The following is a 144,179-nucleotide window of genomic DNA, read 5'->3' as shown; positions in this document are numbered from 1 at the left end:
CTTCTCAGTCAAAGAGCCAACAGGTGGGACAGGGTGTTCCACAGAGAACTCCCTGATTTTTGCTTATACAAAAGACAGGGTTCCTAGCTGAGTTGGGACTGATGATCAATGTGTCACATCTGGCACATGAGGCTGCACAAGACTTTCAGGAGTATCACTCTTGCCCATCCTGCTTGAGGGGTGAGCTCTGCTGGCTGTCCTGACTGATGGGTCAGCTTTGGTGCACTAACCCCACACTTTACCTTCCCTGCAGGGTAACCAAGCTGGGAACCATCTCATCATTTAATCTCAGACCATTGAGAGATGCAGGGGAATACATCCAGATAAATGCTCCTCAGTGAACTCAGATGATGGCCTGATGCTGACCCTGGTGTTTCTGGAACTGCTGCTGGGGAGCAGAGGGAGTTTACCCTTGTCTGCTACGGTACAAACTCTTCCCTGAGCTGTCAGTTGCAACGCCCTGGAAATCAGGGGCCAGCATGAAAAGCTGTATTTCCCTCTTGGACAATCCAATGAAAGATCCACATCCAGTCTCCAGTGAAATCACCTTAATTTTTTTTCTTTAGTCTCCTTTAGCTTTACCTGATGTAGGACTGGGCAAAAGGTGTGCTCAAGTGCTGGGAAGTGAGAGCTGCAGTGCTCTCACTGAAGTAGCATTGCTTGGCAGGCTGAGTGCAAGCCACCTTCAAGCTGTGCCAACTGGCTATTTTGAGTCTGAGAAAGAGGCAATACCTCTAGGGTGTCACAGACATCTTTTCATGAAAATCCTTTCTTAGGATTTAGAAGCTGAGAGGCTCCAGGAACAAAATGTAAACAATGGTTATCTGCTGCTGTGGAATGCAACAGGTGGATCCGTGATTGGTCTCATGTGGATGTTTGGATTTAGTGACCAGTCACGGCAGAGTTGGCTCTCTCTGTCTGAGCCAGCAGCCTTTGTTATCATTCTTTCCTTTCTATTCTTAGCTTTGCTAGCCTTCTGAGATGAACATTTTCTTCTATTCTTTTTAGTATAGTTATAATGTAATATATATATATATATATATATATCATAAAATAATAAATCAAGCCTTCTGAAATATGGAGTCAGATCTACATCTCTTCCCTCATCCTGAAAACCCCTGTGAACACTGTCACACTAGGGTGCTAAAATTTCATGAATTTTCTTTATTTTGATTGCAATACATGATAGAGAAACCAATACCCTTTGCTCCAGCAAGATTTGAGCAAGCTTTGAAAAGTAGTGGGGTTCTGACTGATGTCCCTCCACAGTGAAATGTCCTTTCTTCTTCCTAATCTCAAAGTATTGCAAATGCTTTTGGCCCCTGATCAGGACCAGGAAGAGTTTTCTATCCCAGAGCAGTGAGGAACACTGTCTGACTGTGGCTGAATGAGAAATGGCAGTGCTGTGGGAAGCAGGTTGGCATCTCTGTGCCAGGGATGGGTGGCAATCCCAAATGGCTGCTCCAGTGCAATGTGTGGCCTCATCCCCTGTGAGTCAGACCTGCCTCACACCCCAATTTCCCTTGAGCAACTCTTAAATGGCAGATCACGTCACTGAGCCTCATGCAGTTACAAAACTCATCCTGATCATGTCACTGAGGCTCAGGCAGTTACAAAACTCATCCTAGCCAGGAATGGGCCTGCTAGGGGTCTGTCCCTGAGCCCTCCTGCAGCAGCCTGGGGACTTGGGTGAGTGCTGGTCTCACATCAGTGACTGTCCAGACTTACTGGAATTGCCTGAACCGAGGGTCATGTGAGGGCTGGTGAAACTGGATGGATGCATTGTAGTGTGAGAACAAAAATAAATGGCATTGCACCCATCAGCTCTGGTCCATGAATAATAGAGATTCCTTGTTTACAGGATGTGGGACAATTGTTTAATTATCTCAGTGTTGGCTGGTATTTTTCTTTCTTTTTGTCACATTTTAAGGCAGCATGTTTAAAAACAAGGTCACAGGAGATGGAGTGATTCCATGGAGCCCTCATGCCCACTCCTGGAGTATGGATCTCCACCAACAGTGATGTCCAAGAGCCATTCCCAGGGAACATCACCTTTCCCACCTCTGTGCCCAAAGGCGCTGTGGGATTTTTGTTCACCTGTTCAAAGGGCCTGTGAAGGAGACAGAGAGAGCTAAGGGAGAGCTAACAAATGATCCCTCCTGCTCCTTCTTGCCCTCCCAGCAGCCTGGGGGTCGTGTGGCTTTAATTAATCAGTCGTCTCACGTGGTGATGCTGACACAAATGGCACCTGCTGTCACCCTCTGCCACGTAAATGCTGGTGATAAATGGCACGGGCTGTGCTGGCCAGTGATTCCAGTTGGCCGAGCAGAGATGGATGCTTGTGTCCCTCTCTGTGACAAGGAGTTAATCATGATGAAAAGTGAGCATGTAGGGCAAGCAGCTCCAGAGCCTGGTCTTCCAAGGAGGATGCTGTGGTCCAGTTCACAGAGAGACTTTACCAGTGGCTTAGAAAGGCACAAAAGGTACCAAGTTCTCCCTTACGTGCCAGCAGATGGATTTGGCGCAGGTCAGTCACATTTTAGAGGATGTTTTAGGTAACTGCATATGGGAGGCTGGTAGCTGCTCCTCATCCTCAGCCACTCCTGGATGCTGTGAGTTCCTTTTCCAGCAGAAATGTCCTGGCTGGTGCCGCCAGCAGCGCAGCCCTGCTCCAGCCTGTGGGAGGCAGAGACACTGCTCCTGCCAGGCAGGACTTCAAGGCTTCTCAGAAGAAATGGTCATTAGGTACATCTTCAGGTCCTGCTCACCCAAAGGGTTTTCTTGATCCATTTAATGCATCCAGAGGGACAAGTCTGGGCTCTCCAAGTTCCCTGAACCTGCCATTACTCCTCTCCCTGTCAGTACTGTCTCACTGTGCAATCCCAAAGCTCCCTCCACCATGTGTGTACCTTGTAGGACAGGAGATTTTATGAACAGGAGTGTGACTCACCACAGAGCCTGTGAGGTGATGCAGCAAGGTGAGTGTCTCCAAGCCTGGAGTATCAGAAAAAGGGTCAATGCCACCAGATGGTCACATACTCCTCCCTCTGTTTAGCCAAGGAGATGTGCTGGTCTGTGTCAAGCATCCTTATGGCTCTCAGGCCAACGCTTCTCCCAGCACCTGATCTCACTGCCCTAAGTGACAGTGACCAGTAGCAGTAAAAAGGAGCCAGGCCAGAGGGCTCATATGTGTGTGCCGGATTTTCCCTTTGCAGAATTGTTTTACAGGTATCAGACACTCAGGGGATGTGCTAGCTGGTGGTGGAAATGATATGGGGGCAGGAGGAAGGGTGCAGTGGGCAGAGAAGAACCAACTGAAATTCAAAGGCAAACGCAGGGTCCTGCACGTGGGAAGGAACAACCCCAGGCACCAGGACAGGTTAGGGGGCTGACCTGCTGGAGAGCAGCTCTGTGGAGAAGGACCTGGGGTCCTGGTGGACAACAAGCTGTCCCTGAGCCAGCAGCATCCCTGCATCCAAGATCAGCGGTTTCCTGGGGCACATTAAGGACACTGCCAGCAGGTTGGGGAGGTGATCCTGCCCCTCTACTCAGCCCTAGTGAGGTGTGTCTGGGGTGCTGTGTCCAGTTCTGAGCTCCTCAGCACGAGAGACACATGGAACTCCTGGAATGGGTTCAGTTGAGAACAACAAAGATGATTAAAGGACAGGAGCATCTCTCTTGTGAGGAATGGGCCTGTTCAGCCTTGAGAAGAGATGACTGAAAGGGGACCTCAGCAATGTCTGTCAAGGATGAGCTCTGGGGAGTTGTTTGGTCTGTGGTGTAAGAATGGGGATTCAAAGTCTAGAGCAAAAAACCTTTATCTCTGTGCTCAGACTGGCTGCACACAGTCTGCAAAATCTCCAGGCTCTCTTTCAGACCTGGCCCACCAGATCAAAAAAGCATAAAATACTTCCATTGAGGGAATCTTTGGAGCCTTCTCCAGCAGCCAAGGAGAGCACTTTTAATGTCTGCAGTGTCCTGGTGGCTTTGTTATGTGACTGAAAAGTCAATATTTGTATTGTTATTGACTTCTCCAGAATGAATTCAGCAACCCCTATTAAAGATCTCATTCTTGAAGTAACTTCATAGTTATTGAGAGCAATCTTCATAAATGATGTTATGCTTCTGTGTAATCTCACCCAAGAGATTTTTCTGTATCATCTATAATTTTTTAATGGGGGAATTGGTGCAGAGTTCCTTGATTTTTTCAGTCTGTGCTGAGCAGTGTGATTTAAGATTGAAAATACATGTTTTTGTCTTTTGGTAGTGCAATTTGATTGGGAAGAAATGTCAAGTCTGTTCTGCTCTGACAGCTCATTGTACAGGTCTGTGTGCCAGCGCCCTGTGTGGGGACATTACCCAGGCTGGGGTCACCAGGGTGACCTTTACTCATCACTCTGCCACCAAGCTGGATGGGCAGGGAACTGGAGATGCTGTCTGCATGCCAAATGAGATCAGTGTTCCCAGTCCTCCCTCCTCTGCTTTGGGACCCACTGATCACTGTCAGTGAATATCTGTTGGGTGTCCCCTGAAATAAAGCTTTCCTCTGCTGCTCTCTGTCCAGATTTCATCAAGGGCTGAAAGCTTCTTTTGACTTCAGTGATATTTGGATAGTTTTCTTTGAAAATGAGAAAATAAAATGCATTAACTCTGCTCCAAATCCCCAGAATAATTAGAATAATATCAGTAAAAATGGTGGGGTTAACTCAAAGATGAGCCGTGCTGCTGATTTGTGATGCAGCTGCTGTGAAAAAGTGGAGGATGACCCACACATTCTCAGGCACCATTGCTAGTCCACATCCATGGACCAGCTTGGTTTTCCCACCACCTTCTCAGACTGCAGTGCCTGGCTGCTGTCTAAGGTGGGACACAAGATCATGCCTCAGACTAAATGTTCCACATCTCCCTATCCATGTGAAACAGGGAAAGCTCTTTCTATCCTCATAGCTCCAGGCTAAACGTTGTTGAACCTCAGTGCTGGGTGTGTGCTGCCCAGAATTTTATTGTTAACTTTCTTTGTGCCAATGAGAGCTGAAAAAGCTTTGCGATATGTGGTTGATGCTGATCTCCATAAGTGCAGAGATGTCCCTACCACCTCACAGGTGACTCCAGAACAAGCTGACTGACAGGATTAGAATTGGATGGAGCCTGCAGCAACCCCTTCCAGGCAGTGGTCAATTTTCCCCTGGAAAGTGAAAAAGGAAAGTGGAATGATTTGGTAGGGCTTGCTCATGTCTCAGTGATCACACCTGTGTTCACCCTAGGGTTCAGCAGTCTGTGGAGCTGCAGTAACAGCATTGCTTGTGCTTTCAGCACAGACCTTGATATGTCTTGATTGTGGAAAATGAACTTCTCCTTCAACCACTGTGATATTCCTGAGGGCAAAACTAATGTGATTTTGTTGGACCAGATTTTTGGGTAATCAACATTCATCGTTATCTACTTCAGGGAAATGTTAGAGGCACAAATGTTAGAGGCATTTGATCTCTTAATAGCTGAGCTTGCTTCATATTTTAGAGAGATCTCAGAACATTTAGGATTAAAGTTGCACATGTGTGTAACTAGAATTTCCCACAAAGCACATTCTAGACTTTTCCCTTTGGACCACTTCTAAAGTGTGAGCCTACTGTAAAGAACATTGCAAATCAATATTTATGCCTGCAGAAAGATAATTTAGTACTCTGCCACATTAAATATTTTGTTCAAGCACTGTCACTAAAACCTGCTTAATAAACTGAAGAAAAATTCTCCCCAGGAGAAGGACGAAGTTTGGAGAATTGAAATAACTGGAGCAAATTCTTTCCTTGGTCAGTATGGCCACGTGTCACAGTGAGAGGGGAGGCACTGCCAGGACTCCCTTTCACACAGTTCTTCTTGGCCACTCAGGTGTCACTGCTTTACGCTATTTTTGTTCCTTCCAAGAATGTGATGAATGATTTGGAGATCAGAAGAAATGAAGAACAGAAGAAATCAAGAACTGGCACAGTGCTTCGTTTTCACCTCCTGAGCTACGTATGACATGGGAGTGAAGCATGACTACAGAAACATTTCTGGCCTAAATTGAGAACATTTACAGAATCCTGGATTTCAGTTAATTGTGCAAATCCTTGTGGCTATGTCAGATTCCAAGCAATGAACTATCTTTGTTTCTATTAAAGGAGTCTCAGGATTTTTATTCCTCCATTTTAGATTCCCTATTTGAGACACTTAGGTTTTGTTCTCCTGGAAGTATTTAAGGTCTGGTTGGACAGGGCTTTGAGCAGCCTAATCTAGTGGAAGATGTTCTTGACCTTGGCATGAAGGTAGGACTAAATGATCTTTGAATGTCACTTCCAACCCAATCATTCTATGATTGCATGATTTTCAGTGAGTCCAAACATCCACAGGTTCTGTCACTTTTAAGCCATGAATTTTTATCCACATACACCTTTACAACACCTTTTCCCCAGCTTCAAACTTTGGTAGAGCTGTGTTTTGGCACTGTTTACACAAAACCTGCTATAAATATGCAGCTTCTCCCTTGGTTTTTCCCCAGGATTTTTACTTTATTATGTTTCCCAGATGTATGCATTTTAAAATCCCTTGTCACATTGCTATCAGACCCAGGGGGAAGCACAGACCACTCTTTTAAATCACACAGCAGCAACAAACCAAGCAATACTCAGTGGTGCATGGATGTGCCAATTAAGAGTGCATCCTACTTTCTCAGTCTGCTTGCTTTTCTCATTCAGGGGGGTCTAATTGTTTGCTTGTAATTATTTAGAGAGTCTAATGAGGCTGAAAAGAGGTCAGATCACCTGTCTTAGAAGTCTGGAAGAGATGTGATTTTTTGTCTATAAAATTTAATGCTTCAAACACCTTAAGGTGAAACAAAAAAATCTCCCCAGAGTCATGACTCTGCAGACTGAATATAAAAACAATTGTCTCCTAGTCCACATAACATTTGGGACTCTGGAAGGGAACTGCCTGCTAGAATTAAGGACTTGTTGCATTCAGTCTGTCACTTGTAAACCCCAGTCCTGCCATTTCTGAATAGATACTAATATGCTGATATTTTTGTTCATCATGCCCTGAGTGTAGTCTTCACTGCTGAAAAAAAAAGCCCACAGGGATAATGACAGCTTTTTACTTGGGCCACAGGTGGTTTCCTTGGTGTTTGTGCAAAGTTTCAATTGATTTTCCTAGAAGTTCCATGACCCTTTGGTGTGTTTATCAGTCACAGTAAACTGTAAATGCAAGACTGAGGTTACAAAGGTTGTGGCTTTCTATGGTATGTCCTGGGAAGAGTTCCTATCCCAGGGAGTTAAGTGGACATGGATAAACCTTAGCCCTGCTTTCAATCAGGCTCTCTTTCACCTTAGCAAAGCTGTTATGGCCTGAGCTGGAGCATAATCATAGCTGAGTTTGTCCCTCTAAAGATTACTTTTTACTATTGCCTCTTATAATTATATTATTAGTAATTATTTATAGGTTTGTTATTACAAACCAATTAAATCTCAATGAAACCTATTCAGATCCCTCTGCAGATCCTTCTCACCCTCCAGCAGATCAACACTCCCACCTAACTTGTTTTCATCTGCAAACTGACTGAGAGTGCCCTTGACCCCCTCATCCAGATCATTGATAAAAATATTAAATAGAATTAACCCCAAAACTGAGCCCTGGGGAGCACCAGGGTGACTGACCACCACCTGGATTTAACCCCACTCACCGCCCCTCTCTGGGCCTGACCATCCAGCCAGGTTTTACCCAGTGAACAGAGCACCTGCCCAAGCCATGGCAAGCCAGTTTCTCCAGGAGAACTCTGTGGGAAATGGTGTCAAAAGATGTTCTAAAGTCCAGGTGGACACATCCAGCCTTTCTCTGATCCTCCAAGTTGGTGTCCTTGTCACAGAAGGAGAACACATTGATCAAGCTGGAGCTGCCTTTGATAAACCCTTCTGGCTGGGCCTGATCCCCTGATTATCCTGCATGTGCTGTTTATGGCACTCAAGGCCATCAGCTCCACAGCCCTCCTGGGCTCTGGGCTCAGGCTGACAGGACTGCAGCTCCCCAGATCTTCCTTCCAGCCATTCTTATAGATGGGTGTTTGCATTTGCTGACCTCCCCACTAAGCCAGGACTGCTGATAAATGATGGAGAGTGGCTTGGTCAGCTCTCCCACAGCTCCCCCAGCACTCTTGCGTGGATCCCATCCAGCCCCATGGCCCTGTGTGTCCAAGTGCTGGAGCAGCTCACTGACCATTTCCCTTGGATTGTGGGGGCTTCATTCTCCTGCTGTCCCTGTCTTCCAGAGCAAGGGGCTGAGAACAGCTGGCCTCCCAAAGACTCAGGGAAAGATGGTGTTAAGAACCTCAGCCTTATCCTTTGTCACTATGTTTCCTCCCTCATCCAATAAAGGATGGAGGTTTGCCTTCAACCCTCTTTTGTTATTGTATTTACATAAACATTTTTTATTGTCTTGTACAACAGTAGCCAGATTAAATTCTAATTGCGCTTTGGTTCTTCTAATTTTCTCCTTGCATAACTTCATGACATCCTGGTAGTTCTCCTGAGCTGCCTGCCCCTTATTGCAAATGCCATAAACTCTCCTTTTTCCCTAAGCCCCTGACAAAACTCTTTGTTCAGTCAGGCCAGTCTCCCCCACTGGCTCATCTTTTGGCACAGGGAGATAGCCTACTTCTGCTCCTTTAAAATTTCCTTCTTGAACAATGTCCAGCCTTCCTGGATTCCTTTGCTATTCCAGAAGTTCCTCCCAAGCAGCTCAGTCAGCCAATAAAATGTAGGTTACTGACTGTCTTTGCTCCATAAAGCTCCTACCCATGAGAAAGCATGAGAAGACAATATTAACAACTCTAGTGGTTCAGAGAGAGATTTTTAGCTCAAGTTTAGACATTGGCAGATGTATAACATGAAGCACATGTATAATCTTCAGGGTTAATCACCATTGCCAGGTTCAAGAGGTGCCAGTTGTTTTTTTTCCCCCAAAGATTCCTGAGAAATTTCATGCTGACTTCCCATAAAACCAATAATCTCCAGCTACAGAGTATTTAAAGTTTTCTATGGGAAGATGAATTTCTTAAGATACTTTTGAATTTTGGCCCAAAGTGGCTTTCCTAATTTCACCTTGTGTATTTCTGTTGGGGCTGACACAGGAATCCAAATTCCTGCAGTTTCATTCTATTACCTTACAACTTCTCACCCTCCCCTTACTTTACACTGATACAAAATAGAGGCTCTTGTACCCATTCAGTATCCTTCTTGGGGCTCTGTGGAATCATGTTACACAATGTTTGTAGGGTTCCTGGAAGATTTCTAGTTGAAAAAGCCTGGTATTGGAGCTGACACCTTTCCTTCTTTTCTTCCTCTTTTTAAATTTTTTGTTTCAAGAGTTATAAATCTGCTTGCTGGTGTCCCATCCTCCTGTGGCTTGGTCGTTGGTCTGCTCCACATCAATGTGTTCATTATATAATATGCTGATGTGGAAATTGCAGGAAATTATTGCTTCCTATTACACAACTGTTGCTGCATATCTGATGTGTTTTCTGATGCTCAGGGGAACAGAAAGCATGGTGCCTCTAATTGCTGTTACACTTTTGCAGATCCTTGACTGTGCACCATCATTAGCCTTGAGCAGTTTCTCAATATGATTTTATTGGAATGTCATAGGTTTTTCTTCCAATATATTTATGTTTGCATGTTTCTTTGCTGTTTGTGTAAACTCACAGGTGGTATTTGTGGTTTTGCACAGTTATGTATGGTGGAAGCTGTGGAGATCTAGATCCCTGCGGCACCCAGGGATCTCAGGCAATGGGGTCAGACAGCTTAAATCAAGAACACACAGGGCTCAAACATGCAGCAGAGATGTGGCAATTAAACCCACTGAAATGTAGGGGTGTGACGGTGTTCACAGGGGTCTGAGGATGAGGGAAGAGATGAGGATCTGATTCCATGTTTCAGAAGGTTTGATTTATTATTTTATGATATATATTATATTAAAACTATACTAAAAGAATAGAAGAAAGGATTCCATCAGAAGGCTAGCTAAGAATAGAAAAAGAAAGAATGATAACAAAGGCTTGTGTGTCAGACAGAGTCTGAGCCAGCTGACTGTGACTGGCCATTAATTAGAAACAACCACATGAGACCAATCACAGATCCACCTGTTGCATTCCACGGCAGCAGGCAACTATTATTTACATTTTGTTCCTGAGGCCTCTCAGGTTCTCAGGAGGAAAAATCCTAAGGAAAGGATTTTTCAGAAAATATCATGGCTACATAGGAGCTGGGCTGATGTAGCTCTTTGCAACCCCCAGAGCACATGCTCTTGTCCTGACAATGAGATCAAGTCTTTTATCTCAAACTTTGATAAAGAGCATTAAAGTTGCATTATATTTCCACATATCTGGAGATAAGCAATCCTCTGGACAGTCTCCAATATTCAGCTGATCAGTGATAACTAATGAAACCACTGTTTCTCAACTGTGTGCACCAAGCTCTTGATGATATTAGTACCTGATAGAGCTACTGGCTTCTGTGAAATGGCAAACCTCAAGGTTGTCACAGTGGTAGCTCATGTTCTCTCTTTTAATATTCTGTAGAATTCATAAAGTTAAAGGGTTTTAAGGTTTTAATGAAATAGTTAAAAAAAGAGTAGGTTTCAGACAGAAGTTTTGTTAGCATTGCAAATATAGCAAAAAGTTTAAGTAGTAGAGCATACCTGACAAATAATAATAGACTTCTGTAGAATTGGCTTATAGATTGCAACAAGGTTATTTAATGTATATCTTTAAAAGGTTAGTATGAATAGAGCTCTGTTTTTTGTCTTTGATAAACAAGTCTTTGTTTTAACTACCATTACATGTGTTTTATATGATTGGATAGAATTCTTGTTAATAGGTGTTGCTTTATATGTAATTATCTGAAATCTAAGCTGAGATGCTATACTGTAATGCCACACCTCTTTAGCATTCTCTGTAGATCAGTGAGCTGTTAACATCTCATCTATTCTACAGCAGCATCAGACTACAACTGTGCTGAATATTTCAGCAAATATTCACACACAAAGTTGTGTGAATGGATTTGAGTCAGTTTGGGAGTCACCAACCAACAGTGTAAGTTATGAACCCAACCAGAGTGTATCCTATAAACTCTTGTGTCACAATGTGCTCATAGCACATTATCCAGCAAACACTGCATCAATCAAATGTGTCATGCAACAGGGGCACATAATTTTGGGAAGATGGTCACACCAGAATCAGAGTTTTCAGAATGAAATAATATCCTACATCTGGAACAATATACCATGTAAATTTCCAGTAAGAAGCAAGAAAAATAATTTTGTAGATTAGGAACTTTGAAATGCTCCTGGTATGTATTGAATATTAATGAATATGCCTAGTTAAAACGTGGGACCCTTTTAAACAGGTATTTTTGAAAAAAAAAAAAACATGGATAGAGGACAAAGTCTGTCTGCTTCAAGTGGCATTAGGTAAGACACAGACACTCAGTTCTGTTATAGGTTTGTATCCTATTGCCTTACCCAGCCCCTACTGCTCATTGAAAAGATTCTGCCCCTATTGCCCATGTGTTTTGCAGTTTGTCTGTTCAGCAAATTCAATGTATTTCCTCTGAGACCATGCACAGGCTGAGCTTGGTGGTGCTTGCTGGGTGTGAGTGTTGTTACTCAGGGAGGCAGAGAAGGGAGCACAGGACCCAGGATGGGCCAGGAGATCAAGTTTTAATAACTCATCTATCACACTGCTCTCAGATTTCCTGGATAATCCTAGGAAATCACCTGAGCCTTTCTGACTGCTGTTGGAAACACTAATGCTGGTATCAATGACACAAATGAAGCTTTTCTTTAGTATCCAACACATGTGGAAATAAGAGATGCTACTATTTCTGTTTCTTCCAGTGAGACAAAAATTTAACTGAAACATATTGCAGAATTTGTGACATCTTTAAATTAAGAATCCACTGCCAATTCTGCTGAGAATATGTTTGGCACAGTAAGATCATAAGTTAATGGGATAAATCCAGGTTGGAAAAGACCAGAGAAAATTTTTTGTCCAACCTCCTACTCAAAGAAGGATCAGCTGTGAGACTGGAGCTTCATCCCATGGAGCTTTCAAATCCTTCAAGGATGGAGAGATCAAAACTTCTCTGTTCTGATGCTTGGCTGTCCTCATGGTGATCTCTTATTGCCTTTTGAAAAGTATATATCAAGGGTGTGATTCTGCTTGTTTTTTTCCAGACCAGCTAGTCCAGATACTGCACCAGTCATCTGTAAACAGTAGACAGATCCCTCAGACTTAGGTAAGAGGTGGAAGTGTTTGGAATAAGCAGGAATAATTGGTGAGCACCTAAAGAGCCCACAGTCAATAGGGAATCAGGGATCTTAGGGTCAGGAAATGAGAAGGTGCCTGAGATGATGCTTAAGTGGCTTTTGCTAGAACTAAGTGGCACCTTTTCTTAATTTTTTTTTCATTTTTAATGTTCATAATAAAAAAAATCAGATTTTTAAAAATGTTCTGTAATGTAATTTAATTTCCATTTTCTACAAACACTTGAGGAGAATAAGAGGGCGTTGTAGTCAGGGAGGGTTAACATGTGGTGAATGTGCTAGGTCAAGTGATTCCTGTGTCAGCAGTCATTTGCTAGCAGCTGTGACCAAGGAGCTGGGATCGTGAGCGCCTTGATTCTGATTTCTGCAATGTCCTCAGGCATGTTTTTTAATTTCTTTTTAGTTTCTCATGCAGAAAATTATGCTACTTGTTTTGTCCCCATATTTGTCATGTTTATCTAGAAAGATAGTGTGAGGAATTTAACACAAAAAACTTTGTTCTTGGAGATCCCTGTCCTACTAATGTACAAATAATAAACAGAAAAAAAAGCCACGCTAATGCTTAGCTCACGCTGAAAGAATTATTTTAAAACAAAAATGTTTTTTGTTGTTGAATTTTTTTCTCCTTTGTCACATGAACTCTGTGTGCTTCAGAGGATTCCTCTACTCCTATCTAATTATCTTTTCCCAACTATATCAGAAGGTCCATTGTATAGCAAAGCTTCCAGTCATTCACTCTCTCACAAATCTTTCTTCTGCAGGTGCCTTAGTGAAGTGAGGAGAACCTCACAGCTGATCTGTTTGGATTTTGCTCCTCTGGATCTTTGGTTTCTTTCAGCTGCTTTTTCTGGGGTTTTCCTGGCATACTCTGATTACATTTTATGTCAGCTGAAAAGCAGATTACGTTTTCTGACTTCTCAAAATGCTGCCAAAATCTCTGTATAGAAAGGTGGGAAAATGCCTGCCAAGGCTGACCACAGGTCCCCAGGATTCAGAGTTCAATCTTTTGTGATATAATTTGTGAGTTGCTTTGCAGGGGATGAAAAGAGAAGGACTCCCTACTTCTTTTATTTCTTCCTGGAATATCACAACATCATTTCTCAGACTGGTTCCCAAGATTTCAGTGAAAGTAAAAACAGCAATCCAACCACAAAACCTTTAATCAGGTTTGTCTGTATAATGAATATTGAAGTAGGTGATTTCCCCAAATCCTCTGTGAGTGTAAGGAAGATCATTCTCTTAGGAGACTATAATTAGGCAATCTTAACAGAGTATTGAATGTTCTTTTTGGCTTAGTTCCATCACTTTTCCCAGAGTCTCTCAATTTCCATCAGTTGTATTTCTTGACCAAGTCATCAGTTTTGCAAAATAGGATCAGAGAGTGGTACATGTACCCTGTCTGTTAAACCCCTGAGGGACAGAGATGGTGCTGCAAATTATTCAGGTGGGATTACCTACAGAAATATTGCCTTGACATATAATATTTTATGTCTGCTGTTTCTTAACTTGCATTGTATCATTTGTTCTTTCAGTGATAATTACCCAGATAAGGATTGGTTGTTTACTGTCCTGAAATAAAAATGCTTCTGATGGTAAGTAATAGGACTCCATGTAGAATTATTAAATCTGATAGCTACAATACTCAAGACTTCATTTGGAACTACTGTAAATTTATACCCATATAAACCTCATGAAGAGGATGGCATAGTTTATGGGTTAGCACCTGATACTTCATTGAATATTGAGTAATACCTTTTTCCAGAGGATGCACATTCCCTTCAGTCAGCTGTTAACAAGCTGAAGTGTCACATGAAGTCATGTCTTAACAGCTGCTTGTCATTGTGAATAAGGACCTTAGCATCTTGATCTTGTTTTTCCTCTGTTTATAAAATTTAGTTGTAAAGGGAGATGTTCTGTTTTGGGTTAACACAAGGAGTTTGACTCTTGTCATTCTAAGTATAGTCTACTGCCTGATGGAGGGAGGGAAGTAGAACCTCAGAAATCTTGTTTCTTATGTGTTTGTCTATTGGCCAGCATGAGAGGTACCATTTCTATGGATTCTTGGTATCTAAAATAAATTCCTGCACATCAGCCTTGCTGTCAATAACAAGCCTTGTCCCATCAGTTACCAGTATCCAGAAATCCTGTAGGGATGCAGCCTCTCTGAGGTTGCTATTCCTTTGCCACATTCAGTTGATGAGGATTCACATCTTCAAGCTATTGGTGAAGGATTGTCTGACAGAAGCCATCAGTATCAGGATACCATCAGTATCCTAAGCCTGATTTTTTTAAGGAACCAAGTTAGAAAGAAACATAAACTTTGGGATAAGATTTTCCTGATCAAGTGTCTTAGACCATTTCTGCTGTAATGTCTAGTGTATGGGTGACATAATGTCTTCTACAGGTGTTCCTGATTTAAACCTCAATGATTATTAGTTGATTAAGAAGAAATCCAAGGCTTTCTGGAATGTTCTACCAACAGAATACCTGGAAGCACATAGTGGGTTAGTGACACAGAACTTCAGACTGGTAAAAAATCTTTAGTTAGGACTGTGGGTCTCATACTCTAACTTGTGTGTTCCCTTCTGCTGGAGCCCCCAGCAGGGCTGGCACAAACACAGGAGCTGTGTTCTGCTGGGTGCTGTTCTGGGCACACACACTGAGACCACATTTGGCATCTCCTTCCCCCTCAATGCACACTGTGAGCAAAGCTCAGTGGATCTCTCATGGGAGGTGCTTCTGCAGAGCCCACTGGAGTTTTTTGGGCTGGATATTGATGAATCTTTTCTGTGTCAACTGAACAAGTGCTGAAATAAAGGAAAATAGGCTCATAAGAGTAATTTCCAGGATATTATAATGCTCATAGGTTTACCAACTAACCAGATAATGCCTTTTCTTTGCTTTTATGCTTGACCTTTGGATAACAGAATTTTAGATTCACAGAACACCAACAGTTCTCTAACAACAGAAATGTAGTCATTGGCAGGACTGAGATTTTGGTCACTACCCAAATGGGACATCTTTTTCCTTACCTGAAGTTACCAATTTGTTGAGACTGGAATGACTCAAACACATAAAGTTTTTCTGCAATAAAATAAGGAATTAAAGCAATTGAGAGGCTCCTGTGGAATCTTTTTGACTTTATGTTCTTGTTCTTATAGTGCCTGTCCTTTTAGTTTTAACTGTATTTTTTATATTCTATAAAGTGAGAAACCTAAGTCTTGAACACCATGTTATTTTAACTGTAGGAGGATCACAGCATAGGCAGGTCTGGAATCAAAAGGAAAAACTAACTAGAAATACTCATAAATATATTAAACATGCATTGGGAAGTAGATGAGGCTTGTTTCACCAATATATTCTATTTATAGAGAGCTGTTCATGTGTGTATATGTCAGTACAGACACATTTCTACAGATGCACCCAAACTTTGACAGAAAAGCACTGATTGCTGGGCTGTGCTGGTGTTTTCCACAGGTGGGCTACAGGCTGAGGAGTCAGAAGTGGGACAGTGTTGAATAATGTTATTTATCCCTTGCTGCAGGAATGCAGCTTTCCAGAGGCCAGGAGGACCAGCTCAGCTCCATACTCTGTCTCAGGTGAAGGAGAATCTTGCTGATTACCTCAAGGCTGCCTGATCTTCCTGATTTCTCTACCAGCCTCCACTGAGGTTCTAAAGGTGCTTTGATTCTGTGTAAGACTGTCTCAAGGATTGAACAGGTGTTGAATACGTGGTGTTTCAAATAACCCACCTCTGTCACCATCAGGTATGAAAAACCCTTTAGCTTTGAGCCAGGTCATTCATTGAGGTTATTCTGTGTCTCTGTCTGAACTTAGAGTGTTTCATGACCAAATTCCTGCTCACAGTCATTTGTTCAGGACCTCACACAGAGACCTCACTTAAACTCTGCAGTTGCCACATTGATCTGGAACAACAGTTTCAGATGTCTGGATATTGAATTTTGTTCAGTTTGTTTTCAGTATTCCATCAGTTGGAATTTCATTGCATCCTTTTAGCACTTTTCTTCTTACAATTGCACTGTTTGAGTTTGCAATTTGTTCAGTTTTGCCACTCTGTTGGAGACTGGCTGGGCTTTTTCTCTTTCAAAAAAGGGAACTTATGTTTAAATGGAACTTCAAATAAATTAGATAAAATAAACAACACTATACAGCTCAACAAAACTAATTCTTATTTTGATAAATCTAGACTTCCCTCAGCTTTGACATGAGGAATCTCACAATTTTGTGAAAAACATGTAATTTTTCCTTATGTATGATCCATCATTTCATATTCATAGTTGCTAACTGTTAATTGATATGAGCAGATGTGTCCATTGTGCTCTGGAGCATTTCCCCATCTTTCTCACAATATTGCTGAAATATTTTTCAATAGCTAGGACAATGTTTTTTTTTTTCAATCATGGAAGAAATACATGAAAATATACTATCAATTTTTTTTAGAGGGTTGCCAGCCTGAGTGGGAACAGACCAAGGCAGCCTCAGTCAGATATTTAGAATACATGTATATTTATGACATTATGAATAGAGGTGTAATTTTGGTTTGAATTGTGCTGTGGATTTTTTGTTTATTTGTGTGCTTTGTGATGTACAGGTTTTTTTAAAGACTATTATGAATAAGCTCAAAAATTCAAATTTTATTTTAGTAGTTTAAACAAAGAACATGTTGAGGGCAGGATTTGTATGAGAAGTGTTTTGTATCTTGAGGGCAGGATTTGTATGAGAAGTGTTTTGTATCATGTCAAAATGCTTGCCTTCCTTTAATCCCATTTAAAAATCTGAAGAACCAAGTGTCTTCAGCCAACCCATCATAATGGGTTTTGGGAAAATGATGAGCAAATGTTGGTGAGGCACATGTAGGTATTCACACCTGTTGAAGAAACAGGCAGTGGGGCTGCACTGCTATTGGGAGGGTTACAGGAACAAGTTATGGGGGCAGAAAGACTTCTGCACTGAGAAATGGCTGGCCACTGAGATTGGCAAAGGAGTATTTGGAGAGCACAGGCTGATACAGACTTATGAAACAAGGTACAGCAGATTTAGATCAAGTGGAATCTGTCTCCTTGATTTGAACTCATTCATGAATTTGAAGTTAGATATCTAGGCAAGTGGTGGAAATTGTTGCTTTGAGAGCTGTGTAGTGAGGGTGAAAGAAGATGAGAAGCTGGAAGGTGAGAAGGAAACTGCTGAAACCTTGTTGACTCCTGCCTTGTCTGCGGTATTAAGCTCACCTATCATGAAACCATCACTGTCACCTGTTTGTGCCACTAGCCAGGAGTATTTTGGCACTTTAATTCATGCCCACAGGTGTTCTGGGGCAGCAGAGAGACGTGGGATCCCATGGGGTCATCCCTGCCTCTCTCCTGGGTGGTTGGGTTTCCTCCACTCTGCCAATATTCCCAGGTGTGAAATGTGCCCTCAGTCAGAACTGGAGGGGTCAAAGAGGGAGCAAAGCTTTGATTTAGAACTTTTGAGGAGACCAGTTTAGGCAGCAAATGTCTGAGCAGGTTTTGGTAGGTCAGAAGTGATTTCCAAAGGAGGGAAAGGTGACAGTGAGCTTCTCAGGGTAGGCTGGGAGAGCAACCTTCTCCAGGACTGGATTCCATCCTGCTTGTTTCCACTCTGCTAGGCAGCTCACAAGCCTCAGCCCTGTCTGTCTGTGCAGTCCTTGGATGCTTTGACTCGCCTGTCTGCCAACACACTTTCCCTTCTCCCTGCTCTCTCCTGCCTTTTCTTTATTCCTTATACCCTGTGGCTTTGCAGCTCATTAGACAAAAAATATCAGCTCAACTTGACACTGTGGGAACAGCAATTTACAATTTTTTTTCAGTTGATTTCTCTGCTGCTTCTCCTGGATTCCCAATGAAGTGCAGGGTTACAGACACTTTGACCATCGGAATGGTTGGTAATGACCTCGGACTGAGGAGTACCCAAAACAAACTCCCTGAATGATGAGGCTTAGGCAATAAGCAGAGCAAGGGTCACCCAGACACAGGCATATTTCCCCCCTGTTGCCTCAGGGTTAAGAGTGGGTAATTGGTATTTCCAGTTTGGCTTCTTTCTCATTTTGTGTCATCCCATCATGGCATGCCAGGATGCATTACATTAAATGGCATCAAATAGTGGGAGAGTGTGACACTATACATTATATGACATGTCATCTCACACCCTGTCATAACACAGTGTACTCAAAGATCAGTGGGGACCAAAAATTCATTTGTCTGATTCCATTTTATCAGTCAACCCAAAGGGAGGCAAGCATATTAATTATTTGCATTGTGCTTTGCATTCAGTGCTGGTGGGAAGAGGATGAGGAATGATGGCAGAAGGACAATTTCTATGCAGAAGGACAATTTCTGTGTTTCAGAACAATTTTACATCTACTCTCTGTGCATATAATGGTGGTCAGGGGGTGTGATAGTGAAATATCAATCTCTAAAACTTGATGCATGATGAAAAACAACACAAAAATAATGAGAAGAAATGTTGGTTCCTCAGCATGAGCAGGCACTGGAATAGGAATTAAGTATCTGCTCTGCAAGAAAGAATGATTGCACAAGCCCAAATTGAAAGGATGTCTAAAAAAACTTTTGTTCACAGCAGATCTTAATATGTAGATTTTTGTATGCTTCAGAAAACTTGCTTCAATGTTTATAAAGTATCTGATAAATGAATCTTCAATGGATTTAGCTGGGTGCTTTATGACATTTGTTCTGTTTTTAATGTCCAAACTCTGTACAGAGGCCAACAATGTTGATGTCAGCTATACCCATATGAACCTAACACGTTAGCTGATACACTCTGAAAAGTTGTCTCATGGCAGGAGACTGAATATGTAGAAAAGGTGAAATCATATGATTTGGACACCTGAAAAGAAAAGGGCTCAATTTCTAACTGATTTGCTAAACTATAAACTAGTCTGGGCTCTTTCTGATTTCTTGATGTGCTTTTTTGTGAGTAATTGTATTCTGTGACCACAAATTTGGAGCCCCAAACTGAGATTTGTATGAATAAATGAGCAGAGGTTGTTTGAGCTCATCAAACAGGTGAATGTCAGAGCAGCTTAGAAAATGTTTCTTTATAAGTTGCAGATGTCACATGAACTCACAGACATTGTGCATGACCAAAAGAGGCAGCCATGCATCTCAGTGCGTGAATTTAAATACAGGGATATGTGCTGCAAACACTGTGAGCAATGCTTACCTCTAGGATTGCTTTTAAAGAGGGAGATGCTGGATTGTGGAGCACATCTCAGGAATTTGTGTCCTAACCTTGCTGCAGGAGGTGTTGCTGGTAACTTGCATGTGTGAGCAAACCACTGGTGGTGTCTCAAATCTCTGGCTGTGGAGAGAAGCAGCTCCAGTGCATGGTTCAGATACCCCCCACATCATTCTTGCTCTGTAATGCTTTAGCATTGGTTTTAAGACACCCTTTGAGGTGGCTTATGCAGTATGGTGTAAGTAGTGAGCAATGTTAGCACTGGAGGAACACAAAGCTGTGTCCAGTGCCAGGGTATTTGCCCCTGGCCCACATTTCCCCCTGCTTTGCAGACCAGTTGTAGTTTGACTTGTGGATGAAGGCTCACATCAGTTCTTCCATGTGAACTGGGTAGTGCTTCGCTATTTAGCACAGATCTGCTGAGAAGAGTACACATTAAACATCTGCACTGGCAGCTCTGTTTCTTGTGGTAGGAAACTGCATTCCCCTCCTTTGGCTGCAGATATCCTTGGCAATGCCCCAGGTTTGTGGAGTGGGATGGCGGAGAGACCATAGTTTGCCTCTGGGGAGCAGGATGGGAAGGCATTGCTGGTTCCAAAGATGTGTCTGCAGCAGGGAAATGGTTTTCACTCACACACATCCTTCAGGGAAATATCCCTGAAGTCTTTCAGCTTTATGACTTGGATCCATGCAGGCTGCACAATGGAGAGATGTGTGAAATCAGAATGTCAGTGAACAGTATATGCTCATCCTGTACAACCAGTGCTAAAGTACATGGAAATGAAAAAATCTTTTCTGGTAGATGACAGCTTCAGATGAGTCATTTATTTTGGAGATGAATGCTGGAGCCATGATAGACATATGCAAAACTCCCAAAGACCAGGTCTGGTCAGAACCTTGAGAGAAAAGACATTTTGGGTGGAACTTATCATTGCTTGTAATTAGACCATGCTTTCATCCCCAAACCAGACCAAAACCAGTGCCCCAAAACACACTGAGGATGACTTCATCCTGTTCCTGAGTTGATAAAGCAAGTAATGAATAATGGCAGATTATGCGAGGGCTGTTCTCAGCTGTTTCAAAGAGACCCTTCCTCTTGGTGCAACTTGCTTTGGCCCAGACATGGTGTATTATGAAAGGGAAGGAAGGAAATTAGTAGGTTTTATCAACCATGGTACAGAATGGTCAGAATGGTCAAAAGGGAAATTATTTATATTTTCCCAAAGAAGATTCTCTGTGAACAAATGCAGAACGTGGGTGTGAATTCTAGGAAAGGGGCGTATTTTATACAGATTTTGACTTTTGACTCTCTTGTGGCTCAGACCACAGTACAACAGAGCTGAAATCTTTGATATAAACTCCTATAGTCATTGTAAAGGAGAGAGTGGGAACGAGTGTGGCACAGAAAGTTCATGATATATAGACTTAGAAAAGGTCAGAGGAGAGGAGGGAGTGAATGTGAGCAGAAGGAGGAGAATAAAGAAGAAAGTACACTTGGAGCTTTAAGATGTGAGTTTGAGTGACACTCCTGATGACTGCCTGTGCTATTTCAGCTTTTGGTGGGAGAGTGTATCTCTGCAAAAGCAAGCAAAGGGCTGGGGCTGTGATCGGGATGTGTTCTGTAGAATTTGTACAAATGACGGGCCTCGGTACTGCAAAGAAAAAACTGCAGAGGACATCAGGAAAGCAGAGATTTAGGACACCTCACTGCAGCCATTCAAGTGAGGTGTCCCATTTAGGAGCCTGGCAGCTTTAGACCCCTTCAATAACCATTGAAGGTAGGGAAGGATACATGGCTCACAGAAAATATGGATCTTTCTCCATGGCCTTAGCTTGTGCTAAGTGGGTTCAAAGCCAAGTCAATAAAGAGGATTCCAGTAGGCTCGCTGTCACCTCCGTTGAAAAGTGCCTTCTGAAGTGAGAAATATGGATGGAGTTCAGCCCATCTATCATGTCCATCTCACATTTGGTGTATATGTCATCAATAGAGCAAGACAGGCATCAACCTGGGACACCTCTGCTGGGAGAATGAGTTATGCTAAGATGAATCCTTCTTCTTTGACTGGATGGAGTCCAGACAAACAACTCAGACTAGATAAACAGCTGAAGAAGGACAGCAGAAAGGGTACACTAGAAGTTTTGACTTGGTGATCTGCTCAGGACTAGTCCCTGTCATGGGCAAAATGCATGGTTTCCTAAAGAACTGCTCAACAGATGACATCTCACTTTGCTGACCTCTGACTGCTGTGGTGAGTGTGAGTGAGAAAACACACTGTACTTATGGTCAAGAACTCAAGAACTGGCCAGGCTCAAAGATGAATCTTTGTCCCACATGGCATTTGAAAAATTGGGGGTTTGATTTTCAAAGAGGCTTTCTCACAAGCAACAGGGCTGGTTCCAGGAACAGTGCTGTGGTGGTGGGGTGTGGAGAAGACAATGTGGTTCCCTATGCTGGCCTCATTGTTGTTTTGCTTATGCAACATTCCTCTCTGCCCACAGTGCTTGGGTGACCAGAACTCGTGAACTGTTTTTCCTCTTGGCCACATTTTATTGCTGTTATCCCTCAAGATTGTCAATATCTAATTGAATGTGGGTTTTGTTGTATGCTCAATGAATTCCATGTGTTCATCTCTTAGAAGCAGTTTGACAACAATTAAGACAAGAAAAATTGCAAAAATAGCGACAACTCCTTTTCAGGGAAAAATAATTGAAATTATAGAAGCCCCAGTCGCGGTTGAATTTCTCAGTCCATGACATGGCTTGAGTAGAAGGTGCTAGAAATTCTGTCAGGGTTTGTTCCAGAAACATACAAAAATGTCCAGAAAATCTGTATTTATCATTTAATGCCCTGTTGATTCACTAAAATGCAGATGCAGGTTTAACCTTTGTCTATTACCAAATCAAAATGATCAAAAGTGTGTAAGTGAAAGAAGTTTATTTATATCCTGTGAACAAATATATAACAACAAAACCCAAAACACATAGGATACCCTGATCAAAAATTGGAAATTAAATAATGCACAAAACCGTGTAACTGCTTGAGCAGAATGAAAAAAAGATCAGACAATTATACCAGCCACCTTTCACAAAATACTACTTTCCATGACCTAGGATGTTATATTGCACTGATTCTGATCTTGTGTGATCACTGACCAAATGGCAACACAAAAAAATTAACACCCACTCACACACACACTGGGAATAAACAAACAAAGGAACAAACCAGGCAGGGGAAGCAATAACCTGAGGGGTGGCTGGGGACAGAATATATTTTGCTCTGAAGAAGAATCAGTTTCTTGTGTAAGGGATGAGAAGCTATCAAATTTACCGTTTCCCTCAATTTCTTAATTAATCACGACCATACACAAGCATTTCATGCCTTTCTTCTCTCCCTGTTCTTTCCCTCTAATGGACATTTTTCCTAACGGCGTCTGGCTCATTAAGCACTCAACAGCCTATTGCAGGATGTTAACCCACTGCTATCTGACCATGGACTTTGTGTAGATTTCCAGTTTATCATATTTTTCTCTGCTCGGTGCCTGTGATCCGTGCAGTAGTTCTGGTGAGAGCCCATTCATTTACATTGTGTTGAAGGGTTGACTATAAAATTCTTCTTTCTTTCCCCCCTCCTCTTCTTGCAACTTAATGCCTCCTCTTGCTCTTTGATTCTGGCTGCATTCTTCTGGGATTAAGGGTTTTCTGTTTCCTAGAAGGAATAAAATATGACTATCTGAGCCAGAGGAGTAGGAAATCTCTCCGTAAAGTCCTTAATGGGGGTTTTTATGGGATATATTTTCACCTCATTTAGTTTTTATTTCAGTATGGCCCTTTCATCAGTCTGAGCATCTGAAGGAAATGACAACTTTATGGGATGGCAAGTAAGAATCATTGGATTAAAAGGAGATATGAAAACAGAACTCAAAGAATAGAAAGGTTTAGAAAGAATAAAGGCCTAAAAGGTGATTCACTGAAGTCAAACTAAAGGGGTTTTTTTTGGATGGAGAGATTCCTGAGATGTTCTACATGATGACCAAGAGCAGTATGGGATGGTTCACAAAAGTGGACAGATTATCTTTCTTCACAGATTTTAAAACCAGTAAAGAGGCTTTGATCTGCCATGCTGCTTTCTTCTCAGCAAGGGCCCTGATCATCCCCATATCAAGGTGAATACTTCCTTCAGCCAGGTCATGGCATTATGGAAGAAAAACTGGCCTTTCAGATGTCATGAGATTTGCAAATCTACTGCTTTCCTGGGTATTCAGGAAATTTATTATTTCAGTGATTATCTGAACTCATCATTAGCATATATAAAAATGTACATTTTATCTCACCTGTGTGATTTCAAACTCTAGCTGGTCAGACATTTCATGCCTTTTGTCTCCTAAACTGAGCAACTTTTTATTGTCAGAAATATTTTCCAGTCCCAAATACAGACTGTGATTCCATTGCTTCTCTTTTATTTTCTAAGAGAAGCTAAAGAGGCTGAGCTTCTTACATCTTTTGTTTTAAGGCAGAATTTCCAGACATAGAATCATTGCCATAGCCTTTTTCTGATCACTTTCCAGTAATTCAGCTTCCTCCTTCGACTCTGCATGTTATTTGAATAATGGACTCACCAGCACTGTGTGCTGAGGTAATAACAACATTCCATTTGGCTCAACATGCTCTTTGTATATCCAAGCACTGTATCTTCTGTTTTACAGGATAGTATACAGGAATCTGAGTACCTGCTCCTGAATATGCTTTTAGAGTGGCTCTTTTAGATGTAGAAATAATGTGGTTTACTGCAGGGCAATGTTGGGGATAATGGTGTCAGCTAAGCTTTGAGGGCTATTGGCCCGTTCCCATTATTGTTGAGTGTTCTCTAAGCGTTTGTGTCCTCTGAAAATTTCACCATCCTGGCTAAAGATGTTGAACAACTTTTGACAAAAGGAGATCTCTGTAGGATGCACAAAAAATGCCCCCCTTTGATTATGATTTCCTATTAACAATTGTTTTTAGGAGTGTAACTCTGGAAGAGACCTCCTGGGTCATTGAGTCTAATCCTCAGCTATTTCAAGTAACCACATCATACAGTTACTATTAGAAATCTAGTTCAATTTTAATCCATTTAATATGTGCTGTGTTGGTTTTAATATAGTGCTGCTTTTGTGCTGAATGCCATGTGATAGTAAATCATTAAGTCATTATTTTATTTCTAGTAATGACAAAACCCAGCTGAAGTGATTTTTATACATTGCAACTTCAGTCTAGAAACAATGAAAACCTCCCCAAAAAAAAGAGCCTGCGGTTTTTCTTCTTTGCCCATTTCAAATGAAATGTTTATAAAAATTAAAAGAACAACTAAGATGACACCAATTATGTGCTGAGACACACTGCTGAAAAAATAACACATGGGAGGTTTTTAGTAGGATAGTTCAAAGTTCCAAAGGATATTGATTCATAAGAACAGGAAGATAAAACGTAGATAGCAGAGTTAATTGCCTTCCCCAGTACTTCCTTCCCTTCTTCTCCCAAAGGTTGCTCCTTTCCTTTTCCTGGAAGCTGAGTTCCATGTGAAGTAACTTTTGGACTATGGCCATTTGATATGCTCTGTTAAAATCCCCCAGCCTGGAGATGGTTGGAGGTGGTTTGGGAAGCAGGACGTGCACAGTGTGACTGTAACCCCTGCAGCGCCACTTCTCCAGGAAGCAGAACAGGTCACTGAGGGAGGGCCCTGTTTCACCTGCTGGCTGCCACAAGCAAGCAGCCCCAGGCCCAGGCTGCTGCTGGGCTCAGGGTGCTGGGGAGGGCCAGGCAGTGTGTGGCTCAGTGTGCTGCAGAAGTGACGAGCTGGGGGATGAAGGCCACTGTCACCTATGGCTGAGTTCAGCCAGGGCTGGTGACATGTAGTGATGTGCTTCCTTCTCTGTGCTCCATGGCCAGCAGTGATCAAAGAAGATGCCTGTGTATGTTTTGGGAGGAATGAAGGCAGCACTCAAGCCAGATGCCTGTGTGCTCTGAGGATTTTGCTGTATAACTTCCTTTCCATTTGGTAACTGGGAACTAGATGGAGCTTGGTAGTTTATGGAAATATACTTTAATTTTTAGTAAAAGTGGATTCAGGTAACATGTATATCCTTCTGACACAGTTTCATCCCAACCAGCAACTCAGCATCACAGAGCCACTCACTCACACTCCCCGGATGGGATGGGTGAGAAAATCAGAGGAGAAAAAGGGAGAAAACTCACAGGTTGAAATAAAGACACTTTGAAGGCAAAACAAAAGCTGTGCATGCCAGCAAAGCAAAACAAGGAATTGATTCACCACTTTCCCTGGGCAGGCAGGTGTTCAGCACCTCAAGGGAAGCAGGGCTTCATCAGTTGCAATGGGAACTAAGGAAGACAAACAGAATCACTCCAAATGTTCCTGCCTTCTCCTCCCCCAGGTTTATATGCTCTATAGGATGCTACATGGTGTGGAGTGTTCCTTGGGTCAGCTGGGGTCAACTGTCCTGACTGAGACCCCTCCCAGCGGCTTGTGCACCCCTGGCATCCTTGCTGGTGGGGTGGGGTGAGAAAAAAGACCTTTAAAAGTGTCTGTATAAACACTGCTCAGCAGTAACAAAACATGCCTGTGCTATCAACACTGTGTCCAGAACACCTCCAAAGCACAGCTCCATTCCATTCACTGTGAAAAAAATACCCCATCCCAGTCAAAGCAAGAATATTTTCTTAAATGTTGGAGACTGAGCATTTCTGAGCTCATCTTTAAGAGTTGGGGATGTGAGAAGAGTTGGAAAAATACTGGGTCTCAGACAATATATTCACCCTCATTTATTTGATGAATTATACTTTTTTAAAGCAGCCCACAGTATGTAAGGCTTCCCTGCCCCACTGTCATAATCACACATGCTTACAAGAGATGTTTCCATGCCAGTGACTTGTGTCCAAACAAAGAACAGAGTTTTGGAAGCTTCAAAAGGGAGTTATTTAATTCTGCTCAATAATCTTAGAAATATCAATCTTACTACTTCTATATATGTATTTCATCAGGGACCTGTTCGGGTTGGGCATCAGAGTGGAAAACACGTGGGTGTAACTGAGGGAAGCCATTCCCTGCACAGCTGAGTGCGCTGGTGTGATGGTGTGGGACTGAGGCCAACAGAGCAAAACTGTCATCTCAGAACTATTCCCCTTCCATTTAATGGGACTTCCATTTGCTGCTCCTGGTGGACAGCTTTTACAGAGACTACCTATGCAGAATTTAGGACCCAAAGATCTTTGTGATCTGCAAAGATCATGTAGTTAAAAAAAAAAGTCACCTGGTTCCTAAATCTATATATTTACTAACTGCATTTTATTTGAATTCTGCTGGGTGGAAGGACTCTTTCATTTTGTCAGTGTTCCAAAATGTGAATGTTCCAGAGAATTTAATTTTATTTTAGATTATTCTCCTTGTTCTATCCAAGGGGGTATGCAGTCTTTCCTATTGACAGGTTAGGAAGCTTTCCAGGTCTGGATTTTTAAAGCACTCTGATGTGGCCAAATGCCTAATTTCTAGGCATCACAATATCCAAACTGAAGGCAGCCATGGTATTTTATTGTCCATAGCCTTAGCTCCCATCTCAGCAGTGGGGTAGCCCATTCTCCCTTCTAAGGATGGTGTGAGGATAAATACATTAAAAAGGATGAAGTGCTCAATTATTATGGTAATAGGTCTCCTATAAATACCTAAGCTATATATGTATATTTGGATTTTAGCAGAACCTGACTTACAACTGCAGCTTAAAAAAAAACCTGCCATAACCCCCATATAAATTCCATCTGTGAATATTTGATCAGATGCTATGTGGGTGGAAAAGTATGTTTCATTGCTATTGTGATTGCTTTCTTTCTTTAGCTTTTCATGAGTAATAAATGTGAAGAATGTCCCAATGCTTTTATGCTCTTCCAGTCAGTAATATTTTCTCTGAACCTGTATGCGAATGTTTAATTCATTAAATGGTATCATGCAACTTTATGGTGAAATCATAAATCTGTTCTGTTGCATTGCTTATTGGAAAATCTTCCACCCCAGCAAGCCCCTAGCACTATAGCTTGCCTCCCTTGATTACATATGGCTTTTTTGGGCTGCTTCCCACTTTCTCTCAGGTTGTTTTCCCCCTCTGCTTCCAAACTCTTCATTTCACTCGATAGTAGTGAATCCCACTGGTTTGAGAAGAGGACTTTTTTCACAAGAGTGTATAGCTGACAACAAGGAAGATACATCTTGTCCTTCCTTTTACTTCATAGGGATTTTGTGCTCAATACTGCCCAGATTTGTCAGTGCAGCAGTGCTGGAAAATTCCCTAGGGGCGTGAGACACCTGTGAAGGTACTTGTGGTTAAAAAAACTCAGAAATGTTTTTTCTTTCTTGTTAGCCATTTCCAGTTTTAGCAAAACTGTGCAGGATAATGTGCCACACGCAATATCATCCATTGCCATCCTTCTCGGCATCATGCCTTATTCTTGGTAATGAGTAATCCTACAAGGCTTTCAGGAAATGCCTTTGGAGACCTGGAGGTGGGCATCACTAAACTAAAGAGCTCCTAGGAAAGCAGTTTGATAGCAAGAACACAGGCTGATAAATCTCTGCAGAAAAGCCCAGTATGCAGCCTGCACAATCTGCCAGAGGGGTGCAAGTTTTGGCTATGATTATAGACCAAATACCTGTCCAGACCGATGATAAATTAACTGCTTTTTCTAGAGTTCTGTGGCCATACTTTCTGCCAGAACCCCAGTGAAATGCAGTCAAAGCCAGCATGGCTGTGAAGAGCACCCCAAGGGACAGATGAAGGTGCTCCCTTCTTGTGGCTCCTTGCAGCTGCCTTATCTGTGAGACCATCAGCATGTGCAGCTGTGAGACAAACAGGGCAAGCTGCCCAATGCTCAGCTGTTCCAGATTCTCTTGAACACTACCTTTGAATCCTTCTTCCTGAGCTGTGCTGTGCTTTTTGTGGTCACGAATGAGCTACTTGGGCAGTAACTATTACTGAAGGCTTGTTGGGGGATCTTTGATGAATTCTTAGTGGTCCAATGTCCCCATCAAGAAATTTCCCAGGCAACTGGAAATAGTTGGTGGCTTTTTGGTAGTGTCAGCTGAAACACTCAAAAGAAGGGATTAAACCTTAACTCTAAAGCTGGCTCAAGGCCCATAAGTTACAAGAAAATTACCTTCTCTTGCTATGTCTACTTCTCATGGCTGCTACTGCTTTGGATCTCTTCTGTCCCCATGCTCTGATTTCCAGAATGGTCAGCAGAAAGGTTTCAATCCAATAAGATATGATGCCACTATGGTATCATTGGACATAGCAGTACAACTCATGTCTGTGCCTAAAAGCAGCTTTCCTAAGTGCCTGGGTACTACCAAGAGCCATAGGATACAATAATGTTTAGGCATCCAAAGGCACAGTATGAGACAACACTGGTTTTTAAAACCCACATGTAAGCTCACATATGGTTTTATGGAATCCAAAAAGCTCCTCTATTTAAGGTGGGCATGTTCTCAAGTGCTCTGATCTATTTTTCCTTTTTCCGTTAAAGTCTCCTGTATTTTAAAAGAATAATTACATTTGCATTGAGGAATGTCCTCTGTACAAAGGGTGGGATTCCAGTATATTTTCAGGAAAGTGAACCAGGCAATTATCTTGCAGGAGCAGCGCGGGCGCCAGAATGAGGAGGTGTGGTAGAGGGGAATGTGTGATTGATTTCTCTTCTACTCCAGAGCTGGATGAAATGCCTGACACAGCTGTTAGCTTACACTGCTTACAAGAACGAGGAATCAATCTCACCAGATGTTGTTCATTTCCTCTGTTGCTGTGTGGCCAGCTCTGTTGTACAGAGGATGAGGGGGGCGGAGGGGAGGGAGGGAAAAGGGAGAAAATCTCAGTCTAAATTACACAAGAGGGCCCAGTGTGGGAATTCAGCGTAAACGAGGAACACAAGAATGAGCCATGACTGAGAAACTGGAAGCTGGAAGATGGAGCCTACTCATTTGTGAGCCTCATTCATTCTCTGGGGAGCACAGCAGACTCCTGTTCCCTGTGGGACAGCACATGACCATCTCATGAGTTCTCCTGAAAGTTAATGTTTTCAATTAAAAGTATGCAGGAGGTACATGGGGAGGCTTTGGTAACAAATGATTCAAGGCCTCATCTGCCAGCTGCATCATGTGCTGTGTTGGGTGAGTCTGCGGGGTGCTTACTCACGTGTGTAGAGCCTTTGAGCAATATTCAAGGAAGGGATCACAGTGCCAGTGTGATGTACTGCTACCACAAACAAACAAACAAACAAACAGCCTTTGTGCTTATGGTCCTGTGTGTGCCAGCACCATTTCCAGCCACCTTCTTTTCCCAGGCTGGAACAAGCTCCTCTGCTGGGAGGTGCAGCTGGAGAGACCAGTCCTGACACGAGAGGTACCTGGTGCTGGGAAGCAACTGAGATGTTAGTCCCCTCTTCCAGCTAAAAAGCTGAAGAGCAGATTGCCTTCTGCAGATCCCCAAAAGGTTTCTTTGCCAGTGTGACTGGTTGACAAGGAAATAAGCAGAAGGAGAGGAAAGCACCCTCAGATTAGGAGGTCACCTAAAGCTAAGGGCATATGAATCAGGAAGAGAGATATGAAATGAGCAACCTTTGCAGATGAGCTGTAGAGGTGCCAGAGACCAGGAGAGGGCACGGTGATATCTGTTTCCCATGGAGAAAAGCTGTTTTAGTAAAGCAGTTGAGCCCTGGTTTAATTATCATCATTTTTTCTGGAACATCCACTCCAAAGTCATTTGATTTTTGTTGTACACTTTTTTGACACCTTTTTCTGCACATTCTCTATTTCTTTGCTGTATGGAGCATGTAGGTTACTGCCTCTGCTTCTCTACCATCCTTAGCAGGTGTAAGGAAAAGGGGAATGCTCACAGGGCTGCTGCCATGGGAGGTAAGACCAAGCAACTGCTCACAAACAAGCTCTGGTTTGAGGTCTGTGAGGAAGGGCTACTGCCATGCTTTGTGATTTTCTGTCAAAAACACCTGAAAATAAGCCCATCTCTCTCTGCTGTTTAGCATTTAATGCATTATTGGTAAAAACAAAAATCCCAAAGACTTAAAAAAACCAAACAAAAAAGGATACTACTGAGGAAGGGACAACCAGCCTCGGCTTTCTGGATGTAGGACAGATGTGGCATTCACAGATATATTCTTGCTGAGATGAGAATTGGGATGGAAACTGGAATGTAATGTTCCCAATAACAGTGTTGTGTTGCACAATGTGTGGCATGCAATTATGGACCAGGTTTGACCTGCTCTAAGATGTCTCCTCATGAAGCAGTTACTTCTGCCATGGGTGGGAGGCTGGGTTCTATGGAGCAGTCCTTTCACTGTTGTGCCAGTTCTGGTTATCAAAGGGAGTATAAATTAACTGAGGAAGCTTTGTGTTGAAAGTAATGCAAAGGTTCTGTTTTCCAGATGCAAGGATGCTAAATTCTGAATAAATCTGTTGACATCAGTGCAGATAATCTAGATTTACACCAGTGCAAAATGTGGTCATCCAGATGGATTATCTGAAGTGACTCTCTATGAGTGAATAGAATGTTCTCACAGGGCATGTTAGAGGCTCTGGTGAAAGGAATTATTGTATGGCTCCTGGGAATGTGGATGAGACATCCTGATGCTCTATATATAGCTACATTGATCAGATCCTCACTATTGCTCAAGGCAACCTGGGAGTTATTCCTTGAAGTCCATAAATTTCCTGTTTTGTTGCAATTACACTCAGCCAACTCCTACTTTGTCACATGGCTTGAATAGACTGCTCTGAACATCACCTTGGATATCCCTTATTCTCTGTAGTTTTGAAATCTTTTATGCAACCCATAATGTGTGCCAAGGGGACCCTTTCCTTCGGTGCCAAAGCTGGCAGCTTCTGCTAAGTCCTTTGCTCAATGCAAACCTCCTCTGCCATTGCTGAAAGGCAGAAAACTCATGTGCAGTTTGAGGCAACGGTTAAAATTACGTGGAAAGAAAATGACAGGAGCAGCTGTCATATTTTTAACAAAACTTGGTCACTGCGGATATGAAACCTGAGAACTTGCATAAGAGAGCCGCTCCAGTGAGTGTTGGTTTAGTCCACAGAGCAGCTGCAGGAAGGGGGGCATTTCGCCGCTCCTCTGGAGCTCCCTGTCTGGGGAATTGCGGCTGCAGGGTCCCGAGGGCCCCCTGGTGTTTTGCGCAATCTATCTTTAGAGAACTGCACGTTAACTTCTGAGAAGGGCCCTGGCTTGGAGCAGGGGCTACCTCCAAACTGACAAACCACTTCCTGCAATCGTTAACTGAATTAAGAACTTGCTGTCCCCCTCAGTCCCCTGAAAAGACCCCACTTCCCACCCCTTCACCACCCCCACCACCCCCTTGGCTTGGCATCAGGAAATATTGGTAAAGACAAAAGAACAGAGAAGGTTGAAGTGATACTAATTCATAGGTCTCCCCCTTGCCTGTGTCTTCTACAAATAGCTCTGATGTCAGTCCCGTTGGCTTTCTGCTAAAGTCATGGCAATTCCAGAGTGTTTTCAGTCAAAGGAAGGAAGGTGCCTGTGTGTGTGGTGCTTTGTTTGCATTTCTACCAGGATAATCCTCCTCTGACACTGATGCAAAAGGGTGTTGTAATTTTTGGTGAAATCGTAGGAAGTAAAAGAACACCTGCAACTCCTGGGGCAGGATTTCCTTCTAAAAATATCCCAGATTTTGTCAGCATCAGCTTCCATTAAAGGATATAGCAAAACCTTCCAATCATCAGTGTTGACTTCAATGATGTATTCTTGTAGCCATTGAGAAAAAGAACAGCAAAGCTACTCTGAATTCTTTCTGTTTGATTTTGTACTTGGTGATGGTGGTTGTGGGGTTTTTTTTTCATTTTGTTTGTTCCCAGATGTGTGGTCTTTTAATATCTACTTCTAATTAATAGCTACTCAATTTTTGCCCATGTTTGCCTCCAGAGTGTCTTTCTGCTGTGTGAGATTTACAAGTGGTTACATTGCTCTCACCTTGGGTTTCTGGTCCTCCTGCTTTGAAGGTCCCCAGGCAGGTTTATTCCCTCTGGACTTACAGATGCCAATCAGAATTTTGCAAATCAGTAACTGAAATGGAAATGTTAGCTCACTAAGACTTTGCAGTTATGGACAAGGTAATTTATTTGAAAGCATGTTTTTCTTTTATTTTTAAGATTCCAGCATCATCCAGCAGATATCAATTGGCCCTATACACATGAAACACACAGGTAGTTTTAAGACTGTAAACACACTTTAAAACATACTCTTCTACTTAATTTTTATTATATAAGCTCCATGAGAACATGAGCCTTGCTTCATAACTTAATTGGTCAGGAAGGATATTCTTCCTGCAGACATGTCTATCTCAAAGTAGAATATAAGGGTTTTGACTGTTTTCACACACAAATGTAAATAAAAGTTTGTTTTGCAAACAGATATTTTCTCTCAAAAATTTTTTCTTTCAGCTGCTTTCCTTCTACTTTGCCACAGACGTGATGCCAACAAGAATCAAGGAAGAACTAAATGGGAAACATATGCTCTATATTATTATCCAAGAGTGGGAAATGCATGGAGGAGTGCATAGCATGAGCAGAAGAAGACAAAATCAACAATATATGAAAATCTAGGAGAAGCCATTTGAGTTTCTTATTAAACTTTGAATGCTACTTCCAGGTGCTTGCTTTTTATCCTGACAACATTTGCAGGGCAGAGTACTATGTGTTAGAAGACCTTCCAGAAGTTGCTGACTTCTGTCCCAAAAATCAAACAGAAAAGGATCTGGAAGCCTCAACTTCTACTGTCTGTGCAGGATGAGCAGGAACAAATGACCAGGCACAGTTTGTCATTCCTTTCCATCTGGAATGGAACACACAATGGTGCATTTTAACCCTTGCAGGAGATGGACTGAAGAAGCATGCAATCAACACAGTATCAGAGGCCTTGATCCAGTATTCCTGAGTGTGTAGGGCATCTGAAAGCAGGATGAGCCTTTCAATTATCCCAAAAGACAGAACTAGTGAAAATTTTTAGTGGAACAGATTTTCATAGGGAAATAACATTTCTTTGGAATAAGAACTTTCCCTGGGAACGTACCAGTTGGAGTCAGACATGTCATTGTCACTGCTGAAAAAGCTGCAAACTCCAGAGGTTTATAAAAACTGAAACTGCCTAAGAAAGACATACAGGCACGTTGCTTGAATACATTCTACAATATATACACCCCAGGAGTCTGGAGTGTATAGAGACAGGCATTTGCTCCCACCAAAAGCATTTGGAGTGTTTCCATCTTTCTTAATAGAAGCAAGATCAGGCCCTGAGTATGAAAAATGCAGAGGCAGATAGTGAGCCCAGGGGAGATGCTAATTTGTTTGTCCATTGCTGCATGTCTGTTGGATGCTCACGTTAGCTGCAATATTCCTTTTTCAGTAGGAAGCCATTGATGCCAAGGATGACATTTTTTGCACCTGTGTAAACTGCAGTTCATTCCATAAATGCACTGAAGCCTTCACTGGCTCCTTGGTGAAGCTGGGAGTGAGAGTGATATCCACTTGCACTGCTGTAAACAAGGTTTTTGAGATAAATAGATAAAAGATGCTATGAACACATGCAGGATTGTGTCACTGTGGTTGGTTTGCACAGGGGTTGGCTATTGAGCTGCCTCTCTCCCACGTAATTCACATGAGATCAATGGGCTGTGGCTCACAGCCACCCTGGGCCACCTGAACCCACTTCCCTCTCTCTGAGAAGAGCATCCTGCCACGCGTGCCCAGGGGATATTTGCAGCACGAGCAGTGAAAGCTGAATTTGGATTCTTCACTAGAGGTGGAAGGTTCTGAGAAGAGCAGGAAGTGTGAGTGAGCCTGTGCAGCCCAGGGGCTGGGCAGGGGGAGGCCCTGGTCCCACAGCAGTGACTGCCTGCTATGGCAGATGGACAAGAGCACTCATACAGACACTGAGAGAAGGAAGGTGAAGAACATGTCTCTGTAAGGCCTTTCTGAACCCTTTCCAAATTATACATTTATCATCCCTATTTGCATATTTAATTCTAACTTGCAGATACTCTATTTGATAATGGTGGGTTTTTAATGGTATAATTTTCAACTAAGCACTTTGTTGGCTGTCTAATGGAAAGACCTGTATTAAACTGCTTTTACAGTCTCTGACCTAGGACTAAAAGCCTCTGCCTCAAGAGGCAGACTAAGGTTAGACTAAATGCAGGTATGGTTGTTCACAGGTCTGTGTTCTAACGTATTTTTCACCCACCCACTGCCAGAATCTCCCACTTTGAACTTGATGTGATGTAGTCCTATGACTCAAATCCCTCAGCAAAAAATGCATGCAGAAGATTTACTAAGATCTACCAAAGCAAAGCACCAGTATTATGAATTTTTCTGGGCTACCACAGAGAGCACTTTTGAGTGACTTTTGAGAAAGATTCCTGAATCTCATGGGTCCATTTCAAGAAGCAGAGCTGATTTTCAGCCTCATTGGCCAGAGTTTGCTCCCACTGCAGCAGAGTTGTCATTGCACTGAGTTACACCCCTGTCTTGCTTCTGTAATTGCCCATCCTTGGTGCTCTGCTCTCTTGGCTGCTGCCCCAGCCTCTCCCCATCTCTGCTCCTATTTAAGAAAGTTCAGCTTCTCCGTGCAGAGCAATAGAAATCAGGGCCTGAAGGGATTTTGTGGGAGCTGTCTAGCCCCTCCCCTTGCCCACAGAAATTCAGCTATACCTAAATTTGTACATGAGGAAGGGGAAGAAGGGGCAGAGAGGCTGTCAGGCTCCAAGCTACTTTTGGCTTGGCTGTGATTAGCACCAAGCACAGGTGTTAAGCACCTCTTCACTGTCAGATTTTCCATGCAGTGTGTGTCCTTAATACAGGCAGAAACTATTTTTGGTTACAACACAATCAGCTATCTTTATCAAGGGGTTTTCTGCAGGACCCATCTGTACAGCAGCCAAGTACTTCCCAGACAGATTCAGTCTTCACGGCAGGAACGAGAAAGCATTTCTCTGACAAATTATTTAAAAATAGTATGGGCAGATTTATTAACACCTTATAAAAACTCAGGCAGCTGCTGCTAAGTATAGTCAGGCAGCAAAACCATGGGTAAAAGCTGGTTTATGTTTTACAAGAAGTTTTCTAGACATAAAAGATCACTTTTGTAAAAGTGAATTTCTTTTAGAGAAATGATGCGTTTGAAAAGTTTTGTTTGCAATTCACTTATGCATTCCAGACACACAACCCACAAAATAAACATCTTAAACTCGAGAGACTCGCTTCAGTTTACTTGATTCCAGTCACTAATTATGGATATTAAATTTCTGTAACATCTAAGCTAAGTTTACATCGTCTGCAGAAAGGTTTGCACCATTTAAATCTATTTAGAAATCTGTTAAATAAATCTGACTTGAGTTTAGTTATAGCAAATATTTTAGCTTATAAATTTCTTGGGACTGGGTTTTATCTTTTCTGCATGCATGGATGAAACTCAAGTGCTCTCAAAACCTCAGCAGATAAATAATAAATGATGCAAAATAGTTTTTTGATACATAATAATATCATAACTTTAAAATGTTTTTTTTTCTAGGACTCGAAATGAGTGAGTTGTGTCCCTCTGGGAAGTTATTAAATACCAAGAAAAAAGAGCTTTTTCTAGTGTTGGAAGTGTGTTGATGCATCTCTCACCACACCCTGGTTCCTGGTAATCATTTACACTCATCTCTCACACCCTTCCAAAGGGGCTGTAAACTACTGCCAGCTCTGTATGTTGCACCTACCTTATCATAGGCAAAAACAAATTTCAAAGCCATGAAGATTCCAATCTTTGGTAGGCACATGCACAGAAAAGCTGCTGCTTTGGGTTATCAGGCACCTGTATTTTGCTTTACTCCATTGTAACCTCATGTTTTATACTCTTAACCCTTTCTCAGCTGATACTTGAGCCTGTGTATCAGAGATCTGCTCTCTCTCTTTTGTCCATAAAGCTTTCTTACTCAGATTAATCTCTATTTAGACAAAAAGTGTTTCTCAGCTCATTAAACTGATGTTTAGTGATCCCTTGTGACTGTGTGGCTTGTTCTTGGGGCTCTTGGGTTTTTAAGGCAATCCAAAATCTAGCCAAAGCTGAAATCACTTAACTGATGTGGTCAGGTGGGGGGGGGGGGGGGGTATAGTCAGTGTCACAGGTGAATAATATTTCTTAATCCATTTTCAATTGTGTATAAGTAAATTTAAAATATCTTTTAAATGGCTCTATTATAACCTTAGGTAACCACATAAAATGCCAAATCTTCCCCTCTGTGATAATTTTAAATGGAAGTCAGACCTAACCCTTGATTTTCCTTCCTGGCAGGAGCTGAATAGGCTGAGGACATGACATCTGTTCCTCTCTTTCCCCTTCATTTGCAGGAGCAATATCCTTGCTTTCAACACACCTGATGTCCCCACAGCCCCCTGCAGCTGCAAAGCTCCCAGAACAGTTTCTTAGCACCTCACAGGGGTCTTGCTGCTTCTCTGCTGCTGCCATGTCCCTGCTCCTGGGACACTCTTAGGACAAAGAGGCAAATATTTGCCATCAGCTTTGACAAATGAGATCTGCCACCTCGGGCACAGGAATTCAGAAGTGTTCCTTGTGATATTTGTCAAAACCTTTGTGAAAGTCCCTTTCATAAGTATTGAAAGAAGCCTGCAATGGTGGCAAATTTAAGTACTCCCAAATTAAGAGATAAAGAAGATAAAATTGTCTATGCAGCTCCAACTTGATCTCTTCAACAAGTCATCTTTAATGATGTGATTGCAGACCCCTGCACTTGCTGGGGCTCCCGTGCACAGAGGTCACTTAGCACTGGGCCCTTCAGTTCAGAATGCTCAGTGTGAGGCTCATCTTGCCAGACCCACACACACCAACTCCTGAGTGCAGCATCCCCCATTTTCTGATTGTTTTACCATCATGGTAGGAGTCAAATGTTATGCCAACTCCAAAGGAAATATTTGCTCACTAATGCCCAAAGACTTAAGCTATCACTCTCATTTTTGGTGGCAGAGAGATTCAATAGCTTTCCATACAGGTCATGATTTCTCAGGGCCCTTGGTGCATTGTGCATGCTCAGGGTCGCTCCCTGCACCTCCAGTCACAGCTGAGGATTAAAAGAGTTTTGTCCTTTGCTCTGAATTAACATGGGTAAAGCAGGCTGAGTATGGCATTATGGATCTGAAACATCTAGAAAAATTGAAGAAGGAGGCTGGGTATGTGGCCTTTGTTTCATCATGTATTTACTAACTTTCTAATTGAAATATTCCTTTCTATCTCTAAGTTGGAATACAGCGCATTTTTAGATTATATTTTCAACACATTCAAAAATACAACATCATTAGGATCTGAACTTGCTGTTGCATCAACCAAACACTAAATTCAGTGTTTAAGCCCTGCCAAATTAATCCACAGAATTAGTGTGTACCCATCTCCCCTACAGTCTTGAAGAAAATGGAACATGCAGCCTATAAGTGTCCCAGATGTTTGTGGAGAACAGAGGAATGAGGAGATTTGAAAAACAGGAGGCTCAGAAGTAGGGAAGTGGGTTTAAGACAGAACTAAGAAGAATTTGGGCCTGGAGTTAGAACTGTAATGATTCTTTGATGCAATCACACCAGAAAATCCATCATTTCAGGAAAGAAGAACAGGGGATCTTTGTGTGCTGCTGCAGCCACTGCTATCAGTGCTGGCTCCCTTGACCGCTGCTTTCAACTCACACACCATGGGAGGAATACATTGTGTTTTATCTCAAGCTTCCTAAAGGACCAATTACTCTAACACCATTCCTAGGTGGCAAATTGCCCAGGGGAAAATTAGAGATTTCTAATGAGGCATCACCAGGTTCCAACCAGTCTCTGAGCTGACCATCTCTGTCCTGTGGATGTCTGAAGCCCTCCATGAGTTTTAGCTCTGCTTTGCTCAGCCTTGAACCTTCTCTTGCTTTATCTCTCACTTCTGCTGGTTTTGATATCAAGAGTCCAGACTTTTTTCATCTTCCTTTTGTTGTGGAAACTGTGGATCTGTCTTCCATTAGTAATTACCTTGCTGGGAGGGAGGCAACTTCACAAGAGGCTATTGTCCTCTGATGTAATACACTAGTCCAGCATCCTGCAGATCCATTACATTCATGTTATCCAAGCCCATGATACATTTTCTGCTTCACATTTTTTGATGAAAAGGCTCCACCTTTCAGCATCAGCACCTAAAGTAACATGCTGGTCTGGGCACAAGTGTTCTCTGCAGGTGGCAGTCCTGTTCAGAGGGTAATGCTCTGTTCCAGGTCTGGTTCTTCATCTCTTTTAAGTGTCCTTTTAAACAGTTTCTTTTTATAGCAGCAATAAAATATAACTATCCTAGAGCTGAAATAATGCTATTTTTAAATAAAACATTTTTTTCAAAACAGAGCCATGGCATTTGTGGCCTGTGAGCCATTACTGCTGCAGATGGTATGCTGTGGCTCACAAAAGGATTTCACATGTGAGATGTCATGTTTGGGGTTATATTCTATAATAATGCTCTTTATGGGTAAAAAGGGATGATGATCTAGACTTTATTTTTCCTCAGCACAGCCAAATGAATTGATATCAGTCTTGGATAATATATTTAAAGTTTTTTGAGTTGCCATTCTGTGCTGCTTCTGTTTGTCTATTCTGGCCCTTTTAAACGGCCTTTTCTTTACAACATTACTCAGATCATATCAGTATTGTTCTGTGTATGACATTTCTCTACATCCTGGGTATTTTGAAATATTCTGGTATATTTCTTTTGTAATTTCTATATTTAATCACTTCTCCCTCCCCCTTACCTCTCTCTTATTTTTTTCCTTTCTCTTTTCCTATTTCCCTGCATTCCTCTTCTGATCTGTGCTCTCCCAGTCTGCTGTGCCTCAGAGGGACCTTCTGACAAAGTAATTGCAAACCTCTCTTGGTTTTCATAGGTATACTTATGATCCACTAAGATTGGCTGCATATTTTTCCCGTGGCATTACTGAGGAAGCAGCTGGACCCTGGGAGTTTGCAACACGTGCTGGGACTGTGATGAGTTTAGTTAGGCCTCAGAAATGCATGGAGAAGCTCCCTAGAGAGCAGAGGGCACTGGACAGGGTTTGCTGCCACACAGCAGTGCTCATGCAGGCTGGAAACAAGAATCTCCAGGAGGAGCAGAGGCCATGGACAGGAGCTGGTTGTGTATAAACATTGCTTCTTCCACTTGCCTTACCAAGCTGGGTTTTCTCAATTTAAAAAGTGAAAGTTTCATTCAAAATCAAAGATATCTTTTCGGGTAGTACACTTCCCAGAAGTCTCTGGGCAGTGCCACCTCTCCAGGCAGGTGACTGTCCTAAGGTTCCACCTCTTCAGGAGTGATGTGTCCCCTGTACGAGCTGAGCATTGCTGTTACTGATTGTCTTCCCAATCTGCATTTTAAATCAGGCATCACCCTGTTCTGTGTGCCCCATTTAAATTAATAAAGGATCTGCTGGTGTGTGAGGTAAAATCCACTCCATGTAAGTATAGTTTAAATCTTTCCAATAAAGAATTATGCTTGCTTGTGTAGAGATAATATAGTTTACACCCACTTGTGTCAATTCTGTTTTTATGGCCAGACTTTGAAAAATACTGTGCTTGTTACAAAATATAGCAGCTCTTTACAAAGGCAGCATGTAAATTTGATTTATGTTTTCTTCCAGTTTTTGTACAGTTTGTCATGATCCTTCTTTCAATTCTTTCAAATTTTTTTGCAGTTGTCCTATTCCCTTCTGAGCTTTTAGTTTTCTTCCAGTTGCTCCTTTGATGAACCCGACCATCTGAATACGCTCTGTTTTTCTTCAGAGATTTCAATCTGCAAATTATGTTCTCCACTTATGGTGTACTTGCCTTTTCCAAACTGAAGTCAGAATATTTTCTGCAATCTTATTCTTGGTTTTGTCTCTCCATTGCAACTTTTGCCTCCACTTAGAGTCCCTAAACAACACAATTGATGCAATAGTCACAATTCTGTTCTTAAATCCTCAAAAGCCCCTTTCCCCTTCTTTTTGAGTTCTCATGTATCTTGTCACATATTACTCTCAAAAGTTTCATTCTATCTTGAAAGTTTTTTTTCAGTCTTGATTATAATCTCATCACTAGCTTGATCTTCACTTACATGCATATTATCAAACATGCTTGTGATTCTCTAATGGAAAGGCTGATTTTAGTCACTTGTTTCAGTATCTTTGCCTTCATGAAGGCTTGATCCAATTGCTTGCTGTGGATTGACAGGGTCAAAGCTGTTCTGACCTTCTGTGTGCCAAATCCTTTGCTCTTATTTTCCCTCCTGTTTCTAGATACACTCATTTGTAGCAGCCTCGAGCTCTGCTGCCATGTAACACTGCAATTTCAGCAAAACTGCCCAGAATTTTCTAAATAAAATGGCAAAAATCTGCTACGCCCAAAAGATTCTCTCGTTGCTTTTTTGGTTTTTTTGTTTGTTTGTTTGTTTGTTTCAGTTTTAAAATTTTTCAAAAAGTTAAATTGGTTTTTTTAGTGTATTTTCTTACTCAGTAATTGTAATGCATTGATCAGCTTTTCCAGATTTTCATTGGTTCATATCTACGTGTAACAAAAATAAGCCAAAGCAGAATGTAACCTGTGTTTATGAGGTTAAGGTTTTGCAAAGTGTATGATCACCTGAAATAGACTTTAGAGTGGGAAATATAAAGCAGCGAATGTGTGCTTCCAGCCCACCATAAAGGGCCCCTCTCTCACAGAAAAAGGGCCTTGGGCAAGGTGCGCTGTTCTTGTTGAAATGTCAGTAATGAACATATTCACCTGCAATACTTCATCATCTTTCCAGCTTTTTACATTTGGACTCTTATCCTACATGCCTGTCTTTGACTGTTAGCTGCTCTGATTGTCTCACAGTATCTGTACTACATGTCTGTAATCAAAGCTGTGCTGGGCTTTATCTGCCATTAGTCAAATGTAGGAATAGGCACCTTATTCCCCTACCTCCTGCTGAGCTGAATTGGGAATATAAGTAATGCCACCCCTTTACTGGTCTGGCTGCAGTCCTCTAATGCTAAGGGACAGGTATCTTTTCTAGGGCAAAATCATCTGAGGGCTGTTACAAATCCATTTTTCTCTGTTGTAATTTTGTTGTTCATAGAGCTGTTTTACTTTATTTTGCTCAATGTAGGAAATGATCTCAAGCAAATATCTGTGCAGCAGGGTTAAGGGGAGACACATTTTCAATGTGAAAGGTTGTGAGAGTTCAGATTCATTTTGAGATCTAATGCATGCATAATGCATTTATAATACTATAAATAGTTAGCAGGTCATGAGAAAAACTCCAGTGTTTAGAGCTGACTGGACATGAAAGCTGTTTGTAAACAAGTGAAGTGAGCAAGAGTCACCATTTGCATGTGTGAGGATAAATCCAGAGTGACTCCCTGTGGATCATTGGGCATTTCTAAATTTGTCCTAACAGGATAAAGGTGACTGTGATTTCACTCACTGAAGATAACAACCTCCTCCTATCCCCACACAGACCACAGGTTACCAGGAGAATGGGAGACAAATCTAAGTGTAAGAAAGGTATGAAATGGAATTGAATTTGTCAACTGGGACTAAAAGCCAGGACAGAAGCTCCTATTCAGAGTTTAGGTGACCTTAATTCACATCTGTCTGGCTGACTCTAAGTGCACTTACCACTGGCTCTCTTGTGCATAAGGACATCCAGGTTCAGCTGCTTCATAAGGAATAACATACTCAGGATGTGCAAGAGAACTCCAAGTTTCCTTTTAAACAGCTGGAGTTTTACATTAATTACATCTATCCATAAATATACTTTCTTCATCCTTCAATAAGAACAAAGAACAGCTGTACTCTTGTTAGTTGTAATGTGAGTATGCACACATCTCTAGAGATTACCCCCTCCCAGGCCTATGTGCTCATCTCAGATCTGACTTTGTGAGGCAGTTTGCTCTGTTTTTTGTATATGTAGTTTTAAGCATAAAACTTTTCTTTTTTTTTTTTGACAGAGCTGTGTGGCAAGACTATTCCTGTTCTGGTCAGTGTTGAGTTACTGTAATTCAGTATCAGCAAGGCACAGTGTAAAGAAAAGTAGTTTCTAGATGAAAATGTCACTTTTACTTCTAACTAGCCTCCAAACAAATGAAGTGAGTCCTGATGTTGTGCATCTCATCCCTTTGTCCTCAGCATTTTGCTCTGTGTTCTGACAGTGGCTTTCTGAAGCATGATCTTGTCTGAGGCAGATGCCCTCCAAAATTTACTGTAGATCAGATTTATTTGTCCTCTCTTTCTTACCTTTTTTCTGGCCCTTAACCTCTGCTTGCCATCACAGAACTTTCTAGCAGACATTCTAACTATAACTTTGACACAAGGGATTTACCACCTTACTTGTCCCAGAGGAGGTTATGGTTGGATGATAGAGGGGGAACCAGGTTGCTCTTCCTCTCCAGTGATGGCCCAAGGGACTGGAGGACACAAGTTTTGCAATTATTACCCAGCGTTATAACTCCCAAATGGAAGGGAGGATTGAGATCACTCTCATTTTGCAGATGACACCAAGCTGGTGGGGTTTTCTGGAGGGCAGGAAAGATCTACGGAGGGATCTGGACAGGCTGGATCAAAGGGCCAAAGACCATTTGTATGAGGGACAACATGTTCAAGTGCCAGGTCCTGCTCTCAGGTCGCAACAACCCCCTGGAGTGCTCTGAGCAGAAAATAACCTGGGGGTGCTGGTCAGCAGTGGCTGAACATGAGCCAGTGTGAGCCCAGGTGGGCAAGAAGGCCAATGGCAGCTGGTCTGTGTCAGCAACAGTGTCACCAGGACCAGGGTTGTGATTGTGACCCTGTACTTGGTACTGTAAAGCTACACCTTGAATCCTGTGCTCAGGTTTTGGCTCCTCACTTCAAGAAAGATGGGGAGGGGCTGAAGTGTGTCCAGAGAAAAACAATGGAGCTGGGAGAGGGTCTGGAGCAGATGTCATATGAGGAGCGGCTGAGGGAGGAGCTCGAGGTGTTTAGCCTGGACAAAAGGAGGCTCAGGGGAGACTACACTGCTCTCTGCAACTGCCTGAAAGGAGGATGCAGCCAGGTTGGGTTGGTCTACTCTCACAAGGAACAAGTAAAGAGACAAGAAGAAATGGTCTCAAGCTGTACCAAAATGTTTTAGATTGAAAATTAGAGAGAATTTCTTCACCAAAAACATTATCAAGTGTTGGAATAGGATGCCCAGGGAAGTGGTTGAGTCACAATCCTTGGAGGTGTTTAAAAGATGCGTAGATGTGGTGCTTAGGGACATGGTTTACTAGTGGAGTTAGCAGTGGTGGGTTTACAGATGGACTCAATGATCTTAGAGATATTTTTTAATGTAAATTATTCTAAGGTTTTCCTGGAGGAGGTCATGACTGGCTGGTATTGAGTGGGAACCAGTCTGGTCTTCCTCTCCAATGATGGTCCAGAAAAGCTGGTGGACACAAATTTGGGCAGACATACTTGACTGGCATCTGTATGGGGTGACACACAGAACTTCCATTTCCCAAGAAAGGCTGAAATTGGTTTTGATTTCAAATGTGATGACAAAGTAGAAAAAAGATTGATACGTGAATATGTGCCACTGAGTTAAAGAAGATAAGCTGACTACTTTTAGTGGCTTAAAAAGCCAGACCAAAAAGTGACAACAGCTTTCAGCTTTTCTGCTGTATTGTGACAGGTGAGAAATTTTTTCAAAATTATATACTGGTAGTGCAGTATATAATTTTGAAAAATTCTCTAGTGTGTGTTCAATATTTTTCCTCAAAGTTTTTCCACAATAAAATGTTTATAACTTGATTTTTTTTCTGCGGGAAAATAAATTCAATTTTACATAATTTTACAAGGAAATATATTTGGTTTTGGTATTTTTCCTTCCCTGAAGTAAAGTTCCCAGATTGTTTTGCAGAAAATTTTCCAGTATATTTAAATCTTATAAAAATGACCAGTGATATTGCACAATTTTGATATTTGGTGCAGATAATACCACTGCTGAAGCAGAGAGCCTTAGTGCTTGCACACTCAGAGAAAATTCTTAATGCAGTTATTTGGAATAGTGTGCAGCCAATTAGATAGCAGGACTTAAACCACATAGATTTTGGAAAAAAAAAGTTGTGTATTATAAAAAGGTACTGTCTTTATGTGTTTATGCTCACACTATCTCCAGGAGATTTTAATCTAAGTTAAATCGAGTGAGATAAGAGCTGGTCTCTAGGGAATAGCACAGGAGCTTCTGGAAGGGGGTGGATGTTTTAGCAAGAGCATTCTTCCTGCACTGACTGGAACAGAAAGCATAAAGCTGATGGAGTTCCCAGTTAACACACCAGAGATAAAAAAGAGCCCCGAATATTTGTGTTTATGAAAGATCTCCTGGCATTTTGAAAAAAAAAAACTCCCAGGAAGCTGAACTTCAGATCTGCATCCTGGCTGATTGCAACTTGTATTCTCCTCCCACAGACAAACTTCTTCTAGCAAGAGGACAAGGGTGTTGTGCTTCCCATCTCCAACTTCACCTTTTATTTATCTCAGTGGGAGTGTGCACAGGCAGAGCTGCAAAGGTCCCCTGTTCTGACAGCGGCGCTGTGAGCACATGGCACACATGAATTCAATCCTGGAATTTAGTTGCCATGACTGTTTGTGACAGGAGAGATGAATGCTATAGATTTACATTAAGGAAAGCATGAGAGAGGTAAAATTACAGAATCACAGAATCCCAAAATAGTCTGAGTTGGAAGGGACCCACAAGGATCATTGCAGTCCAACTCCTGGCCCTGCACACGACAGCCCCAAGAATCAGACTATGGGCCTGTGATTATGGGATTATCTTCTCTGCTTTTGGTGTCCAGGCTCTGGGCAGGGTACATAATGCTAGTGACAATCCTGCCCAGATTATTAATAAATCTTAATTCTTCTTGGGCACCAAAACAAATATCTGATTAATTTTAATTTGTTATATACTGTGTATAGTTTTGCTGCCTTTTGTCCATCATCATTCTGATTAAAATGAACTGCACTAAATGGCAGAGATGCTGATGCTGAATATGTGTGAGACACATGTTGGTACAATCCCTGGGTTCATTGATCATTGAGACTCCTGCTATCTTTTCCTAAACTCTACACTCCACTTCTAGAAGGCACCATGTAGTCTTTAAACCATCAGAGACTGGCTCAATTTACATCATTATGTATGTGATTTGTTTGAAGGAACGAGTTTAGATGGAACTGGCTATAACAAGTACATATGTAAGAAGATGAGATCCTTTGCATTTGGATTGTAAACCTGTGTATGGAAGAATCCCATGTTGGAAGCAGGGGAGACTGTAGAATGCTATTGGTTCCACTGCTTTGGAAACAAGTGAGGCACTGCAGGATCTGCGGACAGAACAGGTACATTCCTCAGGTATAAGAATCACACAGTCTGTGGTCCTCTGGGGAAAATGGGCCTGGTGTTATGGAATCCAGGCTTTGTTCTGTCCTGTTCCTTCTTGAGCTTGGGCAACTTTTGATGTTGGACATTAGAAATGCAAACACAGTTGGACCTCCTTTTTGGAAGGGGCAGGTGGAAAGGAAAACATGGAATGTTCAACCAGCATATAAACCAACAAGGAAATAAAATATATTCAAGTGACGTTATCACAGAATCATGATTCTGTAATTATATGTAAGTGGTATTTTGTTAATCTTACCAATTTGCTATGAATTTATCCAAAACCCATGCCAATATTTCTTTCAGCTGGTTGTATCTGTCTGATGAGAGATATTTATTTTGGGTGACTAATGGATGTGAATAAAGATAAACCACAAGAGCACATGTGTTTTCACGATTATGTCTAATGAAAAAAATCCTTTGGCCAAAGATCTTTTGGAGAATCATTTTAGATTCCCAATTTCAAAAATGCCCATTGCAAAACCAACTGAAATTAAAGCATATTCATCTGAATCAATTTTAGTTTTTTGTTCTCCAACTGCTCTAGAGCCTTCTTTTTTTTTTTTTTTTTTTTTTTTTTTCTCCTGCAACATTTCAATTCACTTAAACAAAATATCTCTGCCTGAAGGGTGTAAAATACTGACCTTTTTCTCAGTGCTCACTGCAATTCCTCCAGGGATCAGCAGGGGCTCCTCTTGGACTGTGGCTAACCAGGCTCTCTGTTCTCCCATGCCGTTCACTAGCCCAGGGGGTTTCCTCACCGGCTACCTGGTGCAGATTCTGTAATGCTGGGGAAACACAATTGTGCAAATGTGTTCATGAATGCTCTCATTTTCTCTCATATGCAAATATGTTCGTGAATTCTCTCGTTTTCCATCTCACAGAACATCCACAAAGTGTAAATAGGTGGATCACTATAGATGTGTTTTCAAAGGAGACTGACTGTGCTCTAAAAGCCAGGCAATGAAAGAGCAGCATCACCACCACATTCAGGAGATTATGATCACTAATGATGTGAACAAACTTTGATATGGTTTTTCTACACCTGCAATTAATGCATTATGAATTACACGTGGATAATAGAGAAAAAAACCCCACACAGATATATTCTCTGCTGATATTACGTTGTCACAGCTGACTATAAGCCTGTCTAGAATATAATGCTCTTGTTTGTCTGCAGTATGTTTAGTTTACCTTCCTCTAGCTCAAGGGTATTTGTATCATTCAGCATTTGGGTTTCAGGTCCTTTGGGAGGTGAGGAGTTTGACCACACGACAGGCAGATGCAGCTGACTGTCGTGGCCAGGGTGGCTCATGACAGTGTGACCTGCATCCTCAGGGTGACCAAATGACTCAGGTTCTTTCCTTCACACGCTCCAAAAAACAGGAACAGAAAGAACTAGCTCAACATCAACAAGACTGGCCAAATGGTCACAAACCTGTGTTGCTGATAAACAAACAGACTGGACAGTTGGAAAACCATTTATTAACTGAGATGAGGCTTAGGACAGAAGTAGCTTTCAGAAGAGAACTGAAGATGATGGAAAAGGTGAGTGTTTACCTAGTTTATGTTGAATAATTAATGTCATTACTGAAAATCTGAGAGGATAAATTATTTCTTCAGCTACTTTCCAGCATACAGAACCCCAAATCTCATACTAAGAAACATTCATTGAAGGCTATTATGACTTATCATGAAAAAAAATAGACACTAAGAGCAGTTTCTGTAAATAGTTGTAGATATATATGATACAATGCAAACTAATGCCTCTCCATTTTTGCCACAGAAACATGAAGAACAGTAATAATTGATAGCTCAATCTTTCCTAACCTTTAATGATATAAAATTGTTTATTTTTTGTAGAGAGGGAGAGAAGGGAAGCAATATTTTTTGGAACCACTATTCATGTGATATTGTTTTCTCATTCTGCCATTCTCTATACTGTTTTTGTTCATCAAAGCTCAAATGAGAGAAGCTTTTAAGGTTGGGTTTCAAGTCTTTTAACTTCAGGTGTTCACAGTGTAGGTGTCTGGATGTGAGCTGGCTGCTAGTAGATCTCTGTGACAGTCCGTGAGTCCCAACGTAGCCAGTGGAGTTCAGGGTGAGATTTGACCTCCTGAGTCCCCTGTCTGTCTGTGCTGGGGTCTGTCTGTCTTGCTCCCTGAAGTACATAGATGCTATTGATCAGCTCTTGATGGACTTTGTAGATGTGCTCAGACTATAAGCCTATGTTATAAGCTGTTAGATTTGGCATCACAGCTCTTAGGACTTGCATTCCAAGTGCCACTTTGGGACTCTGGGCTCTTTGGAGGCTGCCCAGTCTGCCAGAGTGGACATGGATACCCTTCCGGGATGAATGTCAGTAAAATCTCTGGGTAAAATCCCAACTTTCATTACAATTCTCTATGATTTGCTTGTACTTGTAGTGAGGGTGTGATTTCATTCCATGGTTTATGCTGCTTAAGCTGACAACTATGTGCTGGACATTACCTAGGGCAAAAATAGGGGAGACTTTCAAGGCACTGTACCTAAACTTGGGAATTTGGTGCATAAAATAGCCCAAACAACCCAGCCTTTTGCATTTACTATCAGGTCACCTGAATGAAAGTGATTTTTTTTTTCTGTAGCCTGAGATTGTATGGACCAAAAGCAAGGAGGCTTCTCTATGGATGTAGGGGATGAGTTTGAGGTCAGGTCCAGGCTTGTGCTGAAGCTCACCCCTCTTGATTTGCATGTGTGATAAAGCTGGCCTGGCACCCATCTCTAGAGAACTGCTTGTGCATCAGAATACTCAGAGCTTGCTTTGCACATCTTCATCTTTGCTTCCTGTGACCTGGGCTTTGTCAGGAAGAGTGTGGCACCAGCTGTCTAACATGGAGAGAGAGAATTGGAATGCAACCCCACTGGATCAGACCTGGCTGACTGCTAGGACCAGCCACAGCACCTGATGTGACTGGTTCTCTTTGTCACTGGCTGGTTCCCTTTGTCACTGGCTGGTAGGTCACCTGTCCCAGCTCCTGTAACATGCCTTGTGCCACAGATCTTCTGTGGACTTGGCTTCAAAACAGTTTGGAGGAGGTTCTGTCTCTTGCAGAACTCATCTGCAGTTCTGCTCCTGCTGGCACATGTAGACACTACAGCTATGCAAATAACATCTGGCTAATAAAAGCAATCCCAAATGTTGTTGTTATTGCAATGAACACAAAACTGCTGTACCCCTTCTTTCTTCATACTTGCAGTGTGCTAGAATGATAAACATGAATTACCAGGTAAGGATTTGTTATTGAGGGATCAGCCATGCTATTCTCCTGTCAGGCAATAGGATATGCATGACTAATTCCCTGAAAAATGAAAGGACAATGTCCTTTGTTAATATTAGATAGAAGGAAAACATTTGCATTATGAATGCAATGATTTTGTTACTGAATGTAATCAGCTTTGCTCAGTCTATTGCCCTTAAATGATTTCTCTGTCTTGCATGCAGAGCAAAAAAACCATTTCACAGCTCCTCATGAAAAGTGTCCAATCATTACTGCAACCCTTGGGACTACCCAGGCTGTGATAATATTATTCAAGATGAATCGGTGGGGCATCTATGGAACCTTAATGCCTCTGGGCTGCATTTCAGACTGCTACCGACTGGTTTATATTTTTCTCTGCATTCACAGAGAAGGTTTTCCAGTCACTAAAAGTATCTTATTCACAACATCTCACTTGACTATTTGCTACAGTACAACTGCAGATTTTTGCTTTTGTGAGGTCAGAACCATGAACTTAGCTCTTCTGATTAAAACATGTCTTAACCATAAGCAAACTGGAGACTATATGATCTCTGAAGAAATTAGAGCCTGAAACAGTTCAAAAATCCTACAAGCTGTTCACTCTAAAAAAAAAAAGAACAAAAGATCAAGGGGAAAACTTATCTCTTCCTGTGTGATTGATCTTTTTCTCTTCCAATTGCCCTCTGACCTACAATAAATCATTTTAGAGTGTGTCAGGAAAATCCCTTCAATAGCTTTAGAGCTGGGAGGAGAAATGTTTTGTCTCTTAAAGTATTATCACAAAAACCATCCAAACAATAGCAGCTTTTCTGTTATTTTTCCCACATCCAGTGAGATGATGAAGGAAGGTTTTTCCCCATGCTGCTGTGAGTTGATAGTGTCTAATGAAAATTCCCATCTAAAATCCATATACAATTTTAATGCTGTAGGAGATATATAGAAGCAGACTTGTATTTCCTTATGGCTAAAGAACATAAGAGTCAAAAACACACTGGAGAAATTATTGCCCTGCTTTTCAGAGTGGGTTCTCATTTGGAAATTAGGGTATATTTGAAATAATTCTCTATTGAACAGTTAAAAGTATATTGTTGAAACCATTGTTCCACTGGTGTCAGGAGGCAGGAATGGGTATGAAGGCTGACTTTCCTCTGATCTGTTTTCAGGTAGTATGATCCCTCATGTAATTTTTGTGGCAAGTTGCTTCTAGAAAACCACTGTGTCTGCAAAGCCACCTGAGCTGTTGTGAGGGGCAGCAATGCCTTCTAACACATGTTGGCCTCATAAAACCTGAACTTGTTGGCCTCTGATGAATGCATCCTGCACAAAGCATTAATTTCATGAGTAATTTGGAGGTGGGTGATGCCTTCTGTAATGACAAAAACCGGGAAAAGACTTTCTGTAGGAAGCTGAACTGGTTCCCATTACAATAGAGGTGAAAGTTGCTATTGTTATGCTGAGTTATTAAACACATTTTAGGACATTTGGGATGTGATTTCTGTGAGTAAAACAAGCATCCACTATACATCTACCTACCTGTGGGCTAGTAACTATGCACCCTGTGTAGTCACTGCAGACCAGAGAAAAGTTTGATGCATGCTGAAGAAAACATCTAAAATGGCATTCTAGAAACACCCTCGAAGTGCCTATTTCTTTTAATGGGCTTTTAATTTCTCTTTCTGGAGCTCTCAGAGCTTAACTCAGCGATAGATGTCAATGTTTCAGATGTGTGATGTTAGGAGAGATGGATCACTGTGGATCACAAGCAAATTTATATGCATTTTAAAAGCAGAACTCCAAGCCTAAACACACTAATAGATTCAATAGCTTTCAAATATTGACTTTCTATATTTAATTTTACAATTACATGAGTTTGTTGCATGTTTTGTATTACAAAAATTTGTAAAATTGTTCTCCCATTTAAATTCAATTTTTTGTGGTTTTGCTATCCACACCCCCATCCCTCCCGTCAAAGAGGCCCCCACGTATTTACCGTAAAACTCCCCAGAAATGTCATTATGTAACTCTGATACCCTCCTAATCAGTTGAGCTCGGGCTGGGTGGGTAACCCCAGAGGCAGCAAGAATCTCCTGCACCTACAGCTTGTCCAGCTTCCCGTTCTCAGAACTACCGACCACAAGAAACTCCTGTGGTTACTAACAGAAGAAACAAGTTCCCTCCAATCTCCCAGTGCACCTTGTCACTTGTGGTTTGTGAGAATTACACTCTGCTCTTATCCAAAGCAGTCAGGACCAGGGCAGACTTTGCACCCCTTTGTGCTGCTGGTTCGGGGTCCTCAGCTCTTGGCTTCGAACTTTCCAGCACGGCGGCTCCATTCTGTGGGAAATTGTTCAAATTAGTCCCACAAAGAATGCAAATGCCTTGGGAAAACTACCTGTGCTCAATCACAATTACTCTGTGGAAATGAAACAATGCTTCCCTTGAGATTCTTTGATTTATTTTTCATTTATGTGTCTGCTAAAGTGTGAGATTGTTTGAGGCTAAAGATCTTGGTGCTTTCTTCCTTCTAACACTTTCTGAGCAACCTGTGTTCACTTGTATCATTGCCTTTGCTGTGAGAATGATAGGAAATGAACCATTCAGTGGCAGTGAGATGGGAGCTGGGCGATGTGAAATGACATGTTTCCTAATTAAACCACTAATGACCATAAAATATGCCACCATGTTCTTTTATTGTAACACATAGCTACAGCATTTCTTTTATTGTAACACATAGCTACAGCATTTGGAATATCATTAGTCTCTCCCCTTTCATTTCCTTGAACTTTATTGTACATTTATTTCTCAATATGATCCAAAAGATCAGGCCTTGGAAAACATCTTCCTTTGTGAAAAGCTACCCTGTGCTCTGTCAGTGCATCTCTCCTGTCGCTGCTTTTGTCCTGTGACTGCTTGGCTGTGATCCTGGTGGGATTACACCAGCCTCTAATGGGCATGTTTTCCCTGGTTGCTCCTGGCTATTCTGCAATAGCACCACTCAGCTCCATCAGGGAAATAACTGCAATTTCTCTTCCCTAATGAATTTCATAATGTAATCAGTGTAAGGCCGTGACTGAGAATGAAACTAAAATTTGATGTTATGGTCAGGCAAGAAATTTGACTTGGAGCTTTGTTTTGACTGGGTCCCAAATGAGGAGAGGCATTGCTGACAGCTCTGAATATACTCTGTGGATGGTGATGGCTCCAGTGGCAATAAAAATGTTCACAGTTTTTTTGTTTTTGTCTTGTTTTCATTACCACTGTCATGTTGCTTCTTTCTGTGAAGTTTGGGTTGCCAGCTAATGAACTGCTTCCAGGGACAGGAACGGCCTTTGGCTTCCTGCAGAGATTAATTAAAGAAAATACAATAAAATCACGCTGGGGGTTCTTGTGTGGGGGCTCAGCCTCCCCAGGATGCTGGCTGAGAGCAGGTAGACAGCTGAAGATGTCACCAGGCACCCAGGGGCTCTCAGAAATACTCAGATGCTGAGAGTGCTTGGGATGTTGAACATGAGTTATCAGGTGTAAAACACCAGGGACAAACTGGTGAAGGGGCACCAAGCTTCACCCACACAAGGGCAAAGCTCCACATTATTTTTGACCCAGTTTAGGTTGGACCTAGTACAGTGAGTAAGAAATGGTGAAAGAGTGACAAGACTGACTCCTACTCCCTTCCCCGCTTTTCCATGCATTCAGCAGCAACTGGCCATTTCAATAAGTCTGGAGGAAAATTCTGTTTGGACCTGCACATCGTTTTTGGCTTTGGGACAGGACAGTTCAGGACTCCCAAGCCAAACATCTGTTGGAATTTGAAGACTTACAAAGTCCAGATCCAGAGGGTTTTAATGTAAGAAAAGATTTGGCTTAGTCAACGTGTTGGCACGGGAAGCATCTGAATGATGCCAGATCAAGAGGAGACCAATGCAGCAATGAGCAGGCAAAGCAGTGTGACTTTTTCTTCAACACGTTAGCGCAGCACAGGCCAGATGCCACCATAAGTGCTCCAGCTTCTCTAAGGTTCCTTGGTGAGCCTGAGCTTGGTGGTGAATCACCAGGACTGTTGTCTCTCTGAAAACACTGATTTCCCAGGAGGGTGGAAAAGGATGAGATGGCTGTTTGGGAACCCTTGAGTTTGCAACTGGAAGAAAAAAAGCCACCCATAGTTCTGTTGTGCTCAGTTGTGGCTGCAGTTTTGGTGCCAACCTTCCTCCCTCAGAGCCTCATCCAAATGCTGTGCTTCTTTCCCCTGGGGCTGGTGGCTTGGGAGATGAAGCAATGGGAGACTTCTGGAAAGACAGTTGGGATTTCTCCTTGCTGCAGGTGAGGTGGTTGCTGCTTTCACACCACTGAGAGTGGTGGTGAAATTTCCTGAGGGGCTTTTGCTGGCTTATTGTGCTGATAAGCAGAATCCCACACTTCTGGAGTGCTTTGGTGGGGCAGGGCAAGCTGTAGCACTTTAGGAGAAGTGCATGCAAGGCCTCACAGAGTCATTTATTACAACTGCTGTTCCACTGCCAAAATCTCTGCTATGGTCATTTGGCACCTGTTTGTGGAGCTGAGTTTAACAGGGACTATAGCCACCAACAGAGACTTGGCCCTCTCTGCTGGAAAATCCCAGACTTCCAGGATACGCTTATCTTGCTACAGCTATTTTATTTTGTCTGCAGGAAAGCTGGACAAGTGATTTGGCATTGATGGGCTAGGCAGTAGAAAGCATTCATAAATGTGAGGAGTTTCATCAGTGCAGAGGACTCAGTTCCACCCCCCACTGAGGGCAGCAGTCTCACTTCAGTGAAGACAGGCAGCCAACAGTGCTGAGCCCAGAAGATGGTTAATCTTCCCTGCCTCTTGTCCTAATATGATTTATTTTGGATATGTCTGACCTGACACCTGGAGTTTCCAAATCCCATGGCTCACCCATTTGTGAGTATTTGGCATCCCCAGTGCTGTGCTGACCTGCTCTCCTCCCCTGGACTGGGATGCTCTGATGCTGTGTCCCTGGTGATGTGGCTTCCCCTTCTAGGCAGTGGCTCATGGCTCTGGGTACACCACAGGTGGCACAGTGTATGTGTCTGCTCATAGAGAAAAGGACCATAAGGATGCTGATGTTCATGAACTATGAACTATGACTGGGTCCCTGGCCATTTCTTGAGTGTTTTAAACTTAGAGCTGGCCCATGGGACAGTTTGGAAAGGTGGGGTTTCCAGAGAGAGCCACCCAACACAAAGCAGAAAACTCAAACTATTGTTTCTGAAATATGCAGATAATGACATACTTTAGTATGTCATACTTTCTCCTGCTCCTGAACTGAAAAGTGAGTATTGGTGCTAGCTGTGTTCAGGACCTTGCTATTTTGGTGGTCACATATGCATTCAGAGACTCACTTGATATTCTCTTCACTTGAGAAGGAGAGACACTTGTGCACTGTGCAGAGCTCAGTGCTCTCAACCTGGCCAGGGTGATACTGATGAATGCAAAGTGCACTGAGGTTTCATATGTCTTTTTTTAGGATGAAAAAACTGTTCAATACAATGTATGTTTCATGGAATACAGTAAATCCTATCAATAGCATCCTATCCTATCAAATCCTATCCTAATGGCAAAGAGAAGCCTCACAGGGATGTCACCTCCACACAAACTTTTTCCTGTAAAGAGGAGAGGTGAATTGCTGAGATGAATGATTCAAAATAGCTGCAATAGTTGTGGATTGTTTTCTTGGTTTCATTCTGTGATAATGTGATTGCTTCAAGGTACACTCTGCCTTTCCTCCCAGGACTGCAGTAAAAACATGGATTGTGGAAAGCAGTTCCCTTTTACACTTTGACTGCCTGTTATTTACATTCTCTGCTCATTGTTTGTTCTCACTTTCCTCTTGCCTCCGTGCAAGTGCCTGCTGAGAGTTGTGCCATTTGTTAGGGACAGCCAGAAGATGTTGACTCTACTGCCTTCCCTGCAGGAGTCTTCTTTGCAGTGGTGCTCACAGCAGCTGTGTCTAATTTCCTGAATGGTGTGCAAGGCAAATGTGCAATCAATTAGGTGCACTGCACCAGTGATGGGATCACATTGCTGGGATCCATCGATGGTACAAGCAGAAAGGACTCTTATCACATAGCCTGACTTTGCATTTTCAAGGTTTTGTTGCATATTTTATTAAAAACCCTTTCCCCTCTTTGTGGTCTGTGGGATTAAGCAGTACTATCCATAAGGCTGATGCCCACATCCCAGTTTCCAGAGGCAAGCCCCAGGAGGAGATGTGAAGTTGGAAACTTGGTGAATCAAACTTGTATTTAGCTGCTATAGCACCTAAATGTCAGTTTCAGCAACTAGATGGAACATATGGACATCCTGTTTGGGCACGGACAGGAGGACATCATGCACTGCAGTCTCCCAGCACTAAATTTTAAAAAAATCAGGCCAATGACTTCCTTTAGATTTTCAGTTTTAGACCAATAAGTGTATTGGAAAGATTATCTGTATACTCTGTTGTTAAGCATATTTTTGCAAAGATAGAAAATAACCTTTCACACACAGCAAATTAAAAATAGGTCCTTAAATAAAAATCAGAAGTCTCTATACTTCTTACAAGCAAACATTCCCCCTTCCTCAATTAATGTCTCCTTAGGCATATTAATAATTTTAACTAAATGCCCGCTTTCTCAAAAATTCTGTTAGAATCATAAAATATCCTGAGTTAGAAGGGACCCATAAGGATGATCAAAGTCCTACTCTTGGGCCTTTGTAAAATTACACCATGTGCCTGATAGAGTCATCCAAATGTTTCTTGAACTCTGTCAGGTTTGATGCTGTGATCATTTCCCTAATGAGCCTGTTCTGCTGCCCAGCCACTCTCTGGGTGAAGAATCTTTTCCAAAATTCCAACCTAAACCTCCATGACACAGCTCCATGACCTTCCCTTGACCAAATCTATTAGTTAGACTGGGTCCAAGGTAGCAGCCATGGGGGCTTCATGTGACTATTTTTAAACAACTTTTGATTTCTTAAATCTTTAAATCAGGCAGCAGTCGTTCAGGAAACAGAGCAGGTGGGAGACTGTGTTGTTTTGGACAGTTTGCAGGATAAATCTAGCTGGGAGGAGAGGATGGTCCCCACTACTCATGGAGTGTGACTACCAGCACGCAAAGGGTGGGAGCGGCTGTGGTGTCCTGCCAGGTCAGAGCTGCAGCATTTGTGTTTCTCTTTGGTCTGGTGTGAAGGACCTCACACACCCTGCAGCAGTGCACACCACGCTGTGTAGTCCAAATTAAGCTCAGGTTACTTCCAGCAGCACACTGAAGAGTGTTGCTGTGGGTTACTCTCAAGTCTCTCTTTCCTGACTGACTGAGGACAATTTAAAGGGAAAAGTTTCTTGACTATGTAATCTTAACAGAACTCCACAGGTGTGTGGGCTCATCCCAGATCTTCTAAGTGATTGCTGCCCACCATGCAGCCCTTACTAACATAGATAAAAGTAACTAGTGCTGTTGGGAAAGTTTATAGCTCCAGAGGGAAAAAATTCAAAACTCTTCTAGAAAAAGGAGTCTTGTAATCAACCCAAAGGTACAAGAGAGACAAAGATGAGAAATCACTGAAGTTTCAGTGCATGTGATAGAGTTCTGTGAGGCTTTCTCTATGGCTATGTGAATCAAGAACTATTGTCAGCCCTACTCTCCCTGAGACCACCAGGAAAACTCTTGCTGATTTCTCTAGCTATGAGATCAGACCTGCAAATGTTGCCCTGAACAGGCAGAGATCAATGAGAGAAATAAAAAGCTGGAATGGTGTTAGGCAGCTGGGTCAAACACCAGCACAGCCTGCTCAGAAATGACCCTCTCTGACCTCAGCTGTGGCCATCCTGTGCAACCACAGGAGCACTTGACTTTCCCTCCATTTCACAGGCATCCTTGTATAGGTGCACAGGTATCTACAAATCGTTAGTTTGCTCTGTGTTGGTAAAGGGATTGCTTCCAACAATAAATGAAAAAAGTCAGCTGGAGCTTCCAGGGCCACAGTAAATAAAGACAGGGCATGTGTGCACCACAGCAGATCAACCCCTAATCTGTTCCTTCTGTCAAAATACTGCTTATTGCTGCGTTTCAGTAAAGATTGACCAGTAAATGGAAATGCCAGCTCCATCTGGGAGCCAGATTACCGGGAGGAAAGTTTCTTCCTTTGCATCTTTCTGGCAGATTTCTAACACTTAAGCAAGCTCTCTCCTTCCCTGAGACTGAGTTCCAGTTATCATTAGAGGGAGCTGTTGCCCCAGCAAGCTCCAACCTCTGTGTTCCTCATCAGACCTGTCCCGAGCTGCTGTGCTGAGGAAATTCCCTTGAATCGTGAGTTGGCACCTTTCTGTAAGCACCGTCAATCATGTCAGCTCTTGAGGGTGCCTCGCAAATAAAGACCTTCACTTTCATTTATTTGATTTTCTGTACACAACAGAAGAGAGACATCTGAGCTGAACCATGGAGGTGCTGGGATCTTCCAGTGCTGGGTGGGCAAGATGGGGAAGCCTTTTAGCTCTTCTGTTAACCTGGGTTAACAAAAGCAGGGAGATCCTTGACACAATTTTCTGACATTTTAGTAGCCCTTTGTTTGAACTATCAGTCCTTTCCCTCATCCTGACCCTGCTCTCATTTCCATCACGACTGGAGTAATTCAAACCAAGCCAGGAAGTTACATGAGTACAAACCAGTGTGAATCAGTTACATGAGTACAAACCAGTGAGATCAGAGTTGGTCTTTTTGTAAAGAATAACAAAGGCCTGTGACTAAAACTTAGCAAAGACAAGCATCTGACTCAGTGGTAAACCTTTGCTTTTAACTTGTAATGATTTTTCTTGGAAACAATCATCAGAATGGTGGCTCTGAATACTGTCTCCATGCCTTCCTTGCTTGATTTCCTGTTGGGGATGGGCACATTCTTAGGTTTTGTTTTCTGACCAGAAATGTGTGGAGATTAGATACACGATGTCACTGGTGTTATTCCAGGCTGATAACATCACATTGTGTGTTTCATACTCAGAGAGGGTGTAGATTGAATTACTGCAGGCCCAGCATGGGTCGTGCAGTGAGTGTGTAAGAGAGTATTTCAGCTGCATGAAGCAACACGTGGGGCATTGTTTGAAATGTGCATGGGCTAAATCAAAAATGCCAGCTATCACATTAGGTTTGTTTTTTAATGGACAGGAACAATTGTGTAACCAGATCCCCATGCTTAGTAAGCCAAATTCAGATTGGTAGATAAAATTTAAATAGGAATTTATTTGGCTGTTTACTCCAAATATCTCCAAGCTGGGACCCGGCTCCCTTGCTCCAATGGGACTGTGCCTTGTATACCTGTAAAACACCATTCTTTAAACTGTGCTACTCATTTGAAGCAGATAAAGTTATCTTGGTTTTTGCAATTTCCCTTCTACTCTTCTGTTTTTCCTGGGGAGAGCACTTGGCACTGTCTCTGCTCTAAGGTAACACTATTTAATTTTCCAAAGCAATTTGTCAGGTTTCTAAGTGTGACCATTCAGCATGTAAATCCAATGCATAATCCTTGTGCTGTCATCTTATTCACTTAAATTAACTGAATACAAGGCATATTTTTGTAATCTGTCTCTGCTCTCTTGAGACAGCTTTGTAAATGACATGTTACATTCCCGAGTCTCAGCCAGGCAAAGAGGTTTATTCAGTGCCAGTAAAGAGCAGTTATTTCCTAATATGTATATTAACTGCTCAAAACGTTGTTGTGAAGATCTGAGAAAATGCTCTGTCAACAGAAAGCAAGTGTGAGTGAGCAGCAAGCGGCTCTGCTCAGGCTGTGTGTCCGTCAGGCTGGCAGAGTGTGTCCATCAGGATGTCCAGCACACTGCTGACACACCCGGCCTCTTCACCTCCCTGAGGTGACCCAAGAGATGGGCTCAGCTGTTCTGGGCTCCAAGTGCACACTGCCGAGCAGAAGGTGCCCAGGAGTCAAGTGCTGTTTCTGGGCTCTCTGTAAGCCAGCAGCAGCCACCATTGCACTCAAAGAAGCAGCTCTGCCTTTCCCTGCCCTTCCTGTAGCCATCACCAGGAATAGGTTTTTCTCAGTTCTGCAGGTAACAGGGTCTTGGAAGTGACCTGGTTTAAAACTACCCAGGAAACAGAAACCAAAAATAATTTTGACTGATCTGATTTATTGGAAAGCCACAGACACTGGCCTCAAGGTATGGTGAATAAATTGCAGAAATAAATTGTGTGGAACAGCAATAGGACTGCTCCTTCTGGTTGCAGTGCTGGTTTATAGTGGTTTAAAGAGAGCATTAAGCTCTAGGTTAAGATACCTATTGCAGCCAAAAACTCCTACCTGTCTCAGCTGAGCCATTAATTCCCTAAGTTAAAGGACTCCAAATGGAGGTCTGCTCTGTCAGCCCCCTGGCAATACCCCTGCCCTGCTTTGTACCTCCTGTCTTGGGCAGTTTGGTTCAATCAGTGCCACTATCTCCTCTAATGAGTTCTCTTTGTGGCTTCTTCTTTTGCTGCCTTAGTTTGTCACGTCATGGTCTTAAATTTCAAGCAAAGCAAAGCAAATTGTTTCACAGGGTTCAGAATCAACCAGGGGAAACTACTGCCAAGGGATATAGATGGCAAAAGCATAGGGAAATTTTTTAAAGGCTTGTAACCTTATGAAGGAGGCCTATACTGAAAATGATTGCATATGATGATCTTAGGAATGCTATTATTAGCTAATTCATTAGAAAAGGATCATTCTGCGCATTACCTGGTCTGCTTTGTCCCTTAAACCTAATGTACTCCCTCTGTCTCCTCAGTGTGACAGGGGATAAGATTCAGGACTGCAAACTGGAGTGTTCAACTTCTGGTTTGATCCAGAACAGCCATTCCTACACTTCCCAATATTTTAATAATCTGTGAATGGAACTGAAGATCTGAATGTGCATTGTCACACTTAGTGCACAAATTATCACCTGCAAAAGCAGTAGCTTATCTGGCAAACTGCACAGTTGTATATTCTCAAGAAAGAATAAGATATGGGAGTTAGCTTACAAACATGAAGCTTTCCATTCCTGCACAGCAAAGATAAGACCAGTTATGTCAAACTTCCATGTTCTTACTGCAGATGGTATTCTGCTGTGGACACTGAGTTCCTGGGGAGAAAGGAGGAATGTGAAACCTGCTCCCTTTGGTATATAGCTTTAATGATAATCATTTATTTATCCCACAAGCAAATGTTTGTAACTGAAAATCTGCACAAACTCTTTGGAGACTTGCTTTTATTTGCAGGAGGATAAACAGAGAAGGATTTCTTTGCAGCTGTTGGATGTGGGACAGTGTGACAAGGAGCAGAATCGGGCCTTTAGTATGTCACGGTGCCTTCTCTCCCTGAGTCAGATACAGCAGAGTCAGGGAGAGCTCCTCATTCCTGTCCTCTTCTTATCCCACTGGCAGTGCAGTTGTAGCTCTCAAATGGCAATTGGGAACATTGAACCAGTGTCTTTTTCTTTTTTTGGTAAATGCTCTTTAAATCTATCTCATTAAGTAAGAGGGAAAGACAAGTACTCCATCATCCCTTGCAGGTCATCTCTGGACCATGTAAGAACTTCTTAAACCTGTGCCATTAGTTATTGCTGGCCCAATGAACTAAGAAACACTGTCACCCTTAGTGATGTGGAGCTATGTCAGGTGAAAGAGGGATTCCTCCCTGCTGTGGTAGAAATGCCAGGTGGTGTGTGAGGAAGGGAGTTCTTGCAGTTGGCTCTGGGGTTCCTTAAGTTCCTGGAGGCAAGAAGGGAACCTCTCAGGATGTGCTTCAGATATGTGACCTTAGGCGCACTTGAGAGCCTGTGGGATTTAGCAAGAAAAAGAGAGATGGTTGTATACTTTCACTGTGTGGTTTGGAAACTACACCCAGCATGGCATTGCCAAGTGAACCTGTTTTCCAGTGCAGTGAACTGCACAGAGCCCATTTTTAGTAACAAAATGCACAAAGAGCTCCAAAGCCTGCTGCCACAATAGCTGCCACCAGAGATGCAGGAATTTCAGGGCTGAGCTGAGCTGCAGCAGGACATGCAGCAGGGAGGGGATCCTGGCCACCCAAACACAGCAAAGAAAGAAGTGGTTTCATTCAGAAAGGCAGTTTCTGCTTTTCATTGAGAGTGGGAAGTGTGTGACAGGATCCAGAGATGATGGAGGGAAGTAACCTGGAGGGAAGTAACCTTTACACGCAGTGGGAAAGGGAATTCATTGAAGAAATACCTTCCCATCCCTACCCATCTCCTAAACCCATCTTCTGCCCCAGGGAAGATAATTTACCAGATACTGGCCACGCTCTCGTTTTTCTCAAAGAAAAGTAGGAAGCTCTGAGCACCAGACACACAGACCCTGCTTCCTCCTGCGGACCGGAGCAGCAGGCGCTTTCAGGCCGCTTCTGTGGGAGAAGAAAGTGCTCTCTGGGGGGTTTGGCCTTCAGGGCGGCTACGGCTATCGTTCTTGTCTGGGAGTCATGTGCCTTAATCCCCCAGAGTGGATTGCCCTGCAGTTGAACATTCCCCGCATTCCTGCCGCCTGCTGACACGCAGCCCATTCAAAGGCAGCTCCAAGGCTGTGGGAAACCTTTGCACCGGCTCCGGGGGCGGCCGCAGCTCCGCTCGTGGCTCCGGTGCCAGGCGAGGCCTCCGTGAGGGCCGCCCGCGCTGGGCACGGACAGAGCCGCGGCAGCGCCCACGGCTGCGTGCTCGCTCGCTTCCACAGACCTGCCAGTGTAAACCCACTGCTTGCTAGAGAGAAACTGAGGCAGGGGACAAGAAGGATTTTCTGGGGAGGCTAGATCTCCGATCACAGGAGCATGGAGGTTGAGCTGGGATGGAAAGAGAGGTCCAGAGGAGAGGACAAGCCATGGTGACTGTACCTCCATCCCCCCAGTGAGACCTAGCAAGGTGGGAAGGGTGCTGCTTCTGTCTAGAGTGTGCTGTAGGCAAGGCCTCATGAAGCCTTAAAATTCAGGAGAAAGTGACATTTCTGCTATCCCAGATGGGTGGAAAATAAAATTTCCATCCTTGTCCTGCCTGTCTGTTTGGCAAACCTTAAATGAACTCTGGTCTAGATCAAGGCTGAAAAGGAAGGTTGACCTTCTCTTGTTTCTCTATTTGCAAAGTGAAACAACAACAACAACAATAATAATAATAAGGAGAATTAATAATTCTATCCTGTAAGCAATATTCTAAATTTGTTTATAAACAAAAAAGTAATGCAGGTGTCTGCATCCTTTGAAAAGCCTGAAAAGTCTTCAGAGTATCAGTAAACAGCTCTGCTGAGTAAGGATTGTGCTTAGGAGAAAAGGCTGAGGACCCAGGCTGTGGCAGAATAGGAAGGATCACAGTTATTTTTTCTCAGTCTGTTATGGTTTCTCATTTTCTAAGAATTTCAGTGACAGGTAGGAATTTGGAAGCCTTTGTGGACTGATAACAATGGCCGTTAGGATTTGACAAGTGTGAAAGACAGGCATATGTTGTCCTCAAAGATATGCAACACCAACCCTCAATGCATCATCTGTGGACGAGTGTTTACATTGTACAACTTTCTGAATCAACTGTCACTTTTTCTCACTCTCTCTCTCTCTCCTTTTTTATGAATGAAGTCTGAAGCAAGCCAGACAGAAAGGAAGGCTGCAGCATGTTTTATAGCTTGTGTTTCCTTCTGGTGAGGATGTTACATTTGCTGAAGTGAATTTCTGAAAGAGATGTGGAAGGGTTTTCTGGTCAGGGTTAGGGGATATTTCATTCATGCAGGAAGTTGCAAAAGCTGAACAGAAAGTGTGTATTCTAGAAGTTTCAATTTAAAAAAAAAAAACTAGGCTGAAGGGTAAAATTGCAAAATACCGGCTGAGGCTCAGAAGTTGAGTTCAATTCATAGTCTTAGTAAAGTTTAATGTTAATAGCAATAAAAAATGTTTTAAATCTAAGACAGAGGAACACTTTTTCTTTCAATCTTCTAGTGCAAATTTTTGAAAATGCTCTCAAATAATAGCTGCCTCTTGTATAAGCAGTTCCAGTACAGAAACCTTGGACTGAACATGGGGAATTCTTCAAAGCCAGGTTGGATGGGATAGACATAATATCACCTGAATTTGGGTTTAGGGAGTTTCAACATGTTGCTTTCAAGCAAATCACCAGAGCAGCAAGAAATTGAAATGCTGCTCTGTTGTCCAGAATGGATGCATGAGCTGATTTGAACAGGGATTGTGGTTCAAATGCCTTTAATACTCCACATACCAGTGCATCAGGGAGTGGAAGCTGATGTGTTTTAGCTTTGTTCTGTTAAGCAGTTAGCTTTTCTCATTCATTTGTCCTAGACTCATGGCACACAGCTTTACTACAGATGTGTAGCCTCAGTGGGAAAGATGCTGGGGGGATGGGAAGGGAGTGTTGGTATAAGCAGTGAATTATACCTTGCTGAACCACAAGGATTCGTAGTTTTACAGGTTTTGATGTCAAAAAGAGTTCACTTGGTTCACTTTGGCTATCTAGGTTGACTCTTTTTGTCATGTGGGCAAAAGAATCTCACCTCAAACTTTCTACACCACGCTTGAAATTTCTGTTTGGATGTTTGTGTATTTTTAGAGAGACAAAATCAATCTCAATTTAAAAGTCTTCCAATGAAATTTCCATATCTCCTGTTAAGGTTATGCATAGATACAACTCAAGTTGTGTGAGCCCTTTATGCGGAGCAGTTTCAGCCAGTTCAATCCTCTCTTGCATCACTATTCCAAATGGATAATTTCCCAGGTCTGACCACATGATAAAGAATAATTGAGTTACTGATAATGCCTATTCTATGAAACCTGCTAACTAACCATGTGCATGCCTTAAGCCTGTCCCACTGAGAAGTGTGTTAGTTTAAACTGCCTCTACAGTGGATTTCATTTTCATTAGGAGCTAAGCTGGCAAAATTTACTCTGCAGCTGCATTATGCTAAGGACACATGCATGGTCAGGCACCAGCCATTACTGTGGCTTAGCTGACAATCAGTGGCTTTATTAACTGTGTGCATTCACTCATGCACCTCAGCCCAAAAGGAGTGGGTGGAAAAGACCTAATATTGATATTGTTATCTCATTTAGTTGTCCCTGGACACTTTTTATAAGCTAGAGGAGGCCTTGAATGCACTTCAGAAGTCAGTTTACTGCACTATTTAAAAGTGAAGGGCAAACAGAGGCAAAATTTACATTTCTCCACCCAGAAACAGGACCTCTAACTTCAGCTTTTTCTGTTAGGGAAAGCAGCCTGTGAACCTCAAAGGTCACAAGTGTTCGCAACAGCAGCTTAATGTCTCATCCAGAAAAAGGACTTTTTCTGTAGCTTAGCCACCTCCTAAAATCACATGGGGGCACTGCTCTGAGGGCTGTGACTGCTTTGCCTGTGTGATCTCATGGAATCAGAGCCTGGAATGGCATGTAAAGTGACAGGCTGACCCAACAGATGGTTTCATTAGTACTGCACAGGTCATGACAGCCTGCAGTAGCCCATGAGCATATTGAGAGCTGAGTGCCAGGACATTGGGAAAGCAAAGACAAGCTGACAAAATCACCAGAAGAAAAGTAGTATAAATAGGAAAGCATAAGAAACCTGCAGGCAGACCTGATTTTCTGCTGGTGTGCACACCTGCCTCTCCAACACACCAGTGACCAAGTGCCTGACATGGACTCCAACAAGTGCTCAAAACCATGAAATGTTTGGAGGTCTCTGCCTTTGCTGTCATTCCTAATCATTTGCAGGTAGTTTACAAAAGGGATATTTATTCAGGAGCTCGGTGTCTGTCAGTGCTTTGCAGCCTGACTGAACCAGCCTCCCCAAGTCACAGCCCCATAAGCCCCATTCAGCAGGGGCCCATGATGTTTCATGATGCGTTGTATGGAGCAGGGACTGCTCCTAGCTCTGTCTGTGCTGCAGAGGATTGCAAGTGGCTGGTGAAAGGGAGTCCTTCGCCCCAGAGGAAACAGGAATATTTTCAAGTGGAGTGAAATGGAGGGCCACTGTATGGATGGAAGTGCAGCTCAGGTCTTGCAAGAACAGAGAATCTTAATGCAGTCAAGAAACACCAAATGGGAAAAGAAAATAAAGGAAAAGGGCAAAACCCTCATGGTTTTCCCAGGAGAAAAAAGAAACCATGAGAACACATTTTGACATCTATCATGGACAAAATATAGGGGAAATCTTTGAACTAGAGAGAAGTAACTTTTGGTAATCTGGGTATAAAAATGGAAGATTTCTACTCTCATGGGATGAAAGCCTGGAGTTCAGCAGAAACTTGCAGCTAACATCCAGTTGCACTGGAAAAAAAAATTTACCCACTACTGGTTATCAACCCAGCTAGGCCTACATGCCTAGTGGAGAAAACTAGCTCAAAAAAATAGTCTCTGGCAAGGCTTTTCCACTGCTGAATGTGAGTGCCATTGATCTGCTGAGCTTAATTAAACTGTCTGCCTGTTTCAGCTTGCACAATTTAGATAAGAAAATGACTATTCGTCCCAGACTCAGAAAGAAGCAACTCACTCTCTTCCTTATGTGGTGTGAGCCCGTCGTTGTCCTGCTGCCCAGTTTGTAACACTGAGCTGCCTGTACTCAAATCGAAAGCTGCTCCCACCACAGACCAGTATTCTGTCTTGCTTCTCCTCTAGATGGCAAGCTCTCCTTAATTTTGGAAGGGGAACGACCACAGTGATTGCTGTTGGCTTTTGCAATCATTAATTTGCAGCACAAATTTAGTTTCTAATTTTGAATCAACCAGACCCAAGAAAATAGATCCCAGGAATGGCAATGGAAGAGGAGGGAAAGGGGGGTTCAGTGGGGACATACATGAGTTTCACAGATTCCTGGTGAGTGAAAATGGGAATTAACATTGATACACCACATACATTGGGAAGAGCAGTCTGGCCCCTGCAGCTGGGTGCTGTAGATCTCCAGGAATTCCTTCTCCAGGAGTGCTACATAGTTCTGCTTAGGTGCTTCAGTTATGATTGAAGCAAGAATAAACCTGAACTTTTATTTATTCCTTCATTCATTCATTCATTTTGCCAGTGAGAGGAGCCTCAAGCAAGGAGTCATGGATCCCATTTTCTCAGTAGACAGCAAGTTCTCCTGTTCTTCACTTGACAGCCCATCCCCATGGGTTTACCTATCATCCTGTTTCAAAGTCTATTTCTCCTTTTCAGCTGCCATCTCCTGCCAAATGTTTTCTATTCTCTTTTTTCAACCACAGTCTAGCCCTGCCACTCCAGGAGCTGGGCTTTGAACCTTGTGGATACTTTTCAGCTCAGGATACTCTGAAAATCTGCATGATTTTTAACCCTTGCAGCTATGCACCCCATTTCCAAACCCCACCTCTCTGTCCAATTCTCATTTTCCCTAAACATTCAGATTCAAAACGTGGTCAGCACTTTTGCAGAGCACTTTGGCAAAGTCACAAATAACCATCTCTCAGCTGCCTTTCAATATCATATGCTCCACAAGATGCAAATATTTGAAGTCCTAAGAAATGAATAAAGTTTGTTGGGTCAGTTCTTAACCATCCCCCCTTTCCCAGAAGCACAGGGCCTTGGGGGAGGAGAGTGGGCTTCCAGGGAGGGATTTATCTGCCTAAAGTGATTGTCTACAGTGCAGTAATCAATATCTGAGCCAGCCACCTGCGCTGCAGTTGCAATCAGTGGAGAGTTGTCAGCAGAGTTCAGGGAATCTAGGGTACTTCCTAAAGTGGTGACCCACACTAGTTAAAAGTGTGGCACTCCCTAAACTGCCCATAAAGAGAGCCTGGACACTCTGCTTACATGGAAACTCATACCACAAGCAGAGTTAGGGAAGACAAATCTCATTTTTTGTGCCTCAAGTCAGCTGAGGTGACATTTTTATTTTATCTATTTATTGGAATTCAGAATATTTCAGGCTTCCTCTTTGTGGAGGAAACGGAACAGCCTTTGGCATGACTAGTGAGACTTCCTTCTTCCTTTCTTCTTAAAAGCTTTTAGAAATTAATTCTCAGCCCCTCTAGTGGAATTTTTAAATTTAAAAAATAAAAGAAAGTGAGAAAAGACCTCTGGAAAATAAGGAAAGAAGGTAAATGTAGTATTTTTCAAATCAGAATTGGGTGAACATAATGTCTTATGTGTACTCTTGATTAAAAACCTAGGCAGAAATATGAGGTTTCAGAAAGGAACTCATTCTTCTTTCATTTTTGGTATGATGAGGGGCATGAGGAGACCCAGCTGAATATCTGTGTTTGCTGTCTTATCTAGCACTGCAATATTTTCCTATGGCAAGTGAAACACCATTTGTCTTTTCTTAATCATCTGTTCGCGGGATAGAGAAAGAACAAGTAATTTCCAGACTATATAGAGTCAGCTTGATAAATTGCTCCCCTCCCCTGTGAAATTTTTACCAGTTTCCTTTATGTTGCTATGTTGGTACCAAAGGAAGGTGCTAGGCATGTTCCTGGATGAGAACATGTTCTCAGGATAACAGGAATTTCAGAGTGCACACACAGTGACTTCTCTGTTCATGACACAGTCAGTGGAAGTGTCTCCATTTTCAAGCAGCTGAGCCAATGGTCTTCTATTAGAGAGACTGATTTCTTATGCTTCATGTAATCTGTTAATAAAATATAAAGTTAATAAAAGAATCAAAATTAAAACTGCTTGTGCTAGCAAGTGCTACCTTGTCAGTATATTCAGGCTACAAGGAAGCCACATTCAGACCTACGGAGATTTCATAGAGCTGTGCTGGAAAGGAAAGGGCCAAGGAATGGGAAGGTCTGGAGCTCACAATGATGCATTAGAGTGCTCCTGTTGAGGTGTTACAAAACGCAGTGAGCAGCTGCTTTGCAAAATGCAAAAGCACATCAGCTCATGGCATCTCAGCTTTGATTTTCTGAAGGTCTTGCTCAGCTGTATGTGAGCTTTTAGTTGTAGATGATGTTCAGTTATCAGGTGATTGTTATCTAGTCTTCAAGTCATAGAAGATTTGTATTTTAAGTATTTGTTAGGACTCCAAGAAGCTGGCTTATTTTGTATGTAAAGAAAAATATATTAATGAAAGAAATGAAGCTGTGTGAAAAGTGCCAATGGTTGATCTCAATTTAAACAGAGACCCCCACTAGTAATTACATTATTATGAGCACATTGCTGTAGAGCTCTTATTACTCATGGGAAGCTATTATTTTTATTAATTGATATGTACTTAATAATTTCAGCCATGACTCAATGCCTGTGTCCCAGAGATTGTATGAGTGCAGAGGAAAAAGACATAAGTCAGAGGGAGAGGGTATAAGGCTGCCTTTTCCCAAATTTGCCTTTATATTTACAAGTGGTTGGGAATTATCCTACTAGGATATGCTAGCTTTGCAGAACTAAAATTTGCATTAGGCAAAACATAAGTTTTGCATGAAAATGTTGAGGGGTTTTTTGGGAACTGAAAATGTGGTGGGTACCTGCTGATCTGGGAATCCAGTTACATGTCCAATTGCTCTCACTGGTACTTGCCAAGGAGGCATTCTGTCTTACATCTGAACTGGAGGCCCAGGGTAGCAGAAGGGGTGAACAGGACAGTTGCAGATAAATCAGCTTTCCTAGACATTGTGAGGCCCAGTACCTCCACTACAATCACCTCTGGGAATGGGTGGATAAGGGAATTAGCCTTGTTAATTACTTGGTGTGGTGGAGGGGTTAACTATTAATCCCACCTGACAATATTGTTTTTCTGAAACCCTGTTGTTTTCTGTGGAGCAGAAATTTCACTGATGGCCAAGTGTACAGCACAAACCTTGCTCTTTACCATGCCAGTTACTGCTGACTGACTGTGTTGCAATGCAGGCCAGCAGGTACATGGCTTAAGCATTCATCTCAATTGGTCCATCATATCTCTGCAAACATCTCCAAATCCAAATTGATTACCTTTATTGCTGTCTCAGGATAAACCCTACACAAGCTGGTCTTTCAGTGATTTGTAAATGCATACCTCTCCATAGGCTGTTTATCTGACATGTCCTATGGAATTAATGAGGTTTATTCCCAGCTGACCAATTTGCATTAGTGCCACCTTTACCCAGTTGCAGGATATGCTTGAGCTGACCCTCCACAATTAATCATGCCCATCAACACTGATTGTGCAACATTCACTCAGTCCCATTAACCAGCTGGCAACTGTTGATTCCTAATAGGTGGGGGTACTCATTGTAATCCCTGTGAAAAAAAAGCAGAAATTAAATCTCACATGATATTTTTTCTATGCATGTACCTTACAAATACTCTGGGCTTAAATCTGGACTAAAATGGAGGTAATTTCTCATGCACACAGCACTCTCAATTTTGACTAGAAAACTCCAACATTTAGACTCATCCACACATTTTTATTTACTTAATTCAGAGGCGAAATGAAAAGATTTTACCAGCAGAGCTGTTATAGCTGAGAGAGAGAGAGAGAGAGAGGGATGGCCTTCTCCAGGGTGTGCCTTAGGTCACTAAAAATCATACCAAGAGAGGTACCTGTTCCTTTCCACTCATGACTCTTGAGTTTAAAGAGAATAATCATAGGCCAAAATGGGTAGGAATGGCCTAAGAAAGGGCAGAATAGAAATCTCAGGAAGTCTTCATAGGCATGAAGATTCCAAATGAAAGAGGATTTCTGAAGGATGAGAAAAGGCAACTTTGCTAGTGAGGAATAATCTTGCTTAAGATGGGTTTTGAGTTACCTGTATTCCACATCAATCATTAGCCTAAATACATGGTCTGGTGACATTTCAGATGCCCTGCCTTGCCCAGCCTAACCTTCAGCTGCTGGAGAAGGGCACAGATTTCATGTAGTTTATATGTCACATCTAGAAGACTGACTACATCTCACATCTAGAAGACTGACCACATCTGTCTACTTCAGATACAGAAGGGCATCTCAAATGGCATCAGATACTTGGATTTAGGTAAACCAAATCTGCTTGAGAGTTATGTAATATCAAAAGGTTAAAGAATCCTTCAGAGTAGAGGAGATGCCCTGGTATTTGGGTTCTTTTGGACAGGTGAATTGTTTGTGTCCATCCTCCATGCCACAGCCTACTGTAGAGAATATTCTCCTGCCATAATATTGAGTGACTGATTCATCTCTGGGCTCATCATACTGCGGTTATGAAAGGTGTCTGCTCACATATCCAGTTCTGTGTGGGTTGAATTACTCAGGTCTCAAAGACTGATCAGAAAAAGACAAAGGGATAAATGTGTATTCTTTAAGCATGGTCCTGTGGGGTGACTTTTTGTCAGTTGCAGTCAATTATTCAAAATTTTTTCAGTTATTCATTCAGTTATTCAAAATTCAATCAGTTAAAATTTAAACCACGTCCTCCAACATAGTTAAGAAAAAGAAAAATTATTCCCTTCTTCTGATTTTATTCTTTCTTCTACATTTCCTCTCCTTTTCCTAGCAAGATCCTTTTTGCAGGGCATTGTCCTTTTTGCCAGGGTGTTGCTGCTTTTAATGGTGTAGGAGCCAGTCTTTGGCTGTTGGATTAACCCAAAGTTCAGGGCCTTACTGCTTATTTCACTTAAAAGGAAAAACTAGGGATGTGTGATGTTTCTCTTTATTGTAATCTGCTTATACCAAGGGGAGATGAGGTCCTTGTTGGTCGGATCAATAATAGCTACTGAAGATGCTCAAAACATATCAGGCACCTGTCTTTGAAGCTGCTGTGAAGCTGCCAGCTGCAGGCACATCTGGATGGAGCCTAGACACATCTGTACAGGCAATGGTTAAGTTTCCATTGGAGAAGTTAGATTTCCTAAAATAGATTCCTAAAATCAATGCCTTGAGTAGCCTCTGTCACATACAGTATCTCCTCTGACAACTTATTTCTGCATCAGCATTTGCTCCCTCTTTGCAAACTTAGTTCCATAGTTTTCTCTGGGTTGGGTCTGGCTATTTTTACTTCATTTTCTGCCAGTCTTTCTCACAGAACACATTACTCAGTGAAAGCCTCCTGGTCCCCACATGCTTTAAATACACCTGTGACAGGAGCAGGCTCATGTACCCATGAGGTGGTGGAGGTTGCAGTTACTTGTCTTTTGAGGGAGACTTGGTCCAAATCAGCACAAACTGCTCCTCTTGAGCAGTGTTTTCCACAAAAACATGGGATAAAATGTGGCTTCAGCTCTCCCCCCATCCTCCCATTAACTGTGTTGAACTTATTGGCAGTGTTTTCTGCTAGCAAGGTCAGTAACAATGTGTATTAGTGTATTTTATATTCATGCATCTGTGTGTATCACATCATTCTTTCTTCACCCCAATAAGTTCACTTTCCCAAGCACATATTCAAATGTGCTTGACTACAGCGTAGTATCAAGTCAAGCCTTTGAAAGTCTGAATGCAAAATTTTGAAGAAAAAAAAGCAGATCTGCTATTTAAGTAGAAAAGCAATAATTTCTCTTTTTTTTTACTAAACTGTTAATTTCATGATTGCCCAAATGGTTTTCACTGGTACATGAAAATTAAGTCCAGAATTATTTGGTTGACAGCTACTTGGCTAGCAGACTCCAGCAGCTTACCAAGGCTATGGGAATTGCTCTACAGAAGTGTAGCCACTTCACCATGTGAAAAAGAGTCATGCAGAAAGATGGAGGAAACATGGATCTAAGAAGACTCTCATGTGTGTAACAATGAAGTAATTAATTAGTAGATTGAGGCTACCAGTCTAAAAGTGTGGGTTTTTTCTTTAAAGATGACTCCAAGAGCTATGTTAATTGAGGGGTGTGTGTGGGGAATAAACAGGTCCCTGAAGCAGTGAGGTGACATTACTGCAATGCCTACATTGCCACCCAAGCTCAGAAGCTCTGCAGTGCTCAAGTGCAGTGATGATTATGCAACATTTCACTCCATAATTGATGCATTTCAGGGGTAAACATGTTCCTGGCTTATGACAGAAGCTGGATTAATCTTGCTTTGGCTTAGATGTCCACGGTGTAGAAGCCCATCCATACCAGCCAGTCACCCAAGGCTTTTTCCTAGTTGATGGAGAGAAATAATACTTTTCAGAATCTTATTCCTGTGATGGATTTTAGATGTCAGCTTTACTGTGAGATAAATTGTGCCTCAGAAGAACCTGTTTCTCTCCACTGGTGATAAAGGAAATCTAGGTGGTTAGCTCAGAAGTAAACAACTACAAGGAACTAACTGGAGTGCTGTCTGACAGAATATGCAGAAAGCATGAATGTGATGGCTTCAAGCTGTGTGTGTTCTCTGCACAGCCACATTCTTCTGGCAATGGACCCCTTTCCATTTTGTTGTGATTGTGATTAATGACACATTTTCTGCCAAGTAAATTTCATCTGGGCCATTTGCTGACCTTTGCATCCCATATTTGCACTTCAGTCTTCATTTTTAATTGGATTTATTTTGGTCTTAGTGAACTTTTCATTTAGAAAGCAGAATTTTGACTTGACCTGCAAGTATCAACCCCTTTTACAAAGTCAAGCCCAGTGCTGCAATAACATTGATCTGACCTTGTTATCAGTTACTCTACAAATAATCTGCTAACTAATCCATTTCCTAAATAATTCATTCTCGGTAGTCTAGTTTTAGTAGCTTTCAGTAATTCTCATGCTTCTTTTGAAGTGTGCTGTCAGTTTCCAGTGCCTTTGGAGCTGCCACATCCAATACTGAGGAAGATTTCAGTCTAACTTCCCAGCAGTAAGGCTTGCTTCCAGGTACAATTAGAAAAATGACAATCATTCTTTCTACTTCTATGCCTCAAAGAAAGAACCTGAATTTCTTGCATCATGCTGTCAGAGTTATAAAAGTTCACTGCTTCTGTTATGTCTGATACCTGTCGTTATACAGCGTCCTCTTCAAAGTGCGTAGAAATTTATGAGTGCCAATAAACGCTAGATATATCAGACTGGGAGGATTTTGCTGATCAGTTCAGACCTTGGAATCAGATGTAAGGAAGGTGCATGGAACAGCCAGTTTGCCCCATTCCTGACTGTCCACATCTATGACAACTTCCCAATGGTTTTGTGTATCAATGCCCTCCAGGAAGGAAGCCCAATAGCCATCAAAACCAGCATGATGTAGAAAGTGAGATAGAGAGGAGAGCAAGAAAATGTGCAGAAGAGATCAACAACATCAATTATGTTCTGTAGCCACAGAACTGAAAAATGGAGAGGCTGAGGATGTTTGGACCACAAGATGGAGAACCAGAAATTGCTTAAGTGGTCTGCTTCATGAAAGATCACTAGATATGTGAAGGCATGAAATCACTTACACAGCAATGAAAAGAAAGCATTGTAGTGAAAATTGCTCAGCATATGAAAAGAGGATTCATCTCACTAAAATGTAAGTGAAAAGTCAGCCATCAGGCATGGCCAGCTCCCTTGTAGTCAGTGGAAAAGTGGTTACTAGGATTAGCAGAGTTTAGGGTGCACTACAGTATTTTCAAGGAGACTCTGATATTTGGCCAAGTGTATTTCATCTGGCCTCACTCTTTCAGGATTGAATAATTCCATGATGCCTTGGGCATTTACCATTACAGAGCAAGCCAAGTACTGTCCTCACTGTATAACCAATTTTTAAATGTTTATTTCCTGCATTGTAAATGGAACCTTCGTGTGTTCTTTGCCAAACACACTGACTTGAATTTTATTCAATTAGTAATGAAGAAGCATGGAATACTGAAGACCAGGAACTTTGGTGATTTTATGCACCAATGTTTGGCACTTCAACAGCAAGCAAACACTGGTTTCCTACAGACATAGTTACACACTGGTGGGGCAGAACCAAAGTCAACAAACATCTTAATTACCCTTGGTACCATATCCACAGGTATCACCTTACAGCCCATGTACTTCAGAGAAAGCCGCAGCTTAGCTGCAAGGAGACCAGAGCCTTTGCATCAAGCAAGGTCAGAAGTCAAAGGAAATGCCAGTGGAAGCAGTAGTCACAGTAAAGGAGCTCAATAAACCCCTCACCTTCTTGTTTACTCTTGATTTCTCATTTATTGTATAATAAAGGCAAATCTAAATGCATAAAGCACAAGAAGCAGCTGGAGTGTGTTTGTTCAGAGGGACTCAGCTGCTGAGGAGACAGGAACTGGGTTAATCAAACCTCACTGCTGTTCTGCTCCTCAGTGCCCTGAGGCCATGCATGCAGTAGCTGGATTAAGTCCTCACATTCAAAGTGATGGACAGGATGTCTATGAAAGCACCATGGGAGAAGGAAAAAGTTGCCACTAATATTAAGTATGTAAATAAAGCCAATGGATGAGATTAATACAATTGCATGTCTAGTGAATGTGCGTGGTTTCTTTAATTGAATGTGGGACTTAGATAATGCTGGATTATTGCTTGACAGCTGCATAACCACCAGGCTGCCTTCCCACCTTCCTGTAGCCAGCTGGGACAACTCTTGATCACAGCTATGCTGGTATAGTCTTTCTGTCTTAATGGGTTTAACTCAGATCATAGATTAATGCAGCTACAATAGGGCCCAGATTTACTGGGGCAGGTCCTTGAATAGATGTGGTCAGGACACAATTGTTTTGGCATGAGGTCTTGTGGTGTGAGTGGCTGGAGCATTGGGCAGCTGCCTTTGCAGGCTTTTTACCAAGGTCCAGCTGCCCTAGAAGCTGTGGTCCTCACCCTGACCATTGTCCTGAACCTCGTTTGTGTGTCATCTGCTCTGATCGGTGTCTCATCCTCTGCCACCACTGCCATTGTAAACAGGCTGACACTATCAACAGTCTGTTTCTGTTCTGCTTGAGATGTCACCATGGACCATCCCAGGGATTGCCAGGAGGTGCATCCTGATTGACAGAGATTTCATCATTATGGTGTTCATGTATGGTGCAAATCTAAAGCAATGGATATCCCAAATACATTTTCTTTGGGTTAGAAAAGGTTATTTTTTCTCTGTCTCTCTGGTGATTCTTCTTCATTCCTTGTAACTTTCCATCCTGAGTGACCCCAGGGGTAGCTTCTGGGATGGAACATGTATGACATGTCCTTACCGAAACCCAGAGCTCAGCAGCTGGGCAGAGAGTGGTACAGGCTCTCAGTTAAATCTGGTGCTCTGCCATCATTTCTTCTGTGGCCTTGGACATTCCCCTTATACACCTATAAATCACAAATATGCTGGGTGTCTGTCCATGTCTCAGATACCCTGTTCACAGCCTACTCCTCACTCCTGCTGGTGCCTCCACACTCAAGGAGGGTTGAGAGAGCTGAGATCCTATTGCACTTGGGCTGAGCAGAGAGCAGAGAAATGACAGCCATGATTAAAGCAGCTGCTCTGGGGAAGTGATCTGAAGGTGATATCTTAGGGACTCTGGGGTGCTCAGGTGCTGCTGCACTGACTGGTTCTAAACACTGAGAATTTACCTAAAGCTTCACAATGTTTATGTGGATTAAATGATTAATTGTAATAGTAAATTGCCCATTTAGTTGTGCAACTATTTCAAATAGCCCGTTATATACTAAATCACACACCTGCTTTCAAGTCAGTAACAGTTACTTCCATTTTCTGCTCTGTCAGTGTAACTCATTGGCATAAACAGATCCATCCCAATGACTAGATTTATCCTGGTACACAATCTGACTTTTCAGATAACTTAATTACTGAAAAGAAAGCTGATACTCAGACTAACTGCAGAATTATATCCTTAGTCTTACAGAAGGAGATGGTGGTTGTTTATCAGTACCTCATAGAATTAAAGCTGTATCTTATGTGTTATATGTTAAATACAGTAATTCAGCAAATAGTCTGGGTTTCAGAACCTGGGATGGAAGTGCTTACATGTAATGCTCACCACAGAAAAACACAGAATGGGCAAAATTACTATTTTTCTACATTCACAAAAGTTTTAAAAAATTGGCAAAGCTGCTTTGAGGTCACCTGTAACAAGTTCCAATTCCCAGAAGCATGTGGGAGAATTTTCAAAGTCAAAAATCAATGGCTATGAAATTACTCATTAGTCTAGGAGAGTGTATTTGCCTGTTTTCGCAGTTAACATTCATCTTCCTATAGTAATAGTGGCATAGACAATTTGACACAGTAAAGTTGATCTATAAGTGCTTTAATTAAAGCTCTGACAGCAAATTAGAATCTTTTTCCACTTACAGAGCAGACAGAATTCATCTCCCTCTCACCTGAGGACTCAGGTTTAGAGGAAGACCTCAGGACTGACACAAGTCTGGGAGGTACATTAGGAGAACAAACACTCATCAAACTCTAAGCTCATGCTGTTGTGTTTTCTCTCCCACAATGTAGTTATGGTTTGGATGCTTCTTGGACATTAAGAATCATCACCTCTTTAGAAAGGTCTCTGGACACTTCAAAGTGCTGGTATGTAGGAGTTGGGAGGAGATTTTTTATCTGGCTAACACAAAGGTAAGAGATGAGAACAGCACCCTGTGTGAGCAAGGCATGGAAGATGCACAGAGAGAGGATATAAAAAAGAGAAAATGTCACATCTTTAGTAAGGAATCTTTGATTTTTTCCCTCATGCTAGACTAAGGTAGTAGCCCAGAGGAAGGACAGGGTTATTACAGGCTTTGACAGACTCCAAACCAATGCTCAGGAAAGAGAAGGAAAGTAAGGCAACAGTTCATTGCAAATTTTATTGATTTCTGTGGCTCTGCTGTGCCATGGAAGACACAGTCCATGGTTGAGCAGGCTTCAGATGGAGGCCAAGGTAGCTATCCAAAGTACAGAGGTGGAAGTGACAAAACTGCAGTTTGGGGAGAGATGGCCTTGTTCTTGCAGAAACATTAATGTCTCTGTGAGAGGCAGGTGTAGCTCAGTGCAGCAGAATGGAGGGAAATCCCCAGCAGTACCATCAAGTCCTGATGTACTTTTCCCCTAGGGTTGCCACCCTCCTGGCAGCTCTTCTTCTTCCACTGCTGACCAAAAGTCTGTGGATGTTGTAGAGTTGCATCTGCTGAGAAGGCAGAGCCTGGGAGCCCTGGTTCCTGGCTGCATTCCTTGCTCTTGCACCCCATGGCATGGCAGGCACACCTTCAGCTCTGCCAGAGGAACGGGCTGGGGACAGGGTATGTAGGGCCGTGACAGAATTCTGCAAGAGTTTTGTCTTCCTGAGTTATTTAAGTGATGCTGATGCCCAGAGGAGTTCTTCTGCTTCCTGTGGCAACATGAACTTTAATGATGAGAAATGCTTTACTCTGTGAGTTTAGAGATCCCACCTTTCACTGATTTAGGCACAAGTGGTGTCTGTCTGTTTCCACTGACTGGAGAGGGCATCTACAAGGGTGTGGAAAGACACTGAAGAGCTTATAATCCTGAGAAAAAGCTAATATCAATCAAAATGAATAATCAAACATTTGCAATCATAGGAAGGAGCATCTTAACTCCTAGGAGTTCAAGGAGAGAATTAGGTGGTCAGTAAGAAGATGCATATCAGTCTCCTGCCTTATCAACTAAACTAAACTGGGATCAATGGCTGTAATTCAACTTTCTCTGTTCCCAGTTTTCTGTTTCCAGTTTTCCCTATGCAAAAGCAAGTATAAAGTATATTTATTTCTTACAGAAATTTGTAATTTCTGCGTTCTTACAGTGGCAGACCTCTGATGAGATGGATGCTAATGTTTTAATTGAGCTTTGATTTGAGAAGTGATCTGAGAATTGGCAAGCTGTAACACCATACACCTTTGCTGTCAAAAATTCCCTCTGCAGGTTAGCTCCCTCTTTCTCTCCCTCTCCCCCCCTCTCTCTCTCTCTCTCTCATTTTTTTTCAGCCAGGGTAGAAAAACCCTAGGAAGCCACCAAGGCTCATGCCTAATTTTCACAAAGTGTGAGGCCATGGTGGTTAACCTACAAGAAGGAATCATGAATCTTTTCTTAGTCTGGCATCTCCTTTTGGGACTCACTCAGCAGCTTGATTTTGTACTTATTTATAGAACATTAATTTTCAGTCAGGAAAGAACTAATTGTTTACTATTAGCATAACACTCAATTTGAAATAATTAACAAGAATTTTTTTCTTGCACTAATCATAATCTAAGTCTAAAATATATCCCCGAAGTCCATTAAAAACCAAGAAAAATCCACTGTTAATTAGCAAATTGCTCTATTACAATAGCTGTGAGTTTTAACAAGTTCAACCAAGGACTATGCAACATTATACAATAAATCTCCTGGTTTGTCATATTTGAGAGTTACTAATAAAGAGGATAATTTAGCATTATAAAAGTGCTTACTTTGTCTGGGAAGGCCTCACAGTATGTCAGTACTGTATAAATTCACATGATGGCAGATCAGAAGAGAGATATAAATTGTCTGGTTGGGTAAATTAACTGAGGATTGATTCTCTCTGTTTTAATTTAGCATCAGAATGCTAGAAAACTTCTAAAAGCAGATGGGCTATTGATCCAACAAGAGGGTAATCAGTGCATCAAAACAGGGAGAGGACAAGAATGGGTACTCTTGAGGCTCTTCAGCAATTGCTGCTTTAGACAGAGAGCTCTTATTCACAGCAAGTGAGGAGGGGTAAGAGGAAATTGGGGGAGGAGAAGCTGCTTTGGGACAAACCCTTAGCCACGTAATTGAAGCTGAAAAAATATATCTAGGAGAGGAAATGTAAAATTTAGAGGGAAGATCTTAAATCATAAGAGTATAGGGGAAGGAAAATCTTGCACTCACTGAGGACACAGGATCCATCAATGTCCATCCTGTCTGCAGGGCACTAATTGCCATGTCCATGAAAGGAGCTTGAGAGACCTGACGGGATGGGCTCCCAAGAAACCAAGAGTTTTCTGCTGTGTGAGGTCCAAGTCCTGGAATGAACTTCCATGACAATTTACTTGTCTCTGAAGCTTTTGAAGGTATGGAAATAATTAATGATCTGGATCTGATTGTGTCTCTTTGGCTCTGGAAGCAGAGCATTTCTGTGTCCATGTTAACCACACAGAAATGATGCTGTCCGGTGGGAGGCTGTGTTTCAGGCAGAGTCAGGACGTTCTGACTCCTGGCACAACACTGTTATGTGCACTGCCCTAAAATCAGCATAGGAGCATCACTTTTTGAGAAGAATAGGGAGGAGAAGAATAAAATTCTCGTGTTTAGCCAGCAGTGCTTAACACAGATCCTGGAGGGAATCCAGGAGTACTTAAAGCAATATTTTTGTTTCCTTCATCTCAGTTACTTTCCCGACATAGCTTCTCTCTGGCAAAACTTGGATGACCCAGACGGGGCTCTGTCTTGTGCATACCCTCGTAAATCTGTAGTCCTAATACATCACTTGGGGAATATTTGGGGAACCCTGTACCCCATTTTCAGACAGTGCACCCTACTATGGTGTGTCTGCGCTCACAGATGGGGGCTGTGGGAGTGTGGTGTTTGATTGATGAACCAGAATGAGACTGGCCTATGAACCATAGACTTCCTCAGTGATTTTAAGTAAATCACTGTCTCTTTCTGCTATTTCCATAAAAACTGGATGAAAATTTCTTTTCCCTTAACCCTTGTGTGGCTGTTTTGATTATAAGCCTTTCTAGGAAGATAGGCTTTCTCATTATGTAGAATGCATCACACAAGAAAGTCTGTCAACACTTAGTTGTCCCTCAGTTGGAGAGTTAGCACCATTTCACACATCCCTGGGTACACTGCAGACCATGGTCTGCTGGAGGTCCTGCATCAGACCTGTCAGCCCCCTTTGGACATCCTGGATGCCTTTGGGCTCCTCACAATTCCCCAACTCACAGCTTGTTTGCTGTAGTGGATCCATTAATAGTCATCAGTTCACTTATTTGTGTTTCTAAACACTTCTGAGGCATAAATTTGGTGAATGAAGTTTGATGTTTGATCCTTGGAAGTGCTCAAGGACAGGTTGGTTGGGGCTCTGAGCAACCTGGTGTGCAAGGTGTCCCTGTCTGTGACAGGGAGTTTGGTAACAGATAATCTTTAAGGTCCCTTCCAACCCAAACTATTCTGTGATACTCAGATAAATCTTACAAAACAATAACTCGAGGAACTTGGTGACATTTAGCCATTTTTTATGACATTGAACTAATTCCAAAGTATTTACTGACTCTATGATGTTTTCAATGGGTTCCAGTGACTCCCAAAGTTTGCTCATAATGGATTTCTTTTAATTGTGATGTATTCATACAGCTAGTGAGCCATGCCTCAGCATTGCTGTGAGCTGCTTCCCAGTTACCAGAATACTCTTGGAATGGATGGAATGGCTGATGCTCAGAACATTGATATTAGGAAGACTGTAGGATGTTTTTACTTGTTTTGGATTCAGGATCATCCCAACCCCTTTGAGACAGTAATTGTGCCATTGGCATCAGCTCTTCCTTTTCTTCCCTCCAACACCCAGAGGAGTAGCCATCATCATACACAGGATTAAGGTCTCTGTGAACCAAAAGCAGGTGCTCTCCTTACCACAAAATTCTGTGTTTGTGCTGGGCAGCCATAAAATGAGTACAATTTGCCCTGATCTGGGTATTCTGAACCAGCTGCTCCAATATTGCTGGTTCAGAAATGGCTATGTAAAGAACAAGTGGGCAGGGTTGGAGATGCTCCCTGTAATTCTGAGGTTTGCCCCTATCTGGGGACGTTCAGTTTGTGGTATCACTAGAGGAAGTGATTTCATATCACAGGGACTCTGGGAAGGAGAACTAAAACCTACTTCCTTCCTTGGGATCAAGCTAAATGCTCCTGCCTGAGAGACATCAAAAAGCTTTCTCTTATTTTGTTAAGTGGCAAGGGTGCAGTTCATTGAAACCAAAATAGTGTGCTTGCTAATGTGTTGTGGATTTGAGTCTACAGCTGACACACAGGCAGTAAGAATGCTTAGGAGTTCCCTGAGGAGTGGAAAACATTTTTTGATTCAGCATTTTTTAATATTATAATCTCAAAAAATTAAAATGCTTTTTAGAAATTTCAAATTTCTTTGACAAATGAAGTTGTATTTATACCTACATTAAAAATTCCAGTCTGAATTTGCAAGGAAAATTTGAGTATTAACTAGCTGAAAGCCGATAAATCCCTACCCTAAAGCCCAAACCTTTAAACTACCCTTTAATTTTTTATAGGATTTAGAGTTGTAATAACTTTGAAGTAGGTTGATAATGCCATGTAGACAGAATGTAAACCTCTTCCTTCTGCTGCTGGCTGACTCAGCAGCTTGTCACTCTGCTGGTTTCTTACCACTCTTTTCCTTTTCACTGTGTTGACAACCTGTGTGCTCACCTGTGACAGTGTTCACAGGGGTTTTCAGGTGAGGGAAGAGATGAGAATGTTGACTCCATGTTCAGAAGGCTTGATTTATTATTTTATGATATATATTACATTAAAACTATACTAAAAAGAATAGAAGGAAAAGTTTCTTCTCAGAAGGCTAGCTAAGCTAAGAATAGAAAGGAATGAATAATAAAGGTTTGTGTCTCGGCCATTAATTGTAAACATCCAAGATGGGCCAATCACAGATGCACCTGTTGCATTCCACAGCAGCAGATAACCATTGTTTACATTTTGTTCCTGAAGCTTCTCAGCCTCTCAGCAGGAAAAAATCCTAATGAAAGGATTTTCATGAAAAGATATCTGCAACACTCACCTGAAAACTCCATTAGCTGGCAGGGAGATGTCAGAAGAGAACACTGAAAAGTCTGTGGTCCAGATGGGGAAGGGAGATGTTATGACCTCAATTCTAAAGGCAGTGAAGCCAAAGGACAGTAAAAAATGTAGCAGATTCAATGTTAAAATCCCCCTTGCACTCATTCCCCTGTTCACTGATGGTTGCGCCTAAATGTTCCTGCCCAAACTAGTTGGGTAAGGTTTACTTTTCAATTGTTTTAGCTGTCAATAAAAGACATTTGAAAAGGGTGAAATTGAAATACAGATTTTAAAGGGCTTTCTCTGGGGGCAAAAAGTTGCTTGTGTTAATAATTATGTGTATGTTAATTGTACCTTCAGCCCCCATTCAGAAGCTGCCTTTGCCAGGGAAGAATTCAGAATTAACATCCTGCAGGGTGTTAATCCAGGCAGACCAGACAGACAGAGAAATGATTATCCCTTACTTATCAATGGAGATTTGAGGGATTAAACCTTGGTTCAGAGATCCAGGTGTGACCTTGATGGAACTAAACCCAAATAATCTAAAACCCTGTTCAGTGCTATTGGCTAACATTATTTTTTTGGATTTAATAGTCTGAAAACAAAGAGCCAAAAAAACCACAACATTGTACAGGTGTCCAAAACCAGTGATAGAGCCAATTAGGGAAGCATGATGATATTGCATTCAGCACTTTGTTTCATTCCTCAGAAAATACCCCAGGGAACTGCTGTTGCCTCATTTATGGCACTGAGGAGTTGACTGTTATGGATGGATATGAGGGATGTGAGCAGCACATTTAATAGTGAGGGGTAAAATAATTTCTAAGACCAGCTAAGATAGATAGAAGAAGGAGGAAGTATTTTAGGCAGTCAATTCCTTCCACTGGTTACCATGTCATAATTAAATGATAATGGGGTTGCTAAGTATTCTTTAATGGCTTTTAAAATATCACAAGTCATTCCCTCCAAGCCAAGAGTTTGTTTCCAGCAATTATGCAGTCTTTGTTTTGAAAGGGCAACAGAATCCCACTGCAAGTGGCTCCCTGAATACAAAACCTGTCTCTGTGGCAAGAAGCGCTTGTGGGTTCCATAGGATCATTGGTATGAAGATTGAAACTCTTTGGTTTTACATTCTTGGACCACAAAACAAATGAAAGTATTCTGTTTCTCTTGAGTATTTACAAGGCTCAGTTCAGTAAATGATCTGGTTCATGTGGTGGAATCATCTGTTTAGCATAATATCCACCGGAGCAGATTAATTTATCAAGGAAGGCACATAAGCCTGGGTGTGACTGCACTGTTTCTGATCCAGCACTGGTTTAACTGTCTCCTTCCTCCTCTGCTCTGCTCCTTTAGGATGGACATGCCCTCTGAGGACCTCATGTCAGATTCCTGAAGGATGGATGCCCAAGCAGGCCACATCAAACCCTCCTGAGAAGAAGACTATTTCTCTTGGGCTGGCATTATCACTAGAGGGACACAGGAGTGAAAGAGAGATGCAAAGCCCAATGACATTGTAGGTGGCTGAACCCTAAAGAACTCTACAGGATCAAACTGTGAACCCTAAACATCTCTACAGGATCAAACTGCCGCTTCATCAAGTCATCTTCACAGAAAATTTTGCCCTTGGGGCCACTCTAGGTCTTCTTATTCAGTACTGCAGGTAGGGACAGGTAAGTGCATGGATTCACATACTTTGATTACTGAACATTTCCAAGGGTCATTTTCCCTGGTGGATACTTGACTGTGAATGCTGCCTTCTTCTTGGCCCTGCTGAAGCACAGTATTTGAACCTTCTGTCTGAAGGTTGGGGTGTGCCCTGTGTTCCACAATATCAGGAGTAAAAATTTATGAAGAACCTCTCAGGACTTCCCTCTTTTGCTCTCTGCTATCTTGTCTCTGCTATTGCCCTGTGAAATGAGGGTGCCTGGAAACCAGAAAGCAAAAGGAAAAGAGAGGGTCTGGATCTTCCAGGGTTATAGATTTCTTTTCCAGTAAATAAATCTAAAGAGACTTGTGGTCTCCAAAATGGTAGCTCCTGGTGTCTGGTGGTGTTTGAATACTCTACCCACGATGCCTGAGTGAGTAAGTATTTTCCCACTTAATTGTTTTCAGCTCTTCCCTGTTCAGTGGCTTCTGGAAATTTATGATTCTATGATTCACAAAGGAAATAAAAATACTTCAATTGGCTTATGCATCTAACATATAAAGTTTATAGAGATTCTTTCAGTAAGTAAAAGCATGATTTTATTGGCCAATATTGAAGTAAGTAACTGAGTTTGATTGCTAAATCATCATGCATCATTCAATTTGGTTTCTTTGAAGATGTCCTGAAAATTGCCACTGTAAAACAATGCAGAGCATTTGTGGTGTGTTGCTGACATCACAGGCCATTGTTTTAACTGACACTGCAGTCAACTATTTAATTATACCCATATCATCACCAGGCCTTAAGCTTTGAAAAAAACATCCTAATAGAAGTTGGATGAAGACCAGTCCACCTCTAGAAAAATTTGCTGTATGCCTTGCTAAAAAGCCATTCTGGGATGCTCTGTTTGTGCCTTTGGGCTGTAGTTCCCAGACAGGACCACTTTAGTGCAGGAGAGCTCTCAAGTCCTGCTCTGTCCAGCAAGGAAGGGGTTGCCAGGAGTTTTCAGCACCAGCCTTCACCCAGATGTGGATTGCATCACACTCCCAGAGGTGAGGAATTCCCTGAGCACAGAGCATAGGGGTGGGGACATGTACTAGTCAGTCTCAGGTTGGCTCCTCCAAAAAAAAAAAAAAACCCTGAAAAAGCTCAACCAAAAAACTAAACGCAGTCTGTAAGGCCAACACATTTCAAGAACCAAACAAAGGCAGTGCAGTGTAGTGCTTCCTATCCTTAGGGCTTTGGAAAAGCATATTGCTTTTAAAGGACAAACACACTAGTGGAATTTGTGTTCCTTCAGTCTCCTTTTCTGGGCAAGTCCAAAACTAAGAGCCTTTTACTATCCTCTTAAGGAAGGAATGTCTTGTGGGAGACACTTGTTAAAATCTTGGCAGTGTATCATTGCAATGTACCTTTCCAAACAAACCCACAGACCTTATGATTGCTTCATGGTGTTTAATGTGTAACAAGGAGTTCTGCTGCTATTGTAAAAATACCAGTTGACTTTTAACAGGACCATTAATTGATACAGTATCTTATTAGAACACTTGTTTAAGTGGCAGTAAAATGTTAAACATTCTTGAATGTATTAATAAAGAAAGGCAATTAGACATGCTTGTTTCAGGAGTCGTGATAAATGAATAAATCTTGAGTTAATTACAGTGCTGGGCACTGAGATTTAGCTCTCAGAGGCTACAATCAGTACATTTCAAAAGGACTCTTATCATAGTTAAGTGCGTGAGTGCACTAATGGTAAATCTGGCAGGAAGGATTGTAAGGGATAACAATTCCATTCTCCTCATTATTTATGATTTCTTTTTTTTTTCAAAGTTCAGATGAAATCCAGTTAACACTACAATCTGAACATCTCCAGAGGTGTGAGAGGAGGTTTAGCCACCAATTTTTCTTCAGATCCTTTGGTATCATTCATTACCAGATAAGTCACATGAAATAGGGTGAACTGTACATAAACCAAAGCCATTTCCTACCTAACGTTTTTATCTCACTCTGCCTTTGAGGTGGGATAGAGATTAGACTTAAGGCTGAATATAGACCTGAAACATTGTCTGCTTCTTCACCAGAACCGTTTGCTCTAGAACTGTATCAGTAAATGCAGGAGGTGTTTGCTTAAATCTTGGTATATACTTGGTGAATCAGCTTTCACTTACTGTTTTCAGTAAGTACAGGTATTTTTACACATACCGACTTTGATACAATACACCCTTGCTATAATTCTGAAAGTCTTTGTGATGCTGTTTTTATGTCTGTTTGCCTGATCATCTGGTCTGTTATATCTGCTGACAATGTTCTACTTGATTTTTAAAGGTTTTTATCGATTTAATCTATAAATTTATGGGTATCCTATATTCAGTAGTAACGTTTAGTAGACTTTACAACTGGTTCACACTCTGTGAAATGTTATTATCTTGAACTCTGCCTGTACTGGCCAAGATCCAGTGGCACTATTCTGCAGAGAATAGAGTAATTGATATGTTGACTATTCAGTTTTTTATTTATCTGTCCGATAACACTCCTCTATCCCTCTGGTCACCATGAAATTCTGCAGAACCCATTGCTTTTCAGATCTTGGTGTCTTTGGTGGAATTTAAATAAAGCTTGATGGAAATGCAGAGAAGAGAGAAGCCTGGCCCCAGCTGTAGGATTCGGGAAGCCTGGGCTCCACGGCATTATTCCCCAAACTCAGAGTCAAGAGAAGCAAGGTTTTGAAAAGATGTGTGGGGTTAGTAACACAACTCAGTTTCAACAGTGTATTTCTACATGTTGTAAACTGGAAATGACCCTGTGCTGAGAACAGCTCCGAGTGTAAAATTCAGTTTAAGAATACTATTCTGCCATGGTCATGCAATTTAAATCATACATGTTGCACTGTCTTTTTATACCAAAGATAATTTTTTTGACAGAGCATGGGTTTGAAGCTGAAGAAAGGTACAAGGAGCACAACACAAATAGGATCCTTTCTTTTAAGTCTGTGTGAAGAGGAACCAAAGGTTTTATTATCTTAATGTAACTCAAGGCTCAGTGAAAGCAGATAAGCTGTATTCCTCTGAAATAAGCATGGCAAAAATTGACCCACCAGCAATCACATGGAGATCACATTTTATTAATTCTGCTTTTTACTAGGCAACCAGAACATGAATGCAAAACTTTGAGTCTTTACTTCAAACATTTACTAGAAAGATAAGACTCTTAAGTGAAGTGTTATAATAAAAACCCTTATGAGAGGCAATCAGAAGAAAGGTTAAAAATCTAGTTTCAAGTTTTTTTAATTTCATGCTAACCAGATAATTATTTGCATTTCAGTTCCATCAAGCCATACACACTGTTTTGCCTTTGGTAAGCCATTGTTTTACCTGGGTATGTTTTTATTGATTCCTTCACGCTGGAGATTCCCTTTGCAGGATTTCTGCAGTAATTGACAGTCAAGTCTGATGACAAACTATTGGTCTGTGAGAGCTATTAATAAAGAAATGTCAACTGTTTGTGAAGTCAGCAGAGAGATTTCTGATCTCTCTCTCTCACTCTTTGAACACAATGACATTGCTTCAGTTTTACAGCAGTCCCCCTGCACCCTGGGATCTGTCCCAAGAAATTTACTTTTGTGAGGGGTGGATGAAGAATGATGATTATGACTCTAAATTCTAATTGTTCTATCCTAGCCTAGCAGAATGACAACTGTGGATAGCAACAGGGTCATTTCTGTAATGAGAAAGCCAGTGCTATTTGTATTGTGTGGCTTTTTATGATTAGAGAAGCAAATCTAAGCAATTTGTAAGGAAGTTAATTACTTTACAAATGTGCTCAGATTTGCTTGTCTGCAAAGCTGTGTGCCAAAAAATATTTACAAAGGTTTTACTTGGATTAATGGTGGGAGGCCAGAGGGCCAGCACTGTGCAGGGCTGTGAGGGAGCTCTCCTGAGTGGGTGGCTGGGAGCATTCAGAGCAGAGTTCCTCTCCTCTCTGCCTTGTTCAGAGATGGCAGAGCCCAACATAAGTGGGTGTTATTGTTCCTGGGAGCAAACACAGCCCCTGTTCCCCTGACTATTCAAGAGGTGGGATCAGGAAACCCTTGCCTCATTTTGGGGCAGGATACACCTACTCAGTGCTGGGCTTTCTCTTTTTAAGGTGGGGACTCCCCTTCCAGCCCCAGTTATGATCTGGCTGGATAGCAATCTGGGACATACCACTGGCCCCTGCTGCCCTGGCCTCAGAGACAAGCAGATCTCTCAGGCTTAACAAATATAAGTCATCCTGCAGCTCATCAAGCATTACCAAGTTCTGTGTGTAACTGTTTCTGTGTGTTATTGTGGATACCTCTTTAAACACTGCTGGGAGGAGAAGTCAGTCATGACGGAGGTCATCACCTGCATTCAAAGCCGTGGTACCCACTGGAAGATCTGTGCACCCTGGTACCTCAACACCACCCACCAACCAAAGGGCTGAGCCTATGCACAGAGCCATCCACACACTGTGGAAACTTCCTCACTCCTTACCAAGGAAGTGTGCCCAGTGCTAACCCATGGCCAGGGAGGGTTTGCCTCATTTATCAGAGGGTCTGGTGATCTGCAGTTGAGGGGAACAGAAACAATGAATATCAGAAATGTTCAGCTCAATGAAACCAGTTGAGGTCTCAGAGGTCTCTACCCAATACAAGGGTAAGTGACAACACCTCTGTATTGTGAACTCAGATTGTCCCCAAAAGTGTAAGGTTTTAGGCCCATTTCCAATGGCAGAATCCACACAGGGCATTAACCTGATCTGAGATCTTTTACCTTTCTAGTGTTTTTAGCTGAAAAGATGAGAAAAGAGAGACACTGTCTTCACTACCCAATGCCAAAATTACCTGCTTTCAGAGGTGAAGTTTCCCTGACCAGCTCATTATGCCACATCTCTCCTGGAATTAAATTAACATGTCATTTTAAAAGGGAAAAGGCTGAGGATTCATTTTCTTTAAAGTCTATATTCCTTTATGCAGACCAGTTCCCCTGTCTAATGCTCTATACGGCTTGGTCACTGAGGTAATGCCTTCCTGAGACAGTTCTCCAGCATGATGACAATGCTGTTTTTATCCATATGTCTGATTGCCAAGCCAGATCTGACAACTCTTCATTTGAGCTGAACCATCCTGCTCATAACAGCAGAGCCGCCAAAGTGAAACATCACCAACTGCATTGGGGAAAGAAAACGGGTCAGAAGGGTTCATGTTTTAACACCTTTCTTAAAATTTTGCTTTCTTCACCTCATTTAATCTTTGTACTCATATGTCCTCTAAACAGATCTCACTTGGTTTTTGTCTTCAAAGGAAACTTTTTAAGTGAAACAACTGCCCAGGAAATTTTCTGACTGATATTCCCAGGCAAGATGACACTTCTTCCACCCAAAGGTAAAGTCTAAGTGGACCTGAGGTCACTGCTTTTTGTTTTATATTGAAGGGAAGATGATACAGTCTACAGAGGCAGCGCTGTCCTGACTGCTCTCAGGCTGTCCAGACAGCGATGCCAAAATAAGAACTGCATGTCTATCCTGGATCTCATTTCCCACTTGTGAAAATCTGCCTTCCTCTCAGGGATGTCACCCTCCTCCTCCCATGACCCTGGATTGGTCCCACCATTCTTTGGTCTGGTGTAACTTTATGTGTTTAAATAAGAATTTTGTGCTGCTGATATTCTGTATATAATGTATGGTGAATAATAAGAATTTATCAATTATTATTATGGCACTGCCTGTGCTTTCTGCCAGGATGGCAAAAAAGGTTAAAATTTGGAGCTTCAGAAGTAAGACTAGTTAATTAGGGAGAGTCCATGTGCAACATTGGTGAAGAATTAAGAAAGAAAGAAAGAAAGTGTTGATAGATTTGCATGGAAGGAACCACAGAACAAGGAAGAGGACAGGTTGCTGTTTTCAGTGAGACCTGCATGGCCACAGATCTACAGTGGGCATGTGTGTACAGTGTGAACTTCCCACATTCCACATCTGGGGCTTGGGAAGAAACCTGTGCAACCTCCCCTGATCCCCCACATTCTCTCACTGTCATTATTAGAGCAAGACCACAAAAATGTGAGAGCCACTCTGATTTGAGTGGCATCAGCTGGTGTGTGCTGCTCTGCTGTGCTGCTCTCCTTGTTGCAGTCAGGTTCTGGGAGAAGCAGAGCTGTCACTCAGGGCCCCCTTTGTGTGGCTCTGAAGGGCAATGCCAAACAGCCACCACAGCTTCCCTTCCTGCATGTGACCCCTGGCATACACTGTGCCACATGGGGCTGAAAGATTTCTCTTTATAAAGCCTCAGCAAATCTGCTCTTTAGGAGCTGTGTGCATCCAGTCTGGAGTCTGCAAGGGAGAATGTAAAGCTTGTGCTGTGGTCAGAGATCCCCAGGTACTGCAGATGTGCCACATCTGGCTGCCAGGCTGACCTATGGGATGCTCACAAATGTGTGTCTGGTTGTGTCTTCCTGTGTAAATCTTAAATGCACCAATGTAGCTGTGAAGAGGGCTGAGAAGCTTTCTGCCACAATGAAAGTGAACCCTACGTGCTGCTTTTGCAGCAATGTAACAGAGACATTGCTTTTATCTCTGGGAGCACCTATAGGACTAGTCTGAATTCATCCACCTTCAAAAATTGCACTCTTGTGCAGTTTTGGAAGTATCATTTTTGCCGAACATGGAGTCCAGACTCCAAGAAGTCCAGACTCCAGACTCATCAGCAATAAGGCTTAATAGTTGCATCTTCAGGAAAACTGGGTGGTAAATAGGGATGTTTGTCCCCATGAAAAGATGAAGCTGAGAGTTACAGAATGCTGTGGTTGACAGTGGTGTACCTGTTGAAGGAAAGACAAATTCGAACCTGGTGGAAGATGGTATCCCCATTTATTATAGGACCGGTAACCCATTTCCACAGAGTCACACTAGTTCTACCTGGAAAAAATTCTATAGCTACAAAATGATCATATATAATTGGAAAAAGTGTCTTCATTAAGCACCCTAAAGCTACAATGGATCCTGTAAAAACAGACAGATGTCTGATGTAAAAGTTAAGCTGCGTTTTGCCATCTCCCTGCCTGTGAAAGGTTTCTTGCTCCATATTCTATGAGGCAGCCATTTGAGGTCTTGGTCTCCACTTCTAACCAGATTGAAATGTAATCTCTACCCTAGACAGCCATCAGCAGGAAAATATCAGACAGCCATCAGACAAAATACTGAGGTTAAAAAGGGAGAACATTCACCTTAAAATCAAATTCACCATACACTGTTGGCCCTGACAACAAGCTGGCCCATTTGAAACGGTAGCCAGGAGCAGGAGAATCTAGATTTATTTCAAGACATCTGGAGCTATTTGTGCTTTTATTGAGGTTGTGTTTCAGAGTTCACAGCCACTGAAACTCAGGTTTATGTATGTGGTCCATGTAAGCTGTTTTGGTCCTTACAAAGAATGACGACCAGTCCCATGCAAGGGAATAATTTTCAACCATTACCCTTTCCTGCAAAAGTCTTCAAAGCTATCAACATATTTAATTATTGTTTTATATGACCTAAATATTGCCCACCACTCCTTAGAGCTGGATTTCATCTTAGATAATGGCACTGCCATTATCAGCTGTATGTTAGCCAGGCAGCAAATGAAAAAGATGATTAATTTCTCTGATGCAGGTGATAATAGTTGTCTAGGTGTTTAGATTAGTACCAACTCATTGATAGTCATGCACAAACAATTTAATAAGATTAAATATATGAGGAAAAATACAGTTTTTGAATTCAAGGATTTCCTTTTCCTTTGAAAAAAAGGTTAACTCTGTATTCAGAAAGAGAATTGTATAAAATTATGTGTCTGCCCTGATGTGCTGAGAACTATGAAGCAATGACATTTGCAGGGCTTTGACCCTTTCCTTCCCTGGAAGGCCAAGCTGTAAATGTAAACTTCAATTTGTCAGGCAAAGTTAATTCAAAGTTTAGAACAGAGTAAAGATGGAGACTAAGAGCTGCATTTTTAATCTTTCATTGTTTCAAACCTCAGAGATGTAAGGTTTTGATTCAAGGCCACATTGCTGATTTCATTTCTGTTGAAAAGCAGCCAGGCTTTGAATGTAAGCATCTTTTTAAAGGGTACTGTAATAATTTTATCAATATTCACACTGACAATTTATAACTTGTTTCACAAGTTTCAAAACCTTTAAGAGTTATTTACCTTCTGCATCCTGCTTTTAAAAACCTACAAACTGCTACATATCTTTTAAAAAGCCCAAGCTGTTATTGGTGATTTTACACTGGCAGCAGTCAAATTCTTTGTGCTTTAAGCCTTTTGGGCACTACAAGTTAATGACTGAAACTGAGCAGCAGTAAAAGAATGATTAATGGAAAAACCTCATGTCTCCCTATCAAAGCTGTCTCAAGAGCTATGCTTATATAGCTGCAGATACAATATCTCTTAGCTTTGCAGTCTCCAGACAATGAAAAATGGCATCTTATATATTTCTAAGATAGATAGTTCCCTTAATATTGGCTCCATTATATGAGAAAGTTATGCTTTAAGTAAGGATAAATATTGACATATTTCATTATGGAAAATAAACTCACATTTGAGTCAAAATGCCACTACTGTCTTCCTCAGTGAATTATTGTTTAATCCTTATTTAAATTTTGGGTTGATTTACTCTGAAAAAAAGGCACTTCAAAAGCAGATAATTTAAGAAGCTAAAGCAGAGCAGAAATTACAAGAACCCGAAAAAGCATGGAAAGTTAAAGAGTGACATAACTGGGAAAAACACTGTGAAGGACTTTTAATGAGAGGAAATTATGACATGTTAATACCTCTTAAAACACATACTTTGGGTTTAACGTGTTTCATACAGGCAGTTTTGGAAATCGTGTGCGAGGTTCCCAGGAAGCCACAGCAGAGGTGAGTGCTGTGGCACCCAGGGCGGGTTTGAGGAGCCACAGCCCAGAGAGCTCCGTGCAGCTGCCCCACAGGGTACCACAGCCTGGTGAGGAGCCTGGTGACTGCTCTGCCAGGGGCTGGGTGAGCTCTGCAGTGCCACACCCTGCTCAGTACAGAGAGAGGAGTTTTGGTGTGGAGTTTAGTGCTGCCCATGGGTCCTGGATCCAAACAAAGGACTACAGAACGCGTGGACTTTAAACTTAGGAGATGCTGAATTATTGTTAGTATGAGTTTGAAACTAAGTGTGATAATGACACTGCAGGCTTTTGATTGCAGTATTGATCACTGGATTTCTCTTCTTTTCCAGAAAAGAAGTGTCTTGTCTTGTTCTGTCTTATATAAATTCATTATTTCATTATATTATATCTTATTTCATTTGTTTTCTTTAATTTGTGCTAGCATTGGAATTGGGCTGGGAATGCTTCTACCACACAAAATGCTTCATGATTTTAAAAACATATCCCCATTTAATATGGAAAATGACCCTTAATCCCTTAGTGTTCTGTGTGCAAAAATTGGGAGGTAGCTTCTGAGTTCCATGGGGACAAAGGCACCCAAAATGCAAGAGTTTGGTGCTCTTGTGATTCCTGGGCAGATGACAAATCTGAACTGGCTTTTTCCAGGTTATTGATTATTACTTTCAGTTTTCCACTCCTTGGTCAGAATTAGAAACCTTGTCCTGATCTTTCCTGATAGAACTTTCCCTGAGAGATTTTTATCTCTCTGTAAAAAAGATTTCATTTCCCAGACAGGTGCTGTCATTTGGACAGCATTCTTGCACTACTCAATCTGAAAGAAAAAAAAAGAAAAAGAAGTTTAATTAAAGACATTTCAAGCCCCTTGGAGAGCAGAAGTGCTCACTCTGAGCTGGCAGCATCCTTAACCTCAGCAGAGATTTCTGCTAACAGGAAGAAATGGCAGCTGCAGAGCAAAAGGTGAATTTCCATGTACGGAGAACCTGACTCTGGAAGGCTTTGAACAGCAACACAAAGACACAGACCTTGATTATCTTAAAAGTGAGAGCATCACAATATTTCATTTTTTGGACATGTTAAGATCTACAGCATTTCCTCAACAAATTGCTACAGAAATCTGGACAGAGATGTGGACTGTGGGTAGGTTCAGGTGAATTTCCAGACTACACTATCAAGGCTGTAATTGCTACAGCCTCCAGTAAAATTAATTTGCAAGCTATTGGCTTTCTAAAGGTCACATGTCTAGAATTATTTTTTTCTCCTTTGTGCTAAGATACAGTTTTTCAAGAAAAAAGTATTGCTAAGCAAAGGGCACCTGTATAAAATTACTAAGGTTCAAGTAAGAGATTTGCAGATCAACTTCGCTGCCCTTTTCCCCTTGCAGTAAAACTATATGCTTTGCCAACAGAGAGTATGGTAACAAGAGAACATGCCCTTGCCTTGATTTGTGAACTCTAAAAATGCTGAAAAAGTATTTGTGAGGAAACTGCAAAACTGGCCTTCAGATATGAAGGATTTATTTTTCCTCATTTTTTAAAAAAGAAAATGAGTATGCCATAAAAAATCTGTCTTTATTTATTTTTGTGGTCCTCTGTTTTTCCTTGAAATAATTATTGCAAGCTTTATTTGCACCATTTATTGATTTACACTCTAAGCAAAGCCAATATATTTTCAATATTAAAAAAAAAAATAAAAATCCACATTTGAATTTGTTTATTTCAGTAGTTGTATTTAGACCTAGTCAGAAAATAGAATTTACAGTCTACACAGAAGTGTGGAATGTCTGTATTTCATTTGGGTCTTCACTCAGTATAAAAAGACTATCACTGGCAGAATACAATGCTGCAGAATAGTTTGATTTAGAAATAATACTAATAAAACATTATTTATTCTCACATTAAAGTTCAACAGTTTTCTGCTGTGAAGTAACCATCTGCCCACTTCCTTGCTATGTCTGCCTTTTCTTGTGCAACTTTCAACTGGAGGAACATTTGCTGTGGAACACACTTTCCCACTGAAAATAATTTTATTAAACCAGCTTCCATCAAAATACATAATTGCCAGATGATGATTATTAAGAATCTAGTTAAATGTTAAGAATAGTAAAATTTGGGGATTTTCCAGGCTGATTTCCTACAGCTGTGTGATCACTGTATTTGCTCCCTAGGACAGGGCACAGGCTGTGCAGGGCCAATGAAGGGGTTTTGTGTGATGGATTCCTGCACCATCTTCTTCAACCTAGTAGGAAAGAATCATAAAAACAAAAAAGAGAGGGTTTGATGAGTTGACAGTAAAAAAGTGATGACAAAATACCACATCCTGTTACTGATAAAACCAGTCATAAAGAGGCAAATGTTTTGGGCCCTTGCAGTGGATCTTTCTTGATTCAAATATGGCCAGGGTTTGCCTTTACCTGGTGCATGAAATTCTAAAGAGCAGGTTCCTGAAACCCTCTGCAAAGGAAGATGTCTCTGAGTAGCAATGACTTCATCTCTACTACAGTTTCTTTAGTAATAGTATATATTATTAAGGCACTGCTTTGGTCCCATGATAATACCAGCAAAATCTGCTGTGCATTGTTGTATGTTACAAATTACTTTTCCAATAAAAATATATTTGCAATTGGAAGTATCAGAAAAAAAATTAAGAAGGGGCATGGCTTAGTTGTTATTAGCATATGTTAAACATTGCCACTCTATGTTGTACATGAAAATTAAATGTAGAGACTTGAGGACTGAGGGTATGTTATAACTGTGCAACATTGCTCAGTCTGCAGACATCCTTCAAATCTGTGACCATAGTTCTCCAGCTGCTGTAATCAGCTTAACTATGGTAATTGACTTCATTGCAAGATTCCTGCTTCAATTCAAATTGTTAAATTCCCCTGGGTTGAAAGTAGCTGTGGATGAGTCTCTTCAGATAAATTCTTTCACGTTGCAAAATGGTGCAGCTTTGTGCACACAAGTTCTTGCTCCAAACCAACTGTTCCATGACAGGAAGGAAACAGCTTCAAAATCAAATTCAGAAGCTGCTTCTCTTCCCCAAAATATGAACAAGTTCTTCACTTCATACCAATGTGTGTAAGGAAGAACTTAGCTTCAGTTAAGTCAAATTGAGTCTCATTTTTTATATGACCAAGAGGCTTCTGTGGGTAATTTTTTAGGAGTAAATGTACATGTTACTTTTCAAAAAGTGTGTGTGTCAATAGTGATGTCTATACACATACCTGCCTCTTTTTAATGCCTAAGAGTCAAGGACATAAACTTGAGCAGCTTCCAGATTTTGCACAAATAGATATTCTCTAAACAGCTCAGCAGACACATCAGATACACAGAAGTGGTATTAGGGCAGTGCTGTTACCTGGGTTTAAATAAAAACAAAATAAAATTGCTTTGCAAGTTGTTTTCTTCTTCCTTCATCTCTCTACAATCTGTGCAAAGTAACCAAAGAAGCAAAACCAGGCTCCAGCCACTGACATAAGAGATGACTCAAAATGTCACAATCAGTGAAGCTGGGAAGAATTTCTCTCTCATGAAGTAATGTGTCCTGATAATCCTGGATACCCTTCAGTGGGAAGAACAGCCTTTTATAGGGCTCAATTTTCTGCTTTAAATGAAATTTGCTGAGTGTCTGGGTCACTGTGGATCATGGGAGACATTTTCAAAGGCACCTCAGGCACCAAGGAGCTCAAATACAAAGAAATTTGGTGGTACCTGGATCCTTTATCTATTTCCAAAATGTTCTCATTAAGGAGAAAAAAAATATATAGAAAAACTTTAAAACAAATCAAAGCTCTTATAAAGGACAAGTGATATGTGGTGTGGGGACAAGAAGTGCAGCAACAGGAAATAGGTTAATGTTTTAAAGCACAGATTCAAAGTGTCACAATATTTATTTATTTTTTTACAATGACCTTCTGAACTGGAGGTAGCAAGTAATGAAATAATACTGGCAAAATAAGATATAAAGGTTCTCCTTACAGATAGTGCAAGAGTGCAAGTCCCATGATGCTGATAGCAGGAGTCTGTGCCCAAACTTTTCCATTCCCAGGGAGCCCTGGCTCTCCTGACAATGCCCTACAAAAGATGCTGCAGGTCCATGAGCAGTTTGCATGAGATCTGCACGCGCTTGGATTTCATTCTGTTCTCAGTGCATTAGCTCAGCTTTACAGAGTGCCTGGTGTGGTTAGGAGTGAGCTGGCACTCTCCCCCCTGGCACTGAGCACTGGGCACATTGCACCCAGAAGGAGACAGTAGCTGACCCAGCAGCTGCCTGCTGTTTATAGGAGCGGCTCAGGATCCCACAGTAAATTGCCGGAGAGCCGCTTTCAAGACAGACCACATTCCTTTCCCCCTCATCGCTCCCCTCTCCACATGACATAGCTGGATTTCCAATTATGGTTGAACACTGATGTGTCTTTTATGCCCCTTTTATTTTTTTTTTCTAACCTCAGAAGCCATTGCCAACCTGCTCTTCTCTTAACTAACCATATTCTTCCCTCATCAACGTGAGCAAGTGCGGCACCATCGAGTCCTGTGTAAATAGCCACAGTGACATCTGAAACAACAGAAATGTTCCTTTTGGCTTGATGGGGGTTTTTAACAACATGCTTGGAGATGTCGAGGGTTTGCTTTACATCTGCAGCATATTCACTATGTGATCTGTTGATGGGTTGCAGATGGCATCATGAGCCACCGCTTGCAGCAGAAGTAACAACCCTGGTCACATTTTACCACATTAAACAATTTACTTGGGTGGTAATTACACAGCAATTAACTTTGCTGCCTCACAAATGCTATGTGAGCAGTCTGGCTTTTGCAGTTTTTTCTTCTCTGTCAGCCTCAGTCTTTTATCTAAGGCTTGGTACAAGTGTCCCTGCCAGAACAAGCCATTAGGAAATGAGGGCCAGCCATGATCTCTGTGGGAAATAACGTCTGCTCCTCTGGGCAGGGCTGGGAGATGAGCTACCAGCCTATATTTTAGCTGCTGCTGGATTACTGTGACCACTTAAAGGACAGAGTCTGTCTGGATCAAAACATCTGATGTCTACTCAAAATCTGTTGCCCAGGCTCCTTCTGCAGTCACTGGATGGAGCAGTATCTCAGTGGGAGGATTCACACCCCTTGTCTACTGGTGAGGTGAATTTCTGATGCTGAACACAGACATGACTTGTGTAAGATGCTACTTTTAAAATAACTGCATGTTAAGTGAAAGGAGCCCTGTTCAGCCTGGCTGCAATCTGAAAATATCTAAACAGTATATGGAGTGTGGACAAACTCTTTACAAAGAGAAGCAGCTTGACCTATCCATTTCAAAAACATTTACTTACAGGTGATAAGACAAAGTGGCTCTCTGGTACTTTTAAGATTTATAACCAAAAAACTTACAGTAGAAACATTTGTGTGGAACAGAGGTGTTATCAATCACTGAGACCTCTGTGGTGCTCTGTGGTAGGCTCCTGAATACTTGACATGAAGACTGGGCATCTTTCCAAAATATATGCTGTAATACATACAAATGATGTGCTACATATTAATGTGATGAGTAATGCATGGATATTTTCTCATTGGATGGCTGGTGTAATCTTTCTGGAGCAAAGTCTGTAAAAAGATTCTTACATACATACCTCCTGTTCGCCAGTTTTGCTGATAACCTATCTTTGTTGTATTCACATACTTTCATCGCTAAATTATTAATGACCACCTCTGAAGATGAAAAGGTGATCATGGAAGAAGGTACTGCATGAAAACAGAATTCATCCAGTTTCCATTCTGCCAGTGATTTTGTCTCATTAAGGTTCAGAATTTGCCATGTTTTTAATATTGCTTTTGAAATCTGTGGGAGAATGATTCATAATTGAGCTTTGGGCTATATGAGTTACATGTAAAATTTCTACAATAAGAGCACAACAATGCCACTTCTGCTTGTTTGACATCAGTGTTCAATAATTATCTACTGTGGCTGCCTCTTGTTCAGAGCTGCCAGACCTCTGCACCTTAATCAGTTGAGACAGAAAATCTCAGCTCATAGTTTGGCACCTCCAGTAGCAGGTCAGAATGGGATCTTTTCTTTCTCATATCTGATGGGTTTTTTTTGCATTCCTCTTCTTTTTCTGCAGAGGCTGTAATCACATTATGTGTAGACATTTTGAATTGCAGATACAGCTGTAAGTGCCACTTTTGCATAACTAGAAGCCAGCTACACAGGACAGTCACACTTGATAAGTTTTTTTCAAAGGCTTTACCATTTTGAGCACTGTTACTGGACATTGTGGAATTGCTTACATTATACAAGATGGACTGTAAATTGATAAATTTTGCACCATAGAAGAAAGGCGGCATCTGCAGAAGCCAGGAGTTTAAAGTCCATTAGAAGTCAGTAGTATTGTTGTTTTATAATCTCCTTGTCTATCTTTTACTATCTCTGACCATCTGTTCTGACAGAACTTCTCTATGTTCTGAACAAAATCCTGGTAAGATATTTTTCCAATGCCATAAACTTAATGCAATCTAAGCTCTGATTACAGTAGGATAATGGAGTTTTTTACCTGTGTTTAGATAGTTACTATGCCAAAATTGCTGTAAAGCAAATGGTGTGCTGACTGCCTAGAAAACTCAACAATTTCCATTTTTTTTCCTTGTCTAATATTTAGCAAGTGTCATTTAGCTCTGTGGCATCTGGAAAAGAGCAGTCCAGCAAAAGCTGTTAATGTTATTTTTGATGATATGTTTCCCTTCCTGACTATCTTGCTTCCTACAACAGCTGCTGCAAGCAGTAAAATGCAACTTCTACCAGTCTGTAGGTTATTTTTATTATTATTATTGTTATTATTTTGTTATTGTTATTGTTATCATTGCAATTTTCCTAGTGTGACTCACACAGCAAAAGAAAGTTTTGCAACAGTCAAGTTAATCTGTGAATGGAATTTCTGTTGTGGCTCATTTCTTCCAAAATGATAAGAGTCTTCTCAGATTTATGCCAGAAACATACCTGGAAAGAGGATAATATTGTTGAGACTTTTACTAAGCTATCTGAGCCATCACTACTGAGTTAGATTAGAGTTTTCCTAGTTTACATCAGACTGACCTGGAATTTTTTGTGGTGAAAATAGTGTTACAGAAAAGCCAGTTCTAGCAAAAGGGATCTTGCTACACTTTAGGTACTGATTTGACCAACTAAATAGAAAATTCACATTTGTTAACTTGAACTGAAATTTTTACTGTTTAGATTAATCCATGTTTCTCTAATCCTGTGGCAACATTTAAAAGATGTTGTTGGAAAAGTACTTTTTGCCACTTTCCTTTTTTTTTTACAGATCAGTAATTGCTTGCAGGATAGCACAGATAGCCTAATGTATAATACATTAAGGTTTATGTTGCTTTACAGTAGTCTGGATGTGTACTAGCTGAGTATCTAACCAGGGAACATCACCTAGGCCTTATAAAGTGAAAACCAAGAAATTTCTTTATCTTCTAGATACTTATGTGATTGTCATTAATGTAGTGTAAGGTCACATCACTTCCTTCTCAACATCCATGAGTCAGAAAATTGCTAGTGTCTCTGTTTTTCAGGTGGGAATGGAAGGCCAGTTCACACACTTGCTCTCTGAACAGGAATGGACAGGGGTCTGTGGTGCATGCTCAGCTACCTGCTGGGCTGAGGTAAAGGCACTAAAATGAAGCTTAGGCTTAAAGCTTGTCTTTGCAAAATAGCTTCCAGAAGTAAGAGAAATGTAAGCTGTTTAAGCTGGTTTTTTTTTTTTTTTTTTTTTTTTTGTTTTTGTTTGTTTGTTTTGTTTTTGTTTTTGTTTTTGTTTTTTTTTTTGCCTAGGCCAGGCTACCTCTTTGTAGATGGAGAGCTTCAAATTCAACCTTTGTTTGGTTTGAAGCAGAGCTTGAGGGTCATTTTTCTTCTCCAAAAGGAGTGAAAATTACAGTCTTCTTCTGGAAGAGTTACACTTTATCTAGAACTATTCTTCACCATAGCAGCATCCGGACTCCACTAATTCAATTAAGGACCATGATGGTTAGGGTGGATTTCTCTTATTTTATCTCTTCTTATATAGGAAGAGAAAACAGCAGTCTGGTGAGTCAAGAACTCTCCTAGAGCTGACTCATGGTACCAGGTTCCTGTTTTGATCTGAAGAGTGAAAAGCCAGGTTTCTTCTGGTGCAGAGACAGGCTGAAATTACTGGGTAAAGGAGGGCAGCAGTGGCACCAGCCTTGCTGTCAGACTGCTCACCACCTTGGCTGTGGGGACAGAGAGCAGCACACAAATTGTGAGTGTGGAAGAGCCTCTGCCGATCACCAAGTCACTTTACATGTTTCAAGAAAAAGAAATGCCATTGCTGAAGGGGTTGCCTGAATAAAAAACACTTTGGTGCTTTCAGGGTAGGCAGAAACTTAGTGGCAGGGTTGAAATTTTAGTGATACAAAAATGTTAGACTTTTCCACTTAATGGCCTGAGATCAGCCTGAAAACTTAAATCAATCTGCTTTAGAAGCAGGTTGTTTTTTATGTTGGTGGTTAACACCTTAGATGAAAAGGACCATAACTTTATCCTTGTTCATGGACTCTCTGGACACACTCCAGGATGTGACTTTGTCCCATGACTGTACTTTGGGAAACTTCCTCCTCTGCTGTGGTGTAACTGTGCTACGTGGCTGAGATTTACAGTGTGGGCTGAGCACAGGTGTGACAGATGAGGTGTCACCTGGAGAGAGAGGCACAGATCCATCCACAGTGCAGAGAACCTGTGCTGCTCCCCAAACTGGGCGTGCCAGGGCTGCCCCAAAGACGGGCATGGGCAGCAGAAATGAGCACCTGAGAACCTGGCTCTCTTCTCAATTCTTGACTGCTGAAGGTGGAAAATTTTTAAGTCACCCTGAGAGTTTCAGAGCAGCTGAGGGACAGGACGTTACCTAACTTTCCATGATAGTTCCGTTTCCCATAGAACTTCTCCTCTACCTGAGAAATCCCAGTTAAGCAAACCTGCATAATTACTCTCCAGGGAAGTAGAAGAAGAAAGTGAAGAAAATAATGGGAGCCACTTAAAGGAAAAAAAATATGCAAGGAAAAGCTTCACTCTTTGGTTTCATGCTGCAGTCACTGAACTTAGCTGTTTGTCCCTTAAAATAATAATATCATAATTCATAGTATAATTGAGGTTGGAAGGGACCTCCAGAGGTCATCTGGCCCCTGTCTTATTTTCCATTCAGACATTCTCCTGACCCGAGTGAGGCAATCAATCAAATAACATCTCTGTTATAAGGTGTCTTGTTGTAAATATGTAACTGTGATTTGCATCTCTCCAATCTGAGATGTAATCCTAAGGATTTTCCTGCCCTGACAAAGCAAATACAGCCTCAGTATTCATAAAAAGTTAGAGATTGAAATAATATTGAGTAATCTTTTAACTGTAAACAATGTGTTCAAGGGGATTCAGTGGGAGAAGAGCAGGGAAAGGCAATGAGGATTCACATCCGTGTTGTGCACTCTCCCTAATGTATACAGGCCAGAGGAGGAAAACTGTGCATGGATGACTGCTCTGAGTCAGAAACATAAAAAAAACCAGGCCTATGAACCATAAACACATGACTAACTCTTTGCCTTAATCTGAATTTTCTCACTGATGCCTCCTATTGTGTCTATGTAATAATTTATGCTTAATATCTTTGCATAATCTGCATATATGACAGGATGTATCTAACAGAGTCCGCATGTAATTCTAAACATCTGCTAGAAGACATTACATGTTCATATATGTGTTCAAATGTTTTGTAAGCACTAGTTGCTGTGAAAATGTCTATTATTTCATTCCTTCATCTGTTGTAGAACTGAGGGTACTTAAGAGACCTAGTAATCTTACATTCATGCCATTTAAAACTGAATAAAGTCCAAGAAAATAATATAGGAAATTATGCATCACTGGAGGAAGAGGGAAAGTTTAGCTGCATTTCTTATACTCATTAAGAGGCTTCTGTTCCAGATTTCAAAAATGTAAATATGATGAGATCTCAGAGGAGTCAATGAGAGTTAAACTGCATAAGGGGTCAAAATAAAGGTCTGTCTAGCTCAACATCCCTCTCCCGTCCACCTTGTGCTCAGTGCAGGACAAACAAGATATTCTTGGGACCTTGCAATAAGTTCAGGAGAAATTTCATATAAAAAGAGAAAAATTCACTCGCTCAGTTCTTTTCATGGTGTTTCCTGAAGGAATCAGTACACGTCATTTTGGGGCAAGGCATGGAAGGAAATAAAGTTTCTGTTTCACAGGTGCCTAGACAAGGTATCCCCTAAGGCTCTCTCTTCTTGTCTCCACCTGACAAGTCAACTTCTCTGGGATGCCTTGAGGCGAAAATCACTTCCTTGTCCTCCTGAAGCTTCCTGAACCTGGTCCTTTCCAGCCTGAACTACTCCCTGTTTTGTCAGGGTGGATTCAGTGAGGAGAGAGGAGCAATTAGCTGTACTTGCCCTGGTTTCTGCACCTCGGGAGCAATCACTCCAGCTTGTGATTGTCATCACGTCATGCCAGAGTCTGCCATGTGGTTGCTTTCATCTGCTCAAATTAACACAGGCCTGCCTTCAGTTGGCCAGACGCTGCCACCAGCTGTATTTAGTTCTCACAGCCTTGGCAGGTGCAGTAATTCAATGAGGTTAACCACCAGCTAAGGGATGCAGAAACCACTTCTCATGTTTCAAGCTATTGTATTTTGTGTGGTAGGAAATGTCCCTTCTATCTATATGGTTATTGATCATATCATTAAAACGTAACAGTGGCTGGAAACTGGAGCTGTGCAAAAGTATCAGCAGTTTTATTTCCCAGAGATATGATCAAGAAATATCACCTCCCGTGCCCTCCATCAGGCTGGTATTTAGATGAACTCAATATTTCTAAATTTAAAAAGCAAATGTTTAACAACTAGCATGCATTGAATTTAGTGCTTTTTTTCCAGGCAAAAAATTTAACAAGGATGAAGAAGTCATCAAAACCACAGAATAATCAGAGATAGCTTTGAACCCAGCTTATATATCTATTCTTTTTTCAAGTGTTGGCCAAAGTTTTGGATCGGGAATGGGATAAAAACATCAATCCAAACATCTCTATGCCATCATAAATTAATAGCAGGATTGTGCAGGGAATCACTGAGATCACTGTATAGACTCAACATTTAGCTCCTTGATTGTAGGTTTGTTTTCCTACAGCATGAGTAGGACCCTTCATTTGGTCTCACTTATTTTTCCCTACTCCTGCTAGGGAAGAGCTGCTTTATTGCCACTGGGTACAGCACTTTGCACATTAGTACCTTATAATGTTCTGCTGCACATGCAGAGCACCCCTCCAGCATCCCTTTGGCTGGATTTGTAAATTGTATGGGATGCAGCTTTTCCAAGTTATGTCTGATTCATATTTAATTCGTGGTTTTTTTTTTTTTTTTTGTTTTGTTTGTTTTTTTACAGAAATATGCTATCTGCAATTTCTGAAGTTATGATCAAACAAATTAATAAAAGCTACTTATTGCAGACTGGCCCATGGTAAGAGTCCTGCTGACATGTGTGCTGTGTGTCCCCACACAGGCCAAAGCTCTCACAGCTCTCAAAATGTGCTGATTAAAAACAGCCCTATGAATCCTCATTAGGCCAGAAATTATAGGCATTATCACAGGTCTAATTCTGACTTTCCACATCTGTATCTAAGATTGTGCTTAACAAAGATACCCCTTCATTTCCAAATAATTTACAAAGGGTATAGTTTTCCCCACTGAGAAGTTGCATTGTAACAGCAATCAGCAATTCACAGCTTTCAATTAAACATTGTGGCAGTAAAAATGAAATGGTTGAGCAGAATAGGAAGGAATCTAAAACCAGTTGCAATTACATTCATTTTTATTTCAGACTCTTAAATTTTAATGCCTTTTACAGGCACACGAATAAATGAATTATGCAGAATTCACAACTGTTTGGAATTAATTCATACTGTTCCCGAAACCTCTAGTTCAGAAGAAGTAGAAAGTGGAATAATAGGATCTAAATGTGCCAACTGTTGGCCATAGGTCTCCCAGTGATTCCAACTACAGGTTACAGCACCTGCTGTGGGGCTTGGGATCAGGGGAAGGGATCACACCACACCCTGACAAAGTCACTCCTTATGAATATCATTGGGAGATAGCTGGCTTCTTATTTTGTCTCCAAGGAGAGCAGAAGTGCTCCTTACTGCTGCCCACACTTTGCTTCTCCATTCTCAAGTAGTATTGACAGTATGAGTTATTTTCTCTTGCCCTTGTATCACTGCACACAAGGGCACATAGTGATAGGACAAAGGGGGATGGCTTCAAGTTGAGAGTCAGTTTAGAGTAGATATTAGGAAGGAGTTTTTATTTTTTTTACTGTGAGAGTGATGGGACATTGATACAGGTCACCAAGAGAAGCTGTGGATGATCCATCCCTGGCAGTGCTCAGGGCCAGAATGGATGGGGCTTGGAGAAACCTGGGACAGTGGAAAGTGTCCCTGCCCATGGCAGGGGGATTGGAAATAGATGATATTTAAGATCCCCTCCAACACAAGCCATTCTATGACTCTAAAATAACAAACATAGTCCCCTGTACTTTGGACATTGGTAGCTGTCATTATAAGCTCAGTGGTCTGTCATGAAGATCCAAACATCAATTTGTATTTAGATTTACACTGTATAATTCTATCTGTAAATTGGGACTGCATAATTCTATCTGTAACTTGGGACCTTTACACTTAGGCTCCTTGTGGGCTGCAAATTTCCTTCAATTCAAGGCTATTAACACCTAATGGGATTTACAATTGCTAATTATAATTCAGGAGCTGAGGCTACTGCTCTGCTCAATGAAAGTCTGGAAGTTCCTCTGAGGATCTTACTGTGTAAAGTCTGATGATATGAATACTCCTCCTTTATCTGTCAAAGGCAAAGGTCTGAAATCACAGCTCCAAAATAAATCACTGACTTGCTTAAACAAGAAAGTAATTTCTCTTATCCATGAAAGAACTGGAATAAGGCTTGACCTGAGTTATTTTATCATTTTAGGCAGAAATTCAACCCTTTATAAATGTCAGGGAACATCAGTGACTGACCTGAATCATACCAAGCCCATTTTGCCATGTTTTGAGTGCTCTGTGTTCTCACCACTCAGTAGAAGTGAAAGAATATGAGGAGTTCAGGTGGGATTTTCTGAACCTTGCAAAACCAGGAGTCTATTAAACACCATTCCCTGCCAATTTCTGCACACAGCTGTGACTTCCTAGGCTGCCTTTCTACAGCACTTCTCCTCTGAGTTGAGCCAGTGTTGTCAAAACAAAAACCTGTTTTCCAGGTCTGGAAAACAAGATACCCCCTTGTATTCAGGTATCTTTTCTCATATGGGAAGTATCAATGAAAGGTCAGATGGCCACAACACTGGTTTGCAGTGTGATTTTTGTACCAGACATGAGATGCTGCTATGTGTGTCTTGCTCAGCAGCCATGACCCTCATGGAATCATAGAATAGAATAATAAACTGTGTTGGAGGCGACCTCCAAGGACCATCAAGTCCAACTTGACTCCCAAGGATCATCAAGTCCAACTCCTGGCCCTGCACAGGACCACCACAAGAACCACATCATGTGCTTGAGAGCATTGTCTAAATGCTTCTTGAGCTCTGTCAGGCTTGGTGCTGTGACGACTTCCCTGGGTAGCCTGTTCCAGTGCCCAACCACCCTCTGGGGGAGGAATTTTTCCTCATATCCAACCTGAACCTCTCCTGCTAGAGCTTCAGGACATTCCTTTGAGTCTATCACTGGTCACCACAGAAAAGAGATCAATGTCTGCCCCTCCTCTTCCCTCACAAGGAGGCTGCAGTGAAATCTTTCAGTCTCTTCTCAAAGCTGAACAGACCAAGCTGCTCCTCACATGGCTTCCCCCTCAGATTCTCCACCATTTCTGTCCTCCAATTCCATAGTACCTCCACATCTATTTGAATGCCTGGCACAGTGGACCTGGAACATGAAGAAGGCCCCAGAATACCCATTAAATTCTGCTGAAGCTGCAAAAGCATGTGAAGAGGGAACACAGACTCAGACACAAATGCAGCTGCTTTGTGTGGCTGATGGGTTCAGTATCTGGTCATCTTGGCTTGTGTTATGAGGCTCACACAGGAACAGACAGGAACAGAAAAAGGAACTTGGCTGTTCAGCCTTACCTACACACACTAAAAAAGTAACTTTTTGGTCTCATGACCCTCATGACCTCCCCTCCCCACCCTGTCCCAGCATTGCATTTCTTAGCATTACTGTACTATTCTAAACTTTTGTTATTATTCTTCAGAGCATTATACTGACATCATTGCCACTCCCATCACATCAGGGCAAACTGGCTAGATAAAAAGGTGAACCTGTCTGTCCTCTGTCTGCACCAAAGACAACTGTTTTACTGAGGAATTACAATATGAGGCTATTAAGAGTATCAGGTTCTAACTTTTCTAACAGCAGGGTAACTTCACTCCCTTTTTCCATGGTGCTTTGTAATTTATTCTCTTCTGAGAATATCCTTGATTCTGGGGCTAGGAACACACATGGAGTTTGCAAAATTTGTCTTTGAATTAAACTTGCTGGATCTCAGATAAAGAACTGAGATAGCATTAGAAGGAACATGGAGTCCTCCCAGTTCTTCCCTCCCTTCCATCCCTTGTAGTGAGATCAAAGATCCCTGGAGTGTAAGAGTAGTTTTTAAAGGGAAAGGCAAATCTTCACCCCTCTCCTGCTGAGGCCTTTCCCTGATTTCAGGCTGCTCTCTGTGTGCAATGTGCAATGTAGACTAGGGTGCTCCCAGAGAAGTCCTAAGCTCTTTAAGCCCCAACTACTCTGGCCTGGCATTTTTGACAGCCTTGAAAAGTGCATTTGCAGCCACAGGACAATGTACAACCTTTAACAGGAGACTGGCTGATCCTCTGGAGTTGTTTTCACACTGATAAGGATTCAGTTAAGGTAAATATAAACAAGAAAGATTTTCTTGAATGCTAAAGGACCAGTGGCAGCCAGGGAGGCAGCTTCTTGTTGGTTGATCATTGGAATATATGCAGTGGGATCTCCTGGAAGTGGTTCTGTCCCTCAGCTGGCTGATCTACAGCACTTTTGTCCTTTGTGTGCATTAGCAAAAGGGATAAAAACAAACCCTCCTTTGTTCCAGAGGACAAACCACTCATCTGTGTCAGCTTACTGTCACTCCTCTTGCAGTTAAGCTCCTTTAGCAAAGGCACAACAAACTCTGGCTCAGACTTTCTCTCCCACCACCCATCTGCACTGTCCAGGGAGAGCTCTGACAGTTCTTGCACAGCCCAGTGATAGATCCAACCTGCCCTGGGAACCTGTGACCCAGCACCCAACACTTCTTCCAGGGCAGGTAAGGAGGAGTCTGCTGATCTGCTCTGCTCTGTCCTCTGGGGCCAGGACTGCATTCCCTCTGTGTCCTTAGCTCCACTGGGAAAGAAAAGTGCTCTGAACAGAGGCTGAAGACCTGCTTGGGTAAGACAGATGAGCATAAGCTCAGCTAATATATTTTCTGTCAGCACTTTTCAAGTGTGAGACTCAAATAAGTGTATTTTTGTAATTTCCAAAGTACACATTTTGTGAGCCACCACCTGTGGAAATCCTCCAGCTCAATTGTATTCTGGTGTTTTTCTCAGAGGGCTAAAAGTGCTGGAGTTAGTTAAGATTTCTTTTTTTTATGTCATCACACTGCTGACCTGATGTCAGAGCCATATTTTCTGATATGGCATCTAAGTCACAAAGATTTTATTTATTGGATATTAGCTCCCTTCATGAGAACAGTAATTTTAAAATTTAAAATTCCAATTTTTGGAAGCAAAAAAAAAAAAAAAAAATTAGAGAGTTGACTCTGTGGACTCTTTAAGAATAGTTCTTTCTAGAAAAAATCATCTGAAAAGAAGAATTTATAGAAATCTGATTTAAATAGTTTAACTTGGTTGGTAGCTTATCAACCAGTGGTGGCACATAATTCTCATCAACATTCATTAAATGGCTGTAAAAATACAGAAATGAAACAAGCACCTCATTCCCACTGCAAACAAAATGGGAGAAGCAATAGTGCTTTCAGTAGAAGCAATAGTGCTTTCAGTGTTCACCTTGGTCCTTATTTGCTTTTAATGACACGCCACTGGGGTAGCATTGCAGAAAATTGTCCTAAGGCTTCCTGCAAAAGGCGGCACTTTTTGATTCAAAACAGTTGGAAAAACACATGTCTAAATGAAAGTGCATTCAGAGGACCAGCTGGTGAGATGACTGTACCACTTGAAGTCTTGGAGAATATAGTGGAAAACTGTCTCAGAACTGGCAAAGAAACAAGCTCAGGACTGATCTTCCCACCAGACGTCAGCGTGCCAACAGGAGTGCAGATACAAGGGTGGGCAAAAACTTGGATGTGAAGCCACAGCCACATCAAAGCAACATAAACCTATAAATGGGATTATTTCTTGAAACAGGCTGGGTTTTGTGCCTCTTTTAATATAGAAAATTTCACCAGGCTATGCCTTACCAAGGGAGGTACTAGAAAATGACAATTCAAGGAAGAACCATCAATGGCAAGAAGAATGACTTCAGAGACATGACACAGATTCATTATGCAATTATTAAACTCCACTGATTTATATGGGAAGTTGTGTAAACTATCTCTTACCAGAAGTGTACAATTGCCAGCTTCTAGTGGACATAAAATAAATAAATAAAAAAAAGTGACTGGAGGTTATGCACTAATAGTAAAAAAGGAAAGAAATCCCTCTTTTTACAGTTTCTGAAGGTAAGAGCAAACATTAAAAAAACAACTGAAAATGAAGTACTATGTTGGTTGTTGACTAGTCTCAGAGGAAAATCTCTGAAAACCAGAGAAGTGGGAACACTGGTCCATGTTTAATAACTTATGGAGGTCTGCCCCTGACATGCACCAATCTAACATCCAAATTTCAAATCCCTGAGTGATGATATGCACCTACATGGTGGGCAAGGGAGGGAGGGAGCATTCAGCAGCCATCTCTTCTGAGAGAACAGAAAAGCAGTGCTAATAAGCAGGGGGAGCAACAGCAGCAATGTCTGGGCATTAAAAGCAGAAAGTCACCATGTCACTATTTCAGCTGTGCTCTGCACACTGAGGAGCTGGGACTGCCAGCTCTGAGAGGAGGAGGCAGTGAGACACAGAGGAATTCAGCTGATTCAGTATGAAATAACCAGATGTGGAATTTTAAGGCATGAACAGGTGTAGACATCTCTGAATGCACTTTTGTCTGGGTAAGTGCCCTGCAGAGCCACAAGATCAAAGTTAGGCTCCGGTGGGGGAAGAGAGGTTTGTCTTTTGAAGAACTGGGGGAAAGCTCATTTTGTGAGCAGACGGTAAGTGAATAAATGCTAGCCGGGAGTGTTCAGGGCTGAGAAAATCAGAACAATGAAAAGTTTGCCAGGATTAAAAGCATCATCCTCTGCAAGTGTCCTCATTATGCTCTTTCACTCAGCTGGCTGTGATCCAGCATATGCTTGGGTAGAGCCCATGGTTACATAAAGGAAAACACCTGAACTCTTTTTCATATGTGCACCCACACACGTACGGGTACATAACCTCCAGATTTAAAACTTGTCCTACTGGGAAATGAAGAATTGCCACTGGACTTGCTTATGAGGCATCATCCCTGCCTTCATCTCTATCCAATTGCTTTGTCTGAAGCATAACTGAGGTTGCAAAGGGCCTCACACATTTGTGTGTCTGCCACTAGAAACAAACATAAAATTAAAAAATTTGTTAGAAGGAAAACAATGGGCTTTATTCAACTCCCAGAGTCTCTTTGTTTTACTGCTGACCACATGTGTGGGCTTTGCTGCTATTCTGATTTTCACCAAGTCAGTTCTCTACTGGTCCCTTCCTTGCCTGGATAAAACTTACCAAGTCCATACTTGCCTTTCTGCACATGCATTCACTGGTGGTTTCTGCATGGACACAGATTTGCTTGATATGTAACATATTAAAGCTTTGCATTTCATCCCACTCTTATTACTATTGTGATTGTAAGCATGGCTGCAGTTCCAAGCACTACACAAGCACAGAACATATAAAAGGCCCTGCTTAGAAGAATTTGAAGACAGACATCAGCAACCACCATCACCACAACAACAACAACAAAACAATCAGAAATTGAGAGAGCAGAGATTTTTTTCCCCTCTTCTCTTGCCTTTTGCTAACCACCCCTCTCATCTCTGTCCAGCAGTGAAGACACGTGCTCCACCCTGCTTTGTCCATGCAGAATGCTGCCCCTGGCACAAAGGGGCCTCCTGCCACATCTGCATTGTGCAGGGAAGGCAGAGGGAAAAGAACAAGCTGGAATGCTGCTGAGTGACCCATGACATTGGTGTGGGTAACACCAGCACACAGAACCCCAGCAGGCAGTATGGCTCAGATGCATATTTGTACACAGATGAGGCTGCACTGCTGCTGCTCCCAGCTGTGCTCAGCAGTGGTTTATGTTGGCACAAGCACAGTAAATGCATATCTTGAAAGGGGAAAAAGAAAATGGAAGAGAAATCCCCAACCTACTGTCTCCAGGCTCGCTCATCCCCAACATTCTTCCCTGTAGTAGGTCTCGGAAGGGCAGACCTGAGAGCTCCCAACTTTCATCCCTCTGTCATGAACCCCACACATTAGAGCTGAATGGGTGCTGGCGTCTCTGACCAGAAGCTGTTCTGTGTGTATGGGAGGGCCTGCAATCTGAAGAGCAACTCCCAGCTCTTTGATGAGGGACAGTGACTGCTTTCACCTCCTCCATGCAATGGATGTGGATAATGTGATGACAGAGAGACAGGAATAATTTGAGTTTGAGGAAGTCAGTCCTTGGTTGCTGATGTTCATATCACATTCAACATGGATTTTGTTGTCCTTGCACTGCCTTTTCCAATATGCCACAGAGTTTGGACTGACAGATTTTAAACTGCATCAAAGGAACTGTCAGAAGTGAAGCTACATGTTTCAACAGCTGGAGAGTGGGCAGCTGATGCTTTAGACACCTGAAAAGGCCTTGGGATCAGTTTGAAGCTCTAGGATAAGCACATTAAGTGGCTGTATTGGCAAAGCAACAAAGTTATTAGAATGGTGGGATTTAAAATGTCATTATAAAACCTTCACCATCCTGGCTTGTACTCCATTCTTGTTTTCTGGGCTACCTGTGCAGGGACACTGTTTCTTGGTGCCTGGTGATTTCCACAGTGGTGGAGTCCCCCATTATCATGTGGAGCATGTATCTGAGCTGCTTCACCTGTCCTCCCAGGAATTATAACTCTGGCCTGGATTTTTTACTTTTTAACAGGTGAAAGTTGGAAGGGTCTCACTTTGTCTTCTGCCTCAGCTGGTTTTCTTCCCTGGTCACACACGGTCATTCTCTGACTAGCCTGCAAACCTGTTTTGCAAAGACTGAGTGTAATAAAAGAAGATGATTTGAAGCAGTTGGAGATTTTGTTACCAGTCTACTTCACTGGATTTGAAAATCAGTACTAAATCTCCACCACCAAGGCTTTTTTGCTGGGCTGTGACAAACCCTTAGAGTTCCTACCTGAAATACATAACATTTGTTGTACAGATGTCAGAAATACATCTGTGGTGACACATACACACACAACCCAAACTCATTTGCAGAGCAATCCATCATCTTAGTGATTATTTTCCTTTTCTTGTTTTCCCATAGATATGATTAATTCACTTCAAAACTCATTCCTTCATCTTGAGGGCTAATGCAAGGCTTGTTTAGGACTAGGTCTGACCAAGATATGCAGGACATTTGTAGCTGGGCCAAGAGGCCCTGTTCCAGATCCAGCTGACATGCAGCCCCAACAGCTGATCCAGGCATCTACCGAACAGCTGGCAGGATGCAGCCCACAGCTGTTGGAAAAAAAAACCAATGAGAAACAGTGTCTGTTTAAAGAGGCAGAAGAGATAGTTTAAATCCTATGACCCAGGGACTAGCAATACACAAAAAAAGATCCTTTCAACCACCCAGTGTCATACTTGTGGATGTGTGTTTATGCAGACATGCTTAATTGCAGTAGGCTGCAATAAAGTACAGTGGGATAATTGCAGCCTCAGTGCAGCTGGCCATGGCAGGGCTGCATTGTGCAACAAGGCCGTGTTGTTTAACTCCCAACAAGAGGAACCCCATGGGATCATCCCTCCATATGAGGGAGATAAAATCTGGGGGGAATGGCAGGGTGTGAGTGAGGCTGCTCTAGATTCAAGGGGTGAGGGGTTGCATTAGTGAAGTCATTCCATTGCTGCGATGTGATGCAAAGCTATGCCAAATGTTTTGACAGGTTCTGTGTATATCAGGGAGCAAAAAAGGCTGAGACCATCTGTCTTGCTGCTCAATGAGATCACTGTTTAGATGTCAGAGTGGCTTAAGGTCAGATTTGAAAAGTTTAGGAGTCTAGAAGTAAAGTGCTGTAATGTTTGACATTTCGGAGCCAGGTCTCTGGAATAGGATCCAGAAGTTGAATTGCTCCTCACACGATGCCTGAGGAGCATTGGTGTCTCCAAGCTGCTGCCCTGACAGGAAGAATATGCAGTTACAGATACTGGGGAAACACTAGTGACAGTAATATGGGTAGAGTCCAGTCCGTCCAAATGCCTCACTCCAGATAACAGGGAAAAGGCAAGAAAAATATTGTACTGACCTGACCTGGTACCTGAGTTGATTATCTCCAAGGGAGTTCTCGCCATAGTCTGCATTGGGCTGACATGGGGTTGTACACAGGCCATGTGTGAAGATGCACCCATTCACAGCTTGCAGTCTCCTGTATTTTGTCACATAAAAGCTTGAGGATTAACTGTAGTCAGAGATGGAAAAGCTCCCTTGGCTGCTGAACCCCAGCCCCCTGCAGTATGGGATTATCCTCTTGGATAGCTCAGTCAACAGGGGAAACAGAAAACCAAATGAAATTAGATATTTGGCCTCACAGAACTCAGTTTGGAAGCTTCACTTTTATGGACATCTGGTAATGTTGCCTCCCACTCATAAATGTCAAATGCAGGACCCTCCGTGTCCCTTTGGTCAAGATCTTCCCCTTCTGCTGCAGTACTTTATCCAGGGAGGAATTTAGAACATTTCCTCCTTCCCAGCAGGTTGGAAAGTGGAGGCCTTAAGGTAAAAAATTGTTTCCCACTGTTTCATTTTTGCTTTGGGATCAGAAGGGACCATTTTATATCTTCTCATCAATTAAAAGTCCTCACACATTTTCCTGGTCTTCGTGTCAAAACCAGTAAGCAACTGTAGGTCAGAGCTTTTAATTCATTACATAACAATCATTTATTTAACAGTAGGTTTTTGAAAGGTCTTAATCTGGAAGTGGGGGTGCTGGGGTAGGCTCTGGCCTGTGGACCAATTTCTCAGAGAGGAGACAGGGACATCTGTTTTGACAGTGACTATGTTGACATAACTGCAGCTAGTCCAGTGCCAGCCCTTGGTACACACATAAGCCCAGACACCACAGCTGGGGACATGTGAGCACACAAAGACCCTGAGTATGAGATGAGCTCTGGACCACGTCCCTGATTTGGCCTCCCAAAGAGAATAATTTAACTAGGATTTAGTTCCTGTGGTGGGCAGTTGGATGTTCCAGGTTAAATTATTGCTCATCTTAAGTACAACGAAAAATTTAACAACTGTTGTCACATGGGTCATATTTGAAACAGAGGATGAGCTTGAATACTTAGGCTACAATGGATAAAAGTTGAGTAATTGTAAACCATTTCCAACCTCAGGGCAGCCTCTCCTCCCACTATCCTTTGTTCTGCCCACATGTACATAAGATCAACGAGATTTCCATGTCAGCACAGAAGTAGCAGAGTATGTGCCTCTTGGTCTCTTGTTGGGATAGACAGTTGACCTCACCCCCAAATTCACTGAAATCATGTTAATTGCCTCCCATAGGTGTTGATTTAAAAGTGATTAAAAAATAAAATATTGTTTGGGGAAAAAAAAAAAGTAAAAGCCTCCCTTGACTTCTCCTCAAAGGTAAAGAGCAATAAAACCATGTCAGTGTGAACAGACACAGAGAAAAGAGTTCCTAGCTTGATGCTAGTACAAAGATTCCAGGCTGTGGAGGATTGCTGTTCCCAAAGGGGTTTTCCTTCCTTTCTCACCATGATCAGTCATCCTCTAAGACCCTAATTAACTGTCTTGTGAGGTCCCTAATGGAGTGGGAAGAGAAGAAACAAATCCACATGGCTAGACTCTGCACAAGGGTTTAGCTTCATGTTTAACATTATGTTACACCAGACACCTGCGTGGTGCCTCTGGTTGCTGCCTGGAGGTTTTACATTAATGGTGGTGTGGGCCTCCACTGGAGGAGCACATCTTCCATTAATGAGCTCCTGGGTTTGAAAAAGGAAGACATTCCAAAGGATAAAATGTTAAATTTCCTACTAACACATTCATGTACATAGCCCACATGAAATGACTACAAATCAGTTTATCCAAAATCCTTTGCATTTTTAATTTTATCACTTGTCTTAAAAATAGCATTCAGTGGTCCAAACCCAGAAGGTGTAGTATTTAATTAGAGACTGCCCTTGACTTAAATAACTTGTAGACTAAGTTCAGATGCAGTGTAATATAAGAAAACCACTAGAGGGGTCTAGTAAGAAAATATTGCTGAAATTCTATGGCGTAAAAAACTGTGGAGCAGTTTCTGTGTTCCTTATTTCTGTCTTCGCGAGGAAGGCTCTTCAGAATCCCACTGGCCAATGTTCATAGAATCATAGGACATCCAGAGTTAGAAGGGACTCACATGGATCATCTAGACACGCATTTGCTTTGGTTAAACTTTGTATGGATGGTGATTGCTCAGCCCCCAATTTGTCAGGGTCTCTTTGCAGGGACTTTCTGCCTTCATGCCACTTCTCTTTCCCTCTTCATGTTGCTTGAATATGTCTAAAAACTGTCTAAGGAAGAAGATATGCTCCTCCTGCATCTTTCTGTCAAACAGTATACAACCCTGAATTCCCCCTCACAAGTATATACTAAACTATTTAAATGAAATTTGACACTTTTTGTTGTCTTTTGCTTACAAAAAACGTAGACCAGAACACACAATTGCATGTTGCTAAATTTTAATGGAAAATATTAAGTTTTTAATATTTCAACAGAGTTTAGTGTTTAAATTTACAGAGCTCTGTAGAAATATTTTATTCACCAATTCAACAGTTCTTTTCTCGACCTTTCTTAGTAACTTCAAGAAAATTAACTTTGTCTTTTCCCAGAATAACCCATCCCAGGACTGCAATAGGGAATAGGGAATACTTATCACATTCATCTTAACTATGCAGTTGTGTTCTGCCATGGATCATTTATAAATCTGTTTCCATGGGTTTATTCATCCTCCTGCTACACCATGGCAGCACTTTTTAATGGTGGCTGGTACAGCCCATGACACAGCTTCAAAAACCATCATGTCAGCAATACTTATTTCTTCAAGGCATTTTTGCCAAATAAAATCTTAAGTGACAAAAGCAGATTTGTAGTTCTGGTGAGATTCATGTGTTTTCATGCCTACATCTATGTGCCTTCAGCCTTCTGATTTATTTTGTTACCTCTTTGGGATCTAGACCATCTATTTATTTCCTTCCATAATATAGTCATGATGAAGTCCAGGATGCTTAAGCACATACAAGTATTTAACTAAAAACAGCAGAGAAATTTCTCATGTTCCTGAGACATCCTAGAAGAGAATAGGAGATTCTCAAATTTTTCATGGCAGCCAGTAAAAAATCATGCTGTTAAAAATACTATGAAAGACACCCTTGGAAATACAGTTAGAATTTGTCAAACAGTCATCCACCCCTCCAAATGCCTATGGCAAAATACTAGTAATGACATAAGTGTAAAAGATTATAAATGTATCTTCATGTAAGCCTTCGTTATATAATTAATGATCAACATCCACAGGGAAAAAATAATTTTTGTACAGGGGCTGGTGTGAGACGACATTGAGATGTGACAATCTCCACTTGATGTTGCTTCCTTGACACCAAAAAGCAGCCCCTAAAAGGTTTATCCTTCTGCACAGCATGGTGCATCCATAATACCTCAGCCTTCAAGACTTAGGTACATATTCCTATTAAGTAAGTGAAACCTGTGTCAGTTTAAATCACAATGCTAATGGAAAGACATGGTATTGATCAGAACTGACAATATTTTTATGGAATATAATTTCCATAAAATCATAAGAAATTTCCTGAATGAATTTTTATCATTTCCAAATGAATTTTTATCATTTGGATAAAATTTATACTATCTAGATTTCCTTTCCAAACTATAAGTTAGCAGGGATTTATTTATCTAGGCTGATTCAGGGTGTGAGAAAATGAGAATGTAAAATACTAGACTTTCACTGGAAGGGAAATGGCAATCTCAGGAGTAGCTCAAGTTCCTGGGCTAAAGAAGTTCCATTAAATACAAATAAACAATTGAGTGGTTAAAGATTTGTTATTAATTTTTTTATTTAATTTGGACCTTACACTGGCCTCTTGCAGCTAAGAGCTGAGCACATACCCGTCAGCTTGCGACCAGAGGATGAGCTAAAAACCAGCACATGAATACATATAGAGTGAAAGACAGAGGCAGTGAAAGTTATAGAACTAGACATAGTAGGTGACTTTGTGCCATTTCAGTATCAGATTCTTAAAAAAGTATTTCTATGATTATTTTGATGATTTCTATTATTATTGTAATGAAAGGTAGCAAGGTCCCTTTTCTCCCTTCTTCTCTCAATATTGATTTGGAAGACCTGTGTATTTCTGCTTCTTTCATGGTCCCAGCAGAAGCCAGTCCATGAAGACCTAAAGAGAGAAATTTAGAATATTATCAGTTTTATTACTTCCATAAAACAATCAAAACTAGAGTGAATTCTGTGGGAATATTTGGTCTCCTGGAACTCTTCCTGTGAGAGCTGATCTGGCCATACAGTTTAAACACAATCTGCAAGATCACATCCTCAGCCACACAAGAGCACCAGGTTGCAGAACGGGTGATAGAATTCATGGACAACTCCTGTTGGGTGAAGACTAAGTGATTATGACTCTTCAACCCAAAGAATAGACAGTAATGATAGAAGTCTGTAAAATCATAAACAATGCAGGGAAATTGCCTCTTACAGAACAGGGGGATGTCATGTAAAAGTATTAGGAAGCAAGTCCAGAGACAATTCTTCATACAACACACAGGTAAACTGTAGGACTGCTCCCTACAGGATGTGGGGGATCTAGGTTTAGGAAGGAACTGGATCACTTCATGAAGGAAAAATCCATTGAGGGCCATTAAATGCAAAAAATTATGTCTGGTTTAGAACACCACAAAATTACAAATTATTGGCAGCTGTGACTCTTTTCTGGGAAAGTATCCCTGAATGCTTTCCCTAGCTCTTCCATGGGGATCTACAATGAAGCTAAACTGACCTTTGATGTGAGATAGTGTAGTTGCTCTTGTGTACTTAAATCACAGGATTACTTTAGACCTAAAGGAAAAAATGCCCAGCTTATACAATTTTAAAACTGTACATTTCAGGATTGGTCTCCTACTTCAGAAAGCAAGTCAAGCTTCTAAGCAGCTTCCCACATACATTTAGCTCCAATGAAACTAATGCCAAGCTTAAGGCCCACACTTAAGATAAACTGGAACACATCTGCCGGTTCAAAGACACAGGAGAAAGAGTCTGTGATGGGAACTATCCACATTCTAAGTGTGGATGCTTCCAAGACTCTGTTGATACAACTACATAAAAATTAAAGTATGATTGAGAATTGTTCTTTTAAAGACCTTGCTTCAGCACTGCATATTCATTTTGAAACTTAGAAAGCTGTTTTGAACAATGAACCTGGAAGATAATGTGGTTAATAGCTGAGTTATATCAATGTCCCAGGCTAAACTTCCCATGTGACAAAGCATCAGTGGGTTTCTCTTCTTTAACTGAAAACTCAACCATGAAACCCAGAGCAATTCATCATCAAACAGATTTTTCACACCTGTTCGGAAAAGGTAAAAACCACCAAGGAACCACCTGGTGTCAGAGGCAGCATCTGGAGTTGTGGGGACAGCCACCACCCAACTAGGAAGCAGAGGTGTTATTTTTTCCCTAGGGTACTGACCTATGTTCCACCACCCTTTTCTTGCATAGTTGAGGGATTAATCTCCCTCTGCCCTCTGCTATATCTACAAGGAAGAGGCCTCTGTGATGTGCAATGACCTGGTTACATTGGTGTTATTTGAAGATGATGGCAAACAGGCAGATTGTTATAGCTGGAGTCTGAAGACAAATGTTTCCTTCCCCTTGAAGCCAGAGCTTCTTAACTTTGGGACAAGTGCAAATAAACAGATTCACCTTAGGGAAAACATATATGAACTTTTTACTATTGCTTTATTTATTTTTTATTTATTTCATGCATTTTGAACAATGGAAACCTGTATTTCATATGCTTTTTAATCTCTCTTCAATTGAGATGTTGACACTTTTGATTAAATCTTTGATTGACCCAAACCTGAACCCATTTTCTCAAGCGTGGAACAAGGAAACACTTTTTTTTCCCATACCTTTTAGGATGACTGGTAATTTTCTGTCATTACTGTTACATTTCTCAGCATGTGCAATCTTGCAATATCACCTCAAGCTTTTAATTCCATCCAGAAAAAACGCTTCAACTCAGTGCAAATTATGCCAGATAATGTCTCTTTTCACACAGGATAAAAGAATAGCAAGTGCAAACTACAAGAACTTTATTTATTTAGCCCTCACAGTGTTTAAGGCTACAATGCTCATTATAATGAGATCCTGCAGACAAAAAAATCACTGGATTTTGAGGAAATCAATGGAAGGTATCAGATTTAAGAAAAAGTCAAGAGCAGTCAATCAGTGCTCTCAGTGTAGAGTTGTTTGGAAGGTGAGACTGTAGTTATCTAATAGTCTATCTAGTATAAAGACCATTAATTTAGGTGCCTAACCTCAATGAGAGAGGTAGAAAAAAAATTCTCTCTTAACTCTCTGTATTGGGATTTCCAAATTTTAGGGGGTGGTTAAATAAGCTTAGGGGTTGTCCTTGAACCTTATGAGAAAAAGGATACTCTCATTGGAATCTGCAATGTAAGATATTCTGCTGTGAAATAATAACCAAAAAAGCACACAACACTGGAGTTTCAATCCACTTGCTATTGTTATAAATCTACTACCTCTTGTCATCAATCCAACCTTTAGTTACTTTTTAATGCTTCGTTACTTGCCTAGATTTTATGGTCATGGGCTGTCTGGTGAAACCTTCAAGGTAAAGTTGGGTGGTTTCTGGAAGATTGCTAACAGTTAGCACAGGAAGCAGGACTCAACACACCACAGAAGTTGAGGATGATATATATTGGATTATATGATATAATGTATTCATTTGCATATTTTGTACATGTCAGAATAGATCAATTAATAATGATCCTGCCTGGCCTATTTACTACAGAGTCTCTGTGGAACATTATTCATGTAATTTCAGTCATTTGAATCATAATTTTGGGTAGCCAACATTGTGAATTTAGTCCAATGCTTTTTTCTTTTCCCCCCTCTAGGTATTTTTAGAGCAAATAGTGCTGCTTTTGTTGTTTCACTGGCTTTTTTAAAAGCCTTTTATTTGCATGCTGAAAAAAAAGCTCTGCTTGCATCTTTTCCCTGCAGAACCAGCCACGCCGTGTTGTAATAATAACCAAATCCCTCCCCACATCAATGTCACAATGTTTGTTTTAGCAATCTTAAGTTCAGCTGCCAGCTGTTCTGTTCTTTGGATTTTATTGCAGGAAGTATAAATTCCCCTAGGTTTGGCTGGAGGTGATTTTAGAAGCCTTCAGTGAGGGGGAAGGGGAAGGGAGAGCAGGGAACGGCGCGTCTATTTTTGTTGGGGCGGGGTGACAATCAGTTAAGGACTATTAAGCTTAATGGCCTTGATGTTATAGCATTGCATCTCTTTTTACCATTTCTTAATCACTACAGAGTAATAACATCTTTAAAATTTATTGGGGCAATTAGAAGAAAGCGCAGTTCCTTTGACCCCAGCTGTTTCAAAGACTTCTATGGTTTTCTCTTCTTTCTCTCTCTCTCTTTTTTCTTTTTTTTTAAGGAAAAATAATCACTGGATTAAACTTCTTCTTAAGCAGTTCCTACCTTGAGATTTATGTCAAGTTCCAAGTTGCTGATCAGATGATAATTAAACTCAAAAAGAGAAGGAATGTATTAATGAATAACATAGCTACCTTAATGAATTTAAAATTGTGCGACGAAGATCTCACTTGGGTAAAGAAAAAAGTCCCTCCAGTTCTTTGCCTGAAATTTGAGGCAAATACCTTTTTAAGAGGTTGGAAGAAAGGGATGGAAATTGAGTTAACACTTCCCTTTGTTTACATTCCTGGTGGCACTGAAGTCAAGTGATACTGAAACCCAGTAACAAAGATTGGTTCTTGTCTTTTATCAGTCTAAATGTACTGTCCCATGTCCATTCATCATCTCATTTCCTCCTCCCAGTTCTGAGTTTTCTGCTCTTCAATGCACTTTCTTCCATTTGTTAGACATCTGTGAATTTTGTGCTCTGAATTTCTCTCTCATTTTCTTTCCTTTCCCCCTACCATGCCCCACCTAAAGATAATTGCCATTGTTCATTTTGTCTGTGTTCCCCACCCTAAAAGATAGTTTGCTTATTGCTCTGATACCAATGGAGAAACAATTGCATCTATCATCAGGTTTTTGATCATTTTTACATTGATTTTTTATAGCTTCCATGTCAGGGAGAGGAAGAATTACAGATTTTAAAAGAAGAGATGAAACTCATGGATTAGAACATTTTCAATACCTAAATGAGACAACTAAGTTATGAGCGTAGTCAATGTTGCTTCAACTAAATAGCTATCAGAAAAAGATAATTATCTCCAGAGTACTATTCAACCCAGATGAATCTCAATCCAAGTTTTCAACTTCTATCTCTTTCTATCATCTACATAAAAATTCCTACCGAAAAAAAAATAATAAAAAGAAGAGACAGTATTTGAACTCGGATAATCCAAAGACTACGACCTGGACATGTGCCAAATTGCAGTGAAAATTGTGTCAAGATGGAAAACCTTTATGGCTTTTTCAGAACAGACAAGTGAACTTTGAGTTCCCACTTTCCATGTAAATATCCTAGCAGGTGGCAGGGCATCACCCCCTCTTTTGGGACATGCTCCATTTGGATAATTTCAATTAGGTCAGAGCGAGACAGACTGCACAGCCCCATTAACCACACCTGGAGACCCTGTGTGTTCATTCACTCCCAGGGAATCACCCTGGGTATTGGCATCAGAAGGGGTCTCCCGTTGAACATCATCATTCAACCTATTTGATGATAGAGTGATCTTGTTTTTCCCTACAGTATGTTATGAAAAGAATATTTTGAAGCAATATGGAAACAAATGTTAAAATACCAGCAGTTTGCCAAATACACTTTTTCTTTTCTATCCAGATTTGTCCTTTTATTTCTGCTTTAATCACTGCCCCAGCTTTCTTCCACTAGAGTCCTAGTAGTATTATGGGGCTGTCATCCTTTTATGATCTTCAAGACTGAAAACATATAATACACATTGTTTGAGAAATGCCATGTATTTTCACAATATAGTACACAATATATCATCTTCTAGGTTTGGTAACACTTAGGCTCAATTTATTAATCACCTCCAACAAGAATCTAAGCAGTTACCTGAAATGATACACTATATTGATTATGTAGTTGGAAGCATGGAACATGAAGGACCAGAGCTTTTTCTGTTGTTCTGTATTGAGAGATCTAATTCAGTACAGTGAGATCAGGATTCATGAATAATCATTTTAACATCTATATATTGCCCCAAAAGTCTCTGCAGATACAGTCAGTAGTCAGCCAGTAGCTGAAGCTGGGCAAGCACTGGCTGATCACAGCTTCCTCCATTCATTATTTTATTCCCATAATGTACCCAGATATTGTACTACCTAATAATCCATCTTCAATCCATAATAATAGAAATTTTAGATTAGAGTTAATGTCATAGCCTGGCAACAAAAAATTCCAACAGGATTTTGTTCTCTTTTTCTTTTTGAAGGCTATAAACTCATCTCTCTCTACTGAAATCAAACTATAGACGGAATGTCACAAACATATGCATATATCTGAAATATTTCTCTTTTAAAAAAAGAAACACTTGAAAATTTTGAGCAGCAACACATGATGATTTTGATTTGCTCTAATTTCAGCTTTCTTTTTTCCCTTCCTCTCAGAAGATTCAGGATCTTCTGGCATAAGTCAGGGTCCTAATCAGCTAGTTACATGTTATGGATTCAATAAGGCTGCCTAAACAGGCACTATCAAAATGGCATATAGAGAGTTGGAAGATCAGCAGTATAAATAGGCACTCTTACAGTAATTATGTAGGAAGCGCATAGATGTGTCCATGTGCATTTATTTATATATAATGTGAACAGTATTTTGTTATTGTTATGCTTTATTGAGCCCATTGATTACATTTACATAATGTCATTAAATATCTCCGCAGAGGCTCATCTGCATCAATATTGTTGTAGCTCTAAATCACCAGTGGATTGGGCTTCACAGTAATGGTAAATAGCTCCCTTTAAGATATGCTACAGAGAAACAAAACCAAACTGTGAAAAACTGCAAGACATTGCTGTCCTGCTAATTTAGTAGTTTGGTTACTGCTGAGAGCTGAAGTCTGTCTAGCTGTACAGGCAAAGAAGTTAATGAGAAGAAAGGAAAAAATACTGGTTATTAACAGTCATGAAGTCCTGGAAGACCAATGGAGATCTCTGAATATTCATTCAGCAATAAATTAAAGAGCCTTGAAGGAAAGCAAAGACTTCCATAAGCATGGAAATGAACTAGAAAGGCCATGATATCAAATAGAGTGTATAAATGGTCATTCTAAAGATAGCAGTGAAAACCTCTTTTTTTAACACATGCATTACATATTTTTCACATATAATGCATATGTTAATCTCAATACCCTGAGTGTATCTCCTTTTCAAAGTTAAGGGGTTAATCCGGCTGTATCTACCTTTGTTGGTAACAGGTTTTATGAAGAAATCTGAAGAGAGAAGGTACAAGGCCAGGCAGAGACATAGCTGTGATGCCACAGCAATGCAGGACAGGTGAGAGCCAGGGACAAAGCCTCAGTTTAAATGCAAATCCCAAGGTTAGAGAAGGACAGGTTATTTACTCCTAGCTCTAAAGAGGTGTGTTCAGGGCCCTGACACTAAGGGGAACGTGGCATGAAGAGAAGAAAGCCCTGTGTGTACTATCAGCTCTTGGTCAACACAGAGATGTTGAACTAATCTTGTGTATGGTGTTTGGTGAGCTTCACATTAGAAGTGGAAGGGCCATTCCCAGCTCTGAATCTCATTATTTTCAACATCTGAAATTGAAAAGGGTGGTAAGTGGTACTTCTTCTAGAGAAGTGGTGCAAAATGTTGCAAAGGCTATAATTTTCAATGGAAATATAAGCTTAAAGAATTACAGCTTCTGTAAGATGAGTTCAATAGTAACTCCCTACATTTGCAGAAGCCAGGGCCATTTTTGTGGCAATTTGTTGAAAGGACATTCATGGTTCCTTCTTGCAGAGCATTGCTGTAAAGCTATGCAAATGTCACACGAAGCAGCTGTCTGCAGCATTCTGTACAGTGCTGGAAACTCTATTTTCAGCTCCTTGAAACTCAGAAAACATGGGAAAAAATGATCAATTGAAACCTAAACACATAAGTTAATGTGTAAGTGTAATTGTGTATGGGTTCAATAGTGTTGGGTGTACTTTATGGGGTGTAAAGGACTGATTGTTTGAAAATAAATGGTGATGTTTGTCTGACATTTCACACTGTCTCTGATTTCAGTACTTTATCTTCACCAGTCATGAACAATTTTATTTATGTTTTTTGACAATTCTCTATTTCAGGAGATTCTTTTTGTGCATATGCCTGAGAGGGATTTACTTGCAAGTTCCAGCAAAAAAGTTCAGTTATTTTAATGAAAAAGATTAGGGGGAAAAAACATGAGGTTTTGTTACTATTGAACCACATTTTGTGAAAACCATCTTTTGAAGCAAGTGTTTAAAATTTAGAGGTTTGTGAACTTCATTAGTGATAGATCTCTTGCTGATGTCATGTTGGAAATCTCAGCATAAGTAGCTAAGCTATAAATAAGGGAAAATCCTTTATTAATTGTTGCTGGGCTCTTCTATTTTGGATAGATGACCTTCCAAATCCTCTCTCCTCATGGATATCATGCTAAGATGGCACAGCTGAATATGCTTCTCCCCACAACTTCTGATCCAAACTGTGTGGGTGTGATCCTTCCTCCTGTGGCCTGATGCCCAAATCCTGGTGTGGGGTGACAGGAGGGTCTCTTCCCTCACCTTAAGATGGGATAGAAGCCAGACCAAACAGAGTGAAGGTGGCAACACACAGGTACAACAAATGTGTCTGCATGTGCCAAAACAACACAGGCAGTAGCTGAATTTAGCTGATGAATGTATTTTGTTAGTTTCTTTGCCAGGACTTGAGCAATTTCTCCCGATGTTTCTTACTGTTCTTATTGGCATGAGGCACTACAGTGTATCAACAGTGTTCTCAACTGGGAAGAAACCTGTAGTGCTGCTTTTTTTGCTGGATAAATGACCCAGGGGACTTTGGGATAAATTAGATGGTTAATCTTGATATTCATGCAAAGGGTGAATAGGGCTCGTTAAGACGTTGTCAAGTAAGAGCAAACCTGGCAGGAAAGAAGGCTGAAACCATGAAAGGTCCAATGTTCTGGTCCAGGTTCTCCTCCTTTACTGTCCAGGTGAGCAGTCTATTCTGAGCACCTCACAGTTATCTTCTGGCCTAAAACTTGATCTTTCCTGTCATGGAAAACTTTAATAGAAAGGTGAGAAGCTGCAGAATGTGCAGACAACTGATGTTCTCTGCTGTGTCATCTCAGTTTGGAGTGGGAGCATGAACAAGATATGAAACTAACACTCCTTGGAGTGATCTGAAATTGAAATTGGTTTTCAGAGACTGGGAGAGTTGGCACATAAAAAATATCTGGGGATAAGGAGGTTGATAAATCATGATGATTATTTTCACTTTGTCTACTTGTATAAGGAGAATAACAGTTTCTTCTCTGAACAGCTGCAGAGTAAAGAAAAATTTGTAGCCTTATTTAATTTGGTATTTAGTCTAAGTGTTCAAAGGATGTCAATCCACAACTTGGGATACTTCTTCTAAAAGGCATCACAAAAATAATAGTCTCCCAATATCTGTGAAGAAATGAGATAAAAGCCAGAGTAGTTATATTTGGAGCAGTGTTGGTAGACAGTATGCTAAACAAACATGAAAGCAGACACTTAAATTAGTGAGGTTGGAGGTTGAAAATGCAAGATGTAAATTCAATGCATATAATTGCTTTTGCATAGTAAAGAGGGCACATAAAAAAAAATCTGTCATTCTCTAATTAAAGGATATTTGAAAAAACGTGCATATAAGGTATAACTGAAGTTGTATATTTATCCTTAATGATGGCATTTCCTAAATGATGATTACTTGATCTTACCACCTTATTGCTCTTTAAACATAAGGGTTGGATTTGATGTATTTCTGCACTCCAAAATATGCATATTCCTCCGAAACAGATAGCCTTCTGTATGTAGACCGTGTATAGACATACTTGACTTATAATTAAGCAAAAAGTGTAGGGAATCAGGTATTTTAAAATATTTTAAATGATGTAAAAATAATGTTTAAAACCCATAAATCATCATGGACCAGAAATAAAGAGACCAACAGTATGTATGATAAAATAAAATTTTGTCTATGAGAATTCAAATGGCTGATGACTTTCAGTCAGGAAGGAAGGCAAAAGGATTTTGAATAAACAAATTTATTTACTAATGTGATAATGGTACAGTAATAGCATGGAAAAAACAGATGACATATTGGAATTGTTTTCTAAATTGAACTTTGTTATCCTACTGTTTACACTGAAGGTGTCTGGTTATCAACAGGATATGGAATCATACTTAAAGTCAAGCATGTGTTTGAGTGTTTTTCTTCATCCTTGAGACAGTGAGAGTGTGAGCACAGAGCTCCTCATCTCTCCATGGGAAACAAGTGAGCAGTGCCATGCTGCTTGCAAAGCCTGCTGATCAGCTGGGCCAAAGGAGTAAGACCAGGGATACTTACTTGGTGGGAATAATTAATATTTAAAAAGAGAGAGAAAAAAAGAAAGTGTAGGGTTTATTTTTCTTCCCTAAAATTGGTGCAAACCAACCATGCCAAACAAAGATACATTTAGACATACTGTGGAAGTAGCAGAAGTAAAATTAAGTTCTAAATCTAGTGAGACATGAAATGCAAGGCCCCTATCTGTGGAGTAAACCCATAGTACCTCGTATCAAAAAGATTATGTGGGGATTAGTTCCAGTGTAACTGCCATATTAAAATATATGGTGACAGGTGTTTCTAAATTACTGTAACAAGGTGGAACCTTCTCTCATACCCAAAAATTTTGGCAACAAAAGAAATGGGGTTTTAAGGATAAGAAGCTGCAGACAACTGGAACAAAGAGAAATCTATAGAAAACAAGTGGAAGACTCTGGTGTATATTTATCACAGAGACTTGAGTGTTCTCCTTAAATTTGGCTCTCTACTGTTAAAAGAATAAATAGAAAAAGAAATTCCGCTGAAAAATTCCCCCCTACTCAGTTGAAAGTTCTCCTAGCAACACATTTCCAACCAGCTTTCCTGAGATTATTTAACATTTCTGTGCTGTCTGGTGAGGAGTCACAAAAAAAAAAAGGGACGAGAAGCCTCAGATGTGAGCTCTACATCAAGTTTAAGAATTTTGATCAGGATGGAACAGTTGAAATCCGTCTCTAGAGATAAACAGTATCCAATGAGTGGCAAAAATCTGTGCCTGACTTACTGTGCCACTGGGCTATTGCCCTTAAGGCATTTATAAGTCACTGGCCCATAAAGGAGGGACCTGACTTGTGTGATATCTTTCCCACATGGAAGGATGGGTCCATATCTAAGTGGCTCAATCCAGAATGAGCTCTGAAATCCTCATTCTTAAACCTATGAGACTGAACGTACAGCTCTTTGGAGACCCTCTGTGATTCTGGAGAAAAGGAAAAAAACCAGCAAAAGTGGTTAGGATTATTTTTGTTGACTTCCAACTAAATTTATGGCTTTAAGTTTTGCAGTGTGAATCAGAACCAACCACTGCAGCAAATGAGGGAAGGAAATGGACAGTTAAGGTGGTTTATCCCTAAGGCCCCATCTTGATATAGTAGAGGAATAATGAGAAATGGGAAGCAAAGATGGAGTCAAAATGAGTCATAAACAATCTATTGCTGCACTAATACATTACAGACACTTCACCTTGACCACACATTTGCCTGAACTCTGAGACTGTAGGCAAAAAGGCTTTCATCCCTCTAAGATATAGGTATTTAAGGTCTCCTTTAGTATATTACTATATGCTTAGTAAATACAACTTAGTTTAGGTGTCTAGAGCATGGGCCTTTTTTCCATCTGAGCTACGTGCTTGAGTCCTGCTAAAGCTCAGTGACGTGTAATCACTAAGAGCCAGTGGAGGCTGATTGGCTCTCATTTGATCTCACAGCACCTATTCAACTGAGATAGTTTCATACATTTCAGTGGAAGTCTATTTACTGACTACAATGGCATCCAAGATGATTTTCTGAGCTGTAAATACCTAAATTGTAGGCATTCCTAGGGGAATCCCACAATGTCATTTTTTATTTCTTACTTCCCAGGTATGCAGACCTCTTGACTTTCCTGTTGTGGTGCATGACTCAGGCCAGTTTACAAGGCAATGAAAGAGGAACTGACTCTTCCCTGCATTGCTGTGCCCTTCTTGGCAGGGATGCTCTGCATCCCTTCCTCCCCCAGACCCTATTGATCCTGGGACAGGTCCTTAAACTTGGCCTTGCTGAACTTTTCCCAGGCTGAGAGGAGCATCCTACTTCAATGGAATATTTCTTAAGTATAGGCTACAAATGTTGTTTTCAGTCCAGAGTAGATATATTCATGTGACTTTCAAAAAATCTGCAAAATGCTGGTAGTTCAGAACTTCTTTGTAGGAGATGAGTTTATAAATGTTCTTGAGCACTCTTTCAGCTGCCCTATATCCAAGAGAGGTATCTTCTCCCACCTTCATGGTACAATGACATGGAAATTGAAGTCCTTTGCTGTAGAATGAAGCATTTCAGGAAAGGTCTCCTTGAGTATTCATGCTGCCCCAGTAGTAGTAACAACCATACAGTGTATGTCATCACACTCTTTAGACAATAGCTGAAAGAAGATTGTTTCAGCAGAGCTTGACTCCAGCACAGACACAGGTGCCTGGTCTGGAGGTATTTACCAGAGCACAGCCCAAATTAACCCAGGCTGCTGGAGCTTTGCTGAGGCCAGCAGAGGCATTGGATTTAGACTGCTTGAGGGTCTGCCTCACTAGTTTTACTACACTTTAAACATTTGTGTTTATACATGTGAATTCTTTTGATTTTTAACACTTTTTGGCATTGCTAACCTCCTGCAGATGAATAGTTAATTACCCTCCCCCCTGTGCACTTAATAGCATAAGTGGCATTTGCAGGGTTTTTAAGTGCATGTGCCAAGCAAAAGAACTTTCAACAGCCACAAGAAAGTGAGTTCTTATGATCCCCTGGCTGGAAGTGTATGCAGGGCCCTTGAGTGGTGGCACTGCAGTCTGCAAATCCTGGCACTGTTTGGTTTTACATGCGCCGAGGAATGCCTGCCCTTCCTCTGCATCCAATTTCCCTGTCTCCAGCTTTATTTGGTTAGATGTTTCTCTTGTGCATCCAGTAAAACTCGACCACAAGAATGAGTAGTTGCTGTTTATAAAATCAGCACATTGTTATGTAATCCAGATGACAGGAGAAGTGTGAAATGCTGTTAAATACTGGGCTATAACCACAGCTCAGTCAGATCTAGACAGTTAAAGTGCACTGGCGTCTAGGTTTCCTGAAGGGTTGACTCTAGAAGTGGGAGGCCCACTTCACTTTCAGAGTGTAGGAAACAGAACAGCTTTCACTGAAGTGTACACACTTATTCTGACTATTTCCTGGTATAAATGAAGGAGCAAGGCTACCAGTGTGACAGAAAATATTAGATACGTCCATAATTTCTCTTAAAATATTAAACTTCTGGTAAACTCCAGAATATTTCCATTCACTTAGAGAATGATCACACTGATAAAATGGCAGTTTTGTTAACAGAAAAGTTTTGACAAAATTCTTTCATCTCCTTATTCTAATGGGGGAAAATAACAACTAAAGAGTTCTGGACACTGGATTGAGGGTCTGGCATTCTGCTCAGGAGCAGCAGTTACTAAATGTGCAAGTATCTTCTTGTTCACAAATGATTTTTTTTTCAGCGCTATTAGCATGGACTGGAAGAAATTTTGGTTTTTTCTTTACAAATGTGATTCCTTATGATGCCTTATAAGCTAGCTAGTATATTTGACTCTGTATCCAAGTAAGATATTTAAGGCTGAAAATAGAACAAAATTGCTGAAGGGAGACACCTCCCTGCTCCAATTCTATTGTCTACCCACTGATCCTGCCAAAATATAGGGAGGAGTGGTGAAACAGTTGGGTGACAACCCTCTGTCATTCTCCACAGCCCTCTCCATTCTCTTAATTTGAGTCCCACACTACCTGGTGGAAAGTACAACCTGCCATGACCCACTATTGATGTCAACAACCCCAATAAACTTACACTTACCAACGTTACAATGTGTTAATGTGAGTAAGATGAAGTGGTTCCTATTAACTCCACACACAGGCATATTTTTGTTACTGGCAATGTACTATTGAAAGCAAGAAGAGATGAATGTAAAACATCTTCATTTCTTTGTAAAACAGAGAAATACTGCTAGCTTGAACTCACTTCCAGAAGCACATGAAAAAGAAATACCTTCCCCACATTCTCTTCAGAAGTGGTGTTTCTGTAGCTATAGGAACAGGAATTCTGTATAAAACAAAGAAATACTTTATAAATGAGAATGACCTTAGGATTTGGGAGAAAAAATCCAAACACAAGGTGATACTAAGATGTTATCTCATTTCCCTGTCCAAAGATGTGAATTTCCTAAAAGAAAAAGCCCAGTCATTTCCTTTTCTTGCTCTGCCACATTCATCTCACAGTTTTGGAGGTGGATCTCAGCATGGTTCAAGTATACAGAGTCTGTCTTCAGTCTCTAAAATTGTTTCTTGCATCACTGTAAAAAACAGTTGCACTGAGTTTAGTTTTACTGATACTGATTGAATTATTACCTGGATTTACTCAATTTTGTTGCAGTCATCTGTAACAAGAAACATCTTTGATGCTGCTTCCTGCTGCCCAACCATCTTTAGAAAATCCCATTACAAAACTCTCAGGGGGTGATGTGTCAAAAGCATAATTTGTCACAGAGATGGTTCCTACAACAAGATGTGAAATCTGGCTTCTCTTTCACCTTGCCTTGCTCAGCCCTGCTACCTCCAGCTCTGAGTTTCTGTGTGTTCTGGGACCTCCTCAGGTTATCAGTCAAGCCAGAAGAGAAGTAAATTTCACCTCTTAGCTGCAATTTCTGCTGTCCCCATGTGGAGTGACAAACAACTCATTCCAACATGCAGCTGCTGTCCATTACTCCCTCTCTCCCTTAGAGGATTGTGGCAAGCTCAGCATTTCATGCATTACAAGGACATAGAGTTAAGCCCAGAAAAATCCTGTTTGAAAGGTACTATTCCCAAGATAATGCAGTGGAATTACAATTTTTATCTGTCCACAGCAGCCATTTCCAATGGAAGAGTTAATGTTCAATATTAAATTATACACCAAACAAATACAGGACAATGCTGGGCTTTTTTACTTAAAAAGTGAGCAAACTTTATCTGCTCAGATGTAGCAGTGAAGAGAGAGCAGACACTGATGCCCATGAACACCAGGAGTGTGAACAGGTGTGTGAGCTGCCCACTCACTCTTGCTTTCTCCAACTTTCATCCAGGGAAAATTGTTCCCTGTATATATGGCAGCCTCTTCTTTCCTTCTGAGAGCTGAACCTGATCTACTTCAAAGATTGTCTGTGGTCTACCAAAAAGTTTAACAAATTGGATGCTCCATGTAGCAGTGAACAAGGACTGCATATTTCTGAAACTGGTCAATATCTGCTTTAATGATCTCCCAGAAGCTGCTGCAGATTGTATTTGATCTGTTCACACACTCTTTCCATGATTTATGCTCACAAGGATCTCATCTCCCTCTCCCTCTTTGGGATAGATTCCCAACTACTCCCATCCTTTGCCCTAGCAGCAGTCCCCCTGCCACACTCCTGTTTCCAGGAAGTGCTTTTAGAGACAGAAGGGATCAAATATTATATCAAATTTAATTTTTGGATAAGTGCATTATCAGGGCATGCATCATGAACAGGGATTACTTTCATTAAATGTAAAAAAAAAAAATCTTACAAGGACATTCTGATGTACAATTCCCCCAGCAAATTATGATTTAATATTTAGAGTAAATGAGTAGATCAAATTAATGAAACAGACCTTTGAAAGGTAGGAAATTAGGGACCTGCATGAATTTGTGTCACAGGCTCCATTTTATGTGCTATATTTTATCATTCACAGTACAAAATGAAAGTAAAGAGCTCTGTTTCATCAGTTACTCATATCCAGCTGCTATGAAAATAATATGTTTGATATAATTCATTTGACATTTGATGGGTTTAAGGTTCCTCTGACAAGATATAATCAACTCATTATGGAGAAACAGAAACCTTCCTTGTTACAAATAAATTATTCCTAGTCATGATTGAATTACTGTGTATTCAATGAAAATGGGATGGAGGGGTTTCCAGTAGAAGTGGATGTTTTATCATCAGGCCTGTGTGATAAAAGCTAACTCAAGCTACTTTATGTTTTCTCTCTTCAGTGCTCCGATTAATGAATGGCATTGCTTTTTCAAACCAACAAATTAGGTCTTTCCTCTCCATTTTTTCACATTAAAGCTGTTAGATCAAAGTATAAAAACTGTGTTTTTCCTTTTTATGCACAAAGCCTGGATAAACAGCTTGAACAGAGTGTTCTTTTACATTATTTTGTTAGCTTATTTTTAAAAATCTCTATGGTGTTTGTGAAGCAAAGCTAGCTTTATGGGTGGGGTGTGAACTGTCTGTTTTAAGTCAGAACAAGTGATTAATTGAATTTTGGTCTTAGCATCAAATATGTTGCACGCTGTGTTCTGCACCATTACTTTGTAGGAACAGGAAAGTTGTATCATTTTGCTGGAATTAATTAATTAAAAATGCATCTCCAGAGGCAGCGGAGGCAATGCAGCCATCCAGGACTGCAGAGCTGAGCATGTTTGGGACTGAAGGAACGGCACAGTGTGCACCAGGCTGTGAGATCAGCTTCCATGATTTCGAAGGAATTTGCACATGCACAATCTTTTTACAGTTTTTATGGCCTGTAAAATCGATCAAAATGATGTTACATGGTGGAAACATAAAAAACAGCAATGAAAATAAATCTGGGATGACAAGTTTGGGGAGCACATCAACATGTGAGGTGGAACCCTGCAAACATCACCAGAAGACCAGGTTTCCTCCTTCAAAGGCTTCTAATTATAACTGTGCTTCTTAGATACTAGAACAAAAAACACTAGGGCCATTTTGAAGTGAAGGCACATAAATTACCCAGCAGCTACTGATTGTTTCTCTAGACTTCCAGAAATATTGCCTCTCATAGGAGCCACTTATTATTTCTGCATATCTAAAGCGTAAAAAAGGTTTCATATACAGTTAAAAGGAAGAAGAACAGACCTGAGAGCTATGCACCATTTCCCCTGTTCTTTCTTGTTCATCTTTGGCAGGAAAGAAAAAACTTATTTCTTTGCTCTTTGCCATTATTATAGCATAAAATGTATGATATGCATGTGGCTTCATAGCTCATAAAAAAAATTTCCTGTACTGTGCTTAATTAATGTTACCTCAATGGGTCATCCAAAGTCCAAAAAGATCTGAACAAACTGAAAATGAACAACTGACGCCACTAATGCTGTGGAAAACTAGAATGATGCAATATGCATAAAAGTCACTCAAAGTCTCACTAATTCCACATGTGCCAGTCCTGACTCTGCTCTGTGTTGCCAGTTACAAGCAGTGCAATTCACCATGACACAGAGGGATTTAAAAATTAACCTCCAGCTATTCCACTAAGTACCATTCACTAGAACGTGATGATCGCTCTCGGGAAAGTTTGCAAGGTCTTGCAAGCTGCCTATTGAGACTGAATGGTAAAGCAATATACTCTCAGGAGTCCCTGCTGCTTTTCAAAGTGCAGCTCTGTAACCCTTGCCAAAAGTCAGAATAATCTCATGTTGCCATACTTTTAACTCTCTTAGGTGGCTTTGAAAGCCGTAGCATCCAAGGTCTCCATCATGCTGACAGGTTTGAGTCTGCAGTTTCTTCTTGGGGGCTGGAATTCTTTGTAATTTTTCAATTCTATTGCTCAAAGTGACTTTGACATCTTTCATTTGGTCTTTGTTTCCCTCTGCATTTTGTCTCTTTTTTTTCCTGGAGCTGTGAATCACATTTCTCACCTATTTACAAATGTTTTATAAGGGGTTTTCCTTGCCATGGGTCAGCTGACCATGCTTGCTTTTCAGAGGGATGTGAAAAAAGAGATGGAAGAGACCTATATACATAATTAATATACAGATAATTTATATCACTGGTTTCCCCATTTAGACAAAATTAGATAACGTTCTCTATGGGAAAATGCATGACTGCAGTTTATGGAGAGCAGAGACTTTAATATATGTGCAGCTAGCCAGGATTTCTTCAGTTCATGCTTTTGTTTCTGCTGTTGTTTGTAACCACAAATGACAATTGTGTCTCTCTCATTGAGTTAATTACATGTGATAACTATTTTCTGGAATTCAAGCTCCTCTGAAACATAAGTTTCTTGGCTGTCATGCAGCTGTACTGTTCACACATGTACATAGGGAGAGGATATTAATTATAATACAGGCGTTTTAACTAAGACTATGGAAGTGGGAATCTGCATTTTTAGAGTGGGCATTGCAGTCTTCTACACTATCAAGTAGCCATAATTTAGTTAGCAGCCATAGCCTTTGTCAGTGAAATTAAAGCAGTTCCTGCACAGCTGGGAGAGGATTTGAGAGCAAGATCTCTGTGGATACTCTGGGGGGATGAATGGCCAGGCCAGTGGTGGGAGGGAGTAGGAGTTGATGGAGAAAAGAAGAAAAAAATCATGGAAGGGGGAGAATTTATCTGCTGCTGATGGTAAATATGTTCATAGAAGAAATTTGTATTAAAACCAGAAGAAATAAAGATTCTCTTCCCACCATCCTCTCTCAACAGGAAAGGGAGTTGAATTTGCTAAGAAAGAAAAAAATAATCTTGGCAGTCAGTGCTGGAAATACAGGAAATTTAAAATCTAAGGAAGTTAGACCTGCCACATTGCAAGGATCTGTCTACATTGCAGGAATTGCTAAGAGGAAGGCCGCTTGGGGTGACTCCTTTTGTTACCATGGGAATAGAAACAACTGATTTAGCAGCACAACAACTGATTTAACAGCCAGGCAGATTGGGTTAACTCATGTGCATTTCACAAAAAGTAAGATTTTAACTTCATTATCTTAATTTTCATAATTATTAATCTGTTTATTTGGCAACATTCAACAAAAAAAAACCCCAAACTGGACACCTTAAAAATTATGTGACATCAGGATTTGAACAATTATTTTGTGGAGTGTTAACCTAAAATTTTTTTTCCCTTCTTTTTTTTTTTTTAGAAAATAAATTAGAAACAAAGCAAAGCAAGGCTGGTTGATTGATATAGATTTTTATCTGCTTCTTGCTAAAATCTATTGTATAGACAAGCTGATGCCAATAGTGAAACTATTTCCTCTGATCAGCAATAAAAAAAATTATTAGGGATTGGCAAATGGATTCACTAAGATAATTTAAATAATCATTATTTTATAAATGATGTTTTAACAGTCCTCAATAACTGCAGAATGTGATTAGCTTAGTTCCCTTTAATCAAGGCTTACTCTGTTTTCCCCTTTTAAGACATGGGCAGATTCTTTCTCAAATCAGAAATTACCCAGAATTACAGAGCCTCACATTTCTATTCTCTGAATTAGCTTCCAGTGTATAAATGGGTTATAATTGAAATGACAAGTGTGTTTAAAGTTCCTCAAATTCAATTCTGAGAGAAAAAAAAATTAACCACCTCAAATGCATAGATTTGGATTGTATATAATAGAATTGCTACTGACATAATTTTGTCTATGCAATGAGTTTTAACAGGGGCATTTAAAAAGACTAGGGACCTAAAAACATTAAATGTTGAGTTTTCCATCTAAGACAGAATCCTTTCTATTATTTTATACAGAAAACATGGGTCAATTGCTGAATGCCTTTGTAAGGATATTCTGGATGAAAAATCTGGCTAAGGAATCTGGGTGACAAACTGGATTCTGGGTGGTAAACTCATGAATTGCTTAAAAATTGAACAAGAATTTCATAGAAGAAAGGGGACCCAAACAGCTATAGAAAGCAAAGCTGTGGTCTCTATTTCAGAGAGCCTTTAAGCCACAGACTTCAGAAGAAAAGCCCCTATCTCATGTCCCTACGTGATGTCCCTGATCCAAAGAGGGGCAGGAGCCATTCAGGTGTGGGAGCTTTGCTGTGCATCTCCTGCTGCAGGCATTGTCATGGTTTGTTAGTCTGTGTCTCCTGATAGCAGCGGGTCTGAAGCCTTCTGAATTAAAAAAACAGTTTTTCTTGAAACTGAAATTATTTTGAAATAATGTTTTTGGCATTCCTAATTTCAGCTTGTAACATTTGTCATTTTATGTCACTTACAACTTCTTGTTATAATGAGAGATTACAATTTTTTAAATTTTATTTCAGAATCACTAGGGACTTGCCACTTATATTTTAATACTTGTCCTAGACCAAACAATTTCCTTTTTATTAAATTGTAGGAAACACCATGAACAGAAATTAAACAAAAGGGATGTGGGAACAAATATTTTTCCAGTTTGAACAACTGTCATCAAATAGAAATTTCCTGTAATTAAGTTATAATAAAAGAGTATTAAAAACATTGAACTTGTATAAAATTCTAGATTTAAAATATTTTGTGATTAAAACATCTGATTATATCTCACATCTCATAATGATGGAATTTCAGAAAACTGGAAATTCCCATTTATCACCAGTTTCATTTTGTGAGCTCTTGCTCAGCATCAGTTTTACATCTAAATCTCCTAGCTGACATGGAACTTATTTAAAACATAACTCTGAGGGATAAGCTTTTGAGATACACATCTCATTTCCGAGATGGGCCCAGTGGGACAGCAATTAAGCAATCAACTTCCAACCCAGTTCAATAATGGCAAATAAAGGCTTGAAAATCAACCAAAACACCACTTGAACATATATTAGTGTTGTTTATGATTAAATAAAGTTGTCATTTATAATTTTCTCCTGTCTTTTAGTCATTCCACAAAGCCCCAACACAATGCCTGGAGCACTGTTTTTATTAATACCTTCCTCAGGCAGAAGGCTGTAAATTTTTCTGCATTGTAGAAAATGGATTTTGAAGAACTTCAGTGAAATAAAAATCCTTACTGGGATATTTTAAGTCACACCATACTTATTTCTGCTGTTCTTGTTGTTTGGCAATAGCAGTGGAGTCTTACTAAGTCCTGTGAATGCCCTCAAGTCCCATGAGTAACTTGCCAAGGGAATTCACGTTGTTTCCATCAATAGCAATATTCCAAGGCCATCCAGGAGTGCAGCTAAAGCAGCCTGGAGACCTCCTTGCCTGATTGAAGCGGGGTCATCTTGATCTGCAGGGACAGTTCCTGTGCTCAGATGGTTTTGCTTTCAGCCACGTCCATTTTCTCCCTCTAATTCTGATTCCTTAGGCATTCACCCCAGGCAAATTCCCAGGAGGACAAGTCTGTTGTGCTGCTGCTGGGCATGGTGTGGACACTGCAGTGTTCTGCTGGAGGACAGGGAACAGCTGCAAAGCTCCTTTCCAACCAGTTGCTCTCGATACTTATTTCTTTCTTGTCTGGCTCCTGAAGAAGGAGAACATAATTTTATGGACTGTACAGAATTTTTTCACTGGGAAAAGAAAAAAAAAAAAAATTACCACCAAGGGAAAAAGACAGGAAAAAGATTTCAGTAGCTTCGTCCTTATGTTCTTTCCCAGCAGCAGTGACAGTGAGAGAAGTGCAGAGAAAAGCTTTGCTTACTGAACTGGATGTTTCAGAGAAATATATTGCTTTTCTAAATAGTTTTGCACAGGTTTCTCTTTTTTTGTCAGAAAGAAAATAGAAAAGCATTGAAAAATATTTCACAATTTGGGAAAGATTCTATTTACCAATATTCACCAATATTCTCTTTACCAAAGGTTCTATTTTACCAATAAAATTAGTGAATCTTTCATCCTCAATGAATGAATAGTATTTAAGTCTTTCAAAGAATAACAACAATGCCTATTCCATTCATAATTCACAAGAAATGAGAAAATTTTGCTCACCATTTTGCTCACTGGATTTTCTAACACAGAACTGTCTCTCACTTCATTTAGTGAAATATACAGCAAGATAGATCAATGCAACTAGAGTAAAACCAGGACTCTTAAGAATTGTTCCAGCATCTTTAGAGTTAACCATTTGCATTCCCTAAAGGCTTTTCTCACAAATGTTGTACCCTGGGCATCAGATGTGACCAGCCAAAAAGCTACTTATTGATCCAGAAGCCTCATTACAACTTGTACAATGTGAACTTACTATCACTGGTCATGCCATTAGTGTAATTATCTTATTTCATTAGCGATAATGCCATTTCACATTACAGTATATTGGCTCACTTAAAAAGTAATAAAGATTTGCAACCCAGAGATGTATTTGTTAACTTTAGAGCATGCCTCTGAACTTGTCCTTGCCCATGCTAGCTACCAGGATGTGCAGCAGTGCCCAAGGCTGTGGTTCTGAGGGTTGCACCCCTCCTACACCAGTGATGTAATGAAATTTAAATGAGTGTAAGGCACTGATGTCCATGCCTGGCTTCCTGGAGTTTAGGAGAGACAACTACATCTCTGGGATCCTGAAAGGCAGTTTATTTCTCATTAATGCACCAATAACTATAAGCCAGTCCCACTGAGGAAGCGTTTTTGCTCTCAACATCACAGTCTCTATCAGTGGCCTCTGAGCAGGATGCAAACACTTATGGGGATACATCAAAATCTAATGTATGTGAGTATTTTTGAGGGATTTCCTCTTCTCCTTCCTTTCACACACTGACTAGTAGAGCAAAGTATAAGTTTCTGTGGAGACTACCAAAACTCATCACCTGCTTGAGTTTAGAAAAGTTAACTTGAGGCTGTGCCTGGGGTCCTTCATTGCTGGGCAGTAGAACTCATGGCTGGATCCTGAGTATTTGCTAATCTAAGTAGGCAAACCCGCATTCTCAGTCAAGCAGAGGCTGTCAGATGTTTTCTACTTCTCCTTGGCCTCCTTTTTTGTGTCCCACCTGTGAGTTCAGCAAGGAAGTAAGATCTGGGATGGCTCCATCTCACACTTCTGCTCTCTAAGCTTTTAGTGAATGAGCAGAACATCCTCTTCCAGGACATGGCAGAAAGGCTCTTTCTCACCAGAGGCCTGCAGCACTTGGGCTTTGAATCACAGATCACAAAGCCCACTCAGATTTGGCACTGGAATTGTTACATTTGTTAATAAATCAATTTCGGTTTCATGTTCTTAAGTCACACTTATGCATTTTAACAGTGGACAAGCTGATCAGTGTTTTTCAGCCAAGTAAAAAGCTGAAGTATATGGAGATTAGACTGGAAAACTGTTCAGAAGAAAAGCAGAAATCTAGCACGATAAAAGAAAACATATGCTTTCACTGTCCTGTCCTTCCTTTCCTTTATAAAAATATCCCATGGCCCTTCTCTATCATAGATGAGAAGTGACTTTTCTTATAGAAGTTTTTCAGAGTGGACAAAGCCTGAGTTCTCTCTGGCAGATACACACACAAATGATTCACATTTTATGCAGTTGGTGTGGTCTCTACTTTTATTTCTTCTAACTAGTTAGTATTAATGGAATCTGCTGCCTTAGCACTTTTCTTTTTAAACTGTATGACAGCATGAATAAGACAACATTTTAGATTACTTATTTCTGGCCAGTCCTTGGAAACACACTGACACTAGTGTGTTGTTTTCTTTCACTGGGCTTTTGTTCCTAAAGGATTGCCATTAAAACCACAGTTAGGAGACTGGGGTATCTCAGTTTGCCACTTTGGTCAGTCTCAGGGATTTGGCAGGGCATGTAAGGGATGCAAGAATTGCCATCTTCAGTGTCAGCTCTGAACTGTGTCTTGTCCCATGTCCAAGAATATTGAACCCAGGAATTTTGGAAAAAAATCATAAGTTCAAAAAATAAGATTTATCATATGTAATTAGAAATCATGCTCAACTGTGACACCAGTCGGAAGCTGGAACAGTATTTAGTAGTTAAATAACATTTGAAAGATGCTTTTCATCTTAGTAGAACTATGAATCATTTTCATTGTCATGGAAAAATTGAATTTTACTCTTTTCTCTTAATACTCTACCACTATGATAGATGAGTACAAATTTGTACATAAGAAAAGAAATTGAGAGACTCAGAAGTGAAAAAGTTTATTAAAATGAATCTTTAATAAATTATTTTAAAATGATAATAACATGAACAAAGATGACTTGGGACTTTCCTCTCACAACAGTGTTCAAAAATAGCTGCCATTTCATGGCAACTTAACTTCTCAAAACCAATGAGCCTCATTATCCTACTGTAAGGCTGTAGATACTGGTGATGAATCTCCCCTAACAGTTGGTAATACAGGTCTTTAAATGTAAACAGATGCTGTTCTCTCATGGCAGATGGATGCAGTAAACTCACATTCTAGCTCCTTGACTCCAGGACACAAGTCAAGAAACATGCACGTTCGCAGTATTTGCAGTGAAACATAAAATAAGAAACCTGAACATCTAAATCTTTTTGCTTATCCAAAACTGTCACCTTATCATGTTCTTGTCATTCAAAGAAATTGTCTTCACTGAGAAAACACATGGGGTAAATACCAGAAATCATCCTGCTTTTGACACATAGAGACAAACATGCTCACAAAATGGTCTCAGTTCTGCACAGCTGATCATTTAATTCTGTATGTCTAGACAGTATCAGAGCACTACACACTGCCAGAAATAATCTCACATAGTCAAAGTGATGGATTAGCAAATTTCATCACTCTTTTCTAGTACTGAGATTTTATGAATTGTGCATTGTGGGTTTTGATTTGATGTTATGAAAGATGGGCTTGATAAATGCCTTGTTTGTGTGTATTTAATTTTTCACTATAGTTCTAGCTGAAACATTGATGTTTCTTCAGAGTACACATGAAGACAGCACTGTTGAGGGTAAATAATGGTGTGATATATATGCGAAGTGTCTAATTGGGGGGGTGTGGGAGGGAGAGAACAGCTGCTCCTTTCAAGATCAATCTCAGGTATCAAGAGTGTGAATTACTATTTTCTAATCTCCTCAGTCATGCCCTGAGACTGTAAAACCAAAGGCTTTATTGCAGAATTACTACTAGAAAACCATCTTAATATTATCTGATCTTTGAAATGGATACAAACTCACCATATCTTTGGGAGTAGCAGGTAAAGGTCACACACTGAAATTGCTACAGGTACAGACAACGAGACATGCTGGCTATTGCTGGCTTAAAGATATTTGTAGTAACAATCTTACCATGCCATCAAAAAAGTGGAAAATACAATGGTTAGAATTTAGTCAGGAACATATTGCAAATAATCCTGATCATTACAAGAAGAGGATGCTATTCTGTAAATACTTCCCTAAAATATTTTATTGCATCTTTGACTCTAGGATTCCTCTGTATTCGAAGAGTGAGGTTCCCGCAGAAAATTATCCAAAGCAAGAGCCTTCCTTTGATTCTTTGAATGTGCCTTTGAGGAGCCCTTCCCTCTGCAGAAGATAGTGTTGAGTAATGAATATTTTATGGAGTGTCCTGCAAAGCCCTGGTGCTGGTGCCCACCCACACCAAAGGGCAGCCAGAGCTTTGTGAATCCACACCCTGCTTCTCCATCCAGTGAGAACTTCTCCCTGAATCTGGCATAAACATTTCCAGTGAAGGTAAAGCCCCATTTTGCTATTGTAGAGCTGAAGTTCAGACCTGTCAAGAAGAGACCAGCTCTTCCCATTGACCCTACCAGAGGTGTCATCCCTAATTTCACACATTGTGTAGATACAGCTGTTTCAGACACTCCCATATTCTCAGACTGATGTCTCCATGTCCTGACAGCTGCTCAGCTTTGACAGTCCTGTTTGACAGAATGCTTTCCTTGAAAATCTGTGGAGCATAGCTGTGCCTTTCTGTTTTACAAAAATCCATCCAAGGACAATGGGAGAATAATTCAATAGATTACTAGAGTTATGGCTGAAATTACCTGACTAGTGATGAGTGCCCCTTCCTTTGCAGATTTTCTGTTTTGGAAGAGGGTATTACTGGGAGGAAAAGATCCACCTGACTATAGGATTATGGTAATTTTTTCTTGTTAAATCTTTCTTCTGAAATTTTATTTATAGAAAATACAGCAACTCCAAAACAGAAATTAAAAAATAAAAGGAGTGTATAAAAGATAACATAATAATGCAAAGTCCACACAAGAAACTTGTCAGAAGAATTTAAAATCTTGCTGTGGTGATGCTGGCTTTGTTTGGAGTGATGCAATACATGAGTAGGAACTTTACTTCTGAGTATCTCTGTCTTTAGGAGAATTACCTAAAATCTGTGTGATAGTAAGAGGTGGCATGATGGAAAGGGAAAAGTGGGGCAAGACAGCGAAAACAAAGGGCCAGATGATAAAGTGGGGCAAGACAGCTAAAGCAAAGGTTCAGATGATAAAGTAATCATTAGCTCACACCTGAAGGAGATCTATGGCAGTGCTCAGCCCCTGAACAGAAAACACACTGTAATTGTCTTCTCACTGTCTGAGGTTTCCAAAGGATTCCTGAGCAAACGACCATGGGTAGTTCAACATCCTAATTATAGCCTGCTCACCCTCCATTCTTGAAGTGTTGCTGAGTTCTCTGGCACAACATTTGTTTGAGTGTGTTTCCCAGAAGTCTTGGGCACCCTGCCATGGTAACACACTTGATTTATATCAGACTTTTACCAGGGGACCTAGGCGAGACCTGATTGTGGAGCTGATGATGATTTTTTCCTTCAGACCTGGGAGCCAAGAGCAGCCCTTATTCTGTTCATGCCTGTAGGTGTCCAGATCAAAGGCCCTGGAGTCATCTGCTCCCTCAAGTTCTCCCTGGAGAAGTGAAATCTGCCTCTGTGTGGGATGAAGAGGCTTTGTCTTTCTCCTGCAAGTTTACTTGACAAAGTACTAGACTTTTTTCTTTTTTTATTGGGTTACTGGAAGGTTTAAAGCTTCCTAGCACAAAAATTTTTTTTTTAAATTGTTTAAAGAAAGAAGTGAGAACATGAGGTCTGAACACCTCTCAGCTCCCCAGGGTGCAAGTCCCTGGCTTCAGTCCAGGGAGGGAACGAGACTGAGTCCCTCCACACTGGCAGCAGGAGGATTAAGAACAGTGAGTCTTGGCCCTATGTACAGAGCAGGCCCTGTGCTCTCCACATACCACAGAGCCAGCCTACTGAAAAGGTTTACAGCTAGGATGAAGCTGGCAAGGCAGGATTTCTCCTTTTTGTATATGGAGTATCCCTTAAGTTTCCACTGTGTCCAGATTATTTGTTTCCTGGAGGCATGGAAACGTGTTCAAAAAACAGTGCAGGCAAATCACATCACTTGAAACTTTCTTGGCTGGAAGGTCCAGAGTGGGACTGTAGCTGATTATAATTCCTTTTATATTCTGAGAAGGCTCAACAATCCTTATCTGAGCTTCATAAATAAGAACTGATCGTTACTTGCCAGTAAATAAAACTGATTTTAAAGTTGTGACTTCCAAGATTCTAGTGACCATAGCTTATTTATGAACACATTATGGGCTAAATGCTTCCCTGCAAAGGACACACATAGAATAAGTGCTTAAACTGTGAATGAACAGTGATTGCTAAGTACCATGACCATCCAGGCTAAGTGCTCCACTCCGTTAAGCACTGTTTGATTGTTTGCTTCTGCACTACACAAGAGGAGGTGGAAACTGCAGTGATGATGTAAGAATAAGGAAAAAAAATAATCTTGATAGGGGTGATGTAGTGGCACTGAAAAGTAAGAGCTGGTCATGATATAAAGCAAAACCCAAGAGATAAGGAACTTCAGATTCATGTTTTTCTTTCAGAAATAGACACCAATAATATCCACAGCTGAAAACACAAGATCTGA

Source organism: Melospiza melodia, chromosome 1, assembly GCF_035770615.1.
Source record: "Melospiza melodia melodia isolate bMelMel2 chromosome 1, bMelMel2.pri, whole genome shotgun sequence".
In the NCBI taxonomy this organism is placed as follows: Eukaryota; Metazoa; Chordata; class Aves; order Passeriformes; family Passerellidae; genus Melospiza; species Melospiza melodia.
The sequence above is the reverse complement of the archived record's forward strand: the minus strand, read 5'-3'. Positions refer to the sequence as shown.